Source organism: Puma concolor, chromosome D4 (assembly GCF_028749965.1).
Source record: "Puma concolor isolate L17-30 chromosome D4, mPumCon1.1.hap2, whole genome shotgun sequence".
Lineage (NCBI taxonomy): Eukaryota > Metazoa > Chordata > Mammalia > Carnivora > Felidae > Puma > Puma concolor.
In genome coordinates this window covers 94,215,967-94,319,741 of record NC_141679.1, presented here as the reverse complement: position 1 = coordinate 94,319,741, position 103,775 = coordinate 94,215,967, and the positions used below count along the sequence as shown (strand labels likewise).

General features: G+C 58.7%; 2 protein-coding genes, 1 long non-coding RNA gene and 1 pseudogene across 7 annotated transcripts; all 4 read right to left on the bottom strand.

Annotated features, from left to right (window-relative positions):
- Window positions 1-7,430: 7,430 nt before the first annotated feature.
- CAMSAP1 (calmodulin regulated spectrin associated protein 1) lies at window positions 7,431-67,383 on the bottom strand. 5 transcript variants are annotated; one of them, XR_015243239.1, is made up of 20 exons: window positions 67,219-67,383; window positions 66,911-67,070; window positions 46,462-46,724; window positions 45,486-45,647; window positions 35,102-35,182; window positions 34,121-34,153; window positions 31,422-31,563; window positions 23,802-23,941; window positions 23,616-23,712; window positions 21,050-21,227; window positions 20,558-20,649; window positions 19,772-19,856; window positions 16,752-19,089; window positions 15,700-15,836; window positions 14,653-14,861; window positions 14,467-14,569; window positions 12,992-13,107; window positions 12,474-12,592; window positions 8,961-9,430; window positions 7,431-8,539 (listed from the first exon to the last, which is right to left on the bottom strand). XR_015243239.1 is itself a non-coding variant. In XM_086684529.1 (19 exons), the coding sequence occupies exons 2-19, from the start codon at window positions 67,068-67,070 to the stop codon at window positions 9,128-9,130; spliced, it is 4,758 nt and encodes a 1,585-aa protein (XP_086540655.1). In that variant the 5' UTR covers window positions 67,219-67,383; the 3' UTR covers window positions 7,431-9,127. The 5 variants fall into 5 exon arrangements, 3 of the variants coding, with proteins under 3 accessions (XP_086540655.1, XP_086540656.1, XP_086540657.1); XR_015243240.1 differs by having other exon boundaries at window positions 9,059-9,430; XM_086684529.1 differs by having other exon boundaries at window positions 7,431-9,430.
- LOC147575170 (NADH dehydrogenase [ubiquinone] 1 alpha subcomplex subunit 1 pseudogene) lies at window positions 48,970-49,799 on the bottom strand (annotated as a pseudogene).
- A 17,879-nt stretch (window positions 67,384-85,262) lies between the features above and the next one.
- UBAC1 (UBA domain containing 1) lies at window positions 85,263-103,438 on the bottom strand. Its single transcript, XM_086684528.1, has 10 exons — window positions 103,123-103,438; window positions 99,432-99,552; window positions 98,455-98,528; window positions 94,072-94,179; window positions 93,087-93,189; window positions 92,706-92,814; window positions 91,826-92,048; window positions 89,035-89,121; window positions 88,122-88,260; window positions 85,263-85,877 (listed from the first exon to the last, which is right to left on the bottom strand). Exons 1-10 carry the CDS (start codon window positions 103,258-103,260, stop codon window positions 85,762-85,764), a joined length of 1,218 nt encoding a protein of 405 aa, XP_086540654.1. The 5' UTR covers window positions 103,261-103,438; the 3' UTR covers window positions 85,263-85,761.
- On the bottom strand, window positions 89,611-91,204 carry LOC147575169 (uncharacterized). Its single transcript, XR_015243238.1, has 2 exons — window positions 91,032-91,204; window positions 89,611-91,000 (listed from the first exon to the last, which is right to left on the bottom strand). It is a non-coding gene; the product is annotated as an uncharacterized LOC147575169 (long non-coding RNA).
- Window positions 103,439-103,775: the final 337 nt, after the last annotated feature.

Sequence of the window (103,775 nt, the reverse complement as noted above, 5' to 3'; positions counted from 1 at the left end):
GTGGGGGTCGCCCGGGGCCCTGGACAGTCCGGGCCGGCACACCGTGGGCCCCGGATCCGTGCCAGCGGGTGTCGGCGGCTCACGGGGCTCTGCCGGCTGGCATCCCCTCCCATACCAGCATCCAGCTGCAAGGGACCCAGCCTCCCCTCCTGGAAGCCACTGCCCGGCTCCCTGAGGGAGCGGAGGGGGAAAGGACGCTCCCCGCCACCAGGACCGGGAGGGGCTCGGGGCCTGCAAGTCTGGGGTCACCGGCACAGGTGGCGGGGAAGGCACCAAGACACTGGGGGCAGGCTTCCCAGCAGGGGTCCTCAGACACCAGCGGACGCGCCTCCTGTCTTCTTCCCGAGCCAACACAACTGCCCGCGGGGGGCGCTCCAAGTCTGGGATGGCAGCCCGCCTGCCTGGGACTGGGACTGGGCAACCCCGGCATTCCCGGCCCCCAGGGGCAGCCGGCCGGCCAGGACCACCTTCACCCCCAGTGAGGCCAGCAGGAGCCCGGGGACACCCAGAGTGGGGCCGTTAGCCCAGGACCGTCCACCGACGGGACCCGGGCCAGGCCGGGCCCTGCGGGCGTCTTCCACGGGCACCCACGGTGTCTCTGGACCCTCTGCCTTGCCCTGGTTGCAGAGCACTGAGGTGGGGGTGAATGCCACCATCAGGTGTGGCCTGACCGTCCAGCCTGGCCCAGGGCCCGGGGTCTTCGGGGGAGGGGCCACCCCCTCCCAGGGCGCTCTGCAGGGGCCCCTGCCTCAAGGGGGCAGTGGGCACGGCCTCTGGGCCACACAGGCAGGCTCCTGGGGTCCCCCGGCTCCACAAGTGGACCCCTTCTCGGAGGGGCTCCTCAGAGGGGCTTCCCGGGAGGTCTGCAGAGTGCCTGGCTCCCAGGTCCTCACAGCCACTGGCCCTGTGCTTCTGGGGTCCGTCCGGGGCTGTGCCGGGAGGACTGCTCGCCCAGGCCACCTCCCTGTGGCCCCGTCCCACGTCCAGAGCCCGCAACTGGGCATCTGCCACAGCCCCCATTCTGTCCTATCTCAGGGGCCCGGCCCTTCAGAACAGAGGGGGTCCTGGGACGCTCCTCACCCACCTGGGGCTCGCTCTGAGGTGGCCCGGGGCGGGGAGGGGGGCCTTCCGAGGGGAACCCCTTCCCCTGGTGCCTCCTTGAGAGCTGGTGCTGACGTGCACGGGAGGCACCGGGCGTCTCAAAGCCCCTCTCCAAGCCTGAAAGACAGGACAACAGCACAGGCACCTTTGTCCTTGGTCCCCAAATCCAAACCCAGGAGTCAGCTGATGGAGCCACACACCATCTCCAGAGACTTGCGCCCGGGGCTGTGCTCCACCCGTGGACTCACCTGGCCGGGAACCCACCTGGGTGACCTGGGGTCTCCCCAGCTGTGTCCTGGCCACGCCCCGCGGCCACTTGCTTCCCTCCCCCGCCCCGCCCCCCCCTCCCCCCCCGCCCTTCCGCTCAAAACACTTTCCGATCGGCTTGTCCTCCAGCCCCCTCTCTGGACTCCAGGACCTGTCATCTGCTCCTCCCTGCGTTTCTCGGAGGACTTTCTCATTTCTGCAAATAACGATCATTTGGGTTTTTACCTTCTACTGACCTCTTAAAAAACAGCCAGTTATTTGACCCGCAAGACGACTTTATTTGGGAACGGCGGACGCGTGCAACTCAGAACAAGCAACCTATGGCGGGCCCCGGAGCTCCAGGGCACAGAGCAGGGGAGAGGCGGCCGCCAGGGGCTGTTTCTCCTCCCTCCCCCCCTCCCGCGGGCTCCCTTCCTCCTTCCGGGCTGAAGGCGAGTGCTGATGCGCGGGCTCCTCCTTCCGGACGCCACCGGTGACGCGCTTCCGGTCTCCACGCGTCACGCCTCCTCGGTCCTTCCGCTGTTGCCACGGCTCAGGTGTGCGGTGAGCCCTTGGCTGGCCCCTGGGGCCCAAGGCCACCTGGCCTCCCCCCCCCCCCCCCCCCCGACCCAGACGGGGATCCTTCCAGCGTCCCAACCGCTAAGCGTGGGGTTTGCCGGAAGTCTGGGCAGGTGTTGCCAAATGGCACGAGTTCTAACTGCAAAACGTGTCGTGAACACGGACCGATGGCCGCCAAGTACTTTCCCGTAGTGTCTCTTATGCTTAGTGTGAGTCGCCCCCCGACGTGGGCACGTGTGCACTCCTGACCCACCAGGCACGGTGCTTACCGTCCCGCGCCGCCACGGGGTTGGCTTCTCGGCTTCGGCTGGCCTGCGGCACGTGCACTGGGCGGGGACAAGCCGACCGCAGCTTCCTGTTCTCGGGCTTCTCCTCGCGTTCCGGCACGCCGCCGTGCTGTCACCGGCCGGCTCTCCTGTGTCGTCTTCCCTTTCGGCGGTGTCCACTTCTGACACGCGTCTCTCCCCTCCCCCTTTTACTAGTCTTTTAGCCTCCCCGCTGAAAGCTCGTTTCGCTGGTTTTCCATCTTTCTTAACGTTTTCAAAGTTTATCTACTTCCTTAAGCCATCTCTACCCCCAACGTGGGGCTCGAACTCACGACCCCAAGACCAAGAGTCGCCCCCGCTCTTTCTTAATTTTTAGCAAATACGTTTAAGACTACAAATTTCTGAGGGTGGTTTTGGGGGCACGTAGGTGGCGTCGCACAAAAGTACGCAAGCCACTCTTGGCGGGGGCACCTGCTCTCCCAAATATCAAGACTCGTGACCAGGTCACAGGAAGCGACCGGGGGCAAGGTGCCGCAGAGAGGGACAGGTGGATGGGGTGCTCCCTCCTGTCGCCGCAGTGGCTGCGGACGCGAGCGCCCCACCTTCACAGTTCCGTACGTCGGAGCCACGAGGCCGGTCTCCCTGCGTGACGCCCACTCCTTCCAGGAGGCCCCCGGGGAGGGAGGGTCCGCTGCCTGGTCCCTTCCTCCACCGTCAAAGCCCTTCCGCTGCTGCCGCATCTCTCTCTCCCGCCTCCCTCTCGCACCTCTGAGGACCCGTGAGCACACAGGGCTCACAGGACAACCCGGGTCGCCTCCCATCTCAAGGTCGGCTGCCTTACCCCTTCCACCCCCTTGCCACCCAGCAAGCACAGTCCCAGGGTCTGGAGAGGAGGCCGTTACTCTGCCTCCCACGTGGACCGAGAGGCCAGGAGAGCCCATCGCGGCTGCGTCGCGGCAGAGGCAGGATGCCGGGGAAAGGGGGTGCGGGGCGCTCCGAAGGGCTCCGGGTCCTCAAGCTCCCGCAGAGAACGGGGACCGGGCTGCTCCCTCCTATGCGGCCAGGAACGCCGGCTCCAGGTGCACAAGGACCCAAACGCAAACGCCCAGGATACAGGCTACACAAGTTCGTTTGCAAAATACCTTCCTGAAGTCCTGGTAGCTCTGATGAGAACCACGGCAACTAGGCCACATGAACCTGAGGAACTTGTGTGGATCAGGACACCAGACAGTGAGAAGCCACAGGATGGGACACGTGTCCTCGTCTATGTGTCACCTCTCAGAAATTCACCTGCCGGGAATTAATTAGAAAGAGGCAAACAACCCAGCAGAAAAACAGGTAAAAACACGAACAGGCACCTTACGGGAGGAAAACCGAAATACCCAGCAAAGACGTGAAAACACGCTCTGCTTTCCTGTGACCAGGGAGACGCGGAGTCACAGCACCGAGAGCGGCCGCGGGAAGAGCCCGCACGCCAGGGGCCCGCGACCCCTGAGCTGTGCAGACTCGGCACTGGCGGGAGCACGGAGATCTGGAGCACGCCAACGTCCTCCCCTCGAGCCCTGGAGACCCCGGGCTTCCAGGCCCGTCTCCCCACGCGGTCTGCACTGCATCACCCAGGCCACTTCGCGGGTCCGACATGCACTTGCCCCCCCCCCCCACCGAGCGTCCCTCAGGTCGCACGGGTCTCAGCCGCAGCGCCGTGGCCCGGCCTAGCTGGCCGCACCTCAGACAAGGGTGCCCCCGGAGACCACTGACGCCCCTGTACTTCCTGCCCCTGCAGCTCCACGAGGGCTGGACGCGTCCCGTGTGCGGCATCCACACCTGTGGGCGCCCGGGACGGCGGGAGCCGTGTCCCTCCGCGAGGGGAGAGATGGCTCCCGGCGCCCGTCACACTTGGGAGCTATTTACACCTGATGCTTTCACCGAAGCCGTTAGGTTTTAAGTAAACAAAGTCAAATTTAACAGCGTGGCAAGCAGGGACCGTCTCACTCAGTGAACCCGTTTCCAGCCCAGGCGAGGAGCAGAGCTCCGAGTGGGCCGTGCCAGCCAGCGCCCGCTCCGGCCCGGTGGGCTCCAGGACCCGCCCACCCTTGCGGGAGGTCCCGCTGCCCCGGCCTCGCATTTCGGGCGGAGCCTGCCGTCCGCACCCCGATCCTAGGCGACGGTGTGCTACCCCTGCAGGCCTTCGAGGCGAGCGGTGCGTCACCAGCTTTAATTCAGGAGCAAACAGGTCAGGATCGCGGCGTCGCCGTCAGTAACCGGGTATAAACCCTCAGACTGAAAAAACAAACCCATGTTAAGAAAACCCAGCCTCCAGCACGGTTTCCAGATGTGCGTTCTGGAGCCTGGTACGGAAGGACTGGAGCCTCCGCCGCGCTGGGCCGGGGAGCGGGAGCGCCATCCCTCGGGGCCGGGCCGGGAGCACCGGGAGGTGGCCGCGGACCCGCGGCGACCGCCTGCCGCCACACTGCCCCGGGGCCGGTTCAACGTCAACACGGGACGACGCTCCATGGGCCAGAGGTCCCCGCGCACGGAGGTTTTTGCAGGAAGCGTCAGTACCGTCGCTGCTTCCTGCAACACCTCCGTCCGTCCCCGGAGCACTGACGCCCCCGAGCACCGGCTGCTTACACCGGGAACATCACCCCCCACCTCCTTCCCACTCTCTGCTTCTTCACTTCCCCGTCCTACCGAGGGCGGTTTTCGCCGGTCAGCCCCGAACGCTCACTGCCTGCCGCGCGTGCCCGGCACAACGCCGAGCCCACAGGCGCGTCGGCAGGACGACCGGAGCACGCCCGGATCCTCTGGGGGGCCACCCCCTTTTCGGCAGCTAAGGTCACTTGAGGGCTGTTTACGGCATGGCCCTCCCTCCACAAAGCCCTTCCGGAGGCTTCTCCCGGGCACTCAGAGCTCACGGCTCTGGCACGAGGCTGATTTGACTGAGCACCGTTCACTTATGAGTCTAAAAAGGCCCTTTGTGGAAACGCAGCAGGCTGCACGCTGGGATCCGTTAACTTTTCTGTGGGTGAGCTCTGCTTCAGGATAAAAAGAGACGGGGGGACCCCCGGGGGGCTCAATCAGTTAAGCGCCCAACTCTTGGTTTCGACTCAGGTCATCATCGCGCGGTTCGTGGGTTCGAGCCCCGCGTCCAGCTCTGCACGGATGGTGCGGGAGCCTGCTTGGGATTCTCCCTCTCTCCTCCCTCCCTCTCCCTCTCTCTGACCTTCCCGTGACTCTCTCTCAAGATAAATAACCTTAAGAAAAAAAAAAAAAGAACAAGGATTGGTTTACAACTAAAACAAACGTCATCTGGGATAAAAGGGCAAAAAGTAAATCCCGCCTCCTGCAAATCTGCAGGCGAGGGAGTCTCATCAGCTCGACTGAAACCGCCGCGTGACAGCGGGCCTCGAGCGAGCCGGCATGCGTGCCCCCGGCCCTGGCGGCCCCTCCGCGCCCTCTGGCTGCGGACGACCCCGAGACCGCGTCACCGTCCATTTGACCCACCACGTGAGATGGCGCTGTGACCAGCCACAGCACTTCCTCTTCGTGATGACGTACAACAGTGAGGGGCAGTCTGTCCGGTTCTTTCTAGAACGAGAGAGCGGTGACACGAGATCGTTTCTTGCCTGGCGTCGTGGCCTTCTGTCCACCTGGGTCTGGTGGCACGTCACATCCTGAGGACACCTTCGCCTGCGCCATCGGCACAGAATGCGGGTAGAGTGTCCTGACGGCCCCAACACGGGAGCCGCGCAGAGGACAGGGGCTTCGCGCCCCCGGCTGGCAACACACACCCGCCCCCACCCCACTTCCGGGGAAGCGGCTTCAATGCTGTTGCCGTGTCTCTGCAGCCAAGGAAGGTTTTCCCGACACACGCCTGTCACAGCCTCGCGCCTGCGTGCAGGCCTGGACGGTGGCGTTTATGCATCGCTTCCCTCCACTGTTCACGCCGCTGTAAGGACCCACCGGCGCCATCGAGGAGACAGCAAGGCGCCCCGAGCTGCTGAGAAAAGACGCCACCCTGGGCACGACCTGCTTCTCCACCGACGCAGACGGACGCGAGCAGAAACGCAGCCACAGCCTTCCACGCGCCACACGCTCCGACACAAAGACGTTCAGACCCCATCCCACGGAAGGAGCCGGCACCGATCATCGAAGGCGGCGACGCAAGTTCATTCCAAAGGGAAAGTTTCTTTCAGCAAATACTTTCCCGTCCGAGTGACAACCACAGTTGCAAATGCAGCCAAGGACTGACTTGAGAGCCACCCCCCCCGACTCCCACCCCCTCCGCCTCACTGAGGGCAGCTCGGGGGGCTGCAAGACCGGACCAGAGACGGCCCTGGTGTAGCACACTGAGGACACGGGGCCGACGGGCCCGAGGGCACCTGTACGCACACACATCTGTACCCACAACACTCGTGCACGCCTGTGTATGGGCGCGAGATAAACGTCACCACGGGACTCACCCACTCCAGTGTCATTGATCTCAAACATCCACCCTCTCGGGCCCCCGGGACTCTGTGTCAAGACCAAGAACTTAAACTTCGCACGTTCCATCATTTGCTCAACGCTTTCGTTACAAAATTAAGTTCTCTACAGGCAGACGAGTGGCAATACGAGACGTACATTTGCACGGTAAGAGTTTACAACAGGACGCAAGCCCCAGAAGGGCGTTGGCGAGCGTGAAACATTCACAGAGCTACCAGTGCAATCCTAGAAACTGAAAAACAACGCTTGCCGCATCGGGCCCAAAGAGACGAAGATCTCGACCACAAAACGCATCCCGTGTGTCCGAAACTTTCCATAGTAAAAACGCCCGCCACACCATTCGGCGCACAAAGAACCCAGAGGGCGCCTACCGGCCCTTTAAGCACACACGTCGGCTGCCGTGACCGACAGAGCATGCCCACGATGGTCAGGGCACCCCAGAGGCTGACTCGCCACACCGAGAGATCCTGAACTTTCCCAGAAGTCTGGCGGGAATGACCGCCCAGCTCTCCGCCGGGAGCACCCCTGCGTCTCCGTAGAGAACAATCCCACCCCTCTCGCTCCGCGCGGCCACGTCGAAACCGGCGGCGACGCGGTCGCACGTTTTGACTTCGCAAAGGAAGCAGCTGGGAGGCCTCCCCACCCGACGGGCCAGAAGGAGGTGCTTTTCGAGAAGCGTGTTGGTCAACTAACGACGCGAAACTCCTCAAAAGACGCCGACCCACAGAAGGAGCCACGACAACCTCACACGTGTGTGATTACTAAAAAGCAAATTAATTACTTTATTACATTTCGGTGCTTTCTTAAAATAAATAGGATAAGAGAATATCGAACATACAGCGAGAAGCACAGGAGAACAAGTTCACTCAGGACCCTTTCAGAGCACTCGGCTTGCGGCCCAGGCAGCCTCCACCACCCACTCGCAGGACGCGGCTGCCGCGGACACGGTACTTACAGACGAATCTTCGGAAGACGGGGGCGCAGACGGGGGAAGCGGGAGGGAGGCCCACAGCCCCCCCCCCCCGGGGTCTGTAGCCTGCTCCCCCCTCCCTGAGGCACGGGGCTCACTTACCTCGTACTCCACCCACAGTTAGGGAGCAGCTACGTTTGCCTAACTTTTCCTACGGATCTTCGGCGTCTCTACAGTTCAACACAGATTCAAGTAACACTCCCAAGAAGACATGTGCAAAACTAACGTGACTCCGGAATCTTCTGGCCGTCGGGTCAAGGCTCAGAGCAGCTGGTCCATCGCACGGCGTCAGGCCCGCGACCACGCGACGGCCAGGCAGAGGGGAGCCGCGGCGCACACCCGGCGGGGCCGAAGGCCGATCTCCCGGGAGCATCTGGTCCGGAGAAGCGTTAGCGACACGATCGTCTGGACCAACGTGGAGAGAACCCAAAGCCGCTCCACCGCAAATGACTACTTACGCCGCTTTTAAAGGCCCAACGAACAAGATTATCAATCTGGACGAGGAGCCGCGCACTCCTCTCGGGGCCTACTGCTCTTCGGAACAAGAATCAAGACAAGTCACGGAGCGATACGGCCGCCAAAGGGACCGTCGGCTTAGCGCGTCACCTCTCAAGAGAAACACGCTCAGAGTGAACACTGGTTTACTGTACCAAAATCTGTCTTTATTAAAGTGAACAAATCATCAGAGCGCAATCCCAAACTCCGGGAGCGATGGCGGTCACCTGCTCCGCTCGTCTATTTCCAATGAGGCGAAGGCCGGCTGATGGCACCACTCACCGTCCTCATGATTGCGTGGCAGAAAACCATCACGTCTGTAAACGTCATCTTAGTAGGAGACAGACTTTGCAGATTTCAGTGCTTTTAGTGAACTGGGGTTTTCAGTAAACGTTTTCTGAGCAGCAAAGAACAAGAATTTTTTTCAGAAATCTTAGAACTGGATATAAACATTGGCAGTAGACACAATCAATAAATATCATACAGTTTCTCAAACGAACAAGGTTCCCCCAACTTGAATTCCTTTCCTAACGACATTCAAACACCCTGACCCGAGACCGAGCCTCAGCCCTGTGACCCCCACAGGATTACAGCCGGCCGGCACGGGGGGGGGGGGGGGGGTCGGGTCACGTGCAAAAGGGGTCGGGGTAGGAGGTGAGAAAGAGAAGACCGCTTTGCATTCACACCGAGGAGAACTTCAAGTAAAGGGACCCACTGCCCGAAGACCTCGCGACACGCGCGCCCCACGTGCGGCCCCGCATGGCCGGCGGTGGCCGCGAGCCACACGACACGGCGCCTCCTCCCCCTCCTCGCCCCACCTGGCACCCGGTGCGTGTGGGGGACGCCGCCGGGGAGGCTTTTCTTTTGTCAACCGAAGCCTCTCTGAAAAAGGTCCGCGACTCCGCACGCTTCGTACCAAACGAACGAAAATAATAAATATCGATCCCGTCCACGCATCCCGCAGGCCGCCCCGCCGGCGCCGGTGTCATTTACGAGTCTGGGTCTTCTTTGGCACCGCGGGCCGCTTGGGCTGCCACAGGTGGTTGTGAATAGTGAGGGCGTCCACGCTGACGGACATGGTTTTGGCCGGGATCAGGTTAAACTGTTTCCGGTCTGAGCTGTACTTATACAGTTTGTCAACCATCTTCTTGGCGATGCTCTTTGGCCCCGTGCCGGCTAGCTTGCAGATTTCTTCGGTGTCGGGGTAGTAGCAATAAAGTGCTCGGAACTGGCAGCCCGCGTCCCGGAACAGTATGATGTAGTGGTTGGCGTCACACTTCTCCAGCTCCTGCGTTGGGGAGTAGAGGAAAAGAGACAGGGACTTGAGGGCCACGCCCAACAGTCATGGCCGCCACAGCGCCCCCGCGGGTGCCCTGCCGACGCCCGGCCCCAGCCCTCCCGCCCCGACAGCCAGCGCGGCAGGCGTCACAGGCCACGGAGACTCAGGTCGGGCTACGCGAGAAAAAATGCTTTTACGACGGAGTGAAGAGCCACACACGGTAAGAGCCACCCGAGAAACGCAAATCAAAACCATGCGGGATGCCAAGGATGCCCCCGGGGGGGCCGCAGGTGCCGCTGCGGGTGTGAATCTGGGACCTCCCGCTGCCCACCGGGGACCGGAACTCACGTGGGTGGCTGCTCCCAACGCCGCGGTCACAGCGGGCCACGGCACTTCCGGTCTGAGGTGCGCACCCAGGACGCCGAAGCACCCACACCGGCACACCCGCACGCGCACACGCACACGCACGCCCGCCGGCACGGCTGCACGCCTCGCACAACAGCACCGTCAGAACCGTCAGGAAGGCGCGGACGGCCGAATGGCCTGTTACTGGCGCGGCTACACGCCCCGGGGCCGAGAGCCACAGGAGGAGGGGAGCCCTCACCCGCACCCTGACACGGAGGGGCAGAACCACAACGCTCTGGGAGAAAGGCCCCAAAAGGCCGCCCGGCGAGGGGTTCCCTCCCGCGAAACGACCAGGAGACGTGCGTCCAGCGGCGGAGGGCGGGCCGGTGGGAGCGGGGCCGGCCCGGGTAGCGGCCAAGCGGGAGAGGTTCTCTCTGCGCTCCCACCGCGCGGTGCCGGGGCCACCGCTCCGCCCACGGACGGGAACCCACGGAGCCCGCGGACGGGGTGTGTGTGTGTGGTGTGCGAGGGACACCTCAGTGACGCCGCCAGGAGCAGGAACCGGACGAAAGCGGCACTGCGGGTCCTCGTGACAGCGTCTGGCCCGCGGTGCTCTGAACTAAGCGTCCTGTGTCGCTGACGTTTGTGAACAGATCCTCCTCATGCCTGGAAAGACCTATTTCGACGCTGTGCCCTCTCGCTTCCCAAGCCCCAGTCCCGGGGCTCCCGAGACCCGACCAGGGGGTTCCGAGGTCACCGCCCTCCAACAGCAGCTACTGGGTTCCGCCTTGACCCCGCCCCCCCCCCAGCGTGCAGCGGGCCTTTCCAGAGGCAACGTCACGGTGTCCCCGGAACACGCTGCCTGCGGAAGCAGACAAGGACCCAGGAACTTGAAGGATTTGTAAAACCGTGAAACGGTGCCATTGTTCTTCCTGATCATTTTTTGCTTTAGAGACACTTATTTTTCAGAAACACACATTGGTTTCATCACAGTACACAGGCTTGTCGTTAACTCAGAATAACACACGATACGTATTTTAAAAGACTAACCGGGGAAAAGAGACTCCAACTCAACAAAAATCGTGTGGAAACACACACGCCGCTGGATGCACCTCCAGACACGGCCCCTGGAGGCAGCCAGTCCCATCACCGCCCTTTCGAGTCCCCACTCCCACCCTTGCTCCCCTCACGTCCGTGGTTGGCCCGCAGCCAACGTGGCGTTCGGAAGGCAGGTTGTCCAGGGTCCTCTGCCCACAGACGCCCCGTGGGAGCTTCCTGGTGCCCTCTGCCCTCCCCTGAGCTCCTCCGGCCCAGCGGCTCGCTCCCACCTGCCTGCAGCATCCTTCCCCTAACCCGCTGCCCGGCCCCCCAGGCTCATCACCTCCTCACCTACAGCACGGGCCACGCGTGGCCACCACCTGCCGCTGCAAACGACTTTATGGGGACAGAGCCACGCCCGTCCGTCCACACACAGTCTGTGGTGGGATTCACACTTATGACATCGTGCTGAGCCCCGCAGAGCAGGAACCATTTCCTGTCTGGCCTCTTATGGAAGAAGCCGAGACTCCTCCATCAAGGGCCGCCTCATACCCTAGAATGCCAGCCACACAGCCGGGACCTGTAAGTTTGCTCCCGGATGGACCCTCAGCACCTGGACCAGCATGAGACATCAAAGGAAAGGCACGCCCAGCCCCACACGGTGCAGAGGGCGTGGCTCACTCCACACTGAACACCAGTCAGGCTAAGGGCACATAAGTCCTAACCTTGACTCTCTACTTCCAAATGCCTTCCGCATCGTTCTTGCTGAGACCACCCCATCTCACCATTAAAACAACCAAGGCCCAGGGCCCCCGGGTGGCTCAGTTGGTTGAGTGTCCAACGCGATTTTGGCTCAGGTCGCGATCCCAGGGTCATGAGATCGAGCCCTGAGGCGGGCTGCGAGCATAGAGCCTGCCTGGGTCTCTCTCTCTCTCCCTCTGCCCCTCCCCCTGCTCGAGCTCTCCCTTGCTCTCTCTCTCAAAATAAAATACAAAACCCAAGGCCCAGCAGCGTTCTCGCGGCAGATGTGACGAGTGTTGCCCGTAGGAAGGTGGCGGTCAGCGCAACTCTCACCACCGAACTTCCACCCGTGCGGTGACCTGAGCGGACACTGAGCTGCTCCTGCCGCCGGGCGCCCCTCCACCCTGAGGACACCCCTGCCGCCTCCTCCTGGCTCCATCCGCCCATCCGCCACCACCGTAGCCAAGGCCATCAGCGTGCACGAGCTCCGCTCCCCCCGCTACCTACAATCATGCTGTCCCCCGCCGGTGCACGACGTCCACCCGCTCTCCCCCCGGCTCCCCGCCGCACGGCCCTGCCTGAGCCTCCGGCTCTGTCCCGAGCGCAAGGCCCTCCGGCGCGGCTCGTCCGAAGCCTGTTCTTCCTCGCGCCGCCCCTGCCCCCGCGCCACAGAGGCCGTGCAGATGGCTCCTGTGCGACGGCGCGCTCTCCCACGCCCCAGCACCGGGGCCCGGGGGACTCAGCAGCAGGGCGGCTCAGAGCCACAGCAAGCAACCGCCCTCAGCACGAATAAGTGCCGTCTTAGGAAGAACCCTTAACTTACAAATACCCTTAGTTCTACACAAAGACTCAGCAGTTGGTAACGCTGTGTGCCAACTGAACTTCAATAAAAAATTCAAAAACCTTAGTGCTGACGTTTGACACTTGCCTCTAATATGGAATTCTTGTGAGGCTCGTTCACTTTCCCAGCCAGACAGCAGTGAGAGATGGCGTTGTGAATAATCGGCTTGTTTGATTTGCTACTGGGCTCCTTGAACAGCTTGGGACCTGTCAAACAGGCAAGACCACGACGTTAATCCCCGAAGATGCGCTCCAGGCGCACATGCACCAGAACCGACGGTCTCCCAGAGCCAAGCGGCAGCCAGCCTCCGTCAGCAAGGTCCAGCCACCCCAAGTCTGTTCGGAAGAATTCTCAACGACAAACTAAGAAAAAGATTAAAGTGGCTGTTAGTCTGTCCCTTTCTACTTTCTCTTTGATCCAAAAAAAAAAAGAAAAAGCAAACAGTAGGTTTTAAATTCTGAGGCTCCCCAGGACACAACACTCGTCGCGGGGCCGCGGGGACAGAAAGGCGCGTCACCCGCCATCGGGGTGGCCGGGGCCCAGCACGGCCCGCCCCACCCGGGCAAGGAGGTGCCCGTGCTCTCCACGGGGGGCGAGGCCATTACCTGTGTACTCGGCCACGGAGGCGAGAGAGGACGCAGCGGACGCGGTTTCCCAGTCTCTGTCTGTGCTCCTGCTGGGGTTACGGCTCAGCGTGGGCAAGGCTTCCAGGGACTCAACTCTGCCGAAGGAAAGGGCGATGGGACAGGGAGGGTCACAGGCACCCCCTGGTGCCCCCATCCACACTGGCTGGTGGAACCCAGCCCCCCCACCATCGGTGCAGGGAAATCCGAGGTGGAGACTTCCGGCAACGCGGGAGCGGGGAGGTGCCTGTCGGTCCGCTCCGCCCTGGGGATCACAACGGTAAGCCTGGGCGAAATACAAAAGCCCGACACCTCAGGTGTGAGACAGTGACGAGAACAGACCCGCTAGAGGGACATCGGCCTCCACCAGAGGTCCGCCCAAAGGCTCCACCCCGGCAGCCGCACCAGGTCCCGCTGGCTCGGGAAGCTGGAGGACAAAGTCTGGGACACCGGTGCTGCCGACACTCGAGGGACGAGGCCTCGGACAGGGAGGAGGGAGGGAACACCGAGGGCTCAGTGCAAAACCCCGGGTCTCAACAACTCTGATCCCTGAGCCGCGTCCCCCAGGGCAGTGTCCACCCAGCACAGCGGAAGCCGGTGGCACCGAGGCTGCGTGAGCTGCTCGCAGAGGAGCAGGGGCTCAAATCTAAAGCCGGCCCCGGCGACCGACCGTTGGAACAAAACCCCGACTGGGATCTGGAGTCCCCGAGATGTGCCCCCCCCCCCCCCCCCCCCACCGAGGCCCGGGTGACAGGAAGCTACCAGACACATGACGAGCAAGAACAAGGTGGCCACAGCCAGGAGAGGACGCTCACGGGGAGGACAAGAGGAGACAACAACACACGCAGACAAAGGGACGAGGCAACGGCAGTGGTTACTGACGCCCCTGAGCAAACGGTGGGATCGACCGTCGCCAGCATCTTCTCCCAGATCCCTTCTTAAGCACAAAGGAGTTTCCCGGGGCCAGCAGGACCCCTGCCCCCGCTGCCGGAACGGCCCAGTAAGGACACGCCTGACAGGCCGTGCCAAGAAACACACGCTCGCCAAAAACGCACAGCCTGAAGCTCGTCGGGGGGGAGTCCTCGCTGGGGGCGGCCCGAGACAGCCGGCCTGGACTGTCAGAAGCATCAAGGTCAAGGGAGGGAGAGGAGGGCAGAGGCCGGTCTGGCCTAAGGAGGCACAGGATTCACGTGACGAGCGGTCCCAGCAGGGTCCTCACCCTCAAGGACGCCATGGGACAGCTGGTGACCACCGACAGGGGCTGTGGGCCCCAGGGAAGCGCAATCCAGGAACTGTGGGTATCTGGGGACACATCCTCGTTCACGGGGAAAGACACTCGGCTAAAGTCAAGGCTACAGAGCAAAAGGGCTCCAGCTCGGCAGCAGCAGCTGGCCGCGGAGAGATGGCCCCAGAACCACCGCACGCAACCCGCCGCCCCGCGCTCCGCTCCCCCTTACCGCTGGGAAGGCGTGCCCCCCGAGTGCACGCTCTCGGGCTCGGTGGTGGCCGCGGAGGCCAGGGACAGGCTGGAGCCCGACTGGGCGCGGCTCAGGTGATCAGCTGGCGAGACAAGGGAGCTGCTGCGAGGCCCGCCGGGGGCCGCCCTGCCCGCCGCAGCCGCCCTGCCCGCCCCGCCTGCTTACGGGTGGAGGAGCACTTGGTCCCCGAGTCGCTGCACGACTCCTCCCGGTGGACGGACTTGGGCCGCGGCTTCCGGGACTTGGCCTTCGGCTTCCCCAGCCCCTGCTCCTCCAAGATCTGCTGCTGCTTCCTGCGCAAATACTCCTGCTTGATGAGCTCCCGCCGCGCCTTCTCCTCCTCCTTCCGGATGCGCTCTTCCTCGGCCTTGCGCCTTCGGGACACACGCTCCCCTCAGGCGTGGGCGGCGGCCACCGCGCCGGGTGTCCCGCGTCAGACACCCCGTGCCCCCGCCCCCCTGCATCCAACTCTCCGCGCCCCCGCACCCCGCCTCCCTGCATCCGACACCCCGTGCCCCTGCCCCCCTCGCCCCCTTGCCCTGCCCCATGTCCCCGCATCCGACACCCCGTGCCCCCACACCCCTGCATCTGACACTCCGCGTCCCCACACCCCACACTGCGTGCCCCTGCACCCCTGAATCCTACACTCTGTGCCTCCCACACCCCACATCCCTGTGCCCCACACCGCATCTCTGTGCTCTGCACCCCTGCGACCCGCACCCCCACATCCCACACTTTGTGCCTCCGCAACCCTTACCCCTGCATCCAACACTCTGTGCCCCTGCACCCCTGTATCCGATTCTCCGTGCCCCCCGCACCCCACGACCCTGTGCCCTGTACCCCTGCGACCCACACCCCCATGTCCTTCACCCTGTGCCTCCGCATCCCACACTCCTGCATCGAACAGTCTGTGCCCCACACGCCCACATCTGACACTCCACGCCCCTGCACCCCACGCCCCCACACCTGCACCCGCCTCCCCCAGTGGACACCCGGCACCCCTGCGGAGCCACGCGACCCCAGGGTGAGCACTGACAGCTCAGGGATGTTGTGCTGAATGAGAGGGATGAGTCCCAGAAGAGCCTCAGCCAGAGCTTGGCCTTGGGGCTGGGCGGGGGAGGCTGGGGCGTGGCAGCAAGGAAGGCGGGCTGACCGGGCAGGCGGCAGGGGCGGGGCAGGGCAGGGGCGGGGCAGGGGCGGGCGCCAGCTTACCGGGCCTCGTCTCTCTTGAGCTCCACCTCCGCCTCCAGCTGCTGCTTCCGCACCCTCGCCTCCTCGGCCTTACGCTGCTGCTTCAGGAGGAAGGCCGCCCGCTTCTTGGCGAGCTCGTCCTCCGCCTTCTGCTCATCCTACGGAGCAGACAGCGCGCATCACACCGAGGGACACGGCCCTCCAGGCGCCCGCATGCACGTGTGCACGGAGAACACGCGTGTCCACCGTTCTCCCTGATGAATTAGCGGGGGTTTACAGACGCTAAGATACAAACGGAAACCAGTCCCAGAAACAGCCCCAACCTGGAGCGCCTAGGGGGCTCAGGTCACAATCTCCAGGGCTCTGGGCTGACAGCTGGGAGCCTGGAACCTGCTTCAGATTCTGTGTCTCCCCCTCTCTCTGCCCCTCCCCCGCTCGCGCAGTGTGTGTGTCTCTCTCTCTCTCTCTCTCTCAAAAATAAACAAACATTTAAAAACAAAACAAAAAAAAGAAACAGCCCCAACCGGCCACCTTCCTCAATGTCTCCTACTGAAGCCAGTTTAGCCGCACGGCTGTGCCCCGGGTTTCCACACAGTGAGCTGACACCCAGATCGATATCCGTTCATTTACAGTTTGAAAGCATTAAAAACCAAACCCTGCTTCTTGCTTTTGGGAAAAGAGAAATCCTGTGCCCTGTGGGAGAAAGACCATGAAAACAGAAAGGACTCCCCACCGTCCGTCTCTCTCCTCCACCTAAGGAAACACTATGAGAAAGGCAGACACAGAAACAAAGCCCCCGGGGAACGTGCCTCCGCCCGCCGTGGCTCTGACACGTGCAGGTCACACGGGATCCCCGAGTCGGGCCCAGGGCAGCAGCCTCACCGGCACGCGGCCCCGATCGCACCTACAGGCCCTGCCCCGCGTGCTTCCAGCAGAGTCGGGTCCTTGCGACATGGGGCGGGGGGCTCGGATCCCTCCCTGGCCCTTCGGGGGGCGGTGGGGGAGGTCCGCCGGCCCCGCTCTGAGCGTAAGGTCCTGACCCGCCAGCTGAGAAGATGCCGGGAGCAGTTTACCTTGAAGAAGAAGCCGACCCCCGGCTTCTGGTCGCCTTCACTGGCGAGGTCCACGGCGCTCTGAGGGCCCTCCGTCTCCCCGTCCTCGTCAGGGGCCTTCAGGTCCGAGAGGTCCACCTCGATGAGACTGGCCTTGCCTCTGGGGGCCTCATCCACAGGGACGTTCTCCTTCCCTGAGACCGAGGGGCAGCTGAGCCCCACCTCCTTCACGCCGCTTTCCAGAACTTCTTTGAGGCTCATCTGTTCGGACAGAATATTTGCGTCTTTGGAAGAAGACAAGACAAGAGTCCGCTGGTTGTTCTCGTCGTGGAGCCGGTAGCTGTCAAAGAAGTACTTCTCGGGAGGGTCACCGCCAGGCTCTGCAACACCGTCCCAGCCCGGGTCGGAGGGGGTGCGGGGCGGGCAGGGCCGCAGGTGCGGGAGGCTCTCCACGCTGGGCGTCGGGGTCTTGCTGCGGGAGGAAGCCTGCCGGTCCTTGGGGACTTTCAGCTCGGCCGGCCTCCCGGAGCGGGAATTCCGAGCCTGGCCGAGACGAGGAGGTTTGCGGTGAGTGGCCGTCCCGGGCGGGGAGAGCGGCTCCACAAAGTGGATGGCCGCGCGCACCTGCTGGTCCGGGCCGCCGTGCTTGGGGCCCGGGGCCGGGGCCGCGGGCGGCTTCATGAGCAGCTGCTCCTGCTGCTGCGAGATCCTCAGGATGGCCTGCTGCAGCGTGCTGATGGTCTCGTTCAGCTTCTCGATGGACAGGTCGCACTCGCTCGCGTCCGCCGCCTGGCCGGCGTCCTCCAGCAGCGCGGCGGACAGCGCCCTGCTCTTCTCCAGCTCGTGCAGCGCGGCCGGGGCCGCCGCTTTATGCTGCAGGAAGACCGGGCTCTCGGCGTCCACGTCCGGAGACTGCAGGGCGCCTTCCCTCCCCTCCTCCTTCGCGGCCAGCTCCTCCGTCCCGGAGGCCCCGTCGAAGTCCTCCCCGTCGTGCCGCGCACGCTCGCCCGCCGGGCGTCCGGGCTGGCGCGGCGGGGCGGCGCCGTCCGCCTTCCCCTTCTTGACCACGTGCAGGAAGGCGGCCTTCCCCAGCTTCAGCCGCTGCCGCGCGGACAGGGCCTCCACCTCCCTCTTCTGCGCCTCGATGGCCCTGCGCTTCTCCTCCAGCTGCATGTGCAGCTGCACCAGCTCGGAGGCCAGGAGGCTGGCGTGGTCCGCGCTCTGCCCGCCCGGGCTCTGCTCCCTGCGCTGCTTCCACGTGGTCAGCGGGGCCGGGCAGCTCTCCGAGGCGTCCGGCGTGGTCTTCTGGGAGCTGCTGGTGCTGGACCTGGTCTCGCAGCTGTTGAGCCTCTGGAGCTTCCGCTCCGCGAAGCTCGTCATCTTCACGCTGCCGCTGGCCGCGGAGACGCCGCTGACCTGGGACACGGCGCTCAGACAGGGGCTCGAGCGGCCGCTGGCGTCGTCCTTGTCCTCGTGCTCCCTCACCTTCATGTCCTCCTGCAGCTTCGCCGACTCCTCCTCGCCGACGTACCCGGCCATCACCACGGGGTGGTCCTCGCCGACCAAGTCCTGCTCGGCTTCCTCCAGGTCTGCGACGTCAGAGTCCGAGTCCTGCCTCAGCACGGCCCACGGCTCAGGGTCGTGGGCGCCGGGGCTCCTGGCACAGCTGACGCAGAACCTGCCCTCCGCGTCGTCGGCGGCCCTGGCCACGTGGAGAAAGAAGCCGTCGGCAGGCTGTCCCCGGGGTGACGGATCGAAATCACTCACCGCCTGCGGCCCCGTCTCAGCAGGCACGGGGTCCACGCCCGCGGGAGGTTCCGGACAGGAGATCGGGGTGAAAGTCCTGGTCGGGTCACGGCCGCCGTGACTGCTGGGCGCCCTCTTGCGCACCAGGGGCTGGTGGCCCTCGCTGGGTCTCTTAGAGGCGAAGCTCCGTGGCCGCCCCTCTCCACACTCGTCCTCCTTGGCGATCGCCTGCTTCTCCTTGGCCGGCCTAAGCACGGCCGGCATCAACGGCTCCAGGAAGAAAGTCTCAGGCTTCCTTTCTAGGGTGTCTGCCAATCTCTGGGGAGACCTGGCACTTGCCGGCAGGCCCCAGTCGCCGCCATGGGGAGCCACGTCCGTTCTGATGACGGCCACGAGCTCTTCATCCTCGATGTGGACGTCGTTCAGGAGGCTTTTGCCATCGGTCTTCAGCGCTGCGGGCTGGGGCTGGTTCTGCGGAGTCAGGTTAATGACACCGGACGCCAGGCTATCCTTGCTGATGGAGCGGGCCAGGCTGACGCTGTCACCGGAGCCGGGGTCCAGGTCACAGCTGGCAGCGTGATGGAGAGCAAAGGGCGCTGGCTGAGACACAGGCCTGCAACGTGGGGAGAGAAGCCTGTTGGACACGCCACCGTCTATTCGAAAAGGGGACTCAAACACACGGAGAGACAAGGCACTAGTTACGAAAAGAGCGCACCGGCCTTACGTCTAGGGGATCTAAGCAAACCCTTCCCCGGAGCAGAGGACAACAGAGACCAGCTCAAGTCCGGCAGTTCCCAAACACTTAGGGGAACACTTGGTTTGCGCATGAACAGGTCCCGGGACCTCTCTGTGCCCTTAAAAGCTGCCGAGGCCCTCAAAGAGTCTTCATCACACGCTCATTGAGTGCTCGCTCCGGCAGCACAGAAGCTAGTATTATATATCGATACCAACGTTTACGGTGCTGACGTTAGAGCTGAAACATTTCAAAAACAAAAAAAAATTATGGCAAGAAAGCCATCCCGTGAGGTATGACCGTATTTTCTAAACTGAAAAAGCTTATGTGGAGTGAAACACTCTCGTCATCCTCTCTGCCGTCTGCCTTGGGATTCGATCTGTCACAAGAATGAGAAAAACTGAGGAGAGGACACCCCAGCACTGTGAGGAAACGGTTCTGAGCCACGGACTCCCTGGGTGGGTCTCGGCGAGCCCAGCAGCCCCTGGACCCCCTCCGGAGAAGGGCAAGGTTAACCTGATGAACGTTTCACGCAGAAACTTCCTTGAAACACAGAGTTCACCTGTTCTGTTTTTCTGGCCATGCTACTGCTGCACCTCGTGGCTGGCCATCCACTCGGGTTAAAGAGTTGGACCGGTGTCGCTGATCTGCAGGGAGGAGGAAGCAGGGCGTTCGGTATTAAGCAACTGACTTCGTAGCATCTCAAATTCTTGCAACCTAATACGGAAATTTCTCAAGGAAACGCACCATAATTCAGTATACCAGAACTGCCCAAGAAAAACAATGACAACCACAATACAGCCTTCAAGAGTTTCAGTAAGTAACACATGACTTAGTATTTAGTCCAAATCATGACATGAGACCATCGGACCTCTAACTAAACATCCGTACGTGCAAGTCCTTGCTTATTAGGTACGACAGAACAATTATTCTGTATGCTTCACGTAATTAATGATACTTTCACCAGGGGTGCCTGGGTGGCTCAGTGGTTGGGCAGCTGACTTCGGCTCAGGTCATGATCTCCCGGCTCGCGAGTTCGAGCCCCGTGTTGGGCTCTGTGCTGACAGCTCAGAGCCTGGAGCCTGCCTTGGATTCTGTGTACCTCCCTCTCTCTGCCCCTTCCCCAGTCGTGCTCCGTCTCTCAAAAATAAATAAGTGTTTAAAAAAAAAACGATACTTTCACCACAAAGACTATACATTCTAGGAAACATCCACACAAATTAAAATTTTCCAGACTAGAATGACCAAATCAGAGTAGGAATATCCCCCCGAGGACCATCACCTAATGCATAGGCTGCAGGAGGAAGGACAAAAGACCAAGGCAGGTGCAGGGGACGTGTGCTCTTACCAGGAAGGCCCTCCCCCTGTGCGGTCTTCTGCTGTCTCTGTCTCAGAGGCAGTAAAGGGTGTGATGGGCTAAAGGCAGAGGCGCCTTTCCCCCTGAATGGGAAAGAACAGGAAAAGAGAATCACCAGTGTATCAGTCTTCAAGTTCAATGGCAAATGCGTGTAATAAACCACAGAGAATAAACCACAGACAGAATCATGAATCACGGCAACATACGAGAAAATCACAGGTTCTTTGGGAAAAGTTAATTATTATAAAAATTAGCCAAGAGTACCAAGAACTTCAAACCCGGGATAAATATCCCAAAAGTGCCACTCGGGGACACAGTGGCGTGTGCAGACCCTCCCCCGCCTGGGGCTGCCGGAAGCAGAAGGCAAGCGGGGGGAGGCCTCCCACGGCCAACCCCCCCCTACTTTCCCCATCACCCCTGCAGAACACGAACTGCGATTCTGAGTGCAAACTAACTGGAGAAGAGAAGCGGACGGGGACTCACAGGTGCTCGGGCTCCTCGGGGTGCAGGCGGTGCCTGTGGCCACCTTCGGCTGGCAGGGCAGCGGGGGGCTGCAAGTCGGCCGGGCTCGCCGCCGCGGGGCTGCCCAGGAAGCTGCGCTTGGTGGCATTGGAGATGGGAACGGGAGGCCGACTACTCTTGTGGTGCGACACCGTTTTAGCTGCACAAATGGCAATTTACAGAAACGTCCGTGTTATTCGCAGTTACCAAAAACATTAGCAAGAAGCGCCTAAAAAATGAAACATCCCGCAGACTTCTCCCAAAACAAGACGACTGCCGAAAGTGAAAGCTGCAACACCGGCAGGGCGGGAACCAGCCGGCGGCCGCGACCACTAGCAGGGACACAGAGCCTCAGCCCAGAACCAGGGGTCCGGTGGTCAGGGGCACCCCAGGTCACCCACCCAAGTAAAACACAAACCACCACATCCCACAGCTCTCATGGGGAGGAGGGTTCTAGACGTGGCACGCTTTGACCTGGGGGGACACCCTGCCCGAGTGGCACACGGGCTCCGAATGGGGTGCAGAGCAGCCAAAGGCCCCTCCACAGGCACCGCCACGCGGACTACAGGTCCCAGTGGGAGACACGCAGAGGCGGACGCTGGGCCCCTGCAGCCCCACGACGCCTGCTGACAGAAGAGAAGCCCAGGCCCGCTTAACAGGTGGGGCAACTCTGAACGCGGACAGATGCCGCAGGCTGCTGCCAGCCGGCCTGTCGTCAGCCCCGCCACGCAGGCACGGTGCGCCCGCGCACGAAGGGGCCGGGGCAGGGCTGCACCTACACGGGGAGGCGAAAGGCAGGCTCCCCCGGGGCCGGCACGGAGCCCCTCAGAGGGACCGGTCCCCGAGAAGCCAGATGCCCACGTGGTGGCACGTCAAGTCTCTCAGACCCGCCGTGGGAGGACCGGTGACCCACTGAAGCAGACGGACACACGTCCCGCCTCGAGTCCGCCTTCCCGTCCGCAGGGCTCAGCCACGCCTGTAGCCCAAAGCGGCCAGCAGGTGCCCACGCCGCCCACGTGATGCCAGGGACGTGCCTTACAGCAGAGAGGCGCCAGGGTGGGCCGGTGACCCGTGAGCCCCGCCGTGCCCCCTTTCCCTGCCCTGCTGCCTCCAAGCCTCCCTCCCGCTGTGTCTGAAAAACCACCACCATCCTTCGGAGGGCAGCCCTTCCAGGCCAGAGCGCGCGTCGTCACCACACCCTGCAGCCAAACGCCACGAGTTTGCCCATCTCCGCCTCCAGCGCCGGCCCTGCTCCCAGGTGATGCTCAACACCTCGGGGTGAAACCCCAAGGGGTGCGGGGGCGGTCGGAGACTCCCGGGAAGGCACTCAGGGCCCGGTGCACAGAGAGGGGTCACGTGCAGCACGCGACCTCACAGGACACAGTGGGAAGGAGAGCAACTGGGCAGGGACCAGGACGAGGCCCTCTGCAGAGGCAGAACAGGCGACCAGCCTCTCAACCAAGAGATGATAAGGTTCTTGAGCTGGGGAAGCCAGTGACAAGGACAGGGAAATGTACCCGCATTCTTCCCCAAGCCCTGGCACCGTTCGAGTAGCCTGCGGCCAACACGGCGGGGACATCTGTCGGTCACCGTTCCGTTACCGATTAGGCGAAGCATCTCTGCGTGCATTTACTGAGCATTTGGAGCACCGCTTTGTACCTGTGCAAGTCTTTTCCTTTTCTTCTGTTTGTTTGTTTTTTTTTTTCTCATTGGTATGAACAAGCTTTTTATACGATCTGGGTACTGAGTATACGCTCTGGGTACAGGTATCTGTTTTAAGTTCTAGGAGTGTCTTTTCCCCTTTATAGCTAGTTTTCTTTTAACTCTTTATCTCCCTTCAATGAAAACAAAGTCTCAATTTTAAGGTGTCTGTGTTACTGTTTCCTTTGTGGCTTTTTAGATTCTTTCTATGGAATCGCAAGGACATGTACACATTCTTCCATACTGTCTTTTTTTCCTTTTTAATGTGTATTTACTCTTGAGAGAGAGAGAGAAACAGAGCTGGAGCAGGGGAGGGGCAGAGAGAGAGGGAGACCCAGAATCCAAAGCAGGCTCCAGGCTCCGAGCTGGCAGCACAGAGCCCGACGTGGGGCTCGAACTCACGAGCCGTGAGAACATGACCTGAGCCAGTCGGACTTAACTGAGCTTAACCGACGGAGCCACCGAGGCACCCTTCCATACTATCTTCTGAAGTCCTTACAGATTTGTCCTACCCCGTGGCAAACACAGTTTTTTCTGCCCCACAGACAAGACTAGAGCTGCATTCTTCCCAACCGAGGAGGCCAATCACTCTCCAAACGAGCCGGATTCTGATCTTACGGGACAAGCACAGGCCCAGAGCTGCACGCTGGGAAAAGCTCTAGGACATGATGCGAGAGCTGCAGACACGCAGCTATGAGGACGGCGCAGGTCTCTGTATTCCCAGAGGAAACCACGTAAACGCCACTGACAATGACAAGGCGGAGACCCGTTAAGGGCGCCTCTGGAGCACTGTATTCGACATCTCTGGGAGGAAACGGCCATCGATTCCCAGAAGGTTTTCACTCACCATCTTTCAGTTCCTGAACATCCCTGGGCTGAACGAAATCTGGTTTGACATTCTCAAACCACCAGAAGAGCTCGGCAATAAAAACCATAACGTTCGGCTGAAAGAAAACAAACAAAAACAGGGACACGGTAAATAGTTCATTCATCGATGGTTTTAAAAAATGTGTCTTTAATAATTCATGATTACCTTCAACACTAAGGGAGCATACAGCATGTCTTCTAAGGTGAGATAAAAGCATTTGTTAAGATACTCATTCGAGAACTCCCTCAGAAGCCGAATATTATACAGACTGTCAGCCATCGACGTTACCTCCTTCAAGCATATATCTGAAGGGCAAAGAGAAAACTACGGTTTATCATACACACGCTGCTTCACAAGTGTGTTTGCATTTACATATGTGTATATATGTGTGTGTATATATATGGGTGTGTATATATATGGGTGTATATACACACACACACACACACACACACACACAAGTGTATATATACACATAATTTAAAATGAAAACATTTTAAATGAAGGGAAGAGTGATGTTTAAAAGGATAACATTAAGACATTTAAACACTGTAATAAGTAGAACAAGTAACAAGAAACACAGAAAAGAAAGTAAGCACTCAAGAAAAAGACCGGAGAATCTCTAGGGTCTGAATTTAGTTGTTAACATCTAAAAAAAGCATACCAGAAACTTTGAGATCTTAAGCCTGCGGTTCCAGAATGGAGAGTACCGTCACTTTTCAGTTGATAAAGGACATTGCTGCATAAAGCTGTTAACATTTTACCAAGTTTCTTGCACCAGCTGGACCCCTTGCATGAGGTCATCTCCACTGTGGGGGCGGGGGGGGGGGGCAGGCTACCCAAGGAGTAGTCCAGAATACCACTGTTCCCCCCAAGCCAGGAGACGACGCGTAGCAGAGGTCTCCCTCCATGAAAGAGGCTGGGGACGGCTGGTCGGCGGCATCTGGGGCGCTGCTCTGCAGGCTGGTGGCGCCCCCACCAGACCAGCACCGCCAGACAGCCTCACGCAGCTCAGACTAAAACGGAAGGAGCCGTGCAGATGACTTGAGAGAACTCTGCCTGCCAATACACGTAAGTAAGAAAAGAACCGATTTAAAAATAATTTTTTAAAATAATTTTATTCTTCAGAAGAAATCACCGGGAAGAGTTCAGAAGCACAGATTACATTTGCGGTGCCCCAAATTCACGACGACGAAGTCAGTCCTCCTCCGCGTCCTGCACGATCAACACAAAACAGTGTTCTAAGTGGACTGACTACGCACTGACACGGCTAACGGGCGGAGTGACTCCGCGCCCGGGCACCGCTAACAGCTGCTTCCTTACTTTACGCTCTGATTATGAAACATTACAGACATCGGGATCAGACTCCCAAGGATCGTCTGCTCAGACGGAAGCGTTAACACCACACCTTATCTGATTCAGATCTCTTCCTTCAGTAATGAGACGGCACAGCACCCGCACCCCCACGGCAAGGCTCTCCTCCGCCGGAGACCGCTGCCCGCTCATGGTCCGCGCGGCCACGGACGGTGCGCGTCCACAAACACTACCCTCTGGACCTGGCTCTCTTGAACCTATGCTCGCCATCCCACACTGCGCCTCCCGTTTGCAGCCTGTCCGTCCCCCAAACTCAGTGCTGTGTCCAAGTCCGTGTACGTTGATGGGGGTAGATTCCAGGTGTTCGTCTGAACAGCTGGACAGCGCTCCACAGTTTGCACTCTTGCACGCGAGAACCAAATCTGCATGTGCCCTCTGCGCCCCGCACACCCGGCCGCCCGGTGCTGGCAGCCCTGTGGGTCGCTGCCAGTTGGATGGGGGTGAGACGCCCCCTCGTGAAGCAGCACGTCCGTGACCACGGGCACAGTGTCACTCTCCACTTCTGCTTCTGCAACAAGCCTGTTCTCACTCTGTCTCTAGGTTGTTCAACTTCGTCTAATTTGTACAAATTCTTTACCTGTTATGGCCACAAAACGGTCGTGTGACGGTCCTTTGTCAATGTGTGTTCGTTCCAAATACTTTTCCATGGATATAGCTTGTCCTTTAATTTTCACACAGTTCCTCCGTCAGCACGCCGAATTCTCATGTGGTTAAATGTAATAAAATCTTTTCTATCGCTTGTGCTTTTCTTCTTGTAATTTCAGGAATCCATCCCAACACCAATGTCCTAAAGGTATTTTCCCGTGTTTTCCTCTCAAAATTACTATGTTTTGCTTTTCAGGCAGAGATCTGTCACCCAAGGCAGGGACGCCCATCTCATGTGGACTGAAGCCAGATGGCCACTCGTCCACAGTGCTATGCGCCCCGGAACGTCGCTGGCCGGGCTCCTTCGGGCCACGTGACTCTCCGGGGCCCAAACCACAGCAGTTTAGCCAAAGTAAAGTTAAACCAAACTTGGTCTTTGTCAAGCCAAGTACCCACACTCTCATTCTTCAAAATCACCTTGCCCGAAACCGGCACTAATCTACAACAAAACAGTGAACACGTGGGTTCTCATCTGCTGAACGGACAAGAAGCCACGGGGCCCTCGTGGTTCAAACCAACCCAAGAACAAGTGGCAAGAAGGCACACCACTCCCTTGCGGTGACAGGCCAGCTGATAAACAGAGGAGGAGGACAGGGCAAGCAAACTCCCCATGGACGGGACCACCAGCAGGTCAAAGTCTGCTGGGAAACAGGCTGTTTGTTCAGTCTCAGAGCCAGTTCCCCAAATGACGAGAAAGCCAAAACCAGCAACCTCAGACTGGAGAAGCCCAGCGACACGGCCTGAGCCAAGGGCGCCCCGACCTCACGTCCCCAGTCAAATGCACCAGGACGGTACATCACTTTGGAGGCACTCTTGCTAGCCCTGAATCTAATCAGAGGAAACACGGACAGACCCAAATGGGGACATCCGACAAACCAAATGGCCTGTACTCTTCACAAGGCCGAAGCCAAGAAAGACAAGAATGATGGAACCGCCTGACAGCCACCTAGAGGGAGTAAAGCCGGGCCACAACCAGCAGTGGGAGCAACGGCCACAAAGGACACTACTGGGACAAGTGACAAACCGCTCGGACTGCGAGTCAGTGCCGCGTCGCCCGTTAACTTCCGGTGTTCGCGGCGATCAGAGAGTGCCTTTGTCCCCCAGGTTGTTCTCAGACGGCTCAGAGGCAGAAACAGAGGTCATGTGACAAAATGTAACAACAGGGGCATGTGGATAAACGTACAGCCAAGAATGCCTTGTACGTTCTTCTGTAAACATAAACACGTCCAAATAAAATGTTACAGGGGTTAATTTCATCCCTTAGGCCTTTACTCTTCCACATGAATTTTTACCTTACTTTGTCCATTTCTGTAAAAAAAAAAAAAAAAAAATTATGTATTGGGCTGGCAATAAATGAACAAAGGAAATCACAATTTTTATACTGATTATCGGCATCTGAGAAAACAGCTTAGATCTTCTTCCAAGGATGACAAACGGGTCCTCCTTTGTCCAGGACTCACGGCGAGCTGCTGCGGGGAGCAGGGCAGGGGCAGGGAGGGCCCGACGTCAGAAGGCAAAGGCGCCGAGCCTGACCCCCACGTGGGAGCGCGTCCACGGCAGCAGGGGCCGGGGCCTTGGTGGGTGGCATCGAGGCAGCAGCAGGCCGACAGCGTCCGTCACACGTGGGCAGTGGCTCCTAACATGCAGTTTCCTGCACATGTCGTATGCGTCCAGGGTAAGTCCTCCCACCTTCCTGTCCCGTCTTCCTGGACTGAGCCTCTCGCTTTTCCGCCTCTTCTCTTCCACTGTCCATTCTGCTTTTTAGATGTCCTTTCCGGGAGATTTCTTCAAAGCCGTCATCTAACGCTTCAGTAAACTCTTAATTTATTTATTTTGAGAGACAGAGACAGACAGACAGAGATCGAGCAGGGGAGTGACAGAGAGGGAGCGAGAGAATCCCAAGCAGGATCCACACTGACAGTGCAGAAGAGTCTGACACAGGGCCTGAACCCAAAACCACGGGACCGTGACCTGAGCCGAAGTTAGACACTCAACTGACGGAGCCACCCAGGCGCCCCACGCACCTCCGTGAACTCTTAAATTTCAGCAGCCACGTTTTCTCTCCACGGGCCCGTTTCTGCCCAGTTACGGCGCACCTCCGTCCAGGACACCGTGTTCCAGACGCTCTCCTCCAGCGCCCAGTCCGTGGCCACCGTCCTCTCTCATCTCCACGGTCTTCCCCACTCACCTACCGGGCCCCTGCGGACTTGGCCTCGTGTTCACACCGGTGCCTTCCTCAAGTGTCGGGGGATCCGTGGCCACCCAGAGTCGAGCGCGGGGCACCGGGACGTGGGCCTCATGGTAGGGGGGCGGGCGGCGGCAGGGGTCTCAGTGATGGCCGCCCAAGGGCAGTGGCTGTGGGTCTTTGCCTGAGGCAAGATTCTGCAGAGAAGCGTCCTTCCCGGTTTTTTAGCACCGTATATCCACTTACTCGGTCAACGACACAAAGTCGGTAAGACGACACGAAACGAGATCTAAAACACGCTCCCTTGAAAAATCACTAACACGAAGAAACGCTGGTAAAAAGCAAAGGTCTTCAAGCACCTTCGTTCGTTCCACTTGAGACGGCGAGAGCAAGCAGGAGCCACGGGAGACGAGCTGACACCCCTCACACGTCAGGAGTGTCACACAGCAGTCCGGCGGCCACACACGTTAGGAAACGCTCACCGCGTAGGTGCGCTCACGTCTGTCACCGGACGAAGTCGCTCCGATACCGCGATCGTCCCCGTGCCCCTCATCCTGTGGCTTGTTCTGTGCCCCTTCACCCTCCGGCTCTTTTGTCCGCGCCCGCCCACCCCACAACGACCAGTTTGTTCTCTGCATTTACGGCGACTTCGGCTTTGCTCTTTACACGCTCCACGCACATGAAATCGCACACTATTTATCTTTATTATTTCTTTTTTATTATTTCACTCAGCCCAACAGCCTCCAGGTCCGCCCACGCGGTCGCAGGTGGCAGGGTTCCGCTCTTTCTCGTGGCCGCCTGATATTCCACTGCGTTTATGAACCAAGTCCTCTCTACCCGTCAGTGACTCCTTCCCCGGCTGGAATGTACGCAGCCTCCTGGGGCAGGTGGACGGAGATCAGGCTCGCCTCCCAGCGTGAAGAATTTTACACAGAGCACCGATGCGGGGATCACCTCGTACCTGCCGGGCCGTGTGTGACACGTCTGGGACTCGAGCCGTCTGGCTCAGCTGCCCCAGGAGCGCGGGCCCATCTCTGAGGCGTGTGGGGAGGAGGTCACCGCGGTGTCCCACGCCCCGGGCGCGTCCGTTCCCCGGCCTCTGCGGGATTCTGCGGGAGCGAGCCGGCCTGCTGCCCTGGCACGAGCCCCCTGCCCTCCTCGCCGCTCCCTCACGAGGTGCCGGCCGCTCCGAGACCAGACGTGCCCCGTCTCCTCCCAGACGGAGCCTGCGCTTCAGCCCCTTCCTGGTGTTGTGATCTCCGACTGGCGGGAGAGAGAAGACCACCCCCCACTCTCCTTCCTTCAGCGTTCTTTGGCTTTACCTCTTTTCTACCGCACGAGATGAGCCGAGTTCGCGCTCACTTTCCAGAACGTGCCCTGAGGCCACCGGCTCTGGCGTGCGTGGTGCTCGCCCATTATGCAGTCAGTTGTCTCCTCAACACCGGCGTGTCCCGGGCGCCAGGTCTGCTGGCTGGGACGCGTCCCTGAACAAAACGGATGAAAACCCTGCCCCTCGTGCAGCCCGCGCTAGACGACTGCGCCGAGCCTGTGACTTTGAGCCACAAGCACGTGACAGCAACCTCTTTGGTTTCCGAGCATTGAAGAGTTGAGAGGTTTGGAGAAAGACTTCGTGCTCTGCCGCGCCGCGGGAAACCTGTCGTGGTCTGCGAGCTGCTGAGGCTTCTTCTAGGGCCACGGCAAGTCCACTTTTTTTTTTTTTTTTTTTTAATTTTTTTTTCAACGTTTATTTATTTTTGGGACAGAGAGAGACAGAGCATGAACGGGGGAGGGGCAGAGAGAGAGGGAGACACAGAATCGGAAACAGGCTCCAGGCTCTGAGCCATCAGCCCAGGGCCTGACGCGGGGCTCGAACCCACGGGCCGCGAGATCGTGACCTGGCTGAAGTCGGACGCCCAACCGACTGCGCCACCCAGGCGCCCCAAGTCCACTTTTTACACACGCTTCCGGGCTCGGCTATTCTCAAAGAGCGGACGGCCTCGCGGTCGGCACGCTGGCCCACGCCTGTGACTCTCGTGTTCCACATCCCGTGGCCTTCCTCCACTCGTACCTGCTTCGTCAGCCAGGCCCCGTGACCGAGCTCGGGAGTGAGTCCGCTCGCTGCTCCTGAACGTCCGTCGTGTTTCTGACCTGCCGGCGTGCCAGGGCCAGACGCGACGAGGCCTGACACGCCACCACGTCCTTGCGGGCTATTCCTCCTCTTTCGTAAGGACCCCCTCCTGGCAGGAGTCTGCTTTGTCTAAAGACCCCCAACAGATCGGCCAGAGGCGACTGCGGCAGGAACCGCCCAACCTGGCGAACCGCAGGCAGACCTGGGCAATACCGAGGACGCAGAGGACAACAGAACCAGGTGCTGAGGGCCCCGGAAAGTTCCATCACACGTTCAACAAGCTCGTTCCCCTGTCTTAGTGTTCCCACCGCCTCCCTCCTGTCCGCCGTCACCGCGAGCATCCGGTGTCTCCTTCCAACATCCTTTCCGCCCACGCCCGGGTGCCAGGCCCGTCTGTCACCTCTGGTGGTTCTGCGCAGGCTGTCGGCCCACGTGGTCCTCCTTTCCCACTGGGCTCACGCGCAGCGGCCGGGGCACCCCCCATACAGCAGACCTCCCTCCTGCCGTGACCCAGGGCTTCCACTAGTGCGAGACTCAGTTCCACGAGAACCTTCCCCTCGCCACACGGGCAGCGTCTAGTTCAGCCCCTCCCCGTCCGTGATGCAGTCTGGCAGCTCTGTCTCCTCAAGAAAGATCCCTGGCCCAGGGCCCGGGGCCCCTGGCATCCGACGCATCTCCGGCATCTTTCCCAGGCCGGCAGATGGGCCTCTCCTAGCCCTGCCCGGGGTCCTGGTCACTGCCCCCAACCACACGCAGCCCCAAGGCTAGAGGGGCACCGGAGGCCAGACAGGCCTCGGGGCAAACGGGTGGCAACTCGGGACTGGCACTCCAGAGCAGGGACCCTCTGGAACCTGAGCCTCTCCCGCTCCTTCAAGTTCTGCGGTCGTTTTCTTTATAAAAGACGCTCTATCCAGCACTCTTGTACTCGGAGCAGGACCGACCCCTGCTCCGTCCTCTGGTGCCAGGATCTAAGGCAAGTATTTCACGGGCGGGGGAGTCGTCTGGCCGTGCTCTTGGCCCGTACCTCCCTCCTTCAGAAAGAAGGACGCTCAGCACAAGGTAAACCAGAATTCCCGTTCCCGGGGCCCCGTACGCGGCCACTGTCGGGCAGAGAGCGCCTAAGACACACGCTGGCACCGGCACCACTCGTGCACGAGCCACTCGGAGACGGACTCTGCACCTTCCCAGCCCCCAAGCAGCTTCTAGGTGCTTTACATCAGCTGTAGCGGGATGGACAAAGTCCTCCCCGTTCTGAAACTTAAGAGAAGTCACGTACACTCGACACTCTACAATTTCTTCACGAGATACAGCTGCAGGTTAAGCGTGAGCACACGACCCGCTAACGTCCCAGCTGGCGTCTCAGCGAGCCACTTCCCGGGCTTTTGCGCGTGTGCATCAGGCTGCACGTGACGCTGCCCGGGCCTCGCGCCCACCCCGGGGGGCGCTCCGCACTCACCATCCAGCTTCATCTGCTCCGGGCAGTAGTAGTGGACCACGGCCAGGAGGGCGGCCCCGTCACTGCCGTCTCTCATCAGGTCTTCCAGCAGCGGGAAGTAGGGCGGCTGCCTCGCGGACAGGTGCTCTCGGCGGTAGCGCACCTGCGGGCGAAAGGAGGAGAACGGTCCACGCGTGACGTGCCTCCACGACCCCGGCCGCTACGGGCAGGCCGTTAAATCTAGAACTGCCCCGATGCCCGCGGGATGATGTTTCGAACAATGGCGATCATATGGAAAAGCTCACACGCCTGGATGACGTACTCGGCCTTGGACACACACGTCAAGATCCAGGGAACTGAGCGCCACGGCCACACTTGGGGGACAGCAGTTAGCTGCTGACGGTGCCACGGCTGTCCCACGCTACAGGGCGCGTGAGACCGGATACGGAATGTGTGGCCACGCGACCAAAAGCCGCATCCTCTGAGCAAGCGAGAAACAAGTTAAGCGGTGACCGCCCTAATGCTCCGAAGACCCACCTGACTGTTCCTTTCCTCCACATCATCGGCACGAACCTCAGCCAGTAAGAAAAATGCACAACAACGTTGACGTCTGGTCTGAGAAACTCCCCAAACCGGTTCGACAAAATTTCATAGAAAACACCCACCAGACCCTTTAATAACTGCAACGAAGCATCAGGAAACCGAATGCACGCGAGGTGCCGTGTAAAACAGGTGCTTTTCCAAGGTTTCCACACTTGCGCCTCTGGAGGGCAGGGTACGCACGCCACCCCGAGCCTCTCCGCGCGCCCCCACGGCACCGCGTCAGGTTCCGAGCGTGCGGACACGCAAGCCGTCCGGGGAAGGGGGGGCCTGTCCCAGACGTCCTGCCGCGCACTCCGTCCCTCCTGCGTTAACGCTTCCGGTCTGGACGCGCCTTCTCCAGCGGGAGAAAATACACGACAGAAGCGGGAGAGAGGAAACCAGCAGTCTGTGCTAACGACTGTGGGTCGCTGAGAGCTGCACAGATGGGTTCAGCCCGAAGAAAAACCATCTCTCGGCAGTCGAGAATTTAAAGTCGTCTGAATAAATACACAGGGTAATCGATGCTGGGATCGGGTATAAAACACGCCTGACGCATTCTTTCAAAACGGGAATGCGGTTTATTCTGTGTCACTCAAGTCTGTGTTGACGGAGACCTTAACTTGTTTCTCGAGGCCCGCGGCGGGCCCGGGGTGCGGCATGCAGGGCGTGGGGCATGCTCCGGGCCAGGCTTCCACACAGACCACACGGCACACATGGGACGGAGCACGGCATGCGGTGAAGCAAATGGTTTCTCCACTGAGCACAGATGGCATGTGTGTAACTAAAATCAGGGGACACAGCTGAACTCCGGGGCCCAGGGAGCCCGTGTAGGACCTTCGAGTCAGGTTCCTAGAACCTCCAGGCTGCAGAGCAGCGGGCTGAAGCATCCGAGCCTGCCGGCCTGGCCACACCCGCCCGTGCCCGTCCTCACTGGCCCGTGTGCTGCGCTGGAGGCACAGCCATGGCCACCAGCGTCTCCAAGGAGACCTGGACGCTCACTGCCCTTGGTCACGGTTTTCAGCTTCTACAAACCCCTCCGCTGAGACTTTGCTTCCAAAGGACAGCTCCACTTCTGACGCTCTCTTCACTAAATAACACAAGTTCATACTTAGCGCTGTGGCCTTCAGGATTCGGGAAGTTAAGAGACACGTAAAGATTCACAAAAATGCTTTCCTCTTCTTTGTTACCGACCCATCTCAAAGAGAAGCAAAATTATCCACAAAGCTGGACACAAAGCAGAACATGTCACTGCTCACGTGGGTCGCATTTACCAGCTTAGAGCCGTGGTATTTCCTTTATGATAAAACTCTAAGGATAACCTGGTCTGAGTAATTAAACTAAAGGAACAGACAATTGAAGGGGTGTGCAAAAAGGTGTGTTCTAAGACTTCACTGCAAAATGCACCCCTTGGAGTAGCCGGTGTTTTTCCACAGGAATGGCGTTAGCACGCTGGTTCTGCTCCCAGAATGCACCACCAGGTGGGGAGCACAGCTAACGTGGTAGGTCCAAGTCACTAGCTCGTAACTTTCCTTTTGCAGGAAGTTAACTTGGATCCCAGAAAGCCTGCATCCACGCTGACCTAACTCAGACCCTTTCCCCACCCCGGGCAGGTGGGCGGGCAGCAGGGGTGGTCCCAACACCCAGGGAGCTGTCCCTAGAGACAGAAGCCCCTCCCTCCCTTCCACAAGGCCCTTCGTCCTCGGACGACCCACATGACACTTCCTGAGAGAGATGGCATTAAATACCACCATCAGGGAAGGTAACATCAGGACAAAAAACGTAGACAGTAACTTGGGAAATGAGACTAGTCTCATTCCCTCCTTCCCTCCGGTGTCTGCGAAAAGAAAGAATGTACGTTCGTTCTCCCGTAAAGAGTAACTAAGTGTCCGTAAGAAGAAACACAACCCTCAGTCTCTAAAGTTACCTAAGAAACCTGGCAAAACCAAACTGGGCGCGTCTACGGAAAGCCTGCTGAGCCCAGAATCGCATTCTCGCTAGTACTGCAGGAAAGTGACAACAATACCAAGGAGGACATTGGACAAAAGAGGCAGGTTCAGGTGTGAGCAGCTGTTTAATGGAAGCGGGTGATTGCGACAGGATGGCCGTCTGGATGCAGCGGGTGCGCGGAGGTCACTTACGGGCACTAACTTCCAGTACCACTTGGAGGGGGACTGCGCGGGAAGCAGGGAAGGAAGGCAGGAGACGGTGTCAGCGGGCGGGCCGCGTCCGGACCGCGTCACGCACACTTTCACACAATATTCACAGGAGAGCCGGGTGTCCTCTGACAAGTGAGACCCGCCCAGGGCACATGACCTGGATGCCCTGTATCGTCACACGACCGAGGCGGAGGGGACACAGGCACCTCCGCGGGACGCTCGGCGTGGACCGGCCACCACAAAGGACAGCTGCCAACTGCAACTCGGGGGGTGCCAGGCGTGTCCCCTGTGCCCACGTGACGGACAAGGAGGCTCACAGACATGCGGCCCGGGGTGTGCTGCCCATGGCCTCCCCCCCAGCCCCCCCACCACCGGCAGTGAGAGGACCAGGTAAGGGGTCGCAAGAGACCGCAGACGTGGCCGGGTCATATCTCATGCGCATTTAGGGGATGGGGATTCGGTCACACACCCGCTTGGCAAAAAACCACGATCACAGGGGAAGAAAAGGGCGGAAATGACCAGGACGCATAGCACACCACCTGTGTCATTTCCACATCCATCTGCCTGAATTCCACGCAGGCTCGCAGAGGCGCACCAGCGGCTACGCTGGACCTCACGGGGGACAGACGCGGTTTTCGAGGGCACCCTGGACAGGAGGCAATTTTCTCCCCGTTTGGTGAATCTAGAAGCCAATTCCCGGGTTGTCCCGTACGCCCCGCCTCCTCGAGCTTCAATGCGCCCGACCTCTCCCTCACCCTCCCCAGTTAAATACAAGGCCACCTCCGTGCAGGGAGGAAAGAGGAGCACACGGTCACGCCCACCACCAGGGCCACTGGGCGGAGACCTGGGAACGCCCTCCGGGCCGAGTACAAATAGAGGAAGCGAGTGGCGGACTCGGACAAACTTCGTGACAACCGCGAGCGTCACCAGACGCGTTCCGGGAGGGTTAAGGGCACCCTTTACCTTTTGATGAGCCGGACTTTCCAATAACTGCTGTTTTAGCTTGACTTCTTTCTCTGTTATCTCTCTCATTTTAAGATTTACCTGAAGCAGAAAAAAATGCATTAAAAGGGGAACAACTTTCTCTGTGGGTTGTATCGGTAGCTTCACCTCCCACCCAGAGAGCCCACCTCGCTCATTCGCAGTCGGACTCTCAGACGCAGGTTGAGAATAAGTGGTTTTGGCCAATTACACAGACGCAGAAATACACGCATTCCACACGGTCTGTGCTGGGCGAGACCCCAGAGCTGGCCCGCAGTTCCAGGACACACTCTGTGCCTCCGCACGCAGGCCACGCTCATGGCCGCCCACAACAGGGCCAATGAGCCACGCCACCGAATGCCCGAGGTGCTCAAACAGCGCGAGCTGCCACCATCAGCAAATGCCGCCGGTAAGACAGTGTGGGGCAGACGCTCCCGCCCAGGGCCTAGGGGGTGGCTTGCATGTTCCCTGACCGTTCACAAGTAACACCAGATAAACTTCAATCATAAAATGTAACCATGCGCTCCCTAGCTAACACGACTTCTTAGAACTTACTCTCTCCTGGAATGATTAACCCAACGATAAAATCAAAACTACAATTACAAAGTAACACCATGAGGAAAGACACTCATCAATGCTTCAAGGACACGGTCAAAACTATGAGATGAAAAGACACAGAACCGAATGTTTTACTGAACAAGAATACACATAAACGAACTCATGCAAATCGAATCAAGAAGGTAGAAAATTTGTTTTGAAAATACGGTAAAAGGAAAATCAATACTCGGGGCGCCTGGGTGGCGCAGTCGGTTAAGCGTCCGACTTCAGCCAGGTCACGATCTCGCGGTCCGCGAGTTCGAGCCCCGCATCAGGCTCTGGGCTGATGGCTCAGAGCCTGGAGCCTGTTTCCGATTCTGTGTCTCCCTCTCTCTCTGCTCCTCCCCCGTTCATGCTCTGTCTCTCTCTGTCCCAAAAATAAACAAACGTTGAAAAAAAAATTTAAAAAAAAGGAAAATCAATACAGATAAATTTTAAAACAAATGAATCAGAATAGACAGTGGGGGTGCCTGGGGGGCTCTGTCGGTGGAGTGTCCTCCTTCGGCTCAGGCCATGGTCTCGCGGTTCGTGGGTCCAAGCCCCGCGTCAGGCTCTGTGCTGACGGCTCGGAGCCTGAAGCCCGCTTCGGATTCTGGGTCTCCCTCTCTCTCTGCCCCTCCCCCGCTCACACTCTTTTTCTCAAAAATAGGTATTCAAAAAATTCTTCTTTGAAGGATAGACAGATGGATAATATAGCAAGTATTATAAAACATTATTTGTAAAATCTGGGTGGTAGGCACATTCATGTTCTCTGTATCTCTTCATGTTCCGCAATTTTTCACAATAAAACCTTTTCACACGATGTGTTTCTGTCATATGCGAGAGAGTTTTCTAATACGGAAAAGGATTTTCTGATTAGATTGATGGCGATACCAACGAATGTAATCTTTGATACCGTTCATGAAACGTGACGTCGCAAAGATCTACACAACCCTCCCTGAAACTATTTTCCAAATGACCAATGTGTGACGTTACCAAGACACGGGAACTAAAAGAGCCAGGAAGGACACAAGAGCCACAAGTGGACTTTAATATAACCGAGGACAAAGGTCATGGAGTTAGTATCCAGAACATGCAGAAGAATTCTCCTAACAATAAAAAGACAGAGGATCTGAAAAGGTGTCTCTCCGGAGGAGACCTGCACGTGGCCACGCGCACGAACTCGCAGGGGCTCCCCCCGAAGGAGATTCGCACGAACTCGCAGGGGCTCCCCACCGAAGGAGATTCGAACCTGAACCGCAAGACAACACCTCACACCCTCCAGAACGGCTAGAATCAGACAATCAGAAAGCAAGCGTCCGTGAGGACATGGGACACTGGAGACCGGAGACACCGCCGAAAAGGTAAGAAATGGTGAGGCTGCTCTTCAAAAAGGTCAAGTTTCCACACGCTTCGGCGATCCCATCCCCAAACACCCAAGAAACACGACAGCACAGCACACAAACCTCGTCCACAACGACCACAGCAGCATCCACGAGGGCCGAGGACGGGCACAAGCGTCCCCCGGCCGAGGAGCGGCACGTCCGCCACACGAGGGAGCGGAGCACCGTCGCGGGCTACGACACGCTCCGGCACGGGTGACAGCTGAAAACGCAACGCTGAGTGCGGGCGGCCAGACGCAAAAGGCTACCAAGCGTAGGACCGCGCTGACCCGAAATGCCACGGTCAGCAAGGGTGCAGACAGGAGGCAGACCCGGGGCGGCCAGGGGCCGGGGCGGGGATGGGCAGTGAGTGCCGACGGGAACTCTCCGGATGCGATCAGAACGTTTGGAACTGGCGATGACAGCTGTACGACTTTGTGAATATATTAAACACCACTGAACTGGAGACTCCAAAATACTGCATTTTATAACCTCAATCTTATCCCAAAATTTTTTAGGGAGCTGACAAGAGTTTCAAGTTCCATACTGCAATTAACCTCTGAGAGACTACTACCTGTCAAGTTTTGGTGTCGAATCAAAAGCAAACGAGCACGTGGACTTGCAGGGAAGAGGGAGGAGCGGGGCGACCCTAAGTCCCCCGCTCGTCAGTGCAGACGACCCAGAAAACGGCCCGCAGACCGGCAGGACAGACCCCACGGCTAACCATGCAGAAGCGGCCGCTTGGACACCAGGAGGGAGGACGGCATTCTGCCACACCGTAATCTCAACAGAACGTAACGGCACTCCACTCTCCCACCCACACGTACTTAGGAAGCCAGACCATCTTCGCGTGTTCCCACGCAAACGCTCTGGAAAGGCAGGCAAGAGAGTCCGGCTTCCCTTGCAGTAAGCCAGATATTAAAGAATCGTACAAATTTGTAAAACACCATTTCCTCTTTCAGAAAATATAGTTATTTTTGGTAAAAAAAAAAAAAGGAATACGTTATTTATATTAATATGAAATGAGTTTTGTTATTTTTTTTTTTAATTTTTTTTTTTTCAATGTTTATTTATTTTTGGGACAGAGAGAGACAGAGCATGAACGGGGGAGGGGCAGAGAGAGAGGGAGACACAGAATCGGAAACAGGCTCCAGGCTCTGAGCCATCAGCCCAGAGCCTGACGCGGGGCTCGAACTCGCGGACCGCGAGATCGTGACCTGGCTGAAGTCGGACGCTTAACCGACTGCGCCACCCAGGCGCCCCGAATTTTGTTATTTTTAAGCAAATTAATAAAAATTTTAAATTTTGTGGTTTTTTTAATGTTTATTTTTGAGAGAGAGAGTGTGAGTGGCAGAGGGGCAGAGAGAGAAGGAGACACAGAATCCGAAGCAGGCTCCAGGCTCCGAGCTGTCAGCACAGAGCCCGACACGGGGCTCGAACCCACGAAGCCAAACTCAATGCTTAACCAACTGAGCCACCCGGGCGCCCCAATGTTTATTTATTTTTGAGTGACAGACAGACAGAGCATGAGTGGGGAGGGGCAGAGAGAGGGAGACACGGAACCCGAAACAGGCTCCGGGCTCCCAGCTGTCAGCACAGAGTCCGACGCAGGGCTCGAGCCCACGAACCGCGAGATCATGACCTGAGCCGAAGTCGGACGCTTAGCCGACTGAGCCACCCAGGCGCCCCTAAATTTTCTTGTTTTTAATGTCTAATATGATAAATACTGACACATTAACTTTTTTTAATTCTTTATAATCCAGTTTTTTTAAGAGTGTAAAAGGGGACCTAAGACCAAAAGTTTGAGAGCTCCTTATCTACACAGAGGAACGAAGGGGAACAGAAATGGAAACTACGTGGATAAACATCCCCTAGTTCCAATCACCTTAAAACACGCCTAACCGGACAAGCGCTGCGAACACAAGTCCCGTGATTTCGCTGAGGCTGCAGCAAAGCAGGTGGCAGTGGCACAGCGGCCAGGGAGGCAGAGGTCATCGCCGATGAGCCGAGGGACACGGCATCACCCTGCCTGAGGGCAGACGGTGGGGACTAAAGCCTGGACCAGCCCCAAGAACTCCCGGAGAGAAGGGAGTGCCAAAAGATGCCCAGCCTAAAATAAGCCAGAAGAGAAGAGAGAAGAAGACAAAATGAGACGGATGGAAAGCCGACAGCATGTCAGCCCGAGAGACCTCAACCATCACGTTAAACAGAACTGGTCTAAACAACAAGGCAGATTCTCGCACTGAATAAAAGAGCAGGGCCAACTCCACAGGGTCCGTAGGAAGCTCGCGTTAGGGAGCGCCTGGGGGGGCTCAGTTGGCTGAGCAGCTAACTCTCGACTTCCGCTCAGGCCGTGATCTTGTAGTTCGTGAGTTCGAGCCGCGAGTTGGGCTCTGCGCTGACAGTGCGACCGCGCGGGGCCTGCTTCTGATTCTTTCTCTCCCTCTCTCTGCCCCTCCCCTACTCGTGCTCGCTCTCTCTCTCTCTCTCTCTCTCTCAAAATAAATAACCTTAAAACCAACGTTTTTTTAAATAAACAAACTCGTTTTAAGTAGAAAGAAAACAAGAGGGGCACCTGGGGGGCTCAGTAGAAAGAGGATCTGGACAGGCTGTGTCTGCACTGACAGCTCAGAGCCTGCCTGGAATTCTCTCTGCCCCTTCCCCACTCACACTCACTCTCTCTCTCAAAACAAATACATAAACTTGAAAGAAAGAGAAAGGAAGAAAGAAAAAGAAAGGAAGGCAGGAAGGAAGGAAGGGAGAGAGAGAGAGAGAGAGAGAGAGAGAGAGAGAGACACAACATGAGAGGGGCTCCTGGCAGGCTCAGTCGGTGGAATGTGCACCTGGGGATCTTGGGGTCATGAGTTCGACCCCACTGGGTTTCGGGATTACTTAAAAATTAAACTTAATTGGTTAAATCATTAAAAGAGAAGAAATTAAATAGAAAACAATAGAAGAAACCAGTAAAAACCTAAAGCAGGTTTTTAGATTAGAGAGACTGACAAGCCAGACCAACCCGAGGGAAGGAAAAAAAGTGACAGAAATCACCTGGAGCAAGAAAACACCAGGGGGCATCGCTACAGGCACACATACACACGTTTAAAGGACAGTAATTTAATTCAACGAGGAAAACACAGCTGAGAAATTCCTTGAAAATCACGGGCTCCCAAAACGGACACAGAATTAAATACAAAACCTGAAATCGTGCAAAATATCGGAACACGCACCCAACAAAACATACACAGGTGTGTTCAGCGGCGAGGGGCACGCAAATGAAAACCGCGGGAGGACAGCCCCGCACATCCGCTCGACGGCCACCGCTGACAGACAGACTGTCGCATGTGCTGGCACAAGCCTGGAGCGGCTGGAATTCTCTTACTGGCGCTGCTCAAAGTGCTGCCATCACTTTGGGAAATACCTGGGCAGTTCCTCCTAACGTTGAATGCGACCTTATCACCGACCCAGCAATTCTATGCCTAAGTATGTGACCCAAAGAAAGGAATACGTGTCTCGGGTAAGACTTGTGCACACAGGTTCCCGGCAGCCTTCGTCAGCACAGACCAGAACTGGAAATGACCGCAGTGTCCACCGGCAGGGGAACGGGTAAACCGTGGTCTGTTCGCGCGATGGAACTCTCCAGAGCGTAAAAAGAAAACCACTGCCAGGTGCACTAACACGGATCAACTTCAGAATCACTTTGTTCCGTGAAGGGTACATACGCATGACCCAGTTTTATCAAAACCCAGAAGAGGTAAAACTAACTTCTAACTGTAGAAAGCACATCAGGGGCGATCTGGGCTGGAGGGCAAACCGCAAAGGGAAACAGAAGAACTCATTTAGGGCGATGGAAATGGTGCCTTGTGGCGAATGTTAAACAGCAGTCACTGGTCAAACTCAAAGAACTGGGCCCGTTCGCTGCGTGCGAATCATACAGCAGTGAAGCCGGGTTTTGTCTTTCAAAGACTACAGCAACGGGCTGGGCAGCGGTAAAAACGTCAAAAGCCACAGCAAGACGGTCACGGTAAAAGGCCACAACTCTGGGGACAGAGGACAGCTCAGTCCCTCACACAAAGAGCAGGGAATCTGGGGGACGGCTTGGTGGTAGCCCCAATCCTGGGGAGGGCAATTTCTACCCCCCAGAGGGCCTGATCATCTAGGGGGAGGGGGGAGGGGGAGGGGGAGGGGGAGAGGGAGAGTGGTCCCTGGAAGTGATGCACATAAAAAGAGAAAGAAACTCACAGCAGTAACCTGACAGGCCTGACTGTGACTCCAGAGCTGCGGAAGAGGAGCTTCGGAGCTGCGGAGAGCACCCAGACACAGAGCCAAACACGAAAAGGAAGCGAACCCACAAAAATACCTTCACGAGTGAAAATGGCCAGCACGGAGGTGAGAGAGCTTAAATGTGCACTATTCACACAGCAGAAATCTTGGGAACATTATCCACAACCACAGTTTCAAAGGAGATCCAGATCTTATGAGGCATCAAAGACCGACGCTGAAGGGAAAACTCACCGCACGTGAACCCTCAGGAGCCCGAACCTTATCAAACATGGAGGCTGCTTTCGGTGGGGAGAGAACCCAGCCGCCAAATGAAGGTGGGAAGGCTTCTGGACCCGGCTCTAAACTGTCAGGCACCAGAGGACCCACACTGCAGAGGCCACGGCCACTCTCCCTGAAGGAAAAGCTTGGGGGAGCTGACACCTCCTCTGAGTCCAGGGAAAGACCCTCAGTACACAAAGCATAGAGGCACATCTCACTCCGCATCAGAGCTCACATCCGAGAGGAGCCCCTCGAGCAAGTGCCGGAAACCTCCTCAGCGAGCGCACCCCTCATCTGACACCGTGAACCCGTGCCAGAAAGAAACCACACGGAGGCAGCAAGTGTGGGGAAGCCCTTGGCCAGAGCTCACCGCTCAGTCGACATCAGAGAATGAGAACACACACAAGGGAAAATCTATCAACGTAAGAAACTCAGTTCATTTGGAAATGCTAAGGAAATACAAAATTTGGAAAACACTGAATAAAACGATAAATATTAGGCAAGGACCAGAAAGGCCACAAAAAGCAAAGCAAGTACCAACTCCAGGAAAACCGAAGTGTGGCACAAGAAAAGGGACGTGAGCTGTTGAAAAGTCATACCTGGTCATCTGACTACAGATCCAACCACAGTAGGGCGTGTGACCACAGTGGACCAGCAGGGACCGGACGGGAGGGTCACGTGAGCTAGCAGTAAATCAGAAGGCAACGCCCGCCAGAGGCCGATGCAGAGTCAGAAATACAGTGCACCTCTTTGAAAGACAGAGGTTAACACCGGAAAATGCACGTCAGCAGATAAAGGCTGTACCACATGAAGATCATCTTCCACACATCAGCCAAGTCCACAGGCAAACGGGCGGCAGTAACCTGGAAAATCGTCTACACAAGTACGGCAAACAGGCAACGCCCTTAATGGGATTAGGAGAAACTTGATCAGGCACGGGAGAAAAGGAATGCACCCCTCCCCCAAAGAAATATGGCCAAAGATCACAGACAAGTAATTTATCAAAGAGAAAGACAAACAGCCAAACGTACACTCTCTCTTAAACTTCAACTTTACCAGTAAATGAAGAAATGAGAGTAGAAGATGACACTATTCCCCACCTTTAAAAAATGGGAGGGGCGCCCAGGTGGCTCAGTCGGTTGTGTCCGACTTCAGCTCAGGTCACGATCTCGCGGTTTGTGAGTTCGAGCCCCACGTCGGGCTCTGTGCGGAAAGCTCAGAGCCTGGAGCCTGCGTCCGACTCTGTGTCCCTCCCTCTCTCTGCCCCTCTCCTGCTCATGCTGTTTCTCTCTCTCTCAATAATAAATAAATGTCAAAAACATTTATTTTTTTTTATTAAACTCATTATTTTTTATTAAAAAATTAAAATTAAAATTAAAAATAGCAAATATTCTTTTACTAATATCCAATCTATGGGAAATCATGGAAAAAGACACCTCGACGGACTAAGAGTACGAAAAAGATACTATAGTCTTTATGGTCAGAAATTTGGCAAAAACCAATCAAAAGCCTTTACAAATGAACCTCAGCCATGTGGCCACCACTGCCCGCCCATTACACGTGAGAGGGAAATGCCCGTGGTCGCCTACAGAGCCCGGCCCCTGAGACAACAGCAGGCGGGCGCTGAAGCCGGCCCTGGAGGGACCCGTCCCCATCCTGCCAAAGGCCTCAGCTTCCGGCCCCGCACCTGGGAGCGCCTAGCTGTGCTTTGAAGCCTGGGTCTTACACCTAAAAAAACTATGAGGATTTATTCTTTTTTTAAGTTTATTTATTTCTGAGAGAGAAAGAGCACAGGCGGGGGAGGGGCAGAGAGAGGGGGGTACAGAGGATCCAAAGCAGGCTCTGAGATGACGGCAGACAGCCCCATGTGGGGCTCAAACTCACGAACGGTGAGATCACAACCTGAGCCGAAGTCGGACGCGCAACCAATGGAGCCACCCAGGTGCCCTAAAAATTATGAGAATTTATGTTAAAACGCGTGTGTAGGTGGCAAGGTTATGGGGAGTTTATATTTCGTTTTATTTGCTTATTGTATTTTCCAGCTTTTCTATAATGACCACGTCATTTCATTTATAAGAAAGAAAAACCGGGGCGCCTGGGTGGCTCAGTGGGTTAAGCGGCCGACTTTGGCCCAGGTCAGAATCTCACGGTTCGTGAGTCGGGACCCCGCATCGGGCTCTGTGCTGACAGTTCCGAGCCTCAAGCCTGCTTTGGATTCTCTCTCTCTCTCTCTCTCTCTCTGCCCCTCGCCACTCACGTGCTCGCTCTCTCTCAAAAATGAAAATAAAAAAGGAGAAGCCAATAAAAGTTATCAGAGAGAAACAAGTTAGAACCTGGATTTTGCAGGGAGGAAAGGTGTAGCACAGGGCATACAGTCAAGTCCCCTGACGAGGCTGTGTGGCGACAGCTGGCAGCTACACTTGTTGAATCACCACGCTGGGCACCGGAAACGAACGGAGCACCGCAGGTCAGTGGCTGAAAACACACACGTGAACTCGTGGCTACAGGAAGGCCGTGTCGGGATTACAGAGCTATCGGCCAGGGCTCAGTTTCCTCTGGAGATGTGCACCGGTCCCGAACATCCTTCCTTAACCACGTTCCCGTGGTTCCCGTGGTTCCCGTGGTTCCTGCTTCCCACAGGCACGGTATTCTGCACGGCCAGGGGGCAGGTGAGACACGGTGCCCACCACCAGGAGGCAAACTTATGGGCACTGGCCAGCGTCTGAGTCCAGATGTTGCAGCGAACCCTGGAAAAGCCCTCTACCCCACCCACAATCGGGGATTTAAGGGGGTCTGCCCACGGACTGGATTCCCCCACCCCACCTCCGGGTAGGAAACCAAGTAAACAGCAGGGCAAGCGTCTTAGCTGGAAGTCACAACACGCGCTTGACGTAAGGCCTTGCTCGTCACAACCACGGAGGGGGCCCTCTCAGGGGAGGCGGCACACGCGCCAGGGCCTGGCTTTGCCACGTTCTTCAACTAATTCCACGGCCGCTGATTTTTACTTGGTCTCTCGTAAAGCCTTACGTTATAAAGAACACATACACAAACCATATAAGGAAATAATTTAAATCTTGTGGGCAGACTAACACAACTACTTAAGTTTGTTTATTCATTCGGTGGGGTGGGAGGGGCAGAGAGAGAGGGAGAGAGTCCCAAGTGGGGTCACGCTGTCAGCGCAGAGCCCGACGCGGGGCTCGATCCCACGAACCGTGAGATCATGACCTGAACTTCAATCGGGAGTGGGACGCCTCGCCGACCGAGCCCCCCAGACGGTTGTCTCACCTGCCCCAAGACAACTCTACGAGGGGCTGCCCTGCCTTCCACGTCCTCACTCCGTTAGCTAAGTGTCCCCAGTTGAACACCTTTTTACACACAGAGACGCTTCACGACCAAACTGCTGTGGAAAGGTAACCCTATGAATAATCCCGTGCCACTGAAAATACCCTCTCTATGCTTGTGTGAAAGATCACGCTGTAAGCTCCTAAACGTAAAAAGAGAAAACACTTAGGAAGACACCGCTTTTCTCTTCATAATCAAAACGCCTCTGAACTCGAGCACCCCTTCGGTGCACAGAGACCCCGAGATGAAAATAACAAGAACGCAGTAATTCAAACCACAGCCACGCTCCGCGTGCTCACGAGGACACCTGTTTGTTCTGTCTGGACAGGAGCAGACGTGCTTCTGGACACAGCACATCCATCTGCCGCTCCTGGGGCCCCTGCCGGCGCCCGGTTCTCGGGCGACACACGAGGCGGGCGCAGCTCTCGGGGAAGGACCTGCCACCAGGGAGCGCCCCGGCCCGCTCGGGCCGCTCGAGATGACCCGCGGCCCCAGTCCTCGCACCGGCCACGGCTCCCAGCACTGACCTTGTTGACCCAGAACACCATGGCGTCCTCGAGGTCGTACGGAAGCTCTTTCGAGGCGCTGAACGTTGAGAAGCGCTTGACGCTGGCCACCACCTTCTCGATGCTGATCATCTCCACGGTGTAGGCCATCATGAGGGCGTCCACCATCGCCATGTGGGCACTCTGGGAGCAGAGGTAACAGTTAGGGTGGCCCAAGCCCACCTCACCTCCGCGGCAACCTGGCGAGCCCCAGGGGCTGGCGGAGGGGAAAGGTACGAGCACAGAGAGATGCGCCCAAAGCTGCATGACCGCAAACAGGGCCCGGGGTTCCAGCAGGAGCCCTGCTGCCGAAAGTCCGCCACGCCTTTGCACCGTCTCCTCCCAGAACCCGAGGAACATCCCGTTGACCCACAGCGCGTCCTCCGCGAAACCCACGCGTGAAAAGCCACAGAGCCCAAGTCGCCAGAGAAGAGCCAAAACCCAGTAACGGGGGAGGCACCCAAACTGGCCGACCTAGGGCAGTCTGGAAAAGTCACATCGACGGTGCGGCTTCCAGAGTAAAGGGGGGAGAGGGGAAAACAGAGTCTTTTCTTCTTTATTTGGACACAAAAATACAATGCGCGTGAACCACCTAACAGAATAGGCCCGACAGCTGCACGTCACAACGTCCGTGAAATATCTGCCTCCGGACGTTTTCGTTAACGTGCCTCGACTTACCCTCCGGCGCACAGAGGGCTCGTAAGGAGGAAGAGAGCTGACGGGGAGCTGCTCTTTCCCCATCCTCCACAAGTCACAGGCACTTCAAGACACACAGCTCAGGAGACCGCCGCACAGCCGCGAGCCCCGCCACCCGACCGGACGCTCCCACCATCTGCATCGCGGAGGGCCGGCTGGCGGGACGACAGGCCGGGGCGCCGCACGAGTGCCCGCGGTAGAAGCAGTCGCGGTCGGTGACAGACCCTGCCTCCCCCCCGCCCCCCCACCACAGGACACTCACCATCTTTATGGGTGCGTGGCTGAGGTCGGGATCCGTCACGGGGGTGTCGTCACTCTCCATCACGTAGATCCCTTTCCGGGACAGGGCCTGGATGACAGACTGGTGTCCCTGTAAGGCCGCCACCTGGTCCCCCTTCAGGATGAGGCTGCACACACGGCAGTAGAGCTCGCTGGACAGCAGGAGCTTGATGACGGGCGGCTTGATGTGCTCCTGCTCATACTGGTCAATGTAAAAGGGGTCCCTGAGGTCCTCGGGGATGTTATCTGAGCCAAGAAGAGACCGGCACGTGAGCGTGATGCCAACAGGGGACAGAGCTGCCGTCAATCACGACGGGCACCTAACCACATAAAAAGACCCCATCGTCTCCTCGGGCAAAGGCGACCCGGCTGCCGACACCGCCTGGGCGTGTGGGCGACGCGCTCGCCTTAGTGACGTGGCCACCCCGACCTCCAGGGGTGACTCTCCTGCCAGACGGCAGCGAGAAGCACGTGTGGGAGCCCTAAGCAGGGAGCGAAGCCCAGGGGAAACCGAGATGCGAGCCGGCTGGACTGCACGGCACCCGGTCACGCCATGGGGGCCACGCGTGGCACAGGCAACACGCAGGCCCACGTCACCCTGCAGACGGCGCGGGGCACACGTAGCACGGGTCCCGGGGAGGAGGTCAAGCGCGCCCTTTCCTGAGGTCACACTGGACACGACAGCGAGGCCCGACACCACAGCCAGGCCCGCAGGCACCGTGACAAAGGCACGACCGCAGGGACAGGCCCTCACCTGACCCCGGGCCAGGCAGCACTCGACGCCACACAAGCCATGTGACTTAAGCACGCGGCAACTGTCAAGCTGAGACTCTCGTCCCTGCGTTACTAACGGGAAAACGGAGGCACGGGGAGAGCGTGCCATGTGCCCAAGGCCCCGAGCGGCAGAAGCCGACTGTGAATCCGGCCTGACTCACAGGTCTACGCCACCTCCCACACAAACACACCAGCCACACGTGCACCGCTGGGGACGCTCAGTTGCTAAACGGCTGGAGCATGGTCTCCCCAAGTGTCCCTCACACTTGCCCTGCAAGATGTCCATCGCTGTGCCCCCAAAGGGATGGCAGACCGGAAAACATGAAACTGCGCAGGCTAAGGCTGATCTCCTTCAGTGAGGCCCCCAGACCTGAGACCGCCCTCTGGATGCTCTGGAACAACCCTGCCTGTGAAAGAGTTCAGACGGGCCTGGTCTCTCCAAGGACACCAGGGAAGGGCACCCATGGCACCTAGTGCCGAGACCCGGGGCGCCAGCGTGTCCTCTCCCCGCACAGTCCGGGCTCTCTGCGGCGACCTGGCGAGTGGCCTCCAACAGTGGCCTCTGCCTCCCCACCCCACCCCCACCCCCATCCTCACTGTCCTCATCACAGACTCTTTTCTCGGGGCCCTGAATCACTTCCTTGTGGGTGTGGGGCTCCTCGGTTCCCCACTGGCTCTCCTAACAGTGGCTAACATTCACACTGCCCTTCTGTTTGCAAGGCCTCGGTTCACATCGCCCGTGACTGTGACTGACACCGTGGCAGCCCTGCGGGCACACGGAGCCAGCCCTTCCGAGGCGGGAGGGACACACCCTTGGCTCAGGGTCAAAAGGACCCTGTCAGAGCCCATCCTATTTTAAAATCACCCAGAGTTCTGAGACAGAAGAGATCATCCCGACCACAGAGGAAGGGAGCCCCAGGGCAAAATGCCGTGGGAAGATTTCTGCTGCCTTTGTAGGTGGGGTGACTTGTGAGTGGGGGGCCGAGGGAGGGACAGTAGCCGGCCCCACGCGCACGGGAGTGCGCCGTCCCAGAGAGCAGACGGCAGCCCGGGAGGACACCCACACGGACGATGCAGGACCTGGTTCTGACGGACGGGAGTCCAGGATGGGAGTCGAGGAGGTCGCGGGGCCAGGGGGTCCGCCAGCCTAGTCCGCTTTCAGGTGCAAGAGGCCAGACTGACTTCGGGCAGCGGGGACTGGGACGCAGGGACCCGGGCCCACCCTGTCCTCCTTCTCTCCCCACGCCTGTCCCAGCTCCATCGCCTCTGCTATGGAGAGGCTTCCATCGTTCCCTCACCTCTCCAGGACTGGAAGGGCGCAGGTGACTTCAGTCAGTCTCGTGGCTTGAAGCACGGGCATGTTGTCACCGTGAACACACGTCCTGACCCCAGCCACTTCCCTGGGTCTCCGTCCCTCTGCCCCTTAAGGTCCGCGCAACGGGCTGGCGGGCACGATGGGCTGGCGGGCACGACGGGCTGGTGGGCACGGGGCCTAATCCGCCTGCAGGGGAACTCCACCTCCCAACCTGCCCCTCCCGGCCTCATCTCAAGGTCAGCCCTCACGAAAAGTTTCAGGGTCACCCAGTTCTCCTCCTGCCAAAGCCCTAGCAACTCTGGCTGACCCGCCCCCCCTCCTTTTTTGTGTTTACTTTTTTGTTGTTTTTATTATGTACTGCAGCGACGTGCTGCATAACCCTCTAGAAGGGGTAGACGAGCATAACCGAGTTATTTTCATCAACCGGGAAAAGGCTCCCTTAATCAATATCCTCCACATCCTTTGACACAAAGTAACGATGAACTCCAGAGACCTGCCTATCGAACTCCACTAACACGGACAGGAGACAAGCCTTTCTTCCTCGCCCCCAGGACCGAGCCCGGGAATGTGCACAGTGGCTGTGCTGGGGATGAGCAGCACACGGCCAGGACACCGATCCCGGGCACAATCTCGAACGACATCGTGCCGCAGTTGCTGGGGCCACACTCTTCCTTCCTGGCCCCCTAAAGGTGGTGACCCAGCCTCCTAGCCAGAAAACGACAGCTTGAGGCCACGCCACAGCCACCGCCATGCCACCGTCCCCTCAGCGCCGGCCCCCTTGCCTCTCAGATTACCGATGGGCTCCCCTCCAGGACAGCAGAGACCTGCAGGCCTCAGGACAGAAAGGTCCCTTAGGGTCACAGCTCTGGGAGGAGGGGGTGGGACACAGGCACAAACGGAGGGTTGGCTGCAGGAAGGACAGGCGTCCAGGGGCACAGGTTCAGTAAGACACAGCCTACCCGCACCCGGGAACCTGGAGAGGCTGGACAGAACCGCAGCCAGGGCTCTGAAGCAGCTTTTCTGTCTACCCAGGAGAAAGGTTTCCACGGGCGGCCCACTTGGTGGAACTTTCAAGACTAATCGATATAAATTGACTCGGATAACCCACTTTTCAATTATACCTGAACACGCACGTATGAATCACAGACCTGATCCCCATAAACTCCACATTTATGGGAAGATGACACGTCGAGTGCAGGGAAGCGCTCCGGACACCGTGCGGCTGCGCCCCGCCCCCCCCCCCCCCCCGGCCCCCCAACCCCTGCGCCCCCCGCCCCCCTTCAGGGCAGCCTCTGCCCTCAGCCGTGGGCGGAGGGGGGCCAGTTACTGTGCTTCAGCAGGTCAACTGCTGCAGGGGCTTCATGCGCCAGCTGTGAAATTCCCTCTCGGTTTTACTAAAACCGACAACTGTTTAAAAGACGACTTTGCAAGTGCCTTATGGCTACTGCCAGGGACTTAGTTTTCGTTCCCTCTACAAACTGCAAAGACGATTTGTCAGAATCACTCCTGTGCGGAGCCGTCATTTACTGAGCACCTACTGTGAGCCAAAGACGCACAGAAATGAGGGGGTTAACGAGGACGAAGACGTCACCACTCGGGGCAGAGCCTCTTAAGATGACAGGAATCACCAAGCGCCGTGCACAAAACATGCTGGGCGCCACGCAGGACAGGTACGGGGTGCTCTGTGTTGCTCTGGGGCGCAGATGAGCCGGCACCACAGGGCAGAGAGGCCGGGCAGGCTTCCGGGGAAGGGAGGCAGCCAGGCTCTGGTGGCAGAGAGAGCGGGAACAGGGGAAGGGATGAGACCAAGGGAGGGGGACGGGATGACGACACATGAGGGACACACAAAAGAATGACCCCGAGAGAGGGTTCTGGAAAACTGCGGCTCAGCACAGGAGCAGCCAGCCGCACAGGCCACTTCTCGGCTCACCAACAGGCAATCGACTAAGTACCTACCAGCAGCCTTCACCAGGAGGGACTGGGGGCGCCAGTGGGATCCCTCAGTGACAGGGACAGGCACAGGGGGCTCTGAAGGCCTGAAGGGATGTGACCGGCCCCCGTGGGGGACGAGGGGCCGGAGGAGTTGGAGGACATAAGTCCCTACCTACCAGAATCCCACCACAGTCAGCGGCCCGAGCGACAACGGAAGCGGGCCAAGAACCGGTGGCACCAGGAAGGGGCACAGACACCCAGGAGGCATGGGCATCGGGCCTGGGGTGTGGCCAAGGCAGCAGACCTCCCACTCTGCCGACAAGATGCAGGGCAGTGCCTCCAACACAGGAACTGGTGACGCGGAGGACGGTCAGGGGAGAGGGGCGGTTATTCTAGGCAGGACGTCTCTGAGGTGCCCGTGGGACCCAAGTGGAGACTTCAAAGCCGCAGGAAAATACGGAGATCAAAGCGCAAGGGAAAGGGTCTGGCCGGACACACAGGCTTGGGATCTACCACGCAGAAATAATTATCACAGCCACGGAGCACACGCACGGGGGGGCAGAAAAGGTCGTCGGGTACACCTGGCCAACGGCCACGTGTGGGGCAGACCTGGGCAAGTGGGAGAAGAAAGCTGGAGACCGGCACGGAGAAGTGATCGGGGAAGGGGGGGAAAACAGAAGGCGGGCTCGGAGAAAACACTTCAAAGCAGGAGCGATCAGCAATCACGGCGGGAAAAAGATGAGACACAAGGCGGACTGAGAGGGGTCCGCGGATTTACAAGCCGGAGGCAGTGCCAGCCTGGGAAAGAGCAGCGGCAGGAAGGGTGAGGGATGGAGGGGCCAAGGAGAGGGCCAGCAGCCCCCTCTGCTTGGAGGGAGGCATGCGGAGGCCGGGGCACCAGGAGCGGGCTTGACCGACCATGGGAGCGCAGCCGGTGACGGGGGTCCGAGAGCAAGGTCTGGAGGCGGAGGCGGCCAGCGGGAGGGAGGAGCCCGCGTCTCTGGCAGAGAGGGCTGGACGGAAGGACGGAAGGACGGAAGGCGGGAGGGGTGAAGCAGCCGCTAGGCCTGAGGGCAGTGGCTCCGTGCCGAGGGCGCCCCCATGACACGGCCTGGCGGGAGGGACAGCGGTCCCCATGACCCTGGTCTGCAGCAACAGCGACAGTGCGTACACGGGCTGGCGATCCGGGGCTAGCGCCCTGTGGGCACACCGGACAGGAAGGCCGCACGAAGTGCTGCAGGGTCCTGAGAAGCCCGCACCTGCCAGGCAGGACACAACATGCAGGAGGAAGGAGAAACGGGTGACAGCTGGGGGAGAGCAGACGCTCAGAGCTCCAGGTCTCCAAGGCAGGAAGGCGTGCGGCCGGGAGCAGGACCTGCCCCTCAGAACCCCAGGCACACACATGACAGCGCGGCCCCGTCCCCCGGGCGAGGGCAGGTGTGTGAGCCGAGGCGCTGAGGGCAGAGCCTGCCGTCAGTGACAGTCACACAGGTGCCAGCTATCACTCTCATCCGTCGCTGTCCACCACACGCCCCACCCTGTCGACTGACGCCGTACCCCTGCACCCCGAGCAGGGCCAGGGGACCCCCCCCAGGTGCCCCACGGAAGCCTAAGGCCTCACCTGGTCCGGCTTGGTCTCAGGAGAGCAAAGCCCGCACAGCCACCAGCGGCCGGCAAGATGGTGGTCCAGTCGCCTGCTGGTGCCCAGCCCCCGCCCAGACCGTCGACCACAACGTCGTGGCCAGAGGCCTTCGAGCTGTGGCCACACCCCAGGCCTATGCTGGCAACACCAGACAGAAGAGAGAGAAAAACAGCTCTGCCAGGCAGACTCACTGGCTCCCCTGCCCCACGCCAGGCCAGCACCAGCAACAAAACCGTACCCAACGTGGGCGGGGGGTGGGGGGGAGTGAGGGGGCGCCCCACAGGCTCTTTTCCCTCCCTCTCTGCTGACGCAGCTCGGGTGCAGGAAGCACACAGACTCTTCCAGCCGGACTGGGAAGGGAGACCCCTGCAGGGGAGACCCCGGAGAGCAGGAGGGGGTGCTGAATGAAGAACCCTAAAATCCGCGTGTACTATCCTGGATGACGCGAGTGGCCCCGTGTGACACTACCCAGGAACGGCACAGCGCGGACTCTGAGAACTACAGCGGGGCCCCGGTTTCACAGAGGTGCCCTGCGGACAGACCAGAACGGTCCAGAGGCTTTGGGACTAAACCAGCATGGAGCAAAGGCCCACACGAAGCAGCTCACGAGGACTCACAGTCTCAGCCTAACTGGGCTGACTACCTGTTTAAAAGAAAGAATTCTCTAAATTTTAGCAGACCCCAGGGTCTCACGCGCAAGAATCAGAATGTCCCAGACACGGTGCAAACTTACTCGGCGCAGAAGACAGAGGGAACCCATGAGCACCGGAGAAAAGGCAATCAACAGACCCCAACCCCTGATGGCCCAATGTCAGAAGCTTCTGATGAGGATGTGACTGGTCTCTAAAAATGCGCTCTAAGAGGAAAGAGCAAACACTTTTTAAAGGAACAAAAAACTAGCATAAAACGGTGAGAAAGCCCAGGCAAAGAGAAACCCCAGGCCAGAGCAGAAGATGGCAGGAGCCGGGGAAGAGAGGGGGGAGAAGGTCTCACAGACGCCTGTGCCTCCCCATGGGCCCCGCCCCTGCTGGGAGGCGGAGAAGCGGCCACACTGGCCCAGGCGTGCGGCTCACGGGACCCCCACGGGGATGCCGTGCCAGCAAAGCAAGCGGGGAGCCGCCCGATCAACCCTCAGCACGCCCCTGCCCCCTCCCCACTTCGAGGCCCAGGGGACAGCTCGGGGGACAGCTCTGACCCGGGACGGTGCCTGAGGGAGGGAAGGTGACCAATGGGAAGGACAGGCCACAGACCTGAATGCCAAGGTCCTGGCCAGACCTCGCTCCCTCACACCTCACACTCCCCAGGGAAGTGACACCCCAGGGATCCCCACGCAGCCGCCCGCCAGCACGTCCAGCAGCCTGCGTACCAGCCCGCCTACCGGCACACCCGCCCGCGCACCCCCCAGCCACCCACCAGTGCACCCACCGGCTGCCCAGCCGCACGCCCAGCAAGCTGAGCAAACCTACGTCCGGCAAGGGAAGATTCTGTGACCAAACGTGGCCAAATGCGAGGGAGCATCTGTAGGCATCCGGCGTGGAGAGGAGCTCTCCGGTACCAGGGGACAGCATGGTCCAGTCGGCACGCACAGAACGCGCCTCCGCTGGCCACACTAGCTGACCAGGGGGCAAGGTGGCCGGGCCGTGTGCCAGCAGAGGCCTGCAGCCGAGAGCCCCAGCTCCCACACCATGCTGACAGAGGCTGTGCTCCGTCCGTGGCAGGTGCAACGAGGGGGACCTGCGTTTCTGGCACCTCCCAGGTCAGGGGGACGGGACTTGCAGGGGACCCTGGTCACCCAGCAGGGCAGGCACGCGGCCGGAGACCCCAGAGGCTGCTCCCTTGGAGCCGACGTGACCCAAGTACAGCAGCCCTCGAGAGCACCCCAGTGCGTGTGCTGGAGCACCGGAGCGAGGGGGTCAGGGACGGCCGGTGCCTGGAAGTGCAAGTTTCTCCGGAGTACGGCACTGTCCTGGGCCTCTGGTGACGCCCACCGCCTCCCGGCCACCTCACCCACTCAGCCAAGTGAAAGCAGCAGCCGAGCAAAGCGACAGGACATCCTGAACAAAGCCAGCGGTGACACCGAGCTAGCGACAGAAGCAGGCTCCCAGGCTGTGGAGCTGCCACTGTGAAGCGGGCCACCACTAAGACCCCGCCCGGCGCCACGTGCAGCCACGGGAGGATCCTAAACGTGAAGAGCAGCAGGCGACCAGGGGGCAGACACAAAGGCCCAAGAAGCCACACCTACGGGGTCCCCGGCTCCGTGCCCACTTCCTCTAGGGGCTCTGACCCACAGGGCAGCCGGACGCACGCGCGCGGGCAGTCAAAACGCGGACAGAAACCCGGCCTCTCTGGCCAGAGCACCAGGAAAGGGGCCCCCGCACGCTGGAGAGCGGGAGGAATCTGGGCTTTCCTCCCCTTCCTCTCTTCCAGCCCAGGTTACGGAACTCTGGCAGGGCAGGGCCCTCGGTGGTCTGCAGAGGTGAGGGCACCTGACGTTCTTGTCCCCTGCGCAGGCAGTACCGCTCCGAGCGAAGCCCCGTGTTTCCAGCCGGAGGACAAGGAAGGGGGGGCTCCCTGGAGCAGAAAATGCAGACGAATCCAGGAAAGGAGAGAGCCAGGAAGGGGACTCCTCCTTCCGCGTACGAGCCCACACAACCCTGAGGACCCCCCTGGCTACGTGCACGTGGGACAGACCCACAAAACCACACTGACCTTGAAACCATGGCACACGAAATGACAGAGACTTGGGGTCTGAGCTTCAAGGTGCTCACTGCCACCCGGCTACACAAACGGACCACCAAGAAGACATCAGCGTGGACCGGAAGGCAGCCCCACGGCGCAATATTCAAATGTCCAGGACACGACCCATAGTTACTCAACATACAGAAAACCGGAAAATGCAACCGATTCCCAGGGCAAGAGACAATCCACAGATGCCAACCCTGACATGACCCAGAAGTCAGAATTATCACAGACCTTAAAGCATCCATTGTAACCAAGATCCCTGAGGTCAATGTAGGAACTCTTGAAAGAAATAAAAACATAGTCATTCTCCACAGAGAAAAATTTTTTAAATAATAAAAGAACCAGAATTTAAGAACAATACAGTGTATCGACAAAATGTTCGCCGCACAGGAGAACCGAGAGGGTCAGTGAACCCGAGACACGTTATGGAAATTGCCACCCGGAAGGCAGGGACTGAAGAGAAGGAAGAGTGTCAGGGAGCAGGGGGGACATCAAAAGCCTCGCGGCCGTGCTCCTGCAGGACAGAGACCGCTGCCCAAGAGCATCTGAATAGGTAGTGGCCAAAGTCGCCCCATGTTTGGAGAAAGACACCAATCTGCAGGCACAGGGAGCCCAGCAAACCCAAACAGAACCAAGTGGAAGAAAAGCCCAGACGCTTGTAACCAAACTGCCAAAAACCAAGAGGAAGGAACAGGCCCCGGGACCCACAGCTGGCGTGAGCAGCCACAGACTTTCCCTGACCACGCTTGAAACGAGAACATGAAGAATTCTGACGGAAGGGGAAGGGGAAGGGGAAGGGGAAGGGGAAGGGGAAGGGGAAGGGGAAGGGGAAGGGGAAGGGGAAGGGGAAGGGGAAGGGGAAGGGGAAGGGGAAGGGGAAGGGGAAGGGGAAGGGGAAAGGGAAGGGGAAGGGGAAGGGGAAGGGGAAGGGGAAGGGGAAGGGGAAAGGGAAGGGGAAGGGGAAGGGGAAGGGGAAGGGGAAGGGGAAGGGGAAAGGAAAGGAAAGGAAAGGAAGCACTTGCCACAGGAAGACAGGGGAAGTGAACTGCATTCACACGCTGGGGTGCCGAACAGCAGGCCAGCCAGAGGAGAGAAAGGACAGGAGGGAAGGCGGGTGACAGGTACCACAAGCGTCACACAGTGTGACCGGAGGCCCAGGGAGGCAGGACAGAAAACACGGGACAGAAAACGGTATTACTGCAAGAGACAGGGCGCAAGGAGTTTCCCGTCCCTGCAAACTTCATGAAACCCAGCGGGACAGAAAGGAGATACACACACCAAAGCACGTGCTGCTAACAGCGATGAAGTCGAAAAACAAAGCAAAAACATAAAGCAGCCACGAGGGCCTTGCGGTCAGGACGAGGTGGCAGGGACCCCTCTCCACGAAGCACAACTGTAAACCTTGGAAATGACTCAAAAGACAAGCACAGGAGAACCCGAAGGCCGCACGAGGAGGCAGACTGGGCGGGGGGGGGGGGGGGGGGGGGGGGACGCCAGGGCGGGAGGAACAGCGCGGCCACGGGCGTCTCCCGGCCTCCCACCCAGCAGGTGACCTGACTCGGCATTTCCCGGCCCTCGGCCTGGCGACGGAAGGCGAGCCGCGCGGGCTCATCCCCGCCCCAGACACCAGGCCGGCCTGGCAGAAGCCGGGGCACGATCTGGCGGTCTGCAACACCTGCCCCAACAAAGCCCCCCGAGTGCTCTCCCTCCCCACTGGACTCGAGACACAGCGTTCCCCCGACACCGTGCACGAGGGGACCCCACCACAACAAGCACCCGGACCGGACCGGGAGACGCCCTCTGTCCTCCAGGGGCACCTGGCAGTCCGGCACCAAAAAGCTCCTTCCACCTCCAAAAAGCAGCACCGGCAGGGCCACGGGAGCCCCACGCCAGCCACGCCGGCAAAGGCACGCTGTGAACGTCAGACTGGCGGGACCGTGTGCTGCCACAGACCGGAAGCTGCTGCCACAGACCGGAAGCTGCTGCCGCTGCTGCTGCCGCTGGGGACACTTTCAACAGGACCCGGAGTCTCCGACAGAAGAGGCAGAGTGACCGGGGAGCAGCCGGAGGTCACCCGGCACACCCAGGACCAAGAAAATCATGACTTTAAGGAGAAAAGACGATCCACAGACACCAGCACCAGAACGAGTCAGATGCTGGAATTCTCCGACACAGAGTTTAAAGCCACTGTCGTAAAAGTGATTCCTCGAGCAATTACAAATTCTCTGGAAGCAAACGAAAACCAGAAAATCTCAGCAAAGGAAAAGAAGTTCTAAAAAGAACTGAAATGTAAAACTGAAAAATAGAGCAACAACTCAAACTCACTGGATGGGCTTGAGAGGAAAGTGGAGGGGACAGGACAGGATCGGTGAACTCGTGGACGGATCAACACGAGGTGCCCAATCCCAACGACAGATAGAAACCACGCTGAAAGAACCCGAACACGGCCGCAGGGACCCACAGGAGGGGAACACGAGACCCAACAGCTGGATCACTGGAGTCCCAGAGAAGAGGGCAGAGAGCGGGGCCGAGAGGGCACTGAAAGGACAAAGGCCGACAGCCTCCCAAACGGGGCAAAAGACACAACCCCACAGGTTTCAAGGAACTGAGCAAACCCTAATAACATGAACCCAAAGAAATGCACAGCAAAACACATTATCCCCAACTTGACAAAGAGCGTTATCGTGAAGCAGCTGGAGGGAAACACCGCACCCCAAACGGGGGCCACAGGCTTGGGGGACGGCAGGTCTCTCGGAATCACGGGGCCAGAGGGAGGGCGCGTCACTTTCCAGCGCTGCCCGAAAGGAGCTGTCAGCCAGATTCCACAGCTGGGGAGACTTTCCTTAAGGCAGCGAGGAGACCTACAGACCTTCTTAGACAAAGGAAAACTTTAAAAAACTCATCTCTAGCAAACCTTAAAGAGCGGCGGAAGGAGATTCCCCAAATAGAAAAAAATGGAAGGAAGGGGTCCTGAGAACCAGGGAGCAGGAGTGACAGGTACAGATCATTTGGGCAAATGCAATGGTGAGTTTCCTACATTCCATCTGGTGACAAAACTCCCACGCCTGCACACCCTCACAACAATGGCCTTTAAAGGTGGGGAGAGCAAAGACGGAAGAAAAGCTTTCTACACCTCACTTGAAGGGGCAAAGCAACACTGGAGAGCTGCTGGAAATCATGTATAAATATGATCACACCCAGAGCAACCACTAAGAAAACTACAGACACACCCCAAAACAACACATATAAATCACAACGGGATCTTAAAAAATGGCCAAGTAATCCACAGGAGGGAAGGAAGGAAGGAAGGAAGGAGGAAGGAAGGAAGGAAGGAAGGAAGGAAGGAAGACAGGAACAAGAAATACAGGAAAGACTAAAACATCAGATGTAAGCCTTAACGATCGACAATCACATTAAATATAAATACCCTAAATACACCAAGTAAAAGACAAAGATTGGCAGAATGGCTTAAAAAAAAAAATACAGAAAAAAGGCAGGGGCACCTGGGAGCTCAGCTGGTTGAGCTTCCAACTTGTGATTTCAGTTCAGGTCATGATCTCACGGTTCAGCGGGGCAGTCGGAGCCCTGTGCCAGGCTCCGCACGGACAGTGAGGAGGCTGCCTGGGATTCTCTCCCTCTCTCTCTGCCCCTCCCCTTCTCACATTCTCTCTCTCTCTCAAAACAAATAAAATATACATACATACATATATGTAAACAACACAGCTATATGCTGTTTACAAGAAACTCGCCTCAGACTCGATGACTTCAATATGCTGAAAACAAAGGGATAAAAAAAAAAGGCTATACCAGGAAAACACTGTCAACAAGCAGAAAGCAAGAAGAGCTGGGGCGCCTGGGTGGCTCAGTTGGTTGGGCGACTAACTTCAGCTCAGGTCACGATCTCGTGGTCTGTGGGGTCGAGCCCCACGTCAGACTCTGTGGTGACAGCTCAGAGCCTGGAGCCTGCTTTGGATTCTGCGTGTGTGTCTCTCTCTTCTTTTCCTCCCCCCGCCTTGTGTTCTATCGAAAGTAAATAAACATTAAAAAAAAGTTTTTTAAAAAGGCAGGAAAAATTGTATGAATGTACGATAAAGCAGAAAGAAACTTACTGAAGAGAAAGAAAGGTACCTAAGGGTAAAAAGGGTCAACCCAGCAGGAAGACCTTATAATCCTAAATGCATATGTACCAAAGTACAGAGACACAGACGTGAGGGAAAAAACAGAGCTGAAAAGAGAAATACACAGTGTGCAGTATGGCTGGGGCTTCAACAGCCGTCAGCAACTGACAGAACCGTTAGACAAAAATGAACAAGGAGAGAGATCTGAACGGTACAACCAACCAAAAGGCCCTCAGTGGTATGTGTGGAAGGCCCCACCGACAGTACCAGAAAACACATCTCTTCCAACGCCCGTGGAACATCCACCCAAAAAGACCCTACCCTGGGCAAGAACACAAGCTTGAACAAGTTTAAAAGAACAGAAACCCTACAGAGTGTCACCTCACCACGACGGAACCACGCTAGAAATAGTAACAGAAAAGCAAAACGAGAAAATCTCAACACGTGGAAATTACGCCTACAAAAAATTCACGGGTCAAGGAGAAGTAGCAAAGGAAATCAAGGACATAGAACTGAATGAAAATGAAAACACAACACACCAAACCTTCGTGGGATGCGGCTAAGGCAGCACCAAGGAGAAAATTTACAGCACTACACGCTTACCCTAGAGAAGAAAAAAGGCATCAATGATCTAAGTCCATACCGCAGGAAACTAGAAAAGGAAGAGCAAAAAAACCCAAGGCAAGCAGAAGGGAAAGCAGAAGGGAGGGAGGCAGGTGTGGCTACGACAGGGCAACAAAACTGAAGAGATCTTTGTGGGAATGGAATGTTCTACATCCCGATCATACAACGTCACTCTCCTGGTTGTAATATTCAATTACGGTTTTGCAAGAAGTTACCGCCGGTGAAACTCTCTTACAAATGCACGTTAACACAATTGCCTCGAATAAAAGTGTAGTTTTTTTAAGACTCTGGCCAGAGACACGAAAACGCTCAACTGAAAAAAGATACTCAAACGGCCAATGACCGTATAAAAAAAAGTTCGTCATCATTAGTCATCAGGGAAACGCACATCCAAACCACAGCGAGACATCACAACCCGTTCGCTTGAAAGGCCAAAATTAAAAAGACTGACAATGCCATGTGCTGGCAAGGACGCAGGTCGTCTGGACTCACACTCGGGCTTCGCTGGCGCAAACAGGAATGGATACACTGACCTCGGAAACCAGCAGGGCGGTCACGCACACGCACGTGAGCCAGCAGCTCCATGGTTTCGCCCCGAGACAACCGAAACGTATGCTCCCACGGACCTGTCGCGAGCGCTCGCGGCGGCCCCGTTTGTGGCAGACAGGCTGGAAGCGATCCGAGGGCCCCGTCCACGAGCGGGCAGCCAAACGACGACACCGCTGCTCCCAGCACTCGGCGAAAAGGCGCGCTCACACGGCTGAAGCTCCAAAACACGAGGCGGAGTGAAGGAAGCCGACGGAGAGAACAGAGAGCAGCCGACGTTCGGTGGCTGGTGAAGGCAGCTCTAGGAAACCCCTGGGATCCACAGCAACCGCAGAGCAGCGAGGCTCCGGGTGGCGGCCGGCCGGAGGGTTCAAGCACACCCTGGAGACGTGAAAACCGTCAACCTCGACCGTGATCCTGTTCACAGGGGTGCGGAAGTCAGACTACACTCAAAATGTGCGCAGCCGGCTGTATGTCAAGTGCACCTCACCGAAGCTGGTGTTCTCAGAGCTCCAAACTGAAATTCTCACCGCATTCCGACCAAACGACAGGCATTTACCTCCCCTGCAGGGACTTCTCCGAAAGGCCCGGGTCTCAAACTCCTCACTTTCCGGAAGAGAACACTCCAGACTCCCTCAGGGGAGTTTCCCCCTCCCCTCCCCTGTCCTGCCGCGGCACCTGCTCCTCTCCCAGGTGCCCATCTCCTTGGCTATGCAGCACAGGTGGCTGTGTGCATGGCCGTGGCCAGCGCCACCCGAGCCCCAAGAGGCCATCGAGGACCCCAGGGATCACAGCACGGCACTCGCAGGACGGACGTCGGGTTAATTCCACGTGAGTCTCTAGTGACTACAGGACAGAGGGCGAGGGGCACGTAAGTGACCTGGGCAGCGTAAACAACAGAAAGGGCCAGGCCACAGGGAGGAAAGGAGCCAGAAGGAGCAGCTCGGAGGTGACCCTTCTGCGTGTGACGACGAAGCCGTGAAAGCAGAAAAGCTCCGTGGACGAAGGACTGACTACTCCTGCCTCCTTCCCCTGCGTCAGCCAAGCCGGTCTCGGGAGCTCTGCTCCCCTCACACCTGTCGGCGCATCCCCGCTCTCCTGTCCCCTGCAGACAAGACAGGCAAGGCCCGGGCACCTCGGAGACGCAGCCCCCAGGGTGTCGGCAGCGGAGACGAGGCCTCTGGGAGGTGAGGGCGCTGTGAAGGCGGAACCCTCCCAAGCAGGGTAGGTGGCCTTATCAGGAGGCTCCAGAGAGCTCGGTGAGGACACAGCGAGAAGACAGCCCTCTACACACCGGGAGGCGGCCTCACTGGACACCAGCCCCGCGGGCAGCAGGATCCGGGACTTGCAGCCTCCAGGGCCAGGAGAGACCCACGCGAAGCAAGCCCTCCAGCGCACGCGACTGTCCGGAACGCACCTCGCACCTCGATGCGACTCCTCCACCTGATGACAGTCCCCACCCACACCCACCCGCTGAGGAACCCCTCCAGGCTCCGTCTCTCATCGCCCCACGCCCCTACACAGAAACCCTCCCTGGCACACGTCACAAAGAAATCCCCAGCAGGCCCGGAACGCCACCGCCACGCTGCCCAGACGGTCCTCTAAACTAATCGCTACCATCTCGTCCGCAAACCCTATCGGGACACTACTCACCCCGCCGAGCATTTCTTGGCCCGCACAGAACCCGGCCAGCCAGCCACCCCTGCGCTCCTGGAGCGGTCCCACACCTCACCCACCCTTCAGAGCCTCTGGCCCCACGCCGCCCCCCCCACCGCTGCCCGCAGCCCCGGCGCCCGGTCCCCATCCACCCGCCTGCTGCTCCACAGCCGGCCTGCAGACGGCTCTCGTGGTGACGCCACGCGGCTTGAGTTCGCTTCCGCTCACGTAGCTCGACCGCGCCCGTGGCTTCGAGCAAGCGAGGGGACGGCACCACAGCGCCAGGCCCTGCACGTCACGTAGCGCGCCAATGACACGCGGGACAGCTACGTGGCTGTCACTGGCTCAGCGAACATCACGTTGGCTCCATCCTGGTCACATTCAGATGAAAAATGAAAGCCATCTGACTCTTTCAAAAGGCAGTTCAGCTAGAAAGTGAAAAAGAACGCTGGTACCCGCAACAGCACTACGGCCACAGAAAAATCAACAGAAAGAGAAATCTATGAGCCGGTAGGAGGCTAAGTGAGATAAAAAACATACACATTCCAGGATTCTTGGAAGAACATGAGCGCAAGTTTAACATGCGGCAACACGATAGTGGCCAACCACCTGGAGGGTCGCTCAAATTTAAAAGATGAGGGCAGTGCGAACTTCAAGATGGGGGTCAGTTCTCTGATTAACATTCAGACAGTGGCGCCGGGACAGGAGAGAAGGCACGTGCACATGGACGCAGCTTGACAAATACAAACTCATCCGTGCTCCGGCCACCACGGCAGAATACAGACCGCATCCCTCTACTTCAGCTGGTATGTGTGTGACGAGTAGCCGAGTGCTGCAGACGTGGCATTAAACCGGACAACGGTGACCCCTGAGCTCACACACACCAGGCAGTTCTCGGCGCCCCCAAGCAGAGGAAAAGTCACACCAGAAGGCCAAGCGGCGGCCCCCTCGGTATCTAGTCGACCCAGCAGGTGCACCTAGGACGCATCACCTCCGTCTCAGAAGCACCCAACCCCTCGCCAAGAACAAAAGACTATTAAAAAATACACTCTAAACTCGTAACGCAGTAATCCGGGTGAATCACCAAGTGAAAAACGACCATCTGCTCACGGATGAGGGCCTCCGCACCAAGACTGACACGGCCCAGGCTCTCCCGTTGGCCCAGGGACAAGACCGGCAGCCGCACTCCATTTCTGGTTGTGGGGCCTGGAGAGGGGTCCCGCGCACACGACTCATCTTAAGCGAAGGTCACTGCCACAAAGCCAGGTGGCGAGCTGGGAGGTGACAACAAAGAGACATTGCTCCCAGTATCAACAAGGCTCTCCTCGCGGCCCGGGCGGGGAGGCCACGGCGGCTGCACTGCTGACAGCCCTCACGGCTGTGCCGGCCAGAGCGTCCCATGTGACCACCCATCGCACGACATGCACTCGGGTCAGTTGTGTGATTACTCCCACGCAAGAGTGAGGGGAAAAGAGTGTCAACTCCCCGCCAACAGTGGGCTCTAGAGGGCCCGTAGCCTGTCTCCACCCCAGTGTGCTGCCCATAAAAAAGAAGGCTGACCGTGGCGGCCCCTACGGCCCTGCCCGGTTCAGGTGGTGGAGTGGGGAGCTGTGGTCGGCCTCGGCTCAGCTTCCAGGGCTCCTCGAGGGTAAGTCACCACCACTCGGCTGCGTAGCAACAGGTCCACAAACAGCAGAATGCCGTCTAGCACTTTCCCTGCTGGTTTTTCCCTCTGAAGGTAACAGAAACTACCACCCTCCCCTTACCCCCGAAACCAAGGCCTAGATGCCCCTAGGTTTCTAGGGTCGTGGGCTAAAATCAACAGGCAGGAGCGCAGCAGGCCGGCCCCCCCCCCCCCCCCCCCCCCCCGTAGGAGAGGAAGTGCCGTGAGCCACTCCTTCAAACTGCTAACGTGTTACAGCTCTCACCCAGAAAGACAGCGCAAAACATTCCAGCTGCACAGGTTGTACACTTGTTTTTTCTTTAAAGTAAAGTCTAGGCCCAGGGTGGGTCTTGAACTCATGACCCTGCCAGGCACCCCAGATTCTACTCTTTCTTGCAGACGCTTTTATTTGTTTTCTTTATTAACATTTATTTATTTTTGAGAGACAAAGCATGAGCAAGGGACGGGCAGACAGAGAGGGAGACACAGAATCCAAAGCAGGCTCCAGGTTGAACTGTCAGCACGGAGCCTGATGTGGGGCTCCAACTCACGAACCGTGAGATCATGACCTGAGCCGAAGTCAGATGCTTAACTGACTGGGCCCCCCAGGCACCCCTCTTGCAGACACTTTTAAATGAATAACTCCCAACACATCCAATATATTATTTCTTAAAAAGAAGAAATAATTAAGCGTCGTCAGTGAAACAACTGTTGCTGCAAAAACGGAGGAGCAAAATCTAAAATTAAAAGTACAAGGTGGCCCACGGTCCTGGCGGCAGCAAGCAGAGACGGAAGCCGGAGGAAACCTTCCCGGACTGAAACGTGCCACCACAGGCCTGGCCAAGGTGACTCTCCTGAGCCTCCCCACTTACTACAAATGGCAGGCACTGGCCCAGAGGATACCCCAGGAGACACCGAGAGTCCCAAAAGGCCAACACAAAACAGGAAGGGCGCCTCCGTGCACCTCACCTAGCCAGCCTGCTCGCTTTCAATACCCCACACAAAGGGAAAGTGCCGGTCAGTTTCATTTAGGTGCTTAGCGACTACACAAGTGAAATACTGAAGCCATTTTCATCGTCATACCCACCCCCAACGCTGATTCACCATTAAAGCTGCTGATTGAAAGAACCATGTCTAATTAGCTGGAAACTAAGCTGGAGACACACAGGGAAACGTCCAAAAGAAGAATAGGCCCCTGGATTAGGAAAGGAACTTTGCGGGGGGGGAAGGGGGGGGGGGTCTATACCGTCCTATCAAAATCCCCCCCTCCACCTTTCTGCTGTCCTCAAAGACCAGACTGTGTGCCGGTAACACCGAATCTTCCACCCAGGCTGTGACCTCCACACCAATGACATACATGAAATCGCTTCAGCTCAGCCAAGGTGAGTCTTCTCGATCACGCGAATTAGGATCTCCCAGATTTGTAAATTTAAAGAGACTCTCAACTAGGAAAAAAACTGCACCTGCTCCCCTTCTGAATCGACGTACAGAATGGAAAAACGTTCTCCTTTAGGGAAACTGAATGGCAACCAGACCTCCCAAAGTCAGAGTTCGATGAGCACACTGCCGCCCCAGGATGGTGACCGATGGGCAACGTACAACAGTCCTAGATGCTCAGACAGCACCTAATCTCCTTCCCCACGCACTCACGTTCTATAAACACCCACCTTTAACGATTTCAAAACCGTAAGGCCCGTTTTAACACGAGTTTTTGAGTTAATTACCTGATGAGTCGACAAGTATTAAGGCGAGATCTGGTACTGGAAGTAACACTAGACCAACCCTGAGAGGCGCACATTCATTGCCAGATCGCTGACCAATCCCACGTGGAGTGCCGAAGTGAAACGCAACAAAAACCCGGAAAGCCAACGGAGAGCGCTTCGTAAAGGCATTCGTGTCCGTGCAGCATTCATCACCAGAAACTTGTCGTAACCATTCGTAAAATCTCAGAAATACATACGGGAGCAACACCTCGCACATGTGCCCCAGGAGCTGCGCCCAAGAATGCACCGTGTGCCCGAGAGCAAAGGACCGGACCGGCCAGCGCCTGTGGACAGTGAACGGGCCTCCAGTGAAATACTACGCAGGGGGGGAAAGCAAGAACCCTGCGCGAAGCTGGGAAGAGCCTCCGAACGTCACAGGTAAGAAGGCAGTGTCAGAAGGTGAAAGAACCTGTAGGACTCCACGACATAGCTGAGGGACGGAGGCAGAGGTGGTGAACCGTAACCAACCGCCAACACGAAACACGAGGCCGCTAAGGACTACGCCACCTGCTTGTCCTTAACCTGACTTCCCCATACCAAGGGGCCACGCCAGCGTTCCTCTTCGCCTCTTACTGTACAGCTTCCTATGTAACTTGTACCAATTCCACGCCTCCCCCAAAAGCACCGAAATTCGCGGATGTGGCAGCGGACCGGACCACACAACACACAAACCGAGCAGTCTTCAGCGGAGCCATAAACAAAAATGGTCAACCGCAAACTCTAGGAAAGCACTCTCCTTACGCACCATGAACCAACTTCAAACGGGGCGACGCATGGAATGGCTGGGACTTGCAGGGCGCCTCCCTACGGCCCCGGCCACGCCACCTGGTGAGACCCTGGCACAGGGCACCCCTGCTCCACAAGTGTTCACACCGGGTCCACCAAACTCCTCCCCAAAGGGCCCTCTCCAGATCAGGGTCACTCTGGAAACAGGCACGTTTGCGCCAGAGTAAAGGCCATCTTTGAACAGGCTTCAAATTAAAAGGCAGAAGATTACACAGTATCAGCCCCCAAGTTTGTGCCCAAAGCAAAGCACCAGATATTAATAAAGCCACTACGAGAATCACTTGGTCTGTAAAATTCCAAGGGCTAGAAATAGGAAAGTCTTAATCCACTAAGCATATTAAGGCCTAACGAACTGGATCCAGTACCAAGGTTACCTAGTTCTTCGGAACGGGAATTAACCCAAGGAAGGATGCTCATTAAGCACAATCCGTTCAAAGACCGATTTCTCGTTAGGAAACTCCGCGTCGGATGCTCGGCGCGCATCCAGAGCGGCTGGGCGTCCAGGGTTTACCCCTGCACTCCAGCCCCACCAGGAGTCTAACTCCACGCCCGGCCCCGCGCCCGGCCCCGCACCCACCCCCGGGCAGCTAGGGGAGCGCGCCCACTCCTCGCGGCACCTGCCGATGGACCCCCGCAGACGCCCCCGCACCGCGCGCCGCCGCAGCCCGCTCCGGAGGCGACCGGCACAGCGCCGCGGCCCGGGACCCTGAGCACAAAGGCGGCCCCTGCCCCCAGCCCCCGGTGCACCCAACCCCGCGGCTCGGGCGCCGGGCTCCGACCCCGCCCTCGGCCCCGCCCCGGCCCCCGACCCCGACCCGACCCCGCGGTCCGACCCTCCCCGGGTCCCCGCCCCGCCCCCGCCCCGGCCCACCTATGCCGTAGGCCTTGGCGCAGATCCACTGCAGGTTGGCGGCGATCTTGGCGCGGGCCGAGTCGTAGCGGTCCAGGGGCACGATGTCCACGGCACCGTCGGGCGCGGCCTCCATCCTCCTCCAGCCCTCCCCGGCCGGGCAGCCGCCCGCGTCCACCATCTGCACACAAAAAGGCCGCTGCAGCGCGGGCGGCGCCCGGCCTCCGCCGCAACAAAGGCGCCGCGCCCCTCGCTGCGCCGGGACCCGCGAGGGGGCCGGGCCCGCGAGCACCGCGGCCCCCGGGAGGCCGCCCCCGCCCCGGCCTCACCTCACAGCCGCCGCCGCCGCCGCCACCGCGGGTGCTGCTGCTGCATGCTGCGGGGCCGCGCCGGGAGGCCAGGGGGCCCGGAGGCCGGGAGGCCCGGAGGCCGGGGAGGCGGCGAGGTGAGGGGCGCGGGCCGGCCGCGGGCCGGGGCGGGGGGCGCGTGCGCGGGCCGGGGGCAGGGGCGGCGGCGGCGGCGGCGGCGGCCGCTGAGGGGGCGGCCAACCGGCGGGAGCGCGCGCAACGCCGAGGCCCTGCGCACGCGCGGTGGGTGCCGCCCTCCGCCCCGCCCCCGGCCCGTGCTAGCCCCTCCCCTTACCGCACGCGCAGTGGGTCAACCTGCGGCCCCGCCTCCGGCCCGCGCGCGTCCCGCTCATTGCCGCACGCGCAGTGGGAGCGGCCCGCCCCCGGCCCCGCGCTCGCCCCGCCCACCGCCGCACGCGCATAGGGCCAGACTGCGGCCCCGCCCCTCTCGCCGGGCGCCGGGCGCGGGTCGTGCGGAGCGGGCGGGCGCTGGTGGGCAGGCCCGGGCGGGTTCCGCAGCAGCCCTTTGTCTGGGCTGCGCCTCCGCCGTCCCGGCACCCGGCCGTCCGCACCGGAGGTTCCAACCACCGTCCGACGGGCCGACTGCCACCCCGGGAAGGCGACCCCTCGGCCCCTGCACAACCCCGGCGTCTCCCCCTCCCGGAGAGAGGCACTGCTGACGGGGCCGCCCTGCCCACCATCGCGGGGACCCCGAGCAGGCAGCGGGGGGAGGGGGACCTGGTGGGCACAGACCCCGCCCGCGCCTCTGCCGCCCCCTCCCCCCGAGACCTCCAGGCCCAGAGACCCAGGACCCGCGGAGAGCAGGGGCGAGGGCTTCCTGGGTGGGGATCCCGGGGCGGGGAACCGCCGCCCTGAGCCCAAACGTGGAGCCCGCGGTCGTTGCACAAGCACCCAGCGGAGAGCCCCGGTGGAGGTCGCGCCGGGGGCAGGGGCGGCCAAAGACAGACGCGCGGGGGTGGGGGGTGAGGGTAGGCGGGGGCCGGGCAGTCCCGGCACGTGGGCGACAGGGACGCCTACTAGTCCAAAGCCAGAGGAGGAGAGGGGCTGGGGACGGGGGGGGGGGGGGGGGGAGGTGCTGGCCGGTCAGAATTGGGAGCTCCAACCCCTTGCCCCGGATGGGCAGCCAAAGAGTGACTGAACACAGTGGGGAAAGCGTGTGAAAGACCCCGTCGAGGTCAAGGAAGAGGGGGTGGGCAGGGCACGGAATTCAGCAGGGGCACCGCCCCCTGATGTGGACCCTGGAGCGGGAGAGAAGGAATGGGGGTCAAGGGTGACTGTTAGGGTCTCGGTATTGATCCTGTATCCTGCAACCTTGATGGACGTGTTATCAGTTCCGACAGTTTTTCAGCCTATCCCTAAACCTGATTCCTACACACAAGATGATGACCTCGGTGATCGAAAATAGTCGTACCTCTTACCTTTCAATCCCCGCGTCGTGTATTTCTTCCTCTTACCTAACGGCCTGGCCACAGCCTCCAGTAGAGTCACATCCTAGTCTTGTTTCTGGGCTTAGACGAAAAGCATCCGGTCAGCCACTGCCGAGTGCCCTGTCAAATGTGGCTTTTCTGAATTAATCAGATTGGGGAGTTTCCCCTCTATTCCTGTTTTGTTGAGTGTTTTATCATGAAAGGGTGTTAGGTTTTGTCCGGTGCTTTTTTGTGATTATTGGGATGATCCCGTGAGGCCTTTTTATTCATCCCATTGATGTGGTATATTTCATTGATTTGATTTTCGGAGACTCAACCAGCCTCACAATTCCTGAGACAAATCCCACCTTGCCGTAGTATATAATTTTTTTTTCAAGTGTGGCAAATCAGTTTGGGGTTTGGGTTTTTTTGTTGTCGTCGTCGTTGTTGTTTGTAACTTTGCTGAGATATAGTTGACATACAACACTGTGTAAGTTTAAGCTGTACCACGTGACAATTTTTTGGTACATGTGTATACACAGCACACGTAGTACTTATATGTAGGTACCTATTGTGAAATGATTACCACGGTCAGGTTAGTTAACATCCATACCCCACCTGGTTGCCGTGTGTGTGTGTGTGTGTGTGTGTGTGTGTGTGTGTGTGTGTGTTGAGAACTTTTAACATTTACTCTCTTAGCAACCTTCAAGGGTACAGTTAAGTATTGAATGGCCAGCATGCTATACATTACATCCCCAAAAGTTACTCCTCTTAAAACTGTTAAGTTGGTAACGATTTTGACCGAAATCTTCCCATTTCCCCCACCTCCCAGCCCCTGCCAACCACAGATCTACTCTCTGTTTCTGTACGAGTTTGGTTTCTGGATTCCACATGTCAGTGAGGTCATGCAGTGTTTGTCTTTCTCTGATTTATTTCACTTAGCGTAATGCCCTGGGGGCTTATCCGTGTTGTCACAAATGACAGGATTTTCTTTTTTATGACTGTATTCGTATATTTCATTCGTGCCTGTGAGATATACGTGTATATGTGTATAAAAATGTAACTGATGGACACTCAGGCTGTTTCCATGTGTTGGCTCTTGTGAATAATGCTGTAATGAACATGGGGGTGCAGGTATTTTTTCAAATTAGTAGTTTTGTTTCCTTTGGGTAAATACCAAGCAGTAGAATTGCTAGATCATAAGGTGGTTCTGTTTTTAATTTTTGAGGAACCTCCATACAGTTCTCCATAGTGGCTGCACCACCATTCCCACCCACAGTGCACGGGGTTCCCCTTTGTCCACATCCTCGCCAACACCCGTCAGCTCTTCCATTTTTGATTGTAGCTATTCTGACAGGGTGGGTGAGGTGATAACTCCTTGTGGTTTTGATTAGCATTTCCCTGATGATCAGTGATGTTGAGCACCTTTTCATGTACATGTTGGCCATTTATATGTCTTCCTTGTGTTTTTTCTTTGTTTTTTAATGATTATTTCTGAGAGAGTGAGTGGGGAAGGGGCAGAGAGAGAGGAAGACACAGAATCCAAAGCAGGCTCCAGGCTCCAAGCTGTCAGCACAGAGCCCGACACGGGGCTCGAACCCACTAACCGTGGGATCATGACCTGAGCCGAAGTCGGACGTTTAACTGACTGAGCCCCCCAGGCACCCCTATATGTCCTCTTTGGAAAAATGTCCAGATCCTTTGCCAATTTTTTTAATTGGATTATTTGTTTGGGAGTACTTAAATATTTTTGGAAGAGTTTGAGAAAGACTGATGTTAATTCTTAAAATGTTGGGTGGAATTCACCAGTAAAACCATCTGGTCCTGAGCTTTTCTTTGTTGGGAGATTTTTGAGGATGTTTTCAATTTTTTTTTTTTTTAACGTTTATTCATTTTTGAGACAGAGAGAGACAGAGCATGAACGGGGGAGGGTCAGAGAGAGGGAGACACAGAATCTGAAACAGGCTCCAGGCTCTGAGCTGTCAGCACAGAGCCCAATGCGGGGCTCGAACTCGCGGACAGCAAGATCGTGACCTGAGCCGAAGTCGGCTGCTCAACCGACGGAGCCACCCAGGCGCCCCTTGATGACATTTTCAATCTCACCGTTGGTGTGTCCAGATTTTCTATGCGTGATTCAGGTTTGGTAGGCTCTACGTTTCCAGGAATTTATCCATTTCTTCTATGCTATCTGGTTTGTGCCACATAATTGTCCACACTAGTCCCTTATGATCTTTTGTATTTCTGTGGCGTCTCTTGTAATGTCTCCTCTTTCATTTATACTTTTGTTGATTTGAGTCCTTTTTTTTCTTGGTTAATCTAGCAAAAGGTTTGTCAGTTTTGTTTATCTTTTCAAAACACCAGCTTCCTTGATTTCTTTCCTATTGTTTTTCCAGTTCCTATTTCATTTATTTATGCTCTAATCATCTTTATTGCTTCCTTCATTCTGCTAACGTTGGGCGTAGCTTTTTCTTCTTGTGTTTCCTTGAGGCGTAAAGTTAAGGTGTTTATTTGAGATCTTTCCTTTTTTCTTAATGTAGGCATTCGTCTCTATAAACGTCCCTCTTGGAACTGCTTTTGTTCCAGGCCGTCAACTTTGGTATGTTGTGTTTCGTGTATCTCAGGATACTTTCTAATTTCCTTTTTTATTTCTTCTTTGACCCGTTGGTTGTTGGTGTGTGTTGTTTAATTTCAAGGTATTTGTAAATTCTCTGCTTGTCCTTCTGTTACTGATTTCTAGCCATGGTGGTCATAAACGATACTTGATGTGATTTCAATCCCCTTCACTATGTTAAGACTCACTTTGTAGGCCAGCATGTGATCTGTCCTGGAGGGTTGGTCTACAGTGTGGTTCAAATACACTGTTTCCTTCCCGACTCTCTCTGGACACTCTATCCAGTGCTGAAGGTGGGGCATTAAAGTCTCTCCTGTATACTGGATGTCTGTTTTTCCCTTGATTTCTGTTACTATTTATCTCAAATATTTAGGTGCTCTGTGTTCTTGTTGCGTACACACACACTCTCTCTATGTATATGTATACACACACACACACACACACACTTATATGTAGTATTTACCATTGTTATATCTTCTTGATGAACTGACCCCATTATCACTGTACAACGACCTTCTCTGTCTCTTGTGACCAATTGTGATGGACAGTCTGTCTTATGTGATATGAGCACAGCCTCTCCTGCTATCACTGGCTTTCCGTGTGTAAGGCATGTCTTCTCGTGTCCCATCACTCTCAGCCCTTGTGTGTCCTTAGAGCCAAAGTGAGTCTCTTAGAGGCAGCAGGCTGTTGGATCTTGTCTTTTAATCCGTTCAGCCAGGATATGTCCTATGTTTGGAAAACTTAACCCATTTACATTTAAAGTAATTATTGATAGGTAAGAACTCAGAATTGCCACTTTGTTCATCATTTTGTATTATTTTGTGCTTTTATTCCTCTCTCACTGTCTGCGTTTGTGGTTTATTTTTTGCAGTGGTATGCTTTTTTTTTATCTGTTGAGAAGATATAACAGTCTATATATTTTTTTAAGCAATGTCTATGCCCAACGTGGGGCTTGAACTCAGTGCCCCGAGACTGGGAGTCGCACGCTCCACCGACTGAGCCAGCCGGGCACCCCCAAAACTGTGTTTTAAGGTGACAACCCACCTTCGGTCAGCAGTCAGGTACAAGAGCCCCACACTGTTACTTCTCTCCCCTCCCCCCATTTTATGCCATTAACATCACACTTTGCACCTTTGCGTATCGAGCATCCATTTACAAATTATCATTCCTGCTGTGAGTTTTAGTACCACTGCCTCGTCTTAAGTGTTACACTGGAGATGGGAGTGATTTACGTGCCCGTCACAGTGTCGGGTGTTCTGAATTTGACTAAATACTTACCTTTACCCGTGAGGTTGACACTTGTATTTGTTTCTGTGTTGTCGCTTAGCAGTCTTTCCTTCCCACCTGAAGAGCCCGTTCTGCCTGTGTCCTGAGGCAGGTTAGTGGTGACGAACTCCCGTGGCTTGTGTTGGTCCGGAAGTCCTCACCTGTGCCCGGCTCTGAAGGACTGAACGGAGCACACGCCTCTTCCAGGCTGCAAAGACTGGTTTGGGCAGGCGAACGCACCTGCCCCTGGCTCAGGACGGTGGGATCCCCTCCGCTAGTGCAGTGGTTGGGGGAGGAGTGGGGTTAGGGGCTGGGGCTGCGGTGGGGCCCTCGGGTAGCCCGCTGTGACCATCACCGAAACCCGGTTCGCCTCCTGGTGGGCGTCGAGCCAAAACACAGGAAGAGGAAGGGTTTCACTTGCAACGGGTAAAGGGGCTTTCCCAGAGCAGTGTCTCCCCACACAACAAAATTGGAGAAGTACTGTTTCAACATTTATTTATTTTGAGAGAGAGAATCCCAGGCAGGCTCCGCTCTGTCAGCGCAGAGCCCAACACGGGCCTCGAACCCACGAACCGTGAGATCATGACCTGAGCCAAAACCAAGAGTCAGAGGCTTAACCACTTAACCCACCGAGCCCCCCAGGCGTTCTGGAAACCGGGGACCTTTTAAGCTAAGGGTCCGTGCGTATTCACGAAGGGGCTCGCGCAGTGGGGAACACAGCACAGAATCGGGGCAGAAGTCCTCTTGAGGTGACCGCGTGCCAGTGACGGTCCCAGGGCGCCAGGGATCGGCGCCCTCGGTTCTGGCTCCAGACGGCCCGGGACCCGAGTGTCAGAAGGGTTCAGATCTGCGAAGATAACTGGGTCAGGTCAGTCTTCACTCTGGGTCCCGATTAGGCCTTTTCCTGCCCTGACGGTGACGTTCGCTCTTACGTTTTGTTCACAAGACGGCCGGGGGGCTGACACGTCCTTATGCCGAGAAAGCTGTTTGTCTGTGTTTTCTGCTCTTCACCAGGTGCACAGAAGGTGCCCCCACCACATCCCTGGGAGGGCTCCGGCCAGGTCACCAGGAGGGCCCCCGATGGGCTGGCTGAGTCCCCACCCACTCCAGGCTCCACAGCCGCCACCGAGGTCTGCAGACCGGCTTTGCAGGCCCAGATGGGTATGTCTCCCGCCAGGTTCCTGGGCTCGTCCCTGCCAGTCGGAGGGGCTGCAGCCGAGTGTAGGGACCCCTCGGTATCTCGGGGGCACAGATGGGAGTGTGTCCCGCTGTGTCCCTGTACAGGACTGCTCGGGGGCTGGGCCCGGTCACGGGCCCCTCTGGTGTCCACAGCCAGGATGAGGTCTGTGTCCTGTTACCAAGGCACAGCTGGGAATGACCCCTTCCAGGCCCCTTGGCCAGTGGTGCTACTGGCCCAGTGTCGGACGGGGCTGTAGCCGAGGCCCGGGGATGAGCTTTTGTGGGGTCTGTGGCCAGGACCTGAGCTTGGGGCAAGTCAGCTGCCGGGGCATGAGTCTGCCTTCCCCGGTCTCCTCTGTCTGGGGCTGCGCCGGACCGCACAGCCCCCACCAAGGCACCTTTGTCTACGAATGGATGCCCCCTTGGCGCAGGTCAGCAGGGGCCCCGGGGGGGGGGGGGGGGGGGCCTTACTCGGCCGTCTTGCCCGTGGCGCTCCCGTGTACCTGTCTGCTTGCACGTTCCCGGACCCGGTTTACCACGGCTGCCTTGGAGGTCGCGTGTCCATGTTCCTGAGACACGGGCCTAGTGCGGTGATGTCTTTGTCTGGCGTGGTGTCAGGGTAACGTTGGCCTCCTAAGAGGAGTTGGAAGTGTTCTCGCCTCTCGTAGTTTCTGGAAAGTGTGTGGAGAGCCGGTGCTGTGCACTCCTCTGTAGGTGTCGGGCAGGGCTGAGCATCGAAGCCTCCGGACCCAGGCTTCCCTCCGTCGCTGGTGTTCGATCGAGAATTCTCCCTCTTCACTTGTTCGGGGTCTGCTCAGATCGTCTGTTTCTTCGTCGGTGGTTTCGGTGATCTGTGTCGTCCTGGGAATTCACCCTTCCATCTCAGCGCGAGGACTTGGTCCTAAGAATTCTAAAGGCCAAGTTACCCTGCCCCGAGATGGCAGAGGGAGGGTGCAGCAGCCCGGGGGAAGGGGCAGGGGCTGGTGCAGCTTTGGACACATTAAGTCTGAGATGCCCACCGGACCCCAAGTGGAAAAGCTCCCCGGGTGGCCCAGGGAGGGCGCAGAGAGGGCACTGCCAGGCGTGGAGGAAGGGGCGTGATGGGGAGAGGAGGCGCCATGGGATCCGTCGCCCCGGGCAGCGGGCAGCCTGGGTCCTGCGTTTGGGCCTGGAGGCCGGGGTGAAGCCATCCCCAAGGAGGGCTGATCTGCTGAGAAGCTGGGCCTGGGACTCGGCGATGCCCTGAGGGCCCCTGACGGGCAGGGGTGTGGACTGGCAGAGGCAGTGCAGAGGGAGGTACCCCCACCGCCCCCCCCCACCCCCCCGGGCAAAGGATGGCGGATAAACGGAGCGGTGGCCCCGGGCAGTGCGCGTGCCCCGAGGCGCCTGTGTTTTCAGGGCGGGAGAGGCTACAGCCAGTGGGTGCCAGACACACTGGGACTGGTGCAGCGAGGGGAACCCGATGACGCTGGACAGTCGCCGGCGTCCTTCCTCCCCGGGCGGGAGAGGGGCCGGTCACCGGTCTGCGGGTGCGGGGATGGCGACGGGAGGAGGCCCAGGACAGGCGTCTGGGTGGGTGGGAGCGGGAGGGCCTGCGATGGCCCCCACGACCGGGCAGCCACGAGGGGCTTCTCCCCGCGGACACCGGGGCCGGTGGTGCAGGCCCGTGTCCCCTCTGCGAGCGCGTGACAGCGCGTGTGGGCTTCAGGGGGGCGGAGCAGGGGAGGGTCCGGCAAGAGGGTGGCTGGGGCCTGGACCGCGGCTGGGGACCTGGTGGTGTCAGAGGGCACGGCGTGGAAAGAGAGGAGAGGCTCCGCCCGGTGCGGCAGGGCTGCGTGTGTAGGCATCAGTGCGACCACACTCTGGAAGGATCGGTGCCTCCCCGCTCCGTGGTTTGGTTTCATTTCTGGATAACTCCTCAACGTGAAGGAGCCCCTGGCACAGGCTTCCGGGCGTTGCTGGAAGGCGTAGCCTGGGACGCACCGTGTCTGAGCCACAATTGCAGACACACTGCCCGACGGCCCAAACCGGACCTGCTCGTGCGTGTCTGAGGGGGTGTGTTTGCAGAAGCAGTGACTTGTTCGGGAGCCATCCAGACTCCGAGGGGGCGGTGGGACTTGCTCCCCCCGGCCAGCTCTGGGGGGAGGCTGTGGGGAGAGACCCGAGGCGGGGTTCCGGCTCCCATTCCCCCCCCCCCGGGGCCCCTCCCCTCCGAGTGTGAGCCCATGGGTCACTGCCCTGGGCCCCTCGGAAGTCTGGCGAGGACAGAAGGAAGCAAATTCTCTTCCAGCAGCCGGCAGCCCGACCCCACCAGGTGCCTTGGCCCGAGCTCCAGCCCCGCCCCCCGCAGCCCCAGTGCCCTCCCGCCCTGCAGAAGCACCACCACCGTCCTCGGGTTCCACCCGCTCCCCTGCTTCCGCCACTTTCGGCCCGGAGGTGTCTGTAAGCCCCCAAGTGCCCGTGCTTCTGGGACGCAGGGCACAGGCCACCAAGCGAGGGGGCAGCCTGGCTCCCGCCTCGTTGTCAGAACGGACAGGTGAAGGTGGCGGTCACGTCGCGCTGGCTTCCCGAAGGCGCCACCTGAGCGAAAGGCCAGCTTAACCTCTCCTCAGCTTGGCAGCCGTCCCTCCGTTACGGAAAGTTTAAACTGACGTCTTTCTGTTTTCCGTGTTGATCCCATCCAAAACGTCTCGGTTTTTCTGTGACACAAACGGGCAGGGAGTCCCGCCGACACGGGTGTCTTGGGGCCCTGGCGGCCGTCTAGGGCATCCACGCGCCCCGTGGTCGGGCCCACGGGTTCACGGGCACATTCCCATCCCGTGTCCGGGAAGGAAGATTTTGTTACAAAAGAAAGAATTTTTGCTGGGGCAAAATAGGCCAGCCTCTTGGCTTTTTTCTCTTTTTGAACGTTGAGAATGGGTCAAAATAAAGCAAAACCCCGGGAGGGCTGCGTTCGGGGATGTTCTGATGGCATTTCGCCTGTGGTGAGACACATCCTCTGGGCTCGATCAGGGCAGCGGCTCAGCCCTGCCCGCGGCCTCCCGCGTGTCACTGAGGGCGCCAGGGGCCTGGTGCAGGCCCGAGTGGAATGACCGATCCATTGACGGACCCGCTGAGCAAGGCCTCCCGGGCCACCTGCAGACGGCCGCCCCTCCGCGAGCCCTTGGCGCCCCCCTCCAGGGACCCATCGCCCTGCCCTCCAGGGCTCCTGCCTGCCTTCAGGATCGTCTGACCCCCCCCCACCCCCCCCCACCCCCCCCCGCCTTGCTCCTAGACACAGCCGACAGGCAGGCCGCATCCTCTGGGCTCCTCGCCAGTGAAGTAGTGCAGTGGGCTGAACCTGCCCCCCAGGATGCCCACGTCCTACCTGGCAGAACCCGTGGATGTGCTGCCCAGCGGGGCAAGAGGGGCTTCGTGGACGGCACTAGGTTCAGGACCTCGAGGTGGGGGACTGTCCCGGGTTTCCCTGGTGGGCCTGGGCACAGGGTTCCTCTGTGGGCCGGGGGTGTGTCCCCCACAGTCGCCCCAAGGTGAAGGTGTGAGAACTCGGGGCCTTTCGGGGGCGGGAGCGGGTCGTGGGATGGGGCCTCGGGGGAGGGACCCCAGAGTCCCGCTGGAGGGCAGTGAGCAGCCAGCCTCACCAGGCCCGCGGTCATACGGGGGGCCAAGAGGGTCCCGGTCACAGGGAGACGCTGCTGGCCTTGGCCGTGGAGGCAGGGCCACCAGCCAAGCACTCGAAGCCTCTGTCTAGGAGCCTGAAAGGCAAGGAAGCCGAGCTCCCAGGGCCCCGGGAGGGACCAGCCTGCCCCCACCCAGACCGTGGCCCGTGAGGCCCATGCTGCCCGCTGGCCTCCGGAGCTGCGGGCTCCACTGCTGAGTTTGTGGCAGCCCGGGACTCCCATGCACAAGGTCACCAACGCCTTCCCCAAGACGCTCAGGATGGCGTGGCCGCCCAGCCACACGGGACACGGGCGGACACGTCCAGGGCCCGGGGCCTCCTCCCCCCTGGGACGCCGTCCGCCACACCGGCCCCCCGTCCAGCCGGGAGGCCCCTGCTCGGGGCTGTGTCCCTGGCCCCTTAGGTCGGTCGCCTCGGCTTCTCCCTCCGGAGATAGACGCGTGACAGATGACGTTCATGTACGTGACATGCTCCACGCGGTGTCCAGGGTAATCGTAACTCCCGGCTATGACGTGATAAAAAAGTACCGGGCCTTTGTCTCTGGGTCTTGGCACACAGCTCCTAAAACCCTTGGATTTAGGGGTGACACAAGTGTGCTCTGTGCACTACTGAGGGGAGTGGGGTGCGTCTAAGGGCTTCGGCCTGCGGCTGCGCAAGACCGGGCGCGGGTCGGGGGCCGCCCAGCCCCAGCCCCGCTGCGGGTGGGGACGGGAGACCGAGTCCAGCACCTCGGCCCAGGACACCGCCAACCACGCCAGTGCAGCGAGGCCTCCGGGAAAGCGCCTACCGACAGGGTCCAGGGTGGCGCGCCCCAACTGCACGGGGCCGGGAGGTCCGGGGCCCGCCGTCCTCCCAGACCTCGGCCTGCATGCCTCCGATCGGCAGCTACCTGTACCCGTTAAACAGGTGATGGCGAGGGAAATGTTTTCCAGAGTTCCAGCAAACTGAAACGGGGGGTTGTGGGGGCTGTTGTAGCTGGTGTCTGGAGGGGGGCAGTCCCACGGGGCAACTCCAGGGGGTCTGAATTGTAGGATCTCCCGCCGGTGTCCGGGAGCCAGAGAACAGGTTGTCTGGGAGGGAGGGGACCCCACATACTAGGTGTCAGAAGCGTTGGAGTAAAAACGGGTGGACAGGGGCGCCTGGGGGGCTCCGTCGGCTAAGTAGCTGACCCTTGGTTTCGGCTCAGGTCACGATCTCACGGCTCACGAGTTTGAGCCCTGTGTCTGGCTCTCTGCTGTCAGCACGGGCCCTGCTTGGGATCCTCTGGCCCCTCCCCCATTTGTGCCACCCTGCTCAAAACTAAAGAAGACATTAAAAATAAACCAGATGGGGCGCCTGGGTGGCGCAGTCGGTTAAGCGTCCGACTTCAGCCAGGTCACGATCTCGCGGTCCGTGAGTTCGAGCCCCACGTCGGGCTCTGGGCTGATGGCTCAGAGCCTGGAGCCTGTTTCCGATTCTGTGTCTCCCTCTCTCTCTGCCCCTCGCCCGTTCATGCTCTGTCTCTCTCTGTCCCAAAAATAAATAAAAAAAAAAAAAAAAAAAAAAAAAACGTTGAAAAAAAAAATTTAAAAAAAAAATAAAATAAAATAAAAAAAAAAAATAAATAAACCAGATGGACAGTGTGCCCGCAAGCTCTGACCACACGCTGGGACGGGAAATCGGCCTGCCCGCCCCCACAGGCCTGTGACGGAAACGTGACCTTTCCTACACCAAGGACCCGGGCAGCAGTGGTGCAGGGGCCCTACCTCCCGCAGAAGTCCCATCTCCCCATCCTGCCCCACCACCGCGATGTCACCGGTACCAGCGGGCCCGTCACGGACGCAAAATGACCCGTCAGGCGAGCCCCGAGGTCTCAGCATGACGCACTGATAAGGAAGCCCCCACATGGGACACCGCGATCCAGAGGCATTTTGATAACAGGGTTTCAAAAGTACGACGCGTCCGCACAATGAAATCCTGTGAAAGGGCATAAAGGTGCTGGGTCCCGAAGCAGGAGTGGAGCACTGACCCACTACAACCTGGGCGGACGCGGATCCAAGAGGCCAAGTGACAGGAGCCAGACGCAGACCGAGCGCCTGGGCTCCGTTCCTGTGGACCGTCCAGAGCGGGCAGACCGTGGCCGCAGGGAAACACGGGCAGGAGGCGGATGACTGCTTCATGGGTGTGGGGACGGCCGCAGGGCTCTGCTGAGAACTCTGGGTCACATGCGGCAGAAGGGAGTTCTGGGAACCAGACCTCAACAGAAAACCGGCTGAAAACAGGCAAAAGCGACCCTGCCAGGGAGCAGAGGGGGCTGGGGACCCGTGGCCTGTGTCCTGGCCTGGATGGCGGGCTCAGAGATAACGCACCCAGCTGCACAGTCCAGCATCGTCCACACGTAAGTTCATATTTCAACTAAGAAATCAAAACGTGGGGCGCCCGGCTGGCTCAGCTGGTGGGATGTGCAACTCTTGATCTTGGGGTCCTGAGTTCGAGTCCCCCCATGTTTGGGGTAGAGATTACTAAAGACAAAAGTGGCTTAAACGATAAACAATGGCTTAAAAAAAAAAAAAAAGGAGGGGACACAGAGCAAATGAGTGAACGTACTACGGGGCCAGGGGCCAGAGTCCCATGTGGAGAAGGGACATACATGGGTGGACAGTGGGACGGTGAGGAAGGCCCTGTGTGGCCGGATTTAGCTGAGGACATCGGTTTAAATCAATGATTTTTTAAAAAAATTTCCTGGGTCTTGGGGTGCCTGGGTGGCTCAGTCAGTTAAGCATCCGACTCTGGATTTCGGCTCAGGTCACGATCTCACGGTGCCTGGGACCGAGCCCTGCATCCGGCTCCGCACTGACAGTGTGGAGTCTGCTTAGGATTCTTTCTTGCTCTCTCTACCCGCCCCTACTCTCCCTCAAAAATAAATAAATAAAAACCTAAAAAAAAAAAAAAAGCAAAAGCATCATCACAGAACCTGGTTTTGACGGTCTTAATTGAATATATTTGAGATCAAAGGTTTTGCTTTTTGTTTTCCGACCCTCTTCTGGACCCCAAACCCATGGTGAACCCCCGAATGCATCCCTGCGGCCCTCGGGACACACGCTTTCCTGTGTTCTTCTCGGGTGCGCACGGGAGGGGGGGGCAGTGTGCCGCCTGTGTTCTGATCAGGGAGCGGGGAGCCGTCCCATCCCTGCGCTCGCACCGGGGCTCAGGCGGCTTCCCATGGGCACCTTTCACTCCAGTAAAAAGTTAAAGGAGGGGGCGCCTGTGGGGTTCAGGCGGTTGAGTGTCCGACTTCGGCTCAGGTCATGATTTCACGGTTTGTGGGTTCGAGCCCCGCGTCGGGCTCTGTGCTGACAGCTCGGAACCTGCTTGGGATTCTCTCTCTCTCTGTCCCTCCCCCGCTTGTGTATGCGTGCTCTCTCAAAATACTTAAAAAGGGGGGTAATGGGGGCGCCTGGGTGGCTCCGTCCATCGGTTAAGCATCCGACTTTGGCTCGGGTCATGATCTCACGGTTCGTGAGTTGGAGCCCCACATCAGGCTCCGTGCTGACAGTTCAGCCTGGAGCCTGCTTTGGATTCTGTGTCTCCCTCTCTCTCTGCCCCTCCCCTGCTCACACTCTGTCTCTGTCTCAAAAATAAATAAAACGTTAAAAAAAATTTAAATAAATAAAAAGGGGGGTGATATCCTTAAACATACAGGAAATGATTTCCTCAACACAGACGTAAAACATCAGAAAGTCACCACCACCCAGACCCGGCTCGTCTGAGGGTTACCCACAAATCCCAGGACCTGGATCCAGGGCAAACGGACTTCACCCCGGAAGGCAGGGGGGATGGCGTCGGGCCGCGTTCCCGGGTGGTGATCCCTGGACGGCAGCGTTTGGACCCGAGGGCTGCGGCTGGGGACCGTGTTCTCACCGGGCACCTCTAGCTTAGGAAAACGCCCCCAAAGGGGCGTCTGCCGGGCGCCCCGGCACGTCCTCCAAGGAGGCGACCCTGCGTCAGCGCCCGGTGTGACAACTGGCAGGGACGAGCAGGAGAGATCCCGTCACGTCGTCCAGCTGCGGCCGGTCCTCGCGGGCCAGGGCTGGGATGTGAGGGCACAGGACACTGCATGGGCGCCCGTGTCCCGGCTGGACGGTTGGAGGGAGACAGGCACGTTCCCGCTCGGACCCGGAAAGGCCTCGCGGCAGGGCACGGAGGGGCCCCCACCCCCACCCCGTGGGCCCGCGCTCGGTAGCAGAGGCCGCTCCGGGGGCCCAGCGGATAGGCACACGTGGAGGTCCCAGGGACGTCCCGGCCGGGGCAGGGGACCACACGCCATGACTGAGTGCTTGGCAGAAAGCCCCGGTGCCAGGAGGAGGGCGGAGACCCATCTTCCCATGAGGACCGACGTGCCACGCTTCACAGACACGAGTGGATGGTCCCGGGCGGAGAGCGCCGGAGACGGGGATGGGGCGGGGTGGGGCACAGGGGCCGATGGGAAGGGAGCCTGGGGGCCGGCAGCCCAGGCTTCCACACGTTTCCCGGAGCCCCTCTGAGACCGCCACGGGCTCCCGGCACCGTGCTCACACCACACCGCCAAGGTGCCAGCAACGGGGTGATGGGGTGGACCCTGACTCCTCACCAGGCAGGAGGCCGTGGGCCAGGGAGGCCCTGACGCGACGCCCAGCAACGGTCAGGGCCGGGCTCTTCTGGAACACTCACCTGATGATCCAGAAGCATTTCACGAGTGAGCTGGGCAGAACTGCTGGCCGAGCCTCCTTCGGTGGGACCTTTTCATTTTGGAAGCAAACGCTCTTGAGAAGGATACATTCGCCAGATGCACCCTACCTCTGCTGCTCGGAGCAGACGCTCCCCCTCCCTGGGGCCCACATCTGACTTAAAACAGCCGCCCAGTTCCCAGAGGGACAGTGTGCGGCGAGGGCCGTTCCGGGGACAATCCGATGGCCCGTGGACCCCACACCCTCCATTACCTGCTGCCACTCGGGAAGGGATGGCGAGGGCAACGGGAGGCAACAGGGAGAGTCCCCGGGCCTGAGCGCCAACTGGGAGCGCCCACGTTCCTGGTCCAGGCAAAGGAAGGAAAGCCTGGGGTGCAGGCCTGCGGGGAGCTGCTGGGGCTTGTACTCAGCGCGGGCCAGCGGCCTCCCTCCCCGGCTTCGGTGCCCTCTCTCCTAGGGAGGACGCGCTCGGGTCAGGCCAGTACCCAGCGTCCTGGCCAGAAATGCCACCCGGTTCCAAACCGGCTTTAAAGGTGAAGCCTTGAGGGGACGTTGCACCGGGAAGGGGCCTCTTGATACACATCGGGCTTCATCACCCCTGCCACAGCCCCCTGCGGAGTCGAGAGCCTGCGAGAAGGCGGGGCACGCGGGAGGGTTGCCCAGAGGGGAAAGAGGAACCCCCAGCGCGCTCCTTCTCGTCCTTCTCACCCCGGGCCTCCCACACACCTGCCCCGAGCCCAGGCCTCCCAAAAATGTGCGGTGCCTCATCCACCGGGTGCCCAGCTCCCCTCGGCCCGCCAGGCATCACGAGCTCCCCCCTCCCTGCACTGCCCGCACCTAGAGACCAGCTCCGCCTTGAGCACACAGCCCTTTGCACTAGCTCCCCTGGAATCGCCCCAGAACGTGGCCGAGCTGGTCCAGGAAGCCTGCACTTGGCAGTGTCTAGAATGTCAGCGAGCCCTGGCCCATCCCGGGAGCCCCAGGATTTAGGTCACAAACCGTTACCTTTGCTTCGGTCTGGTGGCCTGAGCGCGAGGCCACCGAGGGCAGAGTGACAAGTCGCAGGCGCAGGAAACGACGGGGTCACTTTTCCTTCCACGATGGCCATGCTGGAGACGTCCGTCCTATCCGATTCAAATTGCTATCTTTATTTTTCACACTCCTGTTACGGCATTAGGTGGGCTTTTTTCTTTTTTTTAATGTTGATCTTTGAGAGAGAGAGACAGAGCATGAACGGGGGAGGGTCAGAGAGAGGGAGACACAGAATCGGAAGCAGGCTCCAGGCTCCGAGCCGTCAGCACAGAACCTGACACGGGGCTCGAACCCACAAACTGTGAGGTCATGACCTGAGCCGAAGTCGGAGGCTTAACCGACTGAGCCACCCAGGCACGCCTTGAATTCTCAAACCACGCGTGGAATTAGGTTGTATTTTCTCAAACTCTCGTTGCAGACACTGAAGCAGACATCATGAGATGTCTGTTACAGAGGGGGCAGTCCCCCACCTGCCCTGGCAGCATGGCCGCCCGCGGACAGGCCGGGGGATGGAACAGTTCGGCTGCCTCTCCCCTTGGACAGAGACCTGCGCCACCGGCCGTGCACTGAGGCCTCTCCTCGGCCTTTCCCACCCACCGGGCCACGCCTGAGACAGGGGTGAGGCTCCCAGGAAGACGGACCACAGTGGGGAAAGGGCCTTGCACCGCAGTCTGCACACGTGCACTGGTACACGTGCACTGGTGACACGCCAGCGATGTCCTTCTGCAGGCGCGTAGGGCAGGCCCTCATCAGTCACAAGGGCCGCAGCTCCCCACGCCCGGGGGGCCGCAGCACAGGTCCCCAAGCAGGGAGGGAAGCCTTGCAGGAGCCGGAGCCCAGACAGGCCATCGGCCCCCCGGGGAGGGCACCACGAGCTGCTGCCGCCCGACCGAAACCAACCCCCAGCAGGCAACACGGCCGTGTCGGTCAGAGAACAGGCTCTGAGCCAGGGTCAGACACGCTTTCCCTCCTGAGGAATGTCCTTACACAGTGGACAGAAAAGAAGGTGCACAGGGTGGCCTGAGGCCTGGCCCACGAGGCGGTCCACAGCCGCCACGCCGCAGGGCCGGCCCCGGGGTGTTGCCTTCGAGCGGTTCGACCAGGAATGTGCTTCCACACGAAGACTGCAAAGCGCACCGCCCCTTGCGTGGGGCTCGGAGTCCGGGGCACGGAGGCCACGGCCCCGTGGCTCACTGCTTTGCCGTGAGGCAGAGGAGAAAGTCACGAGGCCTAAGAACCCTTCCAGTCGGTCGCTTTAAAGACAGGGCACAAATAATGGAGTGCAGGGCACATCCCTGGTGCTTCGGGAACAGCTGGGACTGTATTTTTTCTTTTTTATTGCTTACTTATTTTGAGAGAGAGAGAGAACAAATCCCAAGCACACTCCGTGCTGTCAGTGCGGAGATCTATATGGGGCTCGAATTCACGAAGCTTGAGATCATGACCTGAGCCGGAATCAAGAGCCGGAAGCTTAACCAACTGAGCCCCCAGGCGCACCGCGGTGGAGACCGCCTCAGGCTTAGAAAATGTGAGATTCGCTACCTGTAAAAATTTTTACTATTCTGTCCACAAGTTCTAAGTCTGAATCAAAAGAATGAGAAAAACCCAGATCTGCGGAAAGAAACATTTCCTTACAACACCTGCGCTCAGCTGAGTGGGGCGGGCGAGCGGCGGAGGCCCCAGGGCAGCGAGGCGGCCCCCGGCCCGCACCTGACCGCGCAGCCGACGGCCGAGCGCACCCAGGTCTGGGCCCAGGCAGGTGGGGCTGCTGCAGAAGACGAGTTCAGAAAAACATCTGAAAAATGCGTCAAGCAGTAAGTAACGACCAGCATTGAAAAAAAAAGCAAAGCGCTAACCCATTTTCTCATTTTGCAACGCGAGTAACGTTTACAAAGGAAAGGCAGCCCCACCGGCATCCGGTCCGCCCTCGGAGGCCTGGGAGCGCTCGCCGGGCCCATACAGACCGTCCGCTCCAGTCGGAACCGCCGTTCTGCCCCCAAGACGCGAGCCCGGGCAGCCCGCCACGCCGAGGGGGCAGCGACTGCCCGGAGCGGGACAGGCGCGGCGGGCGTGCTTTGTCGGGAGCGCACAAGCCCCTCTCCGGCGCTAAAGTCACACTATGACAATAGCAAAAAGGGAATTTATTTATTAAAGAAAAATCATCTGTGATTTCCTCTACATAAGTTAGTACTGACTTCACACTTTGGGTCGAAACATGCCTTCTTCCAAGTGACAAGCAGCGCCTGCGGGTCGGGTCAAAGAGCGTTTCCAGAGCCCAAAGGGACACTGTGGAGGGAGGGGACCCCTCCCGGGGCATCCACGCCTGTAAACACTGTTGGAGGCTGGAGATGCGGCCGGCCGTGCACGCTGCCATCACACGAGTGTTTAAGCAGAAGGTCAAAGCCGGAGAAGGGCCCCCGAGCCCTGACGACCCGGGGTGGGGTGCGGAGGGCGGGGTCCGGCGAGCCTCCCCCTCCCCCCCAGCCTGCGGCACTGGCACCGAGGGGTCTCCACACTCCTCCGCGGCTGGCTGGCAGGCTGGCGGGTAGAAGAGGGCCGTGGCTGGGGCCGCCCCGGCTCCCGGACAGGTGCTGGAGCCGTGCAGGGGAGCGGCCGCACTTGCGCCTACGTGCGGTTCAGGGTCTGGAAGATCCTGGAGATCTGCAGCATGACCGGCCCCGTCTCCGGGTCGTTCATCCACTGGGTGCTGTTCAGTGGGTTTTCCAGCATGTCCTCAAACGCTGCGGGGAGAACACGGCAAGGCCGGCTGAGACACAGCTCTCGGCACGCAGTCAAGTACCACGGACTTGCCTCTCAACCGGCCCTTAAAGGGTGAGCCGTGAGTATCCGGGTCACCCCTCCCCAACAACCCCCCGGCAACGTCTGATCTGCTCAGCCCATCGGGGCACCCGCGTCTCCAGCCCTGGGCGGGCAGGCGGCGTGCCCGTGTGCTTGCTGGCGCACCGATTCTGGAAAGCAATCTGGCAACGGCTATCCGCGATCTTAAAAATAGTCGCAGCCTATGACTCAGTAATTCCAATTCCAACCCTATCCTGGCAAAATAATCAGATGCAGAAAAGACATAAAAACACTGTTGCAAATTTAACGATATCTGATTGGGAAAATGAGAATGTTCAGTGTTCAGGAAATGACTTAAAAAAACCGGACGCGGGGCCACCTGTGCGGCTCAGTCGGTGAAGTGTCCGACTTGACTTTGACTCAGGTCATGATCTCCCAGTTTGTGAGTTTGAGCCCCGGGTCAGGCTCTGTGCTGACAGCCTGGAGCCTGCTTGGGATTCTGTGTCTCCCTCTCTCTCTACCCCTCCCCTGTTTGCACACGCACCCTCTCTCAAAATAAATATCAACATTTAAAACATTTTTAGAAGAACAACAAAAAAACCCGAGCATTAAAAATGTGAGTGAGGGGTGCCTGGGCAGCTCAGCAGGAACCCCACATCCCAGGGTTGTGGTTCGAGCCCCACGTCGGGTGTAGAAACGACTTACAAATAAAATCTGACAGAAGGTGTCTCCCAGCACACGGCTGTCCCCCGCAAACCCTGGCCGTGTGAGCTCACAGGCTACAGGTCTGGAAAGTGCCGTCCTCCCTCCGGCCTCACCCGTCAGCACACGCGGAAGTGCGGAGCGGCCCCACGCGCACCAGCCTCGGGGAGCGCACTCACCCTGTCTGCTCATGGCGCTTCAGGGCCACACGGGACCGCGGTGTAGCAAGAAAGTCTGACTTAGTCACTTGCTTGTGTGACCTGACAGCCCTCCCAGCCCTTAAAACCACCGGGGGACCCCTGATGGGCACCCTCCAGAAACCAGTCACGAGTATCAGACAGGGAGCCCAGAAGGACGGCAGGGCGTCCAGGCGAACTCGAGGAAGCACACAGCATGGGGTCAGTGAGGAAGGACCGGCGGCTCCGTGAACGTGCTGGGCACCCCACCCGCCGCCTCCTGGCACCTAGAGCCGTCCTGGGGACAGGGGTAAACGACGCGGGGCCCCAGGGGCTGGCTGGGACAGACGGCAAGGACGGACATCTATCAGAGCGAGGACGGTCTCCTACCAGACTCGCACCTGCCAACGTCCCAAAGAAACACCTGTCCAGAACAAGAGCGCGAACAGGACGTCTGCACATGCGACGAGAGACAAAGGGGAAGGTGTGGACACAGGATGAGCCCCGACCAAGCCCCCAGGTGGAGGTGACAGCAAAGCAGCTGGCAGACGCGGGTGATGGGGGGTGGGGCTCGGGCACAGACACAGGCACGCTGCCCCCGAGGGGCCCACGGGACGATGAAGGCCCGCTCCTGGGGTGGGGGAGGGGACCGGAGGACCCGCAGGGCCTAGAATTCCACACTGTTGGTGGTGCCTTTTTCAGTTTATTGATTTGAGAGAGAGAGAGAAAGCGAGAAAGAGAACGAGTGGGGGAGGGGCAGAGAGAGGGAGAATCCCAAGCAGGTTCTGTGCTGTCGGCACAGAGACCGACGTGGGGCTCGAACTCACGAACTGGGATCATGGCCTGAGCAGAAATCAAGAGTCAGAGGCTTAACCGACCCGGCCACCGGGCGTCCCCAGGCTCTTCCCATCCCATCCTCTGAAGCCAAAAGGATGTGTGGGTCTTAGTTTCGTTACTATTCTGCGAGTCACAAAAACCATATGCGCTTCCGGACGCAGGCTGTTTCACGGTCAGAGAGGGCCAGAGAAAGCCCTCGCGACCAGAAAGAGCAGAGGCCAATGTCTCCCGCACACCTGGCCCCGGCCCGCGGGGCGCTGCCCGCGCTCTCCTCAACCTGGACGGGCCACTCTGGTGCCCACAGCTCGTCCAAGTCGTCTGCACGGGAGGCCGCCACACCACGGCCACAGCCCGGCCACTGGGCCCCACCGTGACTCAGGCAGGAGCTCCCCGAAGGTGACAGGGACATCGGTGTCACTCGGTGAAATCCACGCGGTGTGGCGGGGCCCGCCCCTGGGGAAGCCCACGTACCTAGTAACGTTTTAGGGTTGGTCAGGCCCAGCTGCACCACTGGATTATCCAGGATGGCTTGAAAGAGGGGGCTGTCGGGGTCGATGCCCTTGTCCAGCTCCTCGGGGGAGGGCTTCCGGTCTCCCAGCAGCCACTCGCACTGCGGACGCAAAAGTCACACACACGTTAGTTGCTCCTGAGCCCCCACCGGCAGCGGCTGCCCCCAGGGAGGGGCCCAGGCCGGGGGGCTCCGGTGTCGGCACGGCCAGCAGATCCCAGCTGTGCTGACAGCACGAAGCCTGCCTGGGACGTCTCGGCAGGACCCGCGCAGGGCGCCGGGAGGAGAATGAAGAGAGGCATGGAACCCCCAGGCTGCATCCCCGGAGGTCCCCGCCCCACCACCACGCCCTCCTCGGGCAGCTGCTGTGGGTCCACAGCCTGGGACCCGTCCCAGGTCAGCTCAGCCAACTAACGACTCGCATGCGTGCCAAGGAACGCACGGGGTCGCACAAAGACAGATCCCGGGGCGCCTGGGGGGCTCAGTCAGTTAAGCGTCTGACTCTTGGTTTCTGCTCAGGTCATGATCCCGCAGCTTCGTGGGTTCGTTCCCCACGTCGGGCTCTGTGCTGACAGCATGAAGCCTGCCTGGGATTCCCTCTCTACCTCTCTCTCTGCCCCTCCCCTGCTCTCTCTCTCTCAAAATTAACATGCAAACTTAAAAAAAGAAAGAAAGAAAGAAGAATGAAAGAAAGAAACAGAAAAAAAGAAAAACAAGGCCCAGAACTTTCTCGGTATGCAAAACACGTTATACTGTGACACCATCGACCCTCTCGTCTCCCTCGGAAAGAACGGACCGCCTGGGACAGGAGCCTGATGCACGTGACGCGGGCGAGGGCAGAGCGTCGCTGGCACGAGGACGCGCGGCGGTACTCACGGCGGCGTTCTGCTGGTTGTTGTTCACTCTGAGGGCGTCTATCACTTCCTTCTCGTCGAATCCCATCTCCATCAGGGAAACGACGGCCTGAAGGAGAACCCACAGGCCACTCAGTGCGCGCTCGCTGAGGACCAGGGAGCCGGGCCGTGTGGCCCGGATCCACACTGGGAAGCCTGCTGACCGACATGCCACGGGCAGGCCACACCAGCATCAGACCCTTTTAGCTCTGTCCCCGTGTGTGGCCAGAAAGGTCTCCACCACCACCGTGAGCTCTCTGCAGGGGCCCCGGTCCCCAGAACGAAAGGGTGAGGGAGAGACCATGAGGGAAGCAAACCCAACTGAGGTGGGGGGAAAAAGATCCTGCTCACTTGCGGGAAACAGAAAGGAGGTTTCTGCACGTTTTATCCTTTAAAAAATGACACTAAAATTAACTTCAAACATCTTACACTTAACAAAATATAAACTGTAAACATAAATGTTTGAGAATTCTCAGAGGGAACAACGACCCAACGTTCGACGTTCTGGGGATGAGAGATGTACGATTTCAGGACAAAAACCACAGAACACGTTACATCCTTCACTTTACCCTTGACTTTTATCGTGCAATCTTTAAAAGGGTCAATTTTGGGGGGGGAAAAAAAAAGGTAAAAGATTTCATGAAGTTAATTGCATGGAGATCAAACCACACTCTTGTGAACTGGGTCCCCGTCTTCTTCCTGGTAGACTTTTCCGTGTTAACCACTCTACCTCGCCACACGCCCGGGTGTGGGTGCTGGCGGCCATGCCCAGGCTGGACCGGCCCGACAGGTGTCTCAGAGAGCACCCGGTAGGAAGGGAAGTCAGCCGGGGCGGCAGCCAGAAAGATGCTTCACTGGGGCCAAACGGTGTCCAGTGAGCTCACGAGAAAGCATCTGTGCGATGACCCACTTCCTTTCCTTTCCCGAAGCAGCTCCTAACCCCAGGGCTGGCGGGGGTGGGGGTCCCCCCGCAAATCCTAGGAGAAGAACGCACCATGTGGTAGTTGACCCCCGGGTCACATAAAATCACCGGGACCTCCCACTAAATCCAAGCACGCGGAGATCTTCCTGTGAACGTCAATAAAAACCTTCCTCTCCTTTCACACACTCCCGGCTCAGCCTAGAGAAACCACGGCCCAGTCCTTCCGCACGGGGACTCTGGGGTCACGCCCCCAGCCCGCCTGCCAGGGTCCACGCGCTCACAGGCCCCAAGACCCGGGCTCTGCCTGCCCCACGCACCGCACGCACTCTCCCCCCGCAGCTGGCGTTGGCGTGGGGGGCGGGGAAGAGACCGCGAAAAGTCCGTCCTGGTCTCCAGTCCAAGCCCTGCTCCCTGATCCAGACCTCCTGGGAGCCACACCAACACTCCCGTCCTTCCAGACTATCCTTTCAAATGGTGTGGAACCAGAGGGTGGGAGACGATGATGTCCTGCGTCAGCCTTTTGCAACAATCGTCACAGAACGTCTACCACAAAGAGGGGACAGGAAGGCCTGGCACAGGCATGCGTCTTGGGAGAAGAGCACCTCAGGTGTCACTCGGCGTCACGAGGTTGAGAGGGCAGCAAAGACCACCGGCTGAGCAGTGGTGTGCCGGACGAGGACAACGTGAGACCACCACCCTCCAGGGAAGTCCGGAGCCCGGAGGAGCACAGAGCACCCTCCAGGAACACGGCCTCCCCTCCCGTGGGGCTCAGCCCGGCGCCCAGACCAGGCTCTAGAAACACCAGCTACGGGCTCAGCTGTAGCTGAGCTCACAAGAAAGCAGACAGAACAGCAAACTAGCCGGGGAGGGGGCAGGGGCATTAGCAGGGCCTGGGGGTCAGGGTCTAACGTGCACACGCAGACAGGACGTGGGCCTTGGGTCCATGTGAGACGACAAGCTGGAGCTTACACCCGGCACCCTGGAAGGGGTCTGTACTTAAACCCAGCACCCTGGAAGGGGTCTGTACCTAAACCCAGCACCCTGGAAAGGGTCTGCACCCCCAGAGGGAAGAGGAGCCAGAACAGCACCGGCCCCCGTGCGGGGAGCGGTCGGCCCCCAGAGCCAGGGCTCACACCATGTGCAGTCAGCGCGAACCGGGCCCCTGGCGGGAGGTGCCGCTCGACCCAGGGAAACAGGTGCAGGATAGGCTAGGGTGGGCATCCCACGAGCCCGCGGGACAACACAGCACCCCAAGTCAGGAACTCATGGACTCAGAGCCCTAACACCTCGAAATGACCCATCTATAATCTGAAAGAAAACCGCAGTCTTAAAGCACAGAAAACATCCAAGGGGAAATCACGACCCTGGTCAAATGACCGTAACAGTGGAGAACAGGGAGCCACAAAAGCACCCAGGAGGAGGCGACAGTGGAGGGCAGCCACACCAGACACGAACGTCAGCGGGCCAAGTGCAGCCCGAGATGGCCCAGGCCTCGGGTCCTGACATCCCACAGACACCACGACCAGGTGGTCAGAGCCTGACCGCCTCCCTGTCCACAGACAGTCCTGCGGCGCCCCAGCCTCTGGTCTCCGGGCAGCGTCCCCACCCAAGCCCACGACTCACTCACGGCGGGAACGTGGACAGGACCGTCGTGAGTTTTCAGGTGACAAATGAATATGTGGAGGAAAATCTGGAGGAAAAACAGCCACCTGGATTCACGTGAGGACAAGTGAAAACCGAACGTGGGCCTGACGATAAGCCCCTCACCAGGTCCAGCTTCCTCCACACGGCGCAGCCCCACGTGGACAAACGCCAACCCTGCCGGGCGGTGTCCAGGCCCTGGAGCACGTACCCGAGCATCGGCCCGGAACTCCCTTTTCCTCCGGATCTTCTTGAAGATCTCCGTTAGCTCATCTCTGGGCTCCTCGTCTCCGGTGCTAGTCCCGGCCGCCTCGGAGGCAGCCTCAGGGGCGGCTTCGGCCCCTCCCGGAGAGGCCTGGCCCGGAAGAGGCGTGTCGATGGTCGGGTCTTCTGCGTGTTCAATCAACCACTCCATGGCCTGAGGCACCGACATGCTGAAAGGTGACAAGAGACTTTCCAGATGGCCCAGGCCAATCATTGAGGGCCTCCCACCTCCTTCACATCTCACTGCAAGGTTCTCTGGCTTTAGTGACTTCTCCGGCAGGAGCTGGGGACCCCTTGGGAGAGGCCGTGGCCCTGGCCCCGAAACCCCCTAAGACCCCGGCCACAGCACAGAGACCCATTCACTAAGCAAGGGCCATAAGCTCATGAAGAACGTGAGACTTTTAGGTCCAAGGCCAAGAGCAGAGCCCCCCCGACCGTCCTCTGGCTGTCAAGGCTCTCGTTTCAGAGCTGAGTGTGGACGCAAAGGCAAGTGGCTGCGGCGGGGCAGGCGTAGGAGGCTGCTTAAGAGGACATGGCTCCGGGCCGCCACGTCCCTGCCACAGGCAGGCTTCCACGCAGCGCTGGCAACGACGGCCCGGGGGGACCCGGCCACCCTGGCCCGTCCCCAGCGAGGGCGAGGCCACATCACACTGTCCTGAGACAATGGAGGTGCCCCACTAGCTTACCTCGGGGATGTGCGTGCAGGATTTGTCTTTAAAAACTCACATCTATCGGAAACGGTTCAATCAGAGAGTTTGGGACGGAGGACGTCACCCCGGGGGAACCCACAGCATCGGCAGCAAGGGGAGGAGGTGGCCCACACGTACTGGTTCAGCCGCAGGGCCTTGGCGGCCCTGCTCTCCGGGAAGCCCATCTCCGTGAGCTGCCGCAGGGCCGCCTCGTCCACTCGCCCGTCCTCCTCTTCGTCCAGCATCGCTGTGGGCGAGAGACGGGGCGACCCGTGAGGGCCGGGCCAGCGCGAGGGGCCCGGGGTCCCAGGTGCGTGCCAACCCCCCGAATCCTCAGCAAATCCACACGGTGCCTCGGCCGGCACCCGTGTGGACAGGAGCCCGCGTCAACTGAAAGCACAAACATAAAGCATTCTTTGGCCCCCCGTGTGACCCCGGGGCCGTGGCCAGTGAACGGGCGCCGCGGGGCCCATGGCGGGTCCAAGCGCAGGATCGCGGCCAACCCGGGCTTGCTCGTACCGTTCGCCTTCTTGAACAGCTCGACCGCATCCGGGTTCAGCGCTAACAACTTCTGTGCCACCTCGATGAGAGACACCAGGATCTTCCGGAGTTCCGTCTGGAACTGCAGGAAAGGAGAAAAAGGCTCTTAACTGCTTCACGTGCCCGAGACCCGCCTGGAGGTGTAACCGCGCTCCTGGGCCCTAGACCCCGCATCCCAGTCCCAACTATGCTGCTGCCGCTTCCGCAACACCAGAGGCGGGGGAGACCGGACTGGCAGGACTCTGTGCCGGGCAGGGAGGCGTCGGACGGGCGACACCACTCAGCCCCTGGGCCGACACAGAAAGCACCCGGCACGGAAGGGGAAGAGAGCAGCCTGACCCACCGGGCCCCCCGCACAGGCCTCGGGCTCTCACCAGGAAGAAGGCTGCTGGGAACTCGATCAGGACCCTCTACGGGTGGGTCCCGGTCCCATGGGCGACACAGGGGCCGGCCACCGCTCGTTCCCATGACGGGCCTCCAACGCCGCAGGAAGGACACGCCCGGGGCAAACCGCATGCGGGCCGGGGCAGGCGTGCAGCGTGCGACGGCACACTCTGCTGCTGGGGTGAGCAGGGCCGTGGTGGCACTCTCGGAGCCGGCGGCCACGCGGTCCCAGTCCACGGGGCACGCTGCACCCTGCTGGGACCGCTCCATGGGACACCGGACACACCCTGCTTTTCTATAGCTCAGGACTTTGCATCCAAAATTACTAAGGGTCCAGATTTCTCTCTACCAGTTTTTACCAAACTTCGGGCAAAACTCTAGTATTTTCCAGTAGCATCTACCTTTGCGGTCCCACTTTCCAATGTCTTCTTAACCTTTTTATTTTGAAATCGTTTAAGGTCTACGGAGAAGCTGCAAAAACGCACACAGGACTCCTGTCTGTCCTTCCCCCCACCTTCCCCAAGCACGGCCCCCACGCAGGCGTGAGGAGCACGTGGCGTGGCCCATGGCGGGCACTCACGTCTCTGATGTTGGTCTGGACCTCGGCCCGGTCCATGTTGTAGGAGGGCAGGTTGGCGGTGGCCCGGAATATAGCTTCTCTATCCGGGGCTTTCTCTTCCTGTTTTTTCTACACAGAAAAGTAATCAGAAAGTCTGAAACGAATAGGGCGCCTGGGGGGCTCAGTCGGTTAAGCCTCAACCCCTGATTTTGGCTCAGGTCAGGATCTCGCGGTCCGTGACTTCAAGCCCCGCGTCAGGCTCTACGCGGACCGTGAGGAGCCTGTTTGGGATTGTCTCCCTCTCTCTCTGCCCCTCCCTCACACATGCACATGTTCTCCCTCTCAAAAATGAACAAACATTAAAAAGAAAAAGGAAGTCCAAAATGAACACGAGAGCAAGAAAAGGCAAGGCCGCATCAGCCGGAACACGGGCTCCCGCGGGGAGAGCGCCTTTCCCGAGGGGGCGGGTGCCGCTCTCGCCTGGGCAGAGGGTCCCTGCGGGTTCTGTGCGCATCCTCGGGGACAGAAGACGTGATGCTCTCTGGGGACACGATTCCTGCCTGTCATAACCAGAGGACGGCAGGGAAGGAGAGAAGGCAGACACGGTGTCTCGTGGCCACAGGGAGGCCGTGGCTGTGCCGGGGCGCCCGCCGCAACAGCACATCCGCACCAGATGGCAGCGACTCCAACACAGAGAACCAGAGCGACAGAGACTGTTCCTCCGAGACAGAAAACAGACGGGGGTCAGCCGAGCACGCGCGGCAGGAGTCCAGCCAGAAACCAGGCCAGGCCGAAGCCAGAGCCCGAGGGAAGCGCCCAGGTTGGGAGTGAGCGGCCGAGGCCAAGGACAGTGGCCCTCTACTACCCTGCTCGGCCAGCAACCGCCTTGGAGAGGGCAGACCCGGGGAGCCCCGGAGCCAGGCAGCCTGGGCTCAGCAGCCGGAAAAGGGGGCCCCGTCCTAACCCTGGACGAGACCCAGTCCCTGCGCTACTCGGCTTCAAGGACCCCCGGCAGGAGACACACCCCCGTGGAAGGAGGGAACAGGGCCGAGTCTGTGCCCCACAGGCGCGACCGTGGACCAGCAGGTGCGACCGTGGGCACAGAGAGGAGCCGGTGAGCCCCTGGTGCCTCTTGGAGAGATGGCAGCCAAGGAGGCCCCGGGGTGTGAGGAAAGCCTCCAACAGGAGGGACAGAGACCCGAATGAGAACGGGGAAGTAAGGAAGTGTGAAGGAGACGACAAGAGGAAAAGGATTTCACGCCAGAAAACCCTTGGAGATGGGGGCGCAGCAGGAAGCCATCACCGTCGGAGGAGACACCGCTGGGAAACGTAAAAGATCACCACCAGATAAACAGGCCATAGCAGTCAGGGAAAGATGTCCAGGAAATCGCCAACATCCAACCAACAGGAACTCCGGAAAGAGGGAGACAAAACGAGGGGAGGGCACCATCCAAGAACAATCCAGAAAAAGTTCTGGAACGAAAACCCACGAATCTCTGACTCTATGTGCCGGGGGCAGGATCTGCATCAACGCAGATCATGAACTTCCAAAGCCCTCAAGAGCCTTGGGGCTGGGGGGGGGGGGCTAGAAGACCCCAGGGGGAGGGGAGGGGAGAGGAAGCAGAGCAGGGACAGGGGACAAGTCAGGACCGACCAGCCGCTGCCGGCCACATGGAAACCCCGGACACTGGGCCCAGCACCTTCATCGCGCAGTGCACGCACACAGGTGGTGCTCACCAAAGCCGCCGAACGCTGGAGGGCAAGGCCGCAAGACTCCTTTCCCTTCCCAGATGCTGAGGGAAGCCAGGCTCCACCAGACAAGTCAGCTGGAAGATACCTGATTCTGCAGGTGGACTCCAAATCGGGCCCTAAGACCACACTCCTGCAGTCACACCTGCACAGTCCCAGGGGCTGTGAGTAGGATCGATTTTGTTGTGGGATAAGGTCAGGCTATGGCACAGTCAACTTTAAAGGAAACGCCCCCCGCCTTGGTGGGCCTGACCTAATCAGGCAATCCCTTCAAAAGCAAAGTGCTCTTTCTGGCCAGAGGGAGAGTCGACGCGTGAGAAATTCTGTCACTGGCTCTGAAGATGCAGGGGACCACGAGGCAAGGAACGTGGCGGCCCTGACTGACCGAGCAAGAAAACAGGACCCCGGCCTGTTAGCGGTAGGAACCGACAACCACCAGAACGCACCCAAAGCGGGCCCTTCCCCAGAGCCTCCAAAGAGGAAGGCACGCCGGCCGCACCTTGATTTAGACCTGAGAGCCTGAGGCAGGGCCCAGCTGAGCCCACCCAGACCGCCGACCCACAGACCTGTGAGCTGTGTGCTGTCTCAAGCTGTTGTCTGTGGTTGTGAGGCAGGCGACAGCAAAGAGCGTACGGATGTACGAGATTCAGAAGCTCGGACACAGGGGGCGAGATGGGAAAGCCTAGGAGCCACTGAGGCAGAGGGACGCGGCTGGAAGGAGCTGGAGGGACGTTTCCAGGACAGCAGGAGCTGGCAGATGGCCTCACACATGTGACCCTGTTTTCAGAGAGACTTATTAATCCGGGCAAAGAATCTGAAAAACTTAGCAATAACCCTACAGAAAACAAAAGGAGGGGCGCCTGGGTGGCTCAGTCAGTTAAGCATCATCCTGCTTCGGCTCAGGTCATGATCTCAGTTTGTGAGTTCAAGCCCCGCGTCGGGCTCCGTGCTGACAGCTCGGAGCCTGGATCCTGCTTCAGATTCTGTGTCTCGCTCTCTCTCTGCCCCTCTCCTGCTTGCACTCTGTCTCTCTCTCTCTCTCTCAAAAATAAATAAGTGTTAAAAAAAAAAAGAGAGAGAAAGAAAAGAAAAGAAAAGAAAAGAAAAGAAAAGAAAAGAAAAGAAAAGAAAGAAAAGAAAAGGAAGAGGCAATTGTGGGTTCCAGGAGAAAGTTGTATAAAAAAGGATAGTCTTAGGGATGCCTGGGTGGCTCAGTTGGTTGAGCGTCCGGCTTCGGCTCAGGTCATGATCTCACAGCCTGTGGGTTCAAGCCCCACATCGGGCTCTGTGCTGACAGCTCAGAGCCTGGAGCCTGCTTCGAGTTCTGTCTCTTTCTCTCTCTCTCTCTGTCCCTCACTCACCCTCTTTCTCTCTCTCTCTCTCAAAAACAAACATTTAAAAAAAAAAAAAAAGGATAATCTTAGTACCCTTCAACTCCTAAAGGAAAACAACATGTACACACTAATCCTAACGGAAATCCTGAAATCTTCAACCAGCGTGGAAACAACCAGGGCTATGATCTAACACACCAAACACCAAGAAGCCGAAGAATCTAAAGCTGATATTCTAAGAAATAATAAATTATGCGTGCTGTTTATCCATCAGGAAGAGAACCGCTGAAGGAAGAGCGAAATGAGTGAAAGATGTTGCCTTTAAGGTGTGTGACTCCCGTGGGAGAGGGAGATGCTGATTTTTATTGAGAGACCGGTAGCATTATTTGCCTTCGGAAACGCATGTTACTTTCACTTAAAATTAATAATAATTCACAGAAACAAGCATTAACGTCTTACGATGTTTTGTTTTGCAAACGTGCGCAGACAAGGTGAACTGCCGCGTGAGGTCCGCAGCCGCAAGTTACCCAGAGCCGCCGTGGCGGTGGGAACCCCATCGTCTGGTTCCCAGGGCTAACACTGGTTACCAAGGGCTCGCACTGTAACGGGAGAACCGCGTTCCGCCCAGGCAGGTCTCCGGGACAGGCAGGGGCGGGCCCGGTTGTGTCTCCCGGAGATGGGGGGGGGGGGGGGCGGCTGGCCCATCTCCATGCCAGTGCCGTGGCCAGGTGTGGCCACAGATAAGCCCCCAGGCACTCCCCCCGTGCCGCCTGTCCCAGAGGAGACCCTGAGATAGCTCACTGCTCAGAGGCCCACGGCCCACGGAGTCTGGCCTGCTTTCTCGGGGGTGAACGCCCTCCCTAGCATTTCGGAGCATGAGTAAGAAACTCTGTCCCCAAGATAAGCGAGGAAAAGTTGTGAAATTAGTACGGCAGCCCCTTTCCAACGGCAGCGTTTTGCACCTGGGCGCAGGTGTGGAAGGCCCCCCGCTTCTCCAGGAACTTCCCGAGCACGAGCCTGCGCTCCTGGCATGGGGGCCCAAGTGTGTGCCTGCCACCCCTTCCCCGTGCTCCGGGTGCCACCCGGGGAGAGGAAGGAGGGCGCTCCCGGAGATCGGGGCGGACGGGTGGCCCGGGGGGCGGGGTGCCAGCCACGCGGCCAGCGACCAGGAGAGGCTCCGCCACGACAGAGAAGCCCCGTGACCGTGACCATGGGACGCGCTGGGTCTGCGAGCGGCCGGTATCCAGAACCGTGTCAGGCCGCGGGCTTCAGTGGGGGGGCCTCCTGCTGACAAAGGCGTCCGATTCCCAACTCTGAGACTCACCTTTTCTGCTGCGGACACGTCGGCCATCTTGGGCAGCGGACTCGGGGCACGCTTTTTTATCAACAGTAAGACATCTGGAAAGGAAACGCGTCTATCAAGCCGGTTACCTCCCTTATCCGTGAAATGGCAGAACAGGCGCCAGAGGACCCAAGGACACAGGAGCAGGGGCGCCCTCCGGGTGCCCCCCAAGCCGAGTGCTCACATGAGCCCCTTTGCCCCACCCCGTGCGCGTGCGGGTCCCCTGGCCCGGCGGGACCCCGGCTGGGGGTCACACACAGCACGGCCCTGACAACTGTGCCAAGAACGGGTGGAAACCTCACAAAACGCTCCCGTTTCAACGGGCTCCGCTCTCGGAGGCTGGGGGCCCGGTCTCCACCCTCAGAGCTAAACCCGGGGCGTGCCGGGGGGGAGGGGGGCCGCAGGCCGCGAGGCTGGCAGCTCCCGCCTGGTCCCCAGCCCGACCCCCACACTCCACGGAGGTCTGGGAACAGTACTTCCGAAACGGATTATTTAAGAGAATCCCAGAATTAAAACCACCCTTTGAATGACATCTAGAAAACCAAAGGTTTCTCCCCACACGCTTCGGACGCAAAGCCTAAGCGACGGGACGGACGTTGTCTGTAGCAGGAGTGTCATCCCAGGACACCGGCGCCCTGGGGTCCGGCCGCACGATACAGCCGGGAGCAGCCCTGCAGACCCTGGGTTTGCTCAGAAACAGAATTAGAAATGAGGTTCACAGCTGGTTTCTCAGATGGATGCTGCCCATCTGAGCTGTTGGTCTGTGCTGTTGGTCACAAACATCCCACAATGCGTACTTTGTTGTACCAAAGGGAAAATAAAATCCTTTCAGTGGACCCAGTGTTCTCGGCCGGTCCCAGCCTGGAACGCAGACGTGGACGTCGAGGGTGCCTTTGCCTCTCAGGTCCCCCGTTCCCACGGATGCCGCGGCTCCCCCCGCTGCCCCGTGAGGCCCCTACCTTGGTCTTGGATGTTCTCTTCCAAGATTGTTTTGGCATCACTCAGCACCCTCTCCGAAGCAGCGTGTATTAATTTGTGATGGGTCACACTTTTGGGGTCTTCTAAGCTCCCATGAGCACACTGGGGGGAAGAATCATATATTTCAAGATAGAAAATAAATCATAATGGTAACAATATGGGACCTGACCCTCAAACCACAGCAGGAGTGTACTGGCTACTAGCTAAAAAGTCAGAGCGCAGACGAAGTCAAAGAATTCTCATCAATGGCGGAAGCCAAAGAAAAGGCCACAACACTGATCCCTAGGGCAGCAATCTGTCCACCAACCCAGTAAGTACTCCTGAAATAGGTTCACGGCTTGACATAAAATACCCTGCTGGCAATTAGTGGCAACCTGAATCGCTTCCCTCGTCTGCAAAGATCTGGAGCAACATTTTAAAATGAAAATAGCAGGTCCACCGTTACCTGAAAACCTAAAAACCTAAGTATGATTTGTATACTTTTTCTTTCTTCCAGACGCACGGAAGGGGCTGGGAGACGGTGAAGAGAGAAGGCGAGTCCACAGACAGTAGAAACAGGGCCCTGACCACTGAAAAGCCCGCAAAACCCCGAGAGGAGAACAACCAGCCTTCACTCGGCCCTTGGCTTGCGCTCAGCACGGGACCACCACACAGATCCCGAAGCAAGCTGCAGGTGCCCCGGGTGGGGCCCCTCCTGGGCGGCCAAAGGGGACTGGCCGACTGGCACGCAGTTGTGACTCACTGGCCAGGGCTCCAGCGCCCCAGAACGTGGCACCGGGGCAGGGGTGGGGGGACACTGAAGTCCAGGCAGGAGAAGGTCGTGGCGACAGCCGGAACACTCTGGCTTCAGGGGGGCTGTCGTGCACTCACATCGACGGGCAAGGATGAAGGGGGCAAAGAAGGGCTCAGCCAACAGCAAGATCCGCTCCTGCATCTATGAGAGCAGATGCCACCCTCCCCCCACTTGCCTTGAATTCGACTCTGGCTCTGCTCCCAGAAATACTGGGTGTGTTCCTTCTAACTCTGAAATTCGCAGGCTAGCTGATCTGACAAGTTCAGAATACAGTGTATGAAACACAATTCTCCAAAACAACCCTCATGTGGTCCCTGAGAAGACTGTACTGCGCAACCTGTCCACGGCACAACACAAGCGTGAGTCATCCGCACACACCGTGACTTCATCCTGCTCCTTTGTTCTCGGCACAGACGCTCCGAGCAAGCGAAGATTCGGCAGCAGGACGGCCCCAGCGGAGCCCATCACGGGAGCCGGGCGCGGACACCCGCTGAAGCTGCTTCCTCCCCAGAAGGGTGAAGAGGCCGTTCCTCCTACACATGACGCGACCTCCTGGGTCACCCCAAGACACACCGTCATGTGATCTCATAGCCATATTAACAGGTACCATGTCACGCACTGACAATTTCACAAGAGACCGCAACTGACGTGGAAAGAAAAGAAAAGCTACAGAGCTCATCAGGTTCTTTAAGAGTTATGGTAAGAACGCTCCTCGTTAATAAAGCAACACGCTCCGAAGGAGTACCACCGGAGGGGGAGAAACCCACAACGTCCCCTTCGAGGAGGAAGGGAAACATTGCGCCAGCCTGAGTGTGCACCAGGGGAAGATTGGGAAGGAGAAACAGAAGCCCGGGCGGGCGGAGCCTCACTGCCTGCTGCAGTACGACACTCGGGCGATGGTTTCCCGGGTGACGTTCAAGTACACAGCGTGAGAATACTCGTCGCTAACTACTGCATTCTGACCGGCTCGAGAGACGGCGCGTCCTGCCCACAGAACAGGACGGGCACGGAGGGGGAAATGCTTCCCGACCACTCAGCTCTCAAGTCCCGTGATTTACGTGGCTCCCCCACACCTGGAGAGACTGCAGAGTGGAACAAAATTTCAATTTAAAGTAGGACAGTGCCAGAAAAGTCCCCAACGACACACCTGAATCCCGACTGGAATAATAAATATCAGGAACATGGTAATTAGCATCTTATTCAAATTGGCTGCCTAATGAACCCCAAGAGCTCCTGAAATTCATTAGCAAGCAACTGCGGATCAGTCCAACAGTTCTCACTTCCTGTTCCCCTTCATAAACTAATATTATGATAGCTATGTAAATTAGTGAGTTAAGTCAAATGCCACCCCGATTTACCCACCGACTTCTCCCTGCCTGACTCAGCAGGTGTCGCTCCAAGTCCGGGCAGTTCTGAATTGACAGTCCATTTCCAGTTATTCCATTAACCCACAGGTTTGTTCTGAGCACAGAGAGCCTGGCTCTGGACATGTGAACACAGGCCCAGCCCTCGAGGAGCTCCTGTCCTGGGTGGGCTGGGGGGAGGGAGGGGGAACAGCAAGTCGGGGAGGTTTTTGGCTTTTGTTTTAAACGTACAGGACTCGGGGTGCCTGGGTGACTCAGCCAGTTGAGCGTCCGACTTCGGCTCAGGTCATGATCTCGCGGTTCGTGAGTTCGATCGAGCCTGGCGTCGGGCTCTGCGCTGACAGCTCAGAGCCTGGAGCTGCTTCGGATTCTGTCTCTCCCTCTCCCTCTGCCCCTCCCCCACTCATACTCTGTCTCTCCCCGCCTCTCAAAAATGAATAACAAACGTTAAAAAAATTTTTTTTTAAATAAATGTACACGACTCGACAAGCAACAGGGCCTGGCTCTCACAGCCTGCACGCTCGCGGAGCCCCCAGCCTACTAGCCTGCTGTCCGGGGGGTTTCTAGATGGCGAAAACACCCGACTGGCCCCCTCCTGGATCTGAGGCCAGGACCGCATCGTAACTGACATCCAGAGTGTTCCAGAAAGGGATCTGCTCTGGAAACCAGAATGCCTGCCTGCCTTGGCCAGTCACAAAACAGCTCCACAGACCCTCACTCCCAAGTGACTCAAAAGTATCTTCGTGCATAGTTCCCACAGTAACTGGAAGTTCGTCCTTGGAGAGGACGCTCGCCACAGTACAAACGTGTAATTTACTACATGGAATCCGCACCAGAAGACGAACCTAAACCCTGACAAGAAAACACCGCACGGGCCAAGGGCAGCGGGAGTCAGGTGGCCCAGCCTGCCTGAGTGGAGGAGTTTCCAGAGACACGGCCAGCAAGAACTATTTCCAAAAATTAGCAAACTAAGGAGCCAACTATACAGGGGTATTTCACATGAACTGACCGTTAAAAAGTGGCTTTTTCAGCGAGGAGACTCTTCTCCTGGACCCACCCGCCGAATGGATGCAAAGGCCACGGCAAAGCAGGGGCTCCGGGACGAGTTTGGCAGCGGCCCCATTTCAGGGACTCCAGCTCGGAGGCTCAAGCGGCCAGAGCCAGATCCCATGCCAGCCAGCGGGAAACAGCTCCAGGTCGCCCGCCCCGCAGGGAAGGGAAGCCACTTCTCCACGGCGGGTCCCTCTTCCTCGGCCCGGCTAAAAACCAAGAGCCTCACCCCAAGCGCAAAGCGAGCACAAATGATGGAAAACCACGAGGCCCTGCTCCGCGCGGCGACTTCACCTTTCCTGCCTCAGTTTCCCGGCCTGCCCCGAGCTCCTCGGGCTGCGGCAGGAGTTGATCTTGAAGCGCTCGGCCCGGAGCCCGGTCCAGGAAGGGCGTCGGGAAGGTGTAGGGGTTGGGGGGTCGGGAAGGGGGCGGCTAAGGAAGGGGGTGGCCGCGGCCCGGACTTACGTGCTTGAGGCAGCGCTCCTTGAGCTTCTCCACCGAGGTGTCCTCGGTCGCCTCCTCCAGCCACTCGGCGCCGTCGGACGCGCAGATGTGCAGCCGCAGCACCTTGCCCGCGAAAATCTTCTCCTCCTGCACGAACATCGCGCCGCCGCCGCCGCCGCCCGGCCTGCGCCCGCCGCCCGGGCCGTGAAGGTCACCGGGGCGGGGCTAGGCCGCCCGCGCGCTCCCTCGCCGGCCGCCGCCGCCCCGCCCCGGCTCCCCCTCGGCCGGCCGCCCGTCACTTGCCGCGGGCCGAGCGGTCGCCTCGCTCCCGCCGCCGGGCCGCCGGGGGCGCGCTGTTCCCGCCGCGCCGGAAGTGCGTCACAGCGCGCGCCCGGAGCCTACCGGGAGATGTGGTTCTCCCGTAGCCCCGGCGCGCCCGGCGCCGCGCAGGAAGTGCGTCAGAGGGAGCGCCCGGGCATGCCGGGAGGTGTAGTTCTCTTGCTGCCGCCTCCGTCCCACACAGCTTCCTTGCACTTCGCAGCTCCGGGCCGCAGGCACGCGGGACGGTCGAGTTTGGTGATCGGTTCTGAGATGCGCTCTGAGTGAAAAATACACAGCAGGTCTCCGAGAGTCCGCAGGGAAAAGGAATGAAAAATACTCCCTTTTTGTATTTG

Bases quoted from the DNA above. Each gene is read 5' to 3' on its own strand.
- UBAC1 (XM_086684528.1), bottom strand. From the start codon at position 103,260: ATGTTCGTGCAGGAGGAGAAGATTTTCGCGGGCAAGGTGCTGCGGCTG. The intron at 98,529-99,431 runs GTAGGGGCCTCA...TTTCCTTTCCAG, and splicing joins AGAGAACATCCAAGACCAAG to ATGTCTTACTGTTGATAAAA. The intron at 88,261-89,034 runs GTGAGTACCGCC...TTGCGTCCGCAG, and splicing joins ACAACCAGCAGAACGCCGCC to TGCGAGTGGCTGCTGGGAGA.
- CAMSAP1 (XM_086684529.1), bottom strand. From the start codon at position 67,070: ATGGTGGACGCGGGCGGCTGCCCGGCCGGGGAGGGCTGGAGGAGGATG. The intron at 14,570-14,652 runs GTAAGCAGGCGG...TTGTCTCGCCAG, and splicing joins GACCAAGTGCTCCTCCACCC to CTGATCACCTGAGCCGCGCC. The intron at 9,431-12,473 runs GCAAGTGTCAAA...TCCCCAACGCAG, and splicing joins ACAAGAATTCCATATTAGAG to GAGCTGGAGAAGTGTGACGC.